The sequence below is a fragment of the Eulemur rufifrons genome, chromosome 28, assembly GCF_041146395.1.
Source record: "Eulemur rufifrons isolate Redbay chromosome 28, OSU_ERuf_1, whole genome shotgun sequence".
NCBI classification, from domain to species: Eukaryota; Metazoa; Chordata; class Mammalia; order Primates; family Lemuridae; genus Eulemur; species Eulemur rufifrons.
The window spans coordinates 39,098,419-39,233,325 of NC_091010.1; the positions used below are offsets into that span (position 1 = coordinate 39,098,419).

Below are 134,907 nucleotides of genomic sequence, written 5' to 3' on the forward strand. Positions count from 1 at the left end.
AAGCCTGAAATCTACGAGTCATCCCTCACCTCCAGCATCAATCCATCAGCAAGTCGAGTCAATTATCTCATCAAAATGTACCTCCAAATCCACCCCTTCCCCCCCGCCCCCCGCCAGCACTGCCGGCACCCTGATTGATCTGCCGTCTTTTCTTCCCACTCCTGCAAGTCTCCTGACTGATCTCCTTGTCTCTTCTCTTAGCCTCCTCCCATCCGTTTTCCTTAGAACATCAAGAATGTTTTTCTTGAAACTTAAATTAGATCCCATTGAAGCCTCACAGCTTAAAACTTTTCAATGGCTCCCAAAGCACTAAAAGAAAATCTCAGGTCCTCTGACCGTGGCCCGTTAGTGTGTCATGGTTGGGCCCCTGCCTGCCCCCACGTCATCTCGTGCCACACTCCCCGTATCTCACTGTACTTAGCCACATGGATTTTTGTCTGGGCCCCAGGCCAGGGATGCAGAGGCCTTTTCTCTGGCCTTTCCTCATGCCTAGAAAGCTCTTCACTTTTTTTTTTTTTGCAAAGACCCAAGCTTAAATGTCACCTCCCAAGGGGGTTTTCCAAACCCATTCTATTTAAACTCAGTGTCTGTCTCCCCATTTTTCTGCACCCTAGCCTGTTTCTGTTTCCATAACATTGATTTCAACGTGCATTTTTTGTTACTGTTTACATCCATCGTGTTTGGAAGATGTTAGGGTAAAAAGCCTAGGAGGTGCTCACAAGGAGGGTGGAGGTGGAGAAAGATTTCTCACATGCAGATTAAGATATAAAAGTAAAAAATGCTTATTTTATCCTTCTTAGAGGAGAGAGAGAGTGAGAGAGACAGGAAGAGTGAAAGGGAGAGGGGAAAGAGAAGGGGAAGAAAGCAAGCAGGGAGACTGGCCTGGTATTCCAAAGAAGGAGAAAGGGATGCCAGGAGCGAGGCCGCAGTGATTTTATAGGGACCAAGAGAAAGAAGGATAAAATAGTGATTGTTGTGGAGTAATTAGCAGGCAGATGCGAGACGTCAGGTTGTCCGGCTTTTCTGCTGCTCCTGTCCCTGGAGACTCGGTGGTCTCTGAAATGCAGTCAGGCTTATTGCAGGTTTGGGCAGGAAACTAAGGCCTGGCGTTTGCCCCCCTGCTGTCCCTCCAGGAGCTTCTCAGGAACTCCTTGAGGCTGTAAAACAAATTCTAAAAGCAGTTTCTGGTGAATGTAAAGAGAAAGATTTACCTTTCCTTTCTGTCTTTCTGCTCTTTTCAGATATTTGTGACCACGGAACCCTGCAGGGTCCCTGCCAGCTTGGGAGAGAAATGGCAGAGAGTAGGGAGAGCTCATGATTGATCTTTAGATGTTTTTGGAAGTTACGGGATTAGATATTTTCCTGTTATTAATATTTCAGCAAGGCTGCCCTTACAGAAGGCAGATATGCTCACCAAATCTCAATGAAAAGAGGAAAGTGTCCATTATGTGCACCTTCATGTCCCCAGCACCCAGTGTGGTGTCTGCCATATATATATTAGGAACTCAGTTATTGGATGAATGAATAAAAGGATCCTAAGTTTTCAAGGTGCGGAAGTCTCTGATACAGCAAGTTAGGAACTTCCATTTTGGATGGAGTGAGCGTATGCATTCTGGAATTAAATTCTGTTCCAGAGTTATGTTGGTGACCGTGATTGAAAATCCCCAAGTTCACGGCTGTTCCAACCCAGTGGAGATGGGTCACATTGCTGTTGGGAACCTTCTTTAAAGCTAAAAGAAATTTTGCCCCTTTTGAAGAGGGATTTATTAATGTTCATTTGTCAGTATAAAGATATCACAACAAAATATAAAACAGAGTTTGAGCTCTTTGGGGAAGAATACCAATTGATTATAAAACATGTGTTATTAATACTTATTGTGGTTATATTAAAACTTAAATGAATCCCATGTAATCTCATTTTAAAAGTACAAGCTTTCGGCCAAGAACATTATGGCAATCTATTTCGGAGTTAAGCATTGTCTGGAGAGGATCTGGGGTGGTGGTATTGAATTAGACTTGGCTGCTTGCCGACCTTGGCAGAATAGCACATTGTATTTCCAGTAACAATTGGAGCAGACGTGTGAGAGGAGGGAGAGATGTCCTACTAGGAGGGGAGCGAGTGGGCGTGGATGTCGAGAGCTACTCTAAGGTCCCTTCCAATTGTTTCTGATTCTTCAATTACAGCTAAACCAATTCAACCCAATTAAACAAACAGTTATTGAGAGCCTTCTGCACGCCAGGAAGTAAACTGGGAATATGACAATGAACAAAGCTAAATAATCAACCCAGCCCTAACAGAATTTGGAGACAGTAAGTAGGAGGTGAACCAAGACTTAGCAAAACCGGATGGTGACATCAGCATTTGGCTTTCCTGTCCGAATGTCAGTTGGACACCAGAATTAGCCACATGTAATGCAGGATTAAGGGAATAGCACTTTCTTCAATGTTACCAAAATATTTTTAGTCCCCAGTTCCATAAAATGGACGTGAAACACCTTGTCCCCAGAATCTGAAGTCCCAGTTGAATTCACCTAGATGTTCTTCCATCCCCTCATTCGTTTGAGCTCCTTCATCATGTCCACATGTTTATTGTGTTTCCTATGCGACATTGAACCATTGCTTCCTAATTTAATAGTAAAATCCATATGCACATCTTTTATTAGATTTATTAAATAACAGAATGTCTGACTTGCCCAGAATTTCTTGTGACGTTACCCTGCAGCTGTTTTCCAATACACTATTGTGTCTGCAGTTACTCACTCACATTCGATAGCACCATCGAAGCACCTGCTGATACCCCCTGGCAGCCGGGGGAGCACATTTTTTGTCTTCTTATTAGCCCCTCTGTGATAATCATCGTTTTCCACATTAGGCACTGCATGCATTGCTCATATAAATTACATGCTTTTGAATCATCTCAGCACAGATATTGCCAAGTGGCATGACACATTTTAATTTAAAGTTGACGATAGTTGTCTCAATCGTTGTCGGACATTTTCTTCACTTTTTGCAGCTATTTTATGACTAAATGAAAAGAGTACAGATTTTGTGGCAATATTGGACAAAATTATTAACTCCTCTGGGTCTGTTACTTGATCTATAAAATTAGGGGATTGAGTGAGGTTAGAGGCTAGACAACAGGACAAATTTAACTCTCAGATGAGCTTGCATTGACCCTCACAGCATTTAAAAAATTCTCAATAACTGACAACCTTTTAAAACCTGGAGAGTTCCTATGAAACTCCAGATTTCTGGCTTCTCTTGGAAAAAACTCAAAACCTGACTTCCCTGGAAAACTCTGGCCTCCAAGACTCCCTGCCTCACTCAGTCACACATTCTTCTCATATTCACAAATGACAGAGGAGGAAGGCGTGACTAACCCACTTCATTTCTCTTCCAATGGCACCTGAAAATGTCTCTGCCCATGTCCTGTTCCTGGTGAGACGTTGCAGGAGACTTGGAGGAACCAGATCCAGAAAGGGAAGCTCTTTTAATGGCCGAGAAAACCCTTCGAGGAAACAGAGGCAGACAGGAGACCTCACGGATACCATTGCTTTTCTTTCTGCTCATGTCGTCATCCTGCACTGTTTAATATTTATCATGGTTTGGGTTGAACAGGTTTGTTTTTTAAAAACAATTTGAGGGTGTGGGGAGGTGGAGGACAAGGTGGTTTATTTTGCCACCTCACCTCTCCTGGTTCTTTGAGTCTACCTGTCAGAGAGGAGTTCTTTCCGTTTAGTGACTTTAGGACACGGTGCATATGTGTATATTGTGGGAAGGGGTCTTACTTTTGGTTGTAAAAAAAGAGAGAGAGGGAGAGAGAACATTGTAGCCTGAGCCCATTGGAAGGGAGTGGTCTTTATCAAATGCCTGCTCTTCATTTAATGGCAGGCCCCAGATGGCCCCGTTTTATTTATTTATATTAATATTATCTGTCTGGCCCCTCTAAGCATCTGAATTTGCACTAGATAATCTCTAAATCCCCTTCCATCTTCATACATCTAAACATTTCTAAGATACTATTTCAAAGGTGTTGAACCTCTGCAAGCAGGTCTGTCCCTCCCCTGTCTCCTGGCAGAATATCCCCCAGGCTAAACACCAGGACCTGACCCTTGTCTGTCTTCCCCACTTAAGTCCTCAGCAGCCAGATAAATACCTAGCCTCTAAGGCACTCAGTAAATATTTGTGGGATGAAGTATTCAGGGTTAGCAATTACCTTTGGAAAGAGTCAACCATGATTAACAGAGCAAATCAGTATTTGAGAGGGCACAGATAATCACCTTGATTGCAATATTACCCAATGTTACCCAATAGTCAGCTTAAATTGCTTTGGTTTAAATATTTTGTTGTTTAAACTCTCTATTAACATGTCCTTGGCACGCATACAATCAGGCTTTTGGAGTTCCACGTTTTTGTCTACAAAACGTGATGTATATGGATGTATATGGATGGGAGAACACTGCCCCCTTGTGTTTACTGTTGGAACTTACATCACTTTTCTGCTTCGCCTATGATACAGTCCACGCTTACCGTGCACTGCGACACGCGCTAGGGAGTCCACACCGAGCAAAACACACGGGGCTTCTCCCATCTCACGAAACAAACGGCCATCAGTTTAATTATCACCTAAATGCATACGGAATTTCAAACTGCAGTAACTGTTTTGGCGGAAAGAATATGGTGCTTTGAGAATGATTTAGCTTTATCCCTGGCCTCCCGACATAATTCGCAACACAGAGATCAATTTATTGAGAGCCTTCTACCCAGACACTGTGCTGAGCACTTTTTGTGTATTCTCTCAATTAATCCTCTCAAAAACCATGGGCAGCTAATGTGTAGAGAAATAATTTGCAGAAAAGCACACAGCTAGTAGGTGGGGGGACTATGATGCAATCATTCCTAACCAACACAAAAGGCAGGGGCATAAACAACTGTGATGTTATAAGACACACACACACACACACACACACACACACGTTCTTTGTCCACAGTTCCTGGCTCGTAACTTCCATAGCTCCTGTTATATAATATTTGGGCTCCTTAGGCCTCAGAAAACAGAATCTCTCTGACCTTCTCCTGCCCTCCTTTCACCTGCTCCTTTCTCTCCCCAAGGCAGGAATCTCCCCTGCCTTTCTGTCTTAGAGCTGGCCATGAAGAAATTCTCTGACCTACCTTGTCTGATTGCAGGTCACAAGACCCCCATTTCAGAAGGGGTCCTGCCCCACACCCAGGAGGAAGGAATGCTATACAGAGAGGCCAAGAAAAATCTGGACAGGCCTTGCTGGGTTTTCCCACTCAGTCTGTTAGTATGAGATGGTACACTTTTGTCCAATCGCATTTCAACACGGCTGTTCATGTTTCAAGCATGCCTATCTAATGAAGTTTCCATAAAAGGCCCAGGAGGACAGAGTTTGGGGAGCTTCTGGATAGCTGAACGTGTGGAGGTTCCTGGAGGGTGGCGCATCCAGGGAGAGAACAGAAGCAGGAGGAGGGCAGGGACGAGGCAATATGGTTAAGAGGGTGGCCAAGGAAGTGGCATTGAGTCAGCAACCTGAAGGCAGATGAAAACTCCCTAAATTTGGAGTGTGCTTGGTGTATCTGAGGAAACGCAAGGAGGCTGATGTGATTGGAACAGAGTGAACTAGGGAGAAAGTTGTAGGAAATGAGGTGGGGTGAAGGCAAGGGCAAATGCTATCCCAGCAAATGCTGTCTGAAAGTACCTTCATCTCATATGCTTGCCGAAGGCAATGTTGCTTCCTGTGTACATAACCATTTACAATCCACCAAGTGGATCTCGTTCATGCACCCTTCCTGCTGTCTCCCTTTACTTAGGCTAACTCCTCTTTGCGCTTCAAGCCAAACTTCATCACAGGCTTCTCTGGGAAACCTCTCCCCATCCTGATGGACAGTCATCCCCTCGTAACATCTTGTGAACAACCCTATCCTAGTGCCCATCACACTGCTGGTGATTTGCTACTTACCTACCATGCCACTGGAAAATAAGCTTTGTGGCAGGGTGTGGTGACTCACGCCTGTAATCCTAGCACTTTGGGAGGCTGAGGCAGGAGGATTTCTTGAGCCCAGGAGTTTGAGGTTGCAGTGAGCTATGATGACATCACTGCACTCTAGCCAGGGTGACAGAACAAGACCTTTCAAATCCTCACCACCATAAATCCTATGCCCCATGACCGTCAAAGGGTTGATATGTGCGATTTTGCCTTCTCTGTTATTGACAACTAGTCTATTTGGGCAATATTGGTAATAACACCTAATGTTTTATGGAGTATATATATTTGCCATACACTGTTCTATGTGTTTTACTTGCATTCACTTATTTAGTCTGCATAATAACCCAGTGAGGTGAATACTAATATTGTCTCATTTCACAAGTGAGGAACCAAGGTCCAGAAAGATTACTATGTTACCAGGTATCAGCTCATAAGCAGAGTGGTGTGGCCACTCTGTCATGCCATCTCTTAATGACAATAGCTAGCACCGGGGCCTCCAAAAATAGTTCTGCAAGGGGGTGCATGGGGACAGATATCTAGTCATCACTCAGCTTGCCAAACTGTGGGCCCACAGGGCTGCATCCACCCAGAGAAGTCTTGACCTAATTAGCCCAAAGGTGCTGCAAGTCAGGTACTGAGTTGAATGCCTTGCGTGGATTATATCATTTAATACAGGTGTCCCCACGTCTCCAGCCATTCTGTTTTCAAGATCCCAGTGTTACCTGCACAATGCAAAGAACTCTGTATTGCTTACATTTTGAGAAATTTATGTCATTTGAATTATTCATAAACCTAGCTATGAACACCACCTCCTTGCTTTGGATTTACCTATCAAAAGATGCCTACAGATGCTAACTTCTTGGGCAACTTTAAGAAACTAGGTCAACAAGAGGAGACTGCATAATTTTAGGCTATTAATAATTTTAAAACATAAACTGATTTAAACCTAAATATTCTGCATTTTAGGAGCAATATGTTTATTTATTCATTTATGCATTCAATAACACTTATTGTATTTTTTGAGGATCAGGCACTATTAGGTAAAGAGAATTCACTAAACAATAAAACTAGCATTACTCTAAAGAAACATTTAGTCAAATAAAGGAGAAATATAGGAAATGGAACTCATTTATTTGTTAATCACTATATACTTATTTAAGGTTTATTGTATATCAAACTCTGTGTTGAGCACTAAAAGTGCAAAGAGGCTCTGAACTATTATCATCAGACAGGAAAAATGTTCTTCATACTAAGATATATTTTCAATCAAATCAAAGTAAAATTGCTATAATTTCCTCACAGAATCTCCTCAAACCACCCTCTTCCATGGTAGTCTTGGAGAGACTTGGAATTATTTTTTAAGTTGTGTTAAAATTTTTGATAAGCCTTGAGCCTAATTACACTGCCTACCTTAAATAGAGAATGCCATCTTATGCATGATATAAATATTAATACTAATGTGTAATTTTTAAATCCTCAATATTAGTAGCAATTAATATGGTATAGTATAGCTTCCCAGATTGTCGTGCATTTTTACAAACATTATTTCATTTGATACTCATAAAACCCTGAAGAGAAGATGTTACTTATTTTCATCCCCTTCTAGAGGGTTAAGCAAGCCAGGTGAGGTTGAGCAACTTATCTATGGTCCTTTAACTAATAGGTGGAGCCGGGTCTCTAAACCAAATCTCATGTAGATTTCACAATGACATTACAGAATCCCCTATATAGTCTTTTGTATTTCCAGTCTTGACAGGGATATTATTATTCATAGACAGTTTATGTTACAATATGAAAGAGATAAATATTTCAATACACGTCTGAAAAGTATTACCTAATTTCCTGGAAACCACTGTTGCCTACAACCACGTACAATGCCTAGATCCATGACATATTGTATGCTGTATTGTCAAAGAATCCGTGATTTATTAGGCATCAATCGGCTTTGTGGTGAAAGCCGTCCTTGAATTGATGTAATTTCACAGTTTAGTTCAGCTAATTTCACTCAATAGTACTGACAACGACTGGGAAATTCCTAGGACAGTGATGCCATCTAGTGGTAAAAATCAGGGCAGCTATAATGTACCTGCAATAAATGACAAAATATATAGAATTATTATTCAGCCACAAAAAGGAATGAAATTACGGACATGTGCTACAATATGGATGAACCTTGAAGACATTGTGCTAAGTGAAAGAAGCCAGACCCAAAAAGTTATATATCATATGATTCCATTTATATGAAATATCCAGAAGAGCTAAATCCAGAATAGATAGAGACAGAAAGCAGAGTGGTGCCTGCCGGAGGCTGGCAGAAAGGAAGGATGGGGAGTCACTGCTAATGGGCATGAGGTTTTCTTTTGGGCGATAAAAATGTTCTGGAGCTAGATGTTCCAAATGTTATAGATGCTGTTCAAGGTTGTGAATGTACTAAATGGCACTGAATTGTTAGCTTTAAAGACAATAAATGTATAGAAAATACATTATTACTTTGTAATATCTACCTTTAACACAAAACATGTAATAAACCATATTCTTCCTATCATTTGCTGACTCAGGCAATGTTAAAGGTGCTACAAAAAGATGAAGATTTGAAAGTCAGTTTCTATTTTTAAAAGTTATAATTAAGTGGTGAAGGGCTGTACGTTTCAGTAACAATACTAGAAGGTAGAACGTGACAGGTGGCACAAAGGAGATAAAAGATAACTACTCTGCTCAGCTGGAGGAGGACAGCAGCGCTTCACAGTGGGGCCAGGCTGTGCAGGAAAGACACACGGAGAAGGTGATTTCTGATCCGAAGCTTGATGGAAACCGATACGCCGTGTGGAGAAACTCAGCGTAGATTTAAATGTCCTGCCATCGAGCCCAACAAATGCAACGGTGTCCATCTCTCTGATGCCTGTTCTAGCAGTGAGATCCAGGCACCAATATTCTGAGAAGCACGCAGCACTGGAGGGCACGGGGCCAAGATCTGGAAGCGAATTCCCACCATGCTGCTTTGACTGAGAGCTAGGGGCAGTCTGTGGAGTCATTCCATGCAGACGAATTCAAAATACATTGTGCAAGGTGGAGCATCCCTCCCTACTCCTTAAGTGGGGGCATAGTGACTTCCCTCCAAAGAACACAGTATGGAAAGAGGAGAAAAAAGGGAAAATTTACAGTGAAGAAACTTGACAAATACTTGAGAGGTGATCAAGGTCAACACCATCCATGCTAAGTCAGATGGATGGTTTGTACCCTTGACACAGTGTGATGAGAGTGGCACTTTACTTCTGTGGTCGTCCTCCCCAAATCCATAACCCCAACCTAATCATGAAGAGACATCAGGCAGATCCCAACTGAGGGACACTCTACTAAATGCTTGCCCAATACTTCTCAAAACTGTGAGCATCATCAAAAACAAGGAAAGTCTAAGAAACTGTCACAGCCAAGAGGTGTCCAAGAAGACATGACAACTAAGGGTATTATGGTATCCTGGATGGGATCATGGAACAGAGAAAAGATATTAGGTAAAACCTATGGAAATCTGAATAAAGAATGGACTTTAGTTAATAATAATGTGAATATTGGTTCATTCAGTGTAACAAATGCACCATGCTAATGTAAGATGTTAACCATAAAGGAAACTGGTACAGGGTATTTAGGAACTCTCTGCTATCTTCACATTTTTTTTCTCTAAATCTAAAACTGTTCTAAAATAAAAATACATATCAGCACAAAAGAAAAGCATAGATTTGTGTTGTATTTCATGCATTGAGAGAAGTGTAATGACGAACACTCATATACCCAAACCCTTCCTATTTCTCAACATGTGAAGCCACTTAGTATTCTCCTCCTAACCCTTTGTCTCTTCTCATAACCTTGTCTTGAACTTCAAAAGTATTATTCCCATGCATGTTTTTTATATTTCTAATATGTAAGTCTGTGTCCATAACCAATTTATAGTATGACATTAAAGTTATATATTTCCACAAATACCTATAAATCGAAGTCAATAGAAAAAACTGGAAATGTCTATGCTGTGCTGACTTCGGTGCTGACTTCAGGAAGGATGGGGAGTAGAATAAAAGTGAAGTGGAACTCTCATTTGACATTTATTGAATTGTTTCAAGGAGATTGTATTATTTTATGACTTTAAAATGGGCAAAAACATATATATATATATATATATATATATATAAAGGAACATAGTTTTGATCACATCTTCCTTCTGCTCAGAAAAACTTTTACTAGTCTCCTTCACCTCACCCAGTGCCCTGCAGCCAGCAGCTCTCATTTTTCTGTGTTTATTCACGTTAAAAGTTTACCAGTGCTTCCCTTCAGCATTCCTTCCCGCCCACTAATGCAGTGGTTCTCGGCCTTGATTGCATGTTAGAATCACTTGGGGAAGTTAAAAAAAAATCTGGCCTCCTCTCCCGCCAAAGTGATTGAAATCTCCACAGCTGCAGCCAAGGAAGCTGCATTTTAACAAGCCCCCCAGGTGTTTCCTATGCTTTTTAATGGCCTTATCACAGACCAAAACCGGCTTAACTTGCCACTTAATGGAAGACATCTGGATGGTTCTTGGTCTCAGTAGCAAAATAAGTATCCCGTGTTGTGAGAAAACTGCTGAATGCCAAATAGAAAAAAAAACTGCTTGAAAAAGTAAGCAAGGTTTATTGTGTGTAATAAATACAGTGTTGTGGGTAGAAATCATGTGTCTAGGTAAAATACGTGTCAAGCCCCTTGTGTTAGAGTGAGTGCTCCGCAGGCTTTCAAGAAATATCTGCTGGGTGAATGGATGAATAAATAAGAGGAAAAATAAAAAATTACCAGTGAGTCCTAATAAGATGAAGAAAGCCTAACTGCCAGGCCCCGTGCTAAATCCTAGAGGCACTGAGTTTCCACCAAGATAAAGGTTTTTTGGTCTTTAATAACCGAAGCTGAGGAGGGAAATACTGGCAACATGCATTTTGCCTCCACACATTTCTCTTTCCTTCTCCTACTCTTTTCTGATGAGGAAACTGAATTGCCTTAGGATGAGAATATGCGCCAACGCTGGGTCTCCAAAGAGCGAGGTGATGAAGTAAATGTCCTGACGAGAGGACAGAGTAGCTGGATAGGACTTGAAGCGGGCAGAGGATGTCGGGAAGCAGCACCCCAACATCCGACCTCCAGCCCGGGTTGGGTCCTTGGCAGCTTACACTCACTTTCCTACGCAGCTGTGCCACCTTCAGAGTCATTATTTCTGAATTAGCATTCTACGCCTTCTGTGTGCTCCACTGAGGACGGAGCAAAAGAGGGTAAATTGTATCCAAGTCTCCTCAAACTCCAAAGCAGCAAAATTTTAAGAAAATTCAGATAGACTCCTTTTGCTCTTGCTACCCAGTGCCAGTGTAAGGCTGCCATCTGTTTTAAATTATGGGTGCTACACCACTACATATTCTCAGATAAATATTGGAACCAGATGCCAAGATGAAATTTTATTAATGGCACATTTTTAAAGCATAGAATTCCACGTTTGATATGTAACAGAATTATGAAGACTTTTTAAAAGGCTAGAAAGACTTTTTAAAGTAGAATGGAATGTAAAGGTCAATTATATGCCCGTTTTGTTTCTCTACTAAAACCAGAGAAGTTTTCCTTTCATAATTATGCCAATTGATTTTTTTAGTCAAAGTGTGTTATAAATCACCATCGTTACCCTGACCTGATTTAAACACAAAAATGTGGTGTGCTCATGTGATTAGAATGTTCTTTATCATCCCAGTCTTTTGTTGATTAAAATACCAACTTGAACTTTTGAAAGAAGTAGTCTCTGTCTTCTACCGTGCTCCCTATGTTGGTTCCTTCAGGAAAGTGACAATTATTGAAAATAAAGTAATGGGGGGAAAAAGAAACTGAGAGAGAGAGAAATAATCACTATACAGTGTTGACTTTCTGAAAGCAGAATACGTGCCCCAGGTTCTTAACAAAACACCTCTGCTCAGTGGGTGCTGTGGGTAGCCAGCCATTACAACAGCCAGCTGAGACTTAAAGGAACAATGAGTCTTGGCTCAAGTGATGTGATTGGTTCAAATGTCCAAATATTAAGAGATTTTGTATTCACCATGTCGACTCTTCAACTGCAACAGGGGAGTTTTAAGATGTCATAATTGCATAAAATACTACAATTCATAAAAACTTATTTTGAATAGCGTTTTTATTGTGTTTATTAATAAGATATAAATAGCAAAGAAAAAAGACAAACAGCAATCTATGAACACACTTTGCCACTAAGTCCATGAAACAGCTATATAGACATTGATGTATGCATATATCTTTGCAGTGAAATGATTTATATAACTTAAGCTTTCAAAATTATGGACCTAACACTTTCAGAATGATATAGTATATACAAAGCAAAACCAAAAAGTGGGCTTTTTAAATTTGTATTTTTACTTCATTTTCATCTCATTAAGTAGGGAAAAATATGTCTCTAATTCTGAATAAATAAAACCATCCCAGGAAGAAAAATTTAGCAATTACATAATAAAAGTTGAGGACAGTATGTTTTAATAATCTTTAATTTAATATGGTACAGGTTCTGCAAAGTAACATGGTTTCAGGATATACTGCACGTTAATAGAGTTTTATAAAGATGTCTAAATATCTACATGCCCTTTAATATTTTGAAATATAAATAAGTAAATAAATAAATATCTAGATGAATAAGTGATTTTTTGTCATCTGAGAATTTTGACATTCCAAACCCTGAAGAATTTAAAGCATCCCATCTCCTCTTCTCAATGCAGGAGAAGAACTACTTATTTTTTAAAAAGAAGTAATGACTTTCTATTACTTTCAATTTGAAGCTTGAAGGAAATATAAAGACATCTCTGAAGACAATGAGAGGGCCCTGGATCCTGCCAATCCTGAGATGGAATTTGGGACTAAACACAGAGCCAGGCTCCTGAGAAGTGAATAAGACATACTAGTTGAACTTAATAGGCCTTTCATGGAATGGAGATTAATAAACAAGAGTTTAGTTTAACTTCCGTCATGGAGACCTTGATAAGCACACTCCCTACCTGTTAGAAAACTAAGGTTTTTTGCCACATATTTTTGTTGCTGTTGTTGTTGTTGGAGAAAACTTGGAGATACATACCTAGGTGAAGAAGGGCTACATGATTGCAAGATACGATCGCTGCTTTCCCATAGCCCCAAATAATTATGCTGCCATTCAGTATAAGGGTCTTTTTGGAAGAAATGGAATCTCTAAGTTTCTTTGCAAATTGTCCTTAAAGTGGTTGCAAGGGCACTTCAAAAATGCAAAATGTTTATTTGAGCACCCAGAGATGGCAGCAACAGCACTTGCAGGCTGACCTTATGAAGATGTCTTTTGCCACTTTCTTACTTGGAGGGAGGAAAGTGACTCACCTGAGATGAACTCCAGACAATCTCCAGCAGAGAAACTGCCCCGCTAAGAGATTTCCTTCTCCCCTGCAAACTAAGCTCAGAATACTGCTTTCCTCATGCCGGAGGAGGTGCAGGGTATTAGGAAAAAGTGGGGGCAGAACAGAAACTGAAAACTAGACTGCAAAACTGTGCTGGCAAAATCAGTTTCAACATAACTCGGGAGACACATTTGTCTCTCCCGTTTTAAGGGGCACTGGACATTGTGCAGTAGACATGGTTGAATGACACCTACGTGGGGCGGTCATTTTGAACATAGAGGCAGCAGTCGGGTTGGTCTAGCCAGTAGTTGATCATCACACAGCGCTGCTTTCCTATAATCAGACATGGCCTGCCAGAGAATCAGGGAGGTTTGTTTTTTGAGACAGAGTCTCACTCTGTTGCCCGGGCTAGAGTGAGTGCCGTGGCGTCAGCCTAGCTCACAGCAACTTCAAACTCCTGGGCTCAAGCGATCCTTCTGCCTCAGCCTCCCGAGTAGCTGGGACTACAGGCATGCACCACCATGCCTGGCTAAATTTTTCTATATATTTTTAGTTGTCCAGATCATTTCTTTCTATTTTTTTATTAGAGATGGGGGTCTCACTCTTGCTCAGGCTGGTCTCGAACTCCTGAGCTCAAACGATCTGTCCGCCTCGGCCTCCCAGAGTGCTAGGATTACAGACGTGAACCACCACGCCCGCCCTAGGAAGGTTTTTAAAAAATGCTTCCTGGGCCCCCATTCTCAGAGATTTGGATTCAATGAGTCTGGGGAAAGGCCCCAAAATCGGCATTTTAAACAATTCTCCAGCTTGTTCTAAGGGGGAAGGCCTAAACCACACCTTAAGATACTCTGTATTACAAGCATCTCCTTGAATAGAAACTATTTGACATCCGCAATGCTAGTCTTAAGCAATTGTGCTGGCTAACTTACTGAAAACATAGGATTCAATTTAAAAAGGAAAACTATTTTTGACCTACACCATTTCCAGGGACAAAAAAAAATTGAATAGCAATAAAAATAACTCAATTCCTTTTAAAACCCTCTTTAAAAATGGCAATGTACTTGGGAGACAAGATCTTCATAATATAAGTTATAATGAGGCCAAAGTGATAGGTCATTTAAAAAATTAATTAGTTCTTGAAAGGAGATTTACTTGCTGAAACCAAAGATTGTATCATCCTTAAAAATTTTAAAGCTAAGGAGAAATACTTACTAAAAGCTAAATATCATAATTTCTATATACTTCTCTCTCAAAACTTAATAATTAAAAAACAGCAAAAAAATCACATCCAAATTAACTGGTTTCATTGGAGATACAAATTTTCAAAAGTCATATCAGAGCTAAGGAATGCAAGTTACTGAATAAAATGGAAAATATTTATTTCAAATCATATCAGAGAAAATTGATATAATAATCCATAATTATTCTATTTTTCAAAAATAATTTTGACATGGGTATTTACAATAGACTCAAGTATTTCTTCCTGGATGAGATGGAATACAGATTATTTCAACAACACAGAAGTTTAGTCAGTAAGTTAGTTTTTGTTTGTTTGTTTTATAAGTACCCCAGTATGTACAAGTCTGGCATCAATGTTTGTGTAGAGTGTGGTGGAAGTATGATGGAGGAAAACAGAAAGATGGCCAAGGGGAGGAATGGTAACATTAACTGAATAGCAATAGGCGAAAGCGCTTATGCTAGGACCTCAGGCCAGTCAATGTGAAATTTTGAGCCCATTCATGCCCGAACTTCAATGACATGAATGATAGGATTGATAGATACACATTCAGTTGTTGCCTCCTCTACACAATCCTTTTTGGAACATGGAGTGAATCTCTGGATCATTTGGTTCCAAAGAAGCCTTGATTTTCACAGAAGACCATGTTAGGATTCTTAATTATGTTTGTGATCTTGGCATGTTCCTTTACCTCTCTAAGCTTGATTTTTCTCCTGTAAAATGAAGATAAGAATCCCCATCTCATTTTTTGTCTGAGTGGATTAAAGGAGTTTAGGTACGTGGAATACAAAGCACATGAAACACTTAACCCATCAAAGCTCTCATTATTGTTGTACACTCTCTTTCTTGTAAACATTTTTTATTCCCATGTGTTAACTTTGTAAAGCGCAGGCTCAATGCCCAATTCTTAGAATCAAAAAAGCTCAGGGTTGGGAAGGACATTAAAGGTCATCTCTGGTCCAAGCCCTACCTCTCTCTATCCAGTGCCAACTCTTAACCTGTTGACAGTTCAATAATTTGGCACCTTCCTTACTGATGTGCTTGAAAAATCGTTCGACATTTATTTTGAAATTTAAAAATTAGAATAATAGCAAAAAGTGTAATTTCCATTTCTCATATTTGGTAGGCTTATTTTGATAGAGGCTTTTAGCATAGTTTTGCAACTTACCCCTTAGGGATCAAAATTAACTTCTCCTGAGCTGAAATGTAAGACTCAGTCAATGCTTCTGAAGTCTCTTTTGAAGGACGACATCAGTGAGTAAAAGGTGACACTAAACCAAAATAGTGTTTATTTAATAATTAACACTATGTAATGAATTATTAAATCTCTACATCTAAAGGTTTGTATACTAGTGTATTTAGCATTTGTTTGGCTTCCAAAAACTACATGTTTTCTTTTAAAAATTCAGATCTTAATGTCAAATATATCCAAATGATGTTATATCTTGGTAATCTCTCTCTCTCTCTGGCCATTAAGACAGATTATGCCACAGATTATGAAATGGTCCATAAGGTTTCTGGACAGAGATCCCGACAGCTTGGTTTGGCTGAGATAATCCTTCTGGTTAATTAACGACAACAGCAGACTCCGTGAACAGCAGAGGGGTCAGACGTGGACTGCAGAAACACAGGCTAAAGGACATGAAGAATTGTGCAATTAATTAAATGTGCAGGGCAGAGCCAACAGAACTCAATTGTTCTGGACAACCAAACCATTTTCTACACAGTTGCTGAAAGCTGTGTGGATCGGATCTGCAGATAATTGCCTCACTTCTCCATTTCATTTTGCCTGTCCAAACATTGCATAAATAACTGCTTGATAAATTCAATGTTGATGTTGGCACATGAACAGACAGACAGAAGAGTGCCTGCATATTTTAAAATTTATGAATCCAATATAAATAGTAATCAGATTTCAAAGGAGAATGCCTGAAAATGTTCCTGTTTAAAATTCACAATGGCATTTAATTTACCTAATTTCAACCCCCACACTTATAGAGCTTAATATGAAAATACTCTTGGCCTATATTTAAAATAATATGACATTTGATAAACTATTCAGGTATTTAAATTTAAAAATATACTCTGCTAAATTATAATTTTAATACAAACCCTAGGTTCATTACTTGTAGGATTAACTTAGGCTCTATCTCTTCCACAACAACATAAATGCTAGAAAACATAGTATAAGAACATACTATGAGAGAAATATTTGATATGTTAGGGTAAATAGAGTAGTTAATGAAAAGTAATTATTTTTAGATTTAAGTTGTTTTTAAAATTAAATTTTAGATGTCTCTTTCAAATACACAAGAAGACATAGACCATCTGCCTTACTATGAAACATGGTAAAATAAATATAATTCTTAGCTATGTCACAGCAGCTAAATGGTATAAATTCTTTAGATGCTGAGCCTGTCTAAAATAGCAAGTGCAAATTTCATTAACTGAGTGAAATGGAGGAGGAGAAGAGAGAAGAAAAAGTGTAATACAGAAAAGGTTCATTTTTTTCTAGTTGACTTGCAGCCTAAGAGAAAAGTAAAAACTCTTCATAAGCTATTAAGTACAAAAATTAAAAAGAAAATTTATTTGTTTAAAAAAATTAGGCAACTGGGGATAAGGCTATTTAAATTTATGTCATGGTGCCCTTACTATTAATCACACCAACTTTGGGCTACACAAATTTGACTAAATGCTCTTAGTGGTTGAATCTAAAAATGTTGTGGTAATTCAAGGAATGTACAGGGGAAAACTAGTGAAAAAGCAAAAGCAACAAGTAGAATATTTTACAAAATTGAAAATGATACCACTCAGGTTAAAAAAAAATCTAATTAACATATATAATTTCACTTTTATGCTATATTCAAATAATTTTTGCCAGTATGCTAATTTAGATTGTTTTTAAGAAACAACTTTATTGAAATATACAGGCATATATTGGGATATTGTACATGTGGTTTCAGACCACAACAATAAATCAATATTGCAATACACAAGTCACACACATTTTTTCATTTCCCAGTGCACATACAAGTTACAGTTGCACTATACTGTAGCCCATTAAGTGTGCAATAGCATTATGTCTTTAAAAAAATCTTAATTTCAAAATACTGTATTGCTAAAAAAATGTTCATGATCATCTGACTCTTGACCTCAATTGACCATAATCATTTTGCCGGTGGAGGGCCTTGCCTCAATGTTGGTGGCTGCTGACTGATCAGGGCAGTGGTTGCTAAAGGTTGGGTTGTCTGTGGCAATTCCTTAAAATAGTACAAAAATGAAGTTTGCCACATCCATTGATACTTCCTTTCACAAAAATATTTCTCTGTAGCATGCTGTTTGATAGCATTTTACCCACAATAGAACTTCTTGCAAAACTGGAGTCCATCCTCTCAAACACTGCTAATTATTTCATCAACTAAGTTCATGTAATTTTATAAATCTTTTGTTGTCATTTCAATAATGTTCATATCATTTTCACCACGGGTAGATTCCATCTCAAGAAACCACTTTCTTTGCTTATCCATAGGAAGCAACTCTTCATCTGTTCAAGTTTGATCATTAGATTGCAGCAATTCAGTCACATCTTGAGCCTCCACTTCTAGTTCTCTTGCTGTTTCTACTACATCTGCAGTTACTTCCTCCACTGAAGTCTTGAACCCCTCTAAGTCATTCATGAGGGCCGGAATCCACTTTTTCTAAACTCCTGTTAATGTTGATATTTTGACCTCCCATGAATCATCAGTGTTCTTAATGGCATTGAGAATAGTGAATCCTTTCCAGAAGATTTTTAATTTACTTTGACCAGATTCAACAGGGGAATTGCTATTTATGAGAACTATAGCCTTACAAAATTACTCCTTGATCCATGAGCTGCAGAATGGATGTTGTATTAGCAGGTATGAAAACAACATTAATCTCTTTGCACAGCTTTGTCAGAGCTCTTGGGTGCCTAGGTGCGTGGTCAATGAGCAGTAGCATTTTGAAAAGAGTCTTTTTTTCTGAGCAGTAGGTCTCAACAGTTCACTTATAATATTCAGTAAACTATTCTGTAGACAGGTGTGCTGTTATCAAACTTTGTTGTTCCATTTAAAGAAAACAGGCAGAGTAGATTTAGCATAATTCCTAAAGGCTCCAGGATTTTTGGCATGGCCAAAGATCATTGGCTTTAACTTAAAGTCACCAGCTGTATTAGCCTCTAACAAGAAAGTCAGCCCATCCTTAGAAGCATTGAAGTCAGGCATTGACGTCTCCTCTCTAGCTATGAAAGCCTAGATGGCATCTTCTTCCATAGCCACCTTCACCAATTATCTTAGCTAGATCTTCTGGATAACTTGCTAAGCTTCTATATCAGCACTTGATACTTCACCTTGCACTTTTATGTTATGGAGTCACCTTCTTTTTTTAAACCTCATGAAGTGCTAGCTTCAAACTTTTCTTCTGCAGCTTGCTCACCCCTCTCAGAATTGAAGAGAGTTAGGGCCTTGCTCTGGATTAGGCTTTGGTTTAAGGGAATGTTGTGGCTTGTTTGATCTTCTATCTAGACCACTAAAACTTTTTCTGTAGCCGCCATAAAGCTGTTTTGCTTTCTTATGATTTGTGTGTTCACTGGAATAGCACTTTTAATTTCCTTCAACAGTTTTCCTTTACATTTGTAACTTGAATGTTTGGCACAAGAAGCCTGGATTTCAGTCTATCTCAACTTTTGATATGCCTTTCTCACTAAGTTTAATCATTTCTAGTTTTTTATTTAAATTGAGAGACATGTGACTCTTCCTTTCACTTGAACATTCAGAGGCCACTGTAGGATTTTTAAGCGGTCTAATTTCAATATTGTTGTGTCTCAGGGGATAGGGAGGCCTAAAGAGAGGAGAGACATGGGAAGAAAGAGCCAGTCGGCGGAGCAGTCAGAACGTGCACATTTATCGATTAGGTTTGTTATCTCACATCAGTGCCACTTGTGGTGCTCCAAAAAATTACAACAGTAACATCAAAGATCACTGATTACAGTGATCTTGTAGAACAGATAATGTAGCAATGAACATGTTTGAAATATTGCAAGAATTATCAAATGTGTCACAGAGACATGAAGTGAGCACATGCTGTTGGAAAAATTGTGCTGGTAGACTTGATTGATACAGAGTTGTCATAATCTTCGATTTGCAAAAATCACGATATCTTCAGGGTGCAATAAAGCAAAGAGCAATAAAATGACATATGCCTGTAATTAACATACCATTCAATTAATTAATTTAAAGCGTACCATTCAATAACTTTTAATTGAATTGTGCAACTATCACCACAATCAATTTTAGAATATTTTTCGTCACCACAAAAAGAACCCTTATACCCATTAGCAGTAACTCTACATTTCTATGAAACTCCCAGCCCTAGGAAACCACTAAACTACTTTCTGTCTCTGTAGACTTTCCTCTTCCAGACATTTCATATATTAATAAGTGGAACCATATAATATGTGGTCTTTTATGACTAGCTTCTTTCACTTAGCATAATGCTTTCATTTGTGCTGTGATGTACTTCATTCCCTTTTATAGCCAAATAATTTTTCATTGCATACAAATACACACTGTATTTATACATTCATCAGTTGATGCACTTCAGGGAAATTTCCATTTTTTAGTTATTATGAATAATATTGCCAAGGATATTCATGAACCAGATGAGTGTGGATGTGTCTTTCCATTTTTTTTGGGCATATATCTAAGAGTGAAATTGCCAGACTGTTTTCCAAAGTGACTGTACCCTTATAGAATCCCAACAGCAATGTATGAGAGTTCTAATTTCTCCACATCCTCGCCAACACTTATTGTCTTATCTATCTTTTTTTATATCCATGCTAATGTGTATGAAGTGGTATCTCATTGTGGTTTTGATTTGCATTTCCCCAATGACTAACGATGTTGAGCATTTTTCCTTTCTTTCCCCAGCTTTATTAAGGTATAGTTAACAAATAAAATTATATAAATTTAAGATGTACAATGTGACATTTGGACATATGCATACATTACTAAATGATTATCACAATCAAACTAATTAACATATCTATCACCTCACCTAGTTACTTTTCTTTTTTGAAACAGAGTCTCACTCTGTCACCACATCTAGAGTGCAGTGGAGTCATCATAGCTCCTTGCAACCTCAGACTCCTGACCTCAAGTTATCCTCTTGCATAAGCCTTCCAGAGTGCTAGGAGGACAGGCATGAGCCACTGCACCTGGACACATAGTTACCTTTTATTGTGTGTGTGCTGAGAACACTTAAGATCTACTATCTTATCAGATTGCAAGTATACAATACAATGTTATTAATTGTAGTCACCATAAAGGTTATCAGATCTCCAGAACTTATTCATCTTGTATAACTGAAATTTTGTACCATTTAACAAATAGCTACCCATTTCTTCCACCCCCAACTCCTTAAGCACCTTTCCTTGTGCTTATTGTCCTTTGTAAGCCTTTTTTGGAGAAATGTCTATTCAGATCCTTTGCCCATTTTTACATTGTGTTGCCTTTTTATCATTGAGTTATAAGAATTTTTATAGATCTTGAACACAAATCTCTTATTCAATATATCATGTGCAAATATTTTCTTCCATTTTCTAGGTTATCTTTTCACATTCTTGATGGTATTCTTTTAAACATAAAAGTTTTAATTTTGATAAAGCCCAATTTATCTATTTCCTTCTTTTGTTGCTTATAATTTTGGTGTCATAACTAAGAAGACTTTGCCCAAACTGTGGTCATGGATATTTACTATTATGTTTTTTTCTAAGAGTTTTGTAGTTTTTATTCTTACACGTATGTCTGTGATCCATTCTGAGTTAATTTTTGTGTATGGTGTGAGTAAAGGGGTCCAACTTCATTTTTTTGCATGTGGATATTCAGTTGTGCTAGCACTATTTGTTGCAAAGACGATTTTTTTTCTGTATTAAGCTTAGTACACTTATTGAAAAAAATCAATTTACCGTAAGTGTATGGATTAATTTCAGGACTCTCAATTCTATTCCATTGATCTAAATGTCTATCTTTATGCCAGTATCACATTGTCTTGATTATTGTAGCTTTGGAGTAAGTTTTGAAGTCAGAAATTATGAGTCCTCCAACTTTGTTCTTCCTTTTCAAGATTGTTTTAGCTATTCTGGGTCCCTTGAGTTTCTATATGAATTTTAGAATCATCCTGTCAATTACTGCCAAAAAAAAAAAAAAAAAAAAAAACTATCTTGGATTTTAATAAGAATTGCATTGAATCTGTAGATCCATTTTGGAAGTATTCCCATCTTAACAACATTAAGTCTTTCAAGCCATGAACATGGGATATCTTTCCATTTATTTAGTTGTTCTTGAATTTCTTTTAACAATGCTTTGTTGTTTTAAAGAGTACAAATTTGCACTTCTTTTATTAAAGTTATACCTAAGTATTTTTTACTCTTTTTGATACTATTCTAAATGGAATTGGTTTCATAATTTTATTTTCGAATTCTTTTTTCCAGTGTATAGAAATACAATTGATTCTTATATCCTGTAAACTTGCAGAACTTGTTTATTAGTTCTAACAGTATTTTAGTAGATTCTTTAGACTTTTCTATATACAAGATCAGGTTCTAGCCTGAGCAACATAATGAGACCCCATCTCTACAAAAAATAGAAAAATTAGCCGAGTGTGGTGGCACACGCCTGTAGTCCCAACTACTCAGGAAGCTGAGGCAGGAGGCTCACTTGAACCTAGAAGTTTGAGGTTGCAGTGAGTTATGATGATGCCTTTACACTCCAGCCTGGGTGACAAATCTCAAACAAACAAAAAAACCCAAAAAAACCAACATGGCCGGGCGTGGTGGCTCACGCCTGTAATCCTAGCACTCTGGGAGGCCGAGGCGGGTGGATCGCTCGAGGTCAGGAGTTCGAGACCAGCCTGAGCAAGAGCGAGACCCCGTCTCTACTAAAAATAGAAAGACATTATATGGACAACTAAAAATCTATATAGAAAAAAATTAGCCGGGCATAGTGGCACATGCCTGTAGTCCCAGCTACTCGGGAGGCTGAGGCAGTAGCATCGCTTAAGCCGAGGAGTCTGAGGTTGCTGTGAGCTAAGCTGACGCCACGGCACTCACTCTAGCCTGGGCAACAAAGTGAGACTCTGTCTCAACAAAAAAAAAAAAACAAAACAAAAAAACAAACAAACAAAAAAAAAAACCAACAAACAAAAAAACCCAAAAAACAAAAAACAAAAGAATAGCATCAGGCTTGCTTACAGCAATACTGGAAGCCAAATATTTGGCAATTATTATTGTCAGAATAATAAGGCTATGCCTTTAGAATTCTGAAGAAAAGTAGTATCTAACATAAAATTCTATACCCTGCCAAACTATCAATTGGATATGAGGGTAGAATAAAAATATTTTTAGAAAGTTTTAGATATGCAGTACTCAAAATTTTTTTCTCTATTACTTTACCCTTTTCTGGGAAGCCACTATGTTCAAAATGATGAGACAAAACAAGAAAAAAGATAACTTAGGTACTGGTATTTTTATAGTCTTGCACAACTATTTGACTTTTTAAATTTTATGCATGTAAAATGTTAAATTTTTTTTAAATGCTTAAATTAAAAAAAAAAAAAAGAACTCTCTTTGTGGACTGATTGAGAACTGGTTGGTGAAAACATTAACTGAAATCACCTCATTAATTCTAGTTTGGAATGTTTAGTGTTTACCTGAAAGAGTAAGTCAAAAAAGAAGCAAAGACTTTTAATACAAATTTTCTTTTTATTTTTGTATTGCAAGTGATGAATACTACTAAACTAGCCTTTTGAAGTTGACTTTAAAAGGCTCCACATAAATGGTTACACTGTGGTATCACCAGTAGACATCTTTTGGAAAATGAAATAATTGAGCTCATTATGGGAATAGGTGCTAGTGGCTGGGTTTTTAAAAAAAAAAACCCAGTGGTCATGACAAAAGCATTAACAATGAAGATTCAAGTAAACATTTTAAAAAATATTGTTTCATGAAATAAGCAGTAAATAAAAGGTGCTTTACTAAATGAATATATTATTTTATGATATTTTATACGATATTTTATTTTGAATACATATGTGAACTAAATTAAATAGTCTAAGTAAAAGAAAGAGAAAACAAATTAGCTAACAAATTGTTTCCCAAAAACATCTTGCATTTTCATTGAGGAGGTGGCAAGAAGGAAAGCAAGCTGGACCTGTCATTACTCAAAAGCTGAGGCCATGATTTAATCTTATACATCCCATGATCATCTAAGGAAGACCCTGTCCTTCCTCTCTATCACATCACCCTGTTTCTTTCCTTCAGAGTATTTATCACTCCCTGATATTTTCTGGTTTATTTATTGGTTTATATGCTTCAAGTCTACCTCCCTCACCACAATGTAAGCCCAGTGAAAACAGGGACCCTGCAGTCTTGTTCATAACTGAATGTATCCTCAATGTTACCCAAGGCCTCCCAGGTCATAGGTATGCAGTAAAAATTAAACAGATGAAGAGTGAATGAATGAGCAGCTGGTAGAGCCAGTAAACAATGTGCATTAATTAAATCTTCCTCAAAATTTGGGGTCATCTTCGGATCACTGGGAGGAAAATAGCTTTTTCTCTAACAGTTCTTGTGATAGTTTATGGTACTCCCTGGTGTTGAAACCTTACTCACTGAATAGACTCATAGTAGAGTTGGTGGCTATTAGTAGCCTTTGTCGTTGGAGAAAATTTTCAAGAGTTTATATAACCATCCTGGTTACAGAGAAAACATGGTCCACTATGTAGCCAGTACACGAGGTCTGGCACAATAGGGGAATTGACAATATATAATGATGTTATATATTCAGAAGCACAACTTGTTTATTCATTTACCTGAAAAGGACATTTTGCTGTATCACTTTGAAGCCAGATTATTTCTAGTTTCACTTTCCTTGAAACTCTTCCATGGCTCCACACTGAATACCAAAAAGTCCAAAATCTTGAGCATGAAAGATGAGTCCTACAGTTGGCTGACTTCCTCTCTGCCAGTATCCGGTTTCTCTCTTACAAACCAGGCCCTACGGAAGAGTTTCCAGTTCCCTGAGTAAGCCAGGCTGTTTCTTCCCTCAGTGCCTCCGCTCACCCAGCTCCTTCTGCTTGGGAAGCCCTCCCTTCCTGGTCCACTTGGTGGTCCCTACTCCTTGGTTAAGACTCCACAAAACCTTTTCTAGCACCCTCTCAAGGAGAAATGACTAACCCCTCTTCCAAGTGCGGCCCTCTCCCCTCACTTAGATTTCCTATAGGAGCTGGCTCACGGCTACTCCTAAAACTGCATTTCCCCCCACTCTTCCTATTCTTTACTCTCCATACTGGCCTCTTGGCAGTTCTTCAAAACCTCCATTCTCATTTGCTAGGAGAGAAAACTGTCCTCCCAGGTATTCACACAGTGAGTTCCCAACTTCATTCAACTCTGCTCAAAGGTCACCTCCTAGGAGAACTTGACTTTGACCACCCTAACTAGAGAAATTCCTCCCCTTCTCATTTTTCTAAATAGAACTACCACCCCCAGCTCTTTACCCTAGCTTACTTTTTCTTTGTAGTACTGATCTAACATTGCATATTTAGTAATGTATCTGTCTTCCCTTCTAGACTATAAGCTCAGTGCTGGTGAGTCTCCTGACTGAATGGCACTTGTGGTGCTTTATGACACATGTTGGCCTGAGACTTCGCCATCTTCCACTGCTGGACAGCAGGGTTTGTGTCCTATGCCTCTTAGTCTCCAGCTCCTTCCTGGCACCGCATAATTTCTTAATATTCTTTGTATGACTGAATGACATCATGTATAAATTACCTATAGTAATGGTTCCCAAAAAAGGGACTCTGAATCCGTGTATACTGTGGAAGCTAAAGAATACAAATATATTTCCATAATCCCTTTATCTAAAACTCTTAAGATCAGACATGTTTCAAAATTCAGAATCATTTATTACTTAACACCCCTATTAGGGTCAGTACCCTGTTATCAAACACATTAATAGCTCTGCAACAAGACATTTGATGAGTTCTACTACATGTGATAAATAATGCTTAAGTCAGTTTTTGCTGCCAAGTGAGTTGTCAAGATAGATTTTAAGAGTTTGCGATTTTGGAATTGTGGACAAGGAGCTATGGATATGTATTAGCATATGGAGATTGGTGAAATATCTCCATGCTAAAATGGGTTCTCTACCATCTGGAAGATTAAGAATTACTTATATAATACATTAGTTTTAAACATCTATTTTTTCATAACAGCTAACATTAATGAAGCTTTTACTTTGTGTCAACCCTTGTGCTAAGTTCTTTAATATGGATATAAAACTATTATCTGCCCCATTTTACAGATGAAGAAACTAGGGTTTAGAGAGAGGTTTAGCATCTTGCCACACAGCTAGTAACTGACTAAGCTGGATCCAAACCGAAGTTATCTCACAGTAAAAAGCCATGCTCTGGACCACCTGATCATCATATTGACTTCATATTGCACAGGATAAGAATTCTTTAACCTTGCCAAGTTTCTTTGTGATGGTGAGTCTAAGAAAAGCTTCTCTAATTCAAGAGAATGTGAAAATCCTTAGACTACAAGTTTCTCTTTGTGAAAAACAGGCCAGTTATAATCTATGTAGCCAACATTTAACTGATATTTATATAATGGAATAATTTATTTCCTCAGTTCAACTGATGTTTTAGATGTTTGTAATAAGAGAGACAGTGATTTCAGATAATTAAAAAAATATATAGTCATACTAACTTGCCCCCGATTCCTTTGCAGAACCATGATCTGCAGAACCGAGGTCTGTTGTTCCCTGATAGATGGGAATGGGAATGGTAGAAGAGATCATGGAAAGGCACTGATTATAAATAATATGTAGATTTTTAAATTACTCTTTTCAAGAACACCTTAGCTGCTTGAATTTTTTTAAATCAGAAAGAAGTTGATAAAATGTATTTGTGATGACCAAAACTTGAAACTCCTTAGGAATTACCAAATATAGCAGCAATAGTTGGCATTCAGGAGTCAGTTGTATAGAAACAATAAAGCTATATTTAAAAAGTCCCTGTATAGGGCTACAGCTTCAACTGAAGACACAGTGTTTTGGACCTCACCACACTCATGGGAAAGCCTCCAATTTTGAAACGTAGTGTAGCAAAAACACAACACGTAGTCATTTCATGGTACAAAGCAGATAATATAAACACGAGCATCAAGAAATGAAAATAACATATACACTAAAAACATCACAACAGAAACAGGCTTTATTTCAACCAGACAAGTGAATTCTTCAATTAGCATCAACTTCTTCAAGACATGAAGATATGGAAATTAAAGATGGTACTCAGAAGGCAGAGAAGGAAAGTTCCATCAGGGAGTAATTATACCGTCCTTCAAAAATCCCTTTCAACAATCCACAAGATCATTGGACCTCATGCGTTCCAGTATTAGTACATGATCCTCATTTCAAAGTTACCCATCAGTCTTAATAGAGTCTTTCAAAAAGAGAAAATATATAGATCAGTATCATAAATTATTTTTTAATTTTAGACTGGGATTGAAGTACAGTTTTCAGTTTAAGATATTAAAAATGAAAAAAACATTATTATTTAAGATGTCTTGTTATAAAGTTTCTAGGTACAGATATGTATAAAACAAATAGATATTACTACCTGACACCTCAACCCATGACTTACCCTAAATCTCCTGATATGAATAGTTAATCTACTGGGAGACTTTTCCCAATAAGTTCCAAACTTCTTGCACAAGGATTATTTGCCATTCATATGCTGGGCATGGATGAGGATACTTCACCATAGACTATTTCAATTTAATGCAACCTAGCATAAAATAAATCCCATGAAATATTATGTTTATAAGGGATAAGACTAAACTGCATATAATTTGCAACTTTTGCCAGACTCATTAAATCCATTAACACTTTCAGAGTCTTTTCTTCATGGGCACTTTCGAGAGCTTTAGATCTTGTGCTTAACTTTGTATTGAGCTGGTCAGCACCTTGATTGATACAAACAATTACATCAAAGAAATGTTATGGGTGTCGGAGGGAGACCATTTGAGGAGAGGACAGAAAGGGGGGAAGGGACTCTCTTTTTTCATAAGACATTCAAACAGAAAAACAAGACAAAGAAGGGTAAACACACAAACAAAAAAAGTGTTCACAGTAAAACATGCCAGATTTGTAGTTTCATTTGAAACCAACAGCAAATCATGAAACGTCATGAAAAATATAAGTAAGGGTAAATCTCCTAGAGTAATTACTAAATGAAGTTAAAATTACCACACTGATCAGTAAACCCCAGAAGAAAAATGAACAGCGCTTACATATCAGGTCCTTCTTAAACATTATACAACTTTTCAGAGTTAATGCATAAAACTGGTAGGTTTGGCCACGCTGCACAAATATTTTTTTAAAAAATACAGTATACAGAAAAAAACCTCTTATATTCCCCATTTTGAATCATTAGCTCAAAACCTAGGAGTAAAAGATCAACTAGAAGGATTTTAAATTATTTACAAATCCAGCAGGTTCATCTGCCATAATGGCTTGGCTTCCGTCCCGCAGCGACTTTCACCTTCTCCAGCAGCAGTTTTCAGTTCTCTGTCCCTTTGGGAGGCTGTTCCCAGGACTGCTGATGTCTACTGGTCATCAGTCATTTTGAACAGTTCCAACAGTGCCCCGACAGCTCCAAAATAACCCTACAAAAACAATGGAAAACTCGGTACAATTATCTCTGAACCTTAGCCAAATACCTATTGTTTTTCATAATTCTAGGAATGCCGCCCCCCAATGTAGTAGGTAAGAGAGAAATTTAAAATCTGAACTCTTGTGCCATGAAACATGGCAGAATAATAATAATAATATTAGCAACAACTATGTAACTTATTGGACACCTACTTGTTTACATATATTATATAAGTTAACATATGTAAAGTGCTTAGAACAATGTCTGGCACATGGTGTGTGCTAAATAAATGTGGGGTACTGTTAGTATTATAAATATTTCATTTTAATTTTGCCATGGCAAAATTCACATTATTATTTGTGAAATGGTGGATGCGAAATGGAAGGTAATAAAGTAAATTACCCTTGCAGTGTCACACGACCTGTGCCAGGGCTTAACACTGAATCTAACTGCAAAGCTATATATCACAGGAGAAAACCCTAAGCTTCCCTCAGTAGCTCTTGGACAGGCACTTAAATCAGCCTGAGCTTCACTTTGCCCATCTGTAAAATAAAAGCCCATGTTTCTGTGAAAATGAAGGGGACTGAAAAGCAGACATTTTTAGAGAACCTGTATCATAGTCTGTTGGGGCTGCTATATATAACAAAATACCATGAGTGGCTTATAAATAATAGAAATTTCTTTCTCAGTTCTAGAGGCCAGCAAGTCCAAGATCAAAGTGTCTGTTGAGGGCCCATTCCTCATAGATGGCCGTCTTCTCACTGTGACCTCACACGGCTGGACCACATGGGGGAAGGGGCAAAGGCGCTCTCTGGGCTTCTTTTATAACGGTGCTAATCCCATTCGTGAAGGCTCAGCTCTCATGACCTAATCACACCCCCCCCCCCAAAGGCCCCAGATCCTAATATCATCACCTTGGGGGTTAAGATTTCACTGTATGAATTTGGGGGTAGGGTACACAAATGCTCAGTCAAAAGCTATCTTTGCTGTTGGCGCTGCCAGCTCACATTTATTGAGGCTTCACTAATGGCTAGAAATTTTTCTAAGCACTTTACATGAATTTACTCATTTACACATCACAATAACTGTATGAGACAAATATTACCATCACCCTGCTTTACAAATGCTAAAACAGAGATGGAAAGGTAGAGTCATTGTAAAAGTAAAGGCTATATTCTTAACTGCCTGGCTAGACTACTTCTGTTAGGAGATGCTCAATAATATTAATTAAATGAATGAGAAATTCAGTGAGTGAGGACTCCTAAGGCCAGGGCAGGTGACCAGAAAGCCACCATACCAGTGCCTACCAGAAGTTCTCTCTCCATAGTATTCTCTGATAAGGCCTAAACCAGAGTGAACTTAAGAATGTAGAGAATTTTCTGAGGGACACATTTAAGGGATTATAAGAATGCTCCAATTTCTCTGGCCATAGAGACTGAGTTATGGTATATAGTAACAAACCAAAGCCATAATCCACAGACATTTAGGATTGATAGAGAGTGATACAGGTGACTACATTTTTTACCTATAGAAGAGACTTTCCCCCCAAACACTGGATTTTATTCCCTATATTACCACCAACTAACAACCTGTGTGATCCTGTAGATGACTTTTTACCCCTGAAAGTTTCCAGGCTTTGTTCTCTGCTTCAGTCCAAGAGGATCTGGATTTATGGTTGCCAGATAAAACACAGATAAATGCCAGATAAAATAACTGGGTGTCCTGTATTTTTTATTGCTAAATATGGCAACTCTATCTAGACTAGAGCAGTAGTTTTCTTTTTTCTTTTTAATAATTTTTTAAAAGCTGAGATATTTTTTCATTTTCAAACAAAACCTTACATGGAAACTGAATAAATAAGCAGATTAAAAGGGAGCTCTCTGGCTGGGGGGAGGGGCAATGAAAGTTCTGGGATTGACTTTTAATATTTTTAAAAATTATAATTGTATACATTTGTGAGATACAAAACAATATTATGATTTATGAATACAATGTAGAATTGAGTCATGCTAATTAACATATTCATCACTTCAAATACCACTTTTTATGGTGAGAACATTTGAAATTTACTCTCAATTTTGAAACATGTAATACACTATTATTAACTATATTCATCACGCTATGCAATAGATCTCAAAAGAACTTATTCTTCCTATCTAACAATTAAATCCATGCAAGCTCAACTTACCTCATGTTCCAAAAACAGAGCTTTTAGTTGTCCTTTGGACCAAAAATCCATGGCATATGCTAGCAGCTTCATGGAGACCATATTGATTCTGAGAAAATTCCCAACAAACACAACTCTGTCTATATTCTGGAAAAAATGTTAAAGAAAAACAATTGAACCATGGCATAAAAATAGCATTTAGCAAAGACCCAATGTTCTGTATGTCACTGTACAGAACCTTGTAGAGTGAATTTTATTTTTATTTTTTTAGTGGAACTATTTCAGCATTTCTAAAATGATGTTGAACAAACCTCACAGGGTATTCCACAAGAACAGGAAGGTGAGATTTTAGCTGGGCAAGGCAGAGACTGATATTCGGCTTATTTGCAGTTGTTATGTCAGACTGCCTTAGGTCTGACAGGAAATTCACCTCCCAAAACACGTATGTAAAATTCTAACTGGAGTTCAAGTTTGGCTAAATTTTTGTGCATTCTCTCAATCCCCTAAAACTTCCAAGTATAAAATACTATTATAACCAACTTACAAAAAAGAAACAATACTCAGTTTCTGCCCTCAGGCTATACGGTGGAATAACCTGTTTGGTCATCATATGGGTTAAAATATGGTAACCAAAATTTTGAGCATACACTTATGAACATTCTTTTCCTATCCTGTCCATGCAGATGTGCTTCAGATTCCATAAGCTCCCAGCTCCAGTGCACTCACTGCACTTCCCACTCCCCCAGGTAGTTCTTAAGCTTAAAACTGAGCTCAGCCTGTCTACCATGCTGAAGCCGCTCAAGACTCACTCACTCATTCACAGAGCCAGTTGCTATGGTCACTCTATCAAAGGCCAGAGAGCCTTTGAAGCTGGCATTACTTTCTGCTCAGTCTATCAAGAGCAATCAGGGTTTGGGAACCTCACCTTTTAACTGTCTCAAGTTTTAACAACACATGTTCATGAACCCATTAGCCTCTGCGAATTTTTCATGGGTGGAGAGGTGGAGGTGGTTTTATGAAGTTTTTATAAGAAAAGAACCATAGCCACAAATCACCCAGACTAAGAGGTAGCAAGGAACACTCGAAGTACACAACCCAGGTTAAAGAGGAATTTAATTAAATCTGGGAATTTCACCCTTTCCCCTAAAACAAGGGATCCCAAGTGAGGACCTGCTCAAAGCCCAGTCCTGCATTACCCTGGTAGAAAGCCAGAAGGAGTTGTGGCATTAAAAGCTGATAAGCATTCCATGTTTCAAATAAATTCCAGGTGGGTTAAAGATGTAAATGTTAAAAAAAAAAAAAAAAGAAGAAAGAAACAAAGAAAGAAAGAAAAAAGAAAAAGAGACTAGAGGAAAACATAGGAGAATTTAAAAAAAAAAATCATGTTGAAGTGGAAAAGCAAAATACTCAGAGTCCATTTTAAGCAGATTAATGTATTTACTTTAAAAAAAACAAACATTTATTCAGGGGGAAAAAACATCACCATAAACAAATCCAAATGGGAAGCAATAAATAGAAAATATTTTCGGTCCATAACACATGAAATGATTTGTTATCTAATTAATAAAGAGTTCCTACAAATAAATAAGAAAAAAAAAACCAACAACCCAATAGAAAAATGGGTGAAGAGCATTAATAGACTGTTTACATGTATACAAAAGAAATACTAATGGCTATGAAATAGCTATTAAATATACAAAAAATGCTTAACCTCACTTATAATAAGAAAAATGCAAATTAATCCCCAAATAAAGTACCACTTCTTACTTATTAGATTAAAAAAGATCAAAAAGTTTGATAACCTTCTGTGGAGATACTTGTACTTTCATATTCTGCTTGGTGGGAATATAAATTAGAACCACCTTTATGGAGGGAATTTTGTAATATCTGTTAAAATGACAATCAATATATCCTTTGACTCAGCAATTTCCCTTCTAGGAATTTATGCTACAGACATGCTCAGATATATGTGAAATGATGTGTGTGTGTGCATGTATACATGTGTGTGTATAGATACTATATATAAATATACTGACGATTTTTTTTTGGAGACGAGATCTTACTCTGTCACCTTGGCTAGAGTACAGTGGCGTCATCATAGCTCACTGCAACCTCAAACTCCTGGGCTCAACTGATCCTCCTGCCTCAGCCTCTTGAGTAGCCGGACTATAGGCACACAACCACCATTGCCTGGCAAATTTTTTTATTTTTTGTAGAGACAGCATCTCACTCTTGCTCAGGCTGGTCGCGAACTCCTGACCTCAAGCAATCCTCCCACTTCAACTCCCAAAGTGCTAGGATTACAGATGCGAGGCACCTCACCTGGCTGTGCAGATTATTTAATAATAGCAAAATACTAGAAAAACCTAAATATCATTTGCAAATTGATCAAATCAATAATAGCATATCTATATGTTAAGATGCTATATGGCCATTAAAAAAGGAAGCAATTTTAAATACATTGATATGAACAATCTCAAGATGTGTTAAGTAAAAAAAGCAAAAGGCAATATTTTCAGAGGTGCTATTGAAGTATGTAGGGTAGACTCATATAATGTCTAGGATTTGCTTTCTAAAACGTTAGCAAAAAAGAGAGAAGAGAAGGAGGAGAGAGGAACAGAAGGAAGAGGAAAAAGAAAACAGAGATAGATAAAGCTGTGTTGTTAAGTCTTGATAATTGTCAAGTCTGGGTTGATGGATATATGGAGGTTTTTTTATACTATTCTTTCTCCTTTATGTCTACCAATTTTCGTAATAAAAAGTTGATAAAATGACTTTTTGATGTAGAATAGTGTGCAGGGTGAATTGTATAGGTAAGTCATTATATCTCAATAAAACTGTTATGTAAAAAAGAATGTATATAGAGTTTGCTATCTTTGGAAGGATATATTTATCCTATAATATATACAATATAGAACAAAAAACAAAAAAACTAAGAACAACGGCTGCATCTAGTAGGGGGTTGACATTGAGAGACAGAGGTGGAAATGGGGACTTGCTTCCCTGTATACCTTCTGATACCTTTAGAACTCTGTATTATGTGTTTGTATTATCTATTCAAAAATGTGAATAAGAAAATTTAAAGTTGATGGGGAAGCAATTCATAGCAGTCCAAGAATCACAGAAAAAATGTTTTAGATTCAGTAAATCTGTTGTCCCTCTAAGCAATGACTGAAACCAAAGATTCTCAAATCAGTGACTCCAGAGAGCAACGCAAGGACTGAGGAACTTGGTGACTGCTCTCACAGGGAGACATGTTGCTGCCAGTCACTGGTGTGCCCGGCGGCAGCCTGCACCGACCGGACGTCCTCTGGTGGAGCCTTGGCCCCAACGTGACCAGTGATTCCCTTCATTCACTCAGCTCCACAGAAACACCTAAAATATTAATAGTGACTCAAACCAGTGCATAACGTGGCTACATTTTCAAACAGGCAGTTTTGCTACACTCCAACAATAAATGACATTAAAACTGAAATTAAGGGCCAGGCACAGTGGCTCATGCTTGTAATCCTAGCACATTTTGGGAGGACAAGACAGGAGGATCCCTTGAGGCCAGGCGTTCAAGAACAACATGGTGAGACCTCCATTTCTACAAAAAATTTAAAAATTAGCTGGGTATGGTGGTGCACGCCTATAATCCTAGCTACTTTGGAGGTTGTGACAGGAGGATCACTTGAGCCCAGGAGTTCAAGGTTATAGTGAGCTATGATCATACCACTGCACTCCAGCCTGGCAACAGAGCAGGATCCTGTCTCTTAAAAAAGAAAAAGAAAGGGAAAAAAAAAGTGAAAAAAAAGTCTGTTGCTCTTCCCCAAAGGGATTATCATAACCTGAGAAAAGACCTGCTGGCTCACTCGAACCAGAAGTGCAAGAAGCCAGCTGTGTGGAAAGTAAGGGGAAAGGGCATCTATTGCTCCACATGGCAAGGGATGTTACCATCTGACTGACCTTTGAGAGACCATAAGTATAACCAACTGCACACATATTAGTCTTAGGACTTATTGGGCACCTTGGAAAAACTCCCTTTAAAGGTTAATGTCAAAAAATAAACTCTCTGTTACAATAAGTCCCATGACCAAAGTGGACTTTGAAAAGGCACATCTCTGGAATACTCTTTTATCTGAATATCAGCCTCCCATTTAAACTCCATCTGAACTAGGGACTTCCAAAAAGTTATGTCCCTGATCTACAGGCTAGTAACATACTCTATTCAATGTTGTGAAAGGAGGGTGTCTCTTCTGTCGCCCCAGAGCTCAAATGCAGGGTTAACACCCACGCCATAAACATTGCCTCATACCCTAACACTCCACTACTCAATGGGAGGGAGTCCAAGGTGAGATTCTGAGTACCTGCAATGTTCTATTTCTCGATCTGAGCGATGGCTGTGTGTGTGTGTGTGTGTGGTGTGTGAGTGTGAACATTAACCAAGCTGTACGCTTGTGATTTGAGCCCTCTTCTATATGTATATTTCTACTAAAAATTATGTTTTTAAAAACTCCATTACTAACCTACTATGGTTCTTTAATACTCTTCTATTACCTGTTCCATGCCCCAACTTCTCTTTCTCATCTTCCTAACACACCTCAGTGAGAAGAGAGTTGTTCTACCTTACACATCTTGTATTTCAGAAAAGGGTTCCATATTTTCCAAAGGAATTTTTCAGTGTTTCACAACATGTTAACAAAGCTTTGTCTGTCACCAGCTTTACCCCTTCTGGTGCCTAGGGCTCTGGCTGACCTCGGCTGTAGCAAGCTCTCTGTGCTTTGATAGCCCTGTACAATGCTGCTTGAACTCCATGCCACAAGGCAACACTGTAAAGAAGCTGAAAGCAGAGAGAATATCAAATATTGCAAGTGGAATATTTTACCTGCAATTATTTGCAAGGATGCTCAGAGCTTTTCCTCACATTGCAGTGGGCATATAGCAATAATGATGGTTAGAGACACTATGACATGGGTTGTAATTTTACCATGTTTCCATGGTTGGATAGTTTATCAGTTGTTATCATCCAGTGCCTTCTTAAAAATAAAACACATACTCCTCTCCTCCCCCAACACACACCCCTCCTGTTCTACAAGGTGTGACTACAATAAAGGTCAGGTTTCCCAAGGATATGTAGTTCTGTAAGAGTCACTAGGCATTGCACTGCCAAAGACAATGTGTATGAATGACACATGGCTTTCCCTGAGTTGACTAAGGCCTTACCTCATTCAACGCACACATCCGAGCAATGGAGCCAATGTTGTTGGTGATGGTGACCAATGTGGCCCGGGCAAGGTCTTCCTTGCTGATGGAATCTCGCTTTTCTTTACTCATCATGTTGCCAAAGCTATGTTGGAAATATTAGCAAGAGTGTTCAAAATCATCCTCAGGCAGGGCCCATGCTTCAACCAAGGTACTATGGAAAGCTTTATGAATAACTCTGTTCAAATTCAAATGACCTGATTTTGCTACCATGGTTTATAAGCAGACAGGATTACAGTATGAATGGCTGGCTGCCCTTTTCTTAATAGGGACAAAGTAGCATGGCTATTAATGGGGGGAAAAAAATTTAATGCCTCTAAATAGCTGGAAAAGAATGGAACAGGGGAAACTGTTGCAGTTTTCCAGAACCTTCTTTCAAAGTTGCCTTATTTTAAGCATAAGCACCAAGAGCTAAACATCTCAGTGCTTCATTAAGGGACGGAGATCAAAGTCTGAGCTCCAATACCATAGATACTTGCACCAGGCCGGTGGGTTGACATTAAAAAAAAAATAACTCAGTGAATGGCCAGGGTGGAGAGGTTGCCTTGTGTTTAACCATTACTGCTGCTAGCTACTTAGTCTCTACCTTGATGCTACAGCAGATCCTTGAAGGCCAAATCGTTCATAGTCTCCTCCGTAAATGTCCTTCACCAGCTTATCAACATTGGTGCTGTCGCCTTTAGCTGCCATTTCCAGAGCTTCTTCAAAGGTCTCACAACCAGTCAGCAAGCAACATAGGCCTAGGAATGTTCCACCTCCAAGACTGAAGGAACAATAAGGTTTATTTTTAAATTTTACTTTTAAGATATGCCCATCCAAGTCCCCAACTACATCAAGACTATTAATATAGGTTAATAAAAACAGAAGAAAAACAAAGGGGCACTTGAATTAAAGTGCTAGGGTACAACAGACCTTTAGGATAGACTGGATATGAAAAGAGGGCAGAGACTAAATAAACATCAAGGAAAATTTGCCCCAAATTTGAGAACCTGAGAAAGACTCTCACTGATTTCCGTTGTGAGACCTTCAGCTAGCCACTAACCTAAGTGCTTTGTTCAGCCTTCCCACCTATGAAATAGGGCCAAATCATGATCTCTTCTATTTAGAGGGTGGTCTGAAATCAGCGAATAACCAAGAAATGACTGCTATTAAAAAGCCACACGCAGCTGAATACAAATACTTAGAAAAATAACTCACATGTACATAAAGCCTAGTTTCCAGCTATGCTGCTAAATCCTCCAGTGGAAAAACTGACTAGGACTATGCCAGGAGTAGGCAGCCCAAAAGCTGCCTTTCACCTGAGCTTGCTTCTCTAGCAGAGATAATCTCATCTGGTCTTCTTGAAGATTTCTAGAAGAAAACTACAAATCTGTTCTGATACTGAATTTTTTCTAGTAGACTTTGGAAAAGGTTAATTAATATTTTAATATTTTATTTATCACCCAATAGTAAAAAATAGTAGCAAAGGTCAATAAATGGTTTCAACACTTGAGTTATGTTTTAAAAGCTTTTAATTGTTTCGAAGAAAGTTCTTCTACAATAGTCTTTTCAGATAAAATCAGAAACTAATTACGGTAGCCAAGAATGAATGCAATTGTGTATCAGTATCAATGGATGCAGTTGTGTAATAATATCAAAGTTACCTATTGAAAAGTAGATTCAGAGTAAAGCTATGACCAGTGAACTCCTGACAGGAAAAGGAGCACTGATTCCTAAAGTTAGGGACATAAGTTTTCCTCTTTATTTACCACATAGAAGAGTAAATGTAGGAGAGACGGTCATATCAATCTATTCTGAAGCCCAAAGAGCTACTAGTTCTGGGAATCCAATTGGTGTTTGGGCACTGGCAATTCTAAAAAAAAAAAAACCAAGGAGGGATTAACTTAAATTGAAAAAGGATGCTTTGGGAGGCTGAGGTGGGAGGATTGCTTGTGCCCAGGAATTTGAGGTTACAGTGAGCTATGATGATGCCACTGCAGCCTGGACAATAAAGTGAGACCCTGACTCCACCAAAAAAAAAAAAAAAAAAAAAAAAAAAGTAAATTTAGAGTAAATGGTATTTACTGTCAAAAACTATTAATAAGGCAGGGCATGGGGGCTCACGTCTATAATCCTAGCACTCTGGGAGGCCAAGGCAGGAGGACTGCTTAAGCTCAGTAGTTCAAGACCAGCCTGAGCAAGAGCGAGACTGAGTTTCTACTAAAAGTATAAAAATTAGCCAGGCGTTGTGGTGCAGGCATGTAGTCCCAGCTACTCAGGAGGCTGAGGCAGGAGGATTGCTTAATCACTTGAGCCCAAGAGTATGAGGTTGCAGTGAACTACAATGATGCCACTGCGCTCTACCCAGGGCGACAGAGTGAGACTCTGCCTCAAAAAAAAAAAAAAAAAAAACAAGTAAACAACCCCCCTCAAAAAAACTCAAAAAAATAAGAAGTTACCAGATTGTAGATAGCCACGCAGTTCTTTAAGTTACATCTAAAGTGAAATTGCATGTAATAGTCCTAAATTGTGATTCTTACAAAAATATAGACATGATTGAAATTATGGGTTCTCTTGGAAAATTATGTAGCGAGGCACCACCAATAGCAGCTACCTAAACTGTCGGTGCAAGGCCATGAGGAAACAAATTCCTCCATGCCCATGATTACCTTGACAACTCAGTCCCAGCAGAAATTGTGGATTTCCTCTAAGAAAGTTTATCTTTATTTACATTTTACGTGGGGTGTCATGGTACATTGTCAGTTTCAGCCTACCCTACAAAGTTAGTGGAGGAACACTTTTTGGTTTGTCTGCAATCTGGATTTGTTTTGTTTTCTCCCTGTGTCTTTTTTTTAAAAAAAGACATCTTTGCTCCCATTTCTAGCTCTTAAATATCTTTCACCCCCACTAATAATATATCTGTGAACATTAGGTATTCGTATTAATCAAGGCATTCAACAACCCACTCCAAAGGTAGGCAACTGAAGACACTGGCAGACTTAGAAAGAAGGTAACTCATCAACTGATGTGTTGGTATAAGTGAAAAAGGGCAAGTGCCTTACATGACTGGAAAATGACAGGTGACTCCAGATAAAGAATTGGAGCAGAATGGGGAAAGCAAGCATGCGTTTGCACAGTGGGTTCACTGCAGATAGGAGGAAAGAATGCAGTCGCAGAAGAGCCACAGTCTCCCAGCACTTTATTAACATCCTCAACCTGCTAACCATTCTTTAATCAAGTGATTTCCTTGCTCACAATCAGATACATCTGTTTGTTTCAGCAGGCACACAGTAAAACCCTCAGTAGTATATCAGCGACAAAAATATTGCTTGAAAAAGCCATTGAATATTATCATCATTTAAAAACAAAACAAAACAAAGAAACAACATTGTAGTGAGGGATGTAGAAGAAGAAGTAGAAGGTTTCCATTACTGAATGCTTGTGCCCTTAAAATAGATCCCAAAATGGTAAGATGAGATGTACTGCTACTTTCACCAAAGTTTCAAAATTCTTTACATCCCTCTTTTAACAGAGTATACATTCTAACAATGTCAGCTATAAACTACTATTTTTCCCATTGACTTCCATTATAAAATTGGAGTTATGTCACTAGAAAAAAAAATGTTGCTATGCAGTCTGGGATGCAAAAAAAATTACATATAACACTGAAACAAACCACATAAACTATGTTTAAAAAGAAACTGATATCGTGTAATGATGTGGCTTCTTAAAAATAAAAATGCCTAATGGGAAAGTCAGGCATAATACAATAAAAGAAAACCTGGAATTACAGCTATCAGTTCATGATAAGAGTAGCAAAACTCATAGCTTAAGCCATTGCTTTGATCAGTGATTGCCGAAGTTTGTTCTGTAAGCTCATGTTCACTGCTAACCGTAATAGTTTATGACAAAGGTTTTTTAACTTGAATCAAAAGAAACATCTGGCAAAACAACACTGAATGCATAAGGATTGGGGCCCCACAGACTTGATGTTTCATTGCCCTCTCCTACCTGTGGCAGTCCCTGAAAGGGCTTCCTGTTAACTTTTAGGTCCCTCTTCCAAAACTACTGATTGAATCGAGAGTTCATTAGATATCCAGACAGAATTTCTTGATGATTACACAACACTGGTCATCAATGGACATTTCCCAATAATTTGAATTTATAGACATTATTACCCGTGTAATAGAAACTGAATACCATAATTAGCTCCTTAGCAGCTATTCAAGAAGATAATCCAGATCCCTGGGGCCTCCAAGTTTGAGAAAGTATGCCTGTGATGTAATTCATGAAATTGTTAAGTGTTAACCAACAAAATTGTAATGTCTCTAATTGTGAAACATGTTTAGCTTGTTGTTACCTTGGGACTAGCTTTACCAATTCAATTACTCCTTCTGGGAGGAAGTCTGTAGTTTCTTAAAAATTGTACCTTTATCAGGAGATCCCTCTCTAAGGTAAAACCAGCTCAGCTGAAATATTCATGTCTCTGATATGCCTGACAATCCTAATGAGGCCATGGGGTCAGTTCTGATTCTTGTATGAGCAAGTAATCTTAGCAGTATTCTTAGATTCTTGTGTGAGCAAACAAACTTCTGCATTCTCAGTGAGAAAATGTATGTCTAGTAGCAACTGACTTACACAGCAAAGCATACTCCGGACACAGGCAGGCTTCAGTCAGAATGTGTGTGTGTGTGTGTGTGTGTGTGTGTGTGTGTGCGCGCGCGCGCATATGCCAGGGTTTCTCAACAGCAGCACTACTGACATTTGAAGCTTGATAATTTTTTGTTGGGGGTTGACTGCCTTACGTACTGGAGGATTTTAGCAGTATCCCTGACCTCTACCCACTAGATGCCAGTAGTGCTCCACCTCCAATTGTAACAACCAAAAAATATCTCTAGACAATGTCAAATCCCTCCACCCTCTGACCCAGGGGTGAGTGGTGTTAAATCTTTCCCTCCCAAGCGGGAAACCACCGATTTATCACAAGTCACAGAAATACACTGGAAGAGCAGTGCTCTCCTCCTAATGGGTAAGTAGTCCTGTAGAATTTCAGTACTGGAAAATCTTATAAAAACCTTATAGAAACAACCCACTTCATGGCAGAAATGAGGATACTGAGACCCAGAGAAGTTATACGATGTCTTCATCTATCAAAAACAAAAATTTCAACATCATGTACCAAAGCACATTGTATTAATACATAGCACTAATTCTTTAAGTTGTTCCTCCAATAAGTTGGAGAAATACTTTATACCAAATCCTTCCTCGTAGAAGTAAAGAAAAATCTGTTTAATTTGATCTACACTGGGATGTCTCAAAAGGTCTCTGACTCCTCATCCTTTTGTCACATTGAATCCCCACTAACAAGAAGCTGGGCCCATTCGTCCTACATGGGCCTTGGGGCAGGTGCATGGAAATGAGCAAGGCCCTCTGCCCCATTGTGGCCACGGGCTGTTTTCTTGTCCACTGCACTCCAAAATTCCCTAGGAGGTATGGTGAGTATCCCAGTTTTCAGCTGGAGCATTTGCTTGAGGATAAAAAAAAAAATTCTTTTTTCTTTTTTTGGTTTGTTGGTTGGAGTGATGTATTATTTCAAACCTAGTTTGGTTTGCTGGTTGGAGTGATAGATTATTTCAGGCAATCCGTCCTGTGCTAGGCATGAGGAAGGTTCCAAAAGAAGGTTTCTTCTGAAGCCCTCTCTGACTATCAGCATCTTTCCATCTGAATTCTACTGTGCTATTTGTCCCTGCCATTCATTTGACACTTGATATATGTCATCTTGTTGGGAAAATTCTGATGTGTGCAGTTCTTTTGCCCTCAACCTGAACACAATCTCCATCAGGGCAAGAACTATGCTTTATTAACCTTTATATAATCACCCTCTTACTACTTGAACATATCATTCAACAAATCCTTTTTGGATGGCTGAGAAGCCCAAGATATTTCTTTTAAAAATGAATTCAATAAAAATAACCTTTTACTATAAACTGGTCATCAAGGAAGAGGCCTAGGTTGAAACACGAAAAGGTACTCCTAGTGTAAAACATGTTTACCTGGTCCCTGTAACTCTTTTATAGTTGTCCTTGGAGTACACTGCTAGAATGCTGACACCTGAGCCCATGTTAACCAGCAACATAGGGTATGGGTTATCAAGGCAGTACGGCTTTTTTTGACACAATTCAGGATTTGTGGGATTTTCAAAATAGTAACATTCCGGCTTGCCGTTGAAGCCAACAGAGTCAACATAAAGCAGGCCCTGAATCAGACAGTCCAGTTCATCCAGTTTATGGAGCTGCAGGTCAGCAATCTGAAAGAAAAGAAAACCTTGTGAGATTGTGTGACCATGTAGGAGAAGCCCCAGAGGCTCTAGCCGGATTTATGATTGGATCATTCACATTAAAACCATGAGAACACCGTAAAACAGTAAGTTGTGAAATCTTGCTGATAATCAGTCACTTCACTGGAAAGGTAGCCTTCAGTAGATAGCACATCTGCCCACAGGACATGCTAAAGGACAGGGGCTTAGGCTGGTTGCTTAGAAAGCATCCATCAGCACGTGTAGTGGTTGAATGGTGGCCCCTGAGAGATGCGACCATGTCCTAATTCTCAGGTCCTGTGAATGTGTCCTTATTTGGAAAACGAGTCTTTGCAGATGTAGTGAAGTTAAGGATCTTGAAATGAAGTCATCACCCCAGATTATCAGGGTGAGCCCTAAATCCAGTGACAAGCACACAGACACACAGGAAAGATTTGAAAGACACACAGAAGGCCACGTGAAGATGAAGGCAGAGACCGGAGGGCTGTGCCACAGGCCAATGAATGCCGACAGCCACCAGAAGCTGGAAGAAGCAAGGAATGGAATCTCCCCAAGAGCCTCTGAAAGAAGTGCAGCCCTGACAACGTTTTCATTTTATACTTCTGGCCTCAATAACTATGAGCGAACACATTTCTGTTGTTTTAATCACCAAATTTGTTTAACAAACATTTATTTAAATGGAACAGGGAAATTTATTGCCGCCTGGATCACCATAAACTGAAAAGTAGCGATTTTATCAGTCAGTCCTGGAACCATAGGTCAACCTGCTTAAAAATTAATCAGAGGTTCATCAACAATGTTGACAGCAAGGCCCAGCGCCAACATCACAAATACGGACAAAGTCTGTGCAGCTGGACATTCTGAAACTACACTAGGGAAAAAGAAAAACCTGTCAAGGCAAATAAACTAAGCACGTACAACTTTGATTTGAGAGGAAATATTGTTATCTCACCTTTCCCCTCAAAATCATTTTCAGATAAAGTGCTAGTAGCAAACAAACATCTCTTCTGCACATTTCACTGAGGGATGAATATTTATGAAACCTGAGGTCATGCAAACCCAGACTGGGAAACAAAGATATTAGTCACTTTTATTGAGACCTAAAGAGATCTCCCTCAAAAGTCTTCGCCATGCAGGAAAAAGGACAGGCTCTCAAGCACAGGCAATGAGTCATTGCTACTCGGATTTTCAAACAGGACATCTGAAATTCAGGACAACTTGGGAATTAATCCTCAGACTCTGCAGTTCATTAGTACAAATGAATTAACTTTGTGGAAAGCTTAAAACAGCATGCTAAGATTTCAGCTACTAAGAAATACTCTTTCCCTGGGCTTAGTTTTCTTTATATCAGGAGTTACAGACTCAAATGCCTAAAGGAGACAGTAAGAAAACAAAGGCATGAAGCCCTTGACTAGATGTAAAATCACAGACTGATGGGTACTGCAGCAAAGACAACCCACAGCAAACACAACCTGTATGTATTTAAAATTCACCTCAAGCCCAGTTATTACCATGTGGTAATGGGGGCCCCGTGTTGCCACAGGACCCTATTTTTGAAGAGCCAGAAATCCAGATTTTTTTATGTTAAATCTTCTAATTTTTAAATGCTGACAGCTAATTTAACATTTTTAAAAACTACATTGCAGGCCAACAAAATATGTCTGTGGGCTGAATCTGACTTCCATACTACCAATTATATATGTATGTATGTGTGTATGTATGCTAATGCTGATCTCTATAATAGGCCTTTAATGATGATGAATGTGAACTATCAGATCCAGCAAACATGCAGATGAAGCTTCATCTAATTTGAATATAACCTTGTAACTAAGGTATGCTGGTAAGTGTTTAACAAACAGCTCTCTGGGAACAAAAGCCCTGGTTTGTAGTATTTATTAATTTCTATGGTGTAATCACCACCACATGACCAATTTCAAGCTATCGGCATAATATCACTAAACAAAAAGTTGGGAAGAGATGCATACCTGGACTCTTAAGCCAGTAGGAGCTGGCCCTAGCACCCCACCGCTTGCTTTTTAGCACTTTTGGAGATTATGAGTTCTGCCAATTCCTAAATCATAAAGTTAAATTTAAGACACTCCCCAAACTTAAAAATGACAAACCGAGGCTTGCCCTAAGACTTAAAGTCTGTAAATAATGGAAGCTAACTGATAACTATATAGATCCCATCTGTAGGACTTTGGGCATGGAAGCTACTGTCATTACTCATTTTGCAGAAACAATATGTCACTGATCAGGTTAAGTGACCTACTCGAGATCCTAAAGCTAGCAAGTAGGGGAAGAGGTAAAGTAGAGAAAACTTTAAAACTACAAGTATGAAAAACTACCATGTTTTGCCTAGTACCAAAGTTACCCAAGCAAGTATGGGTATAGTGGGTTTCGCAAACTTTACGTGCATCAGAATCACCTGGAGGGTTTGGTAAGTACAGGTTGCTGGGCCCCACCCCCAGAGTTTTTAATTGCATTTCTAGCAATATCCCACGTGATGCTGATGTTGCTGGTGCTGGGACCACATTTTGAGAACCACTGATATTAAAGGAGGAGCAGAGTGTTTGGAGCTGATGAGCTGGGAATGAGTCCATTACCACAGCCCAGTACAGGTATTTGATAAAGTCACATACTCTCTAAGAGCACTTGCCCTAGCTAACTCACAGGGCTGTTTTCAAGAATCAAATGAAATGGCTGTGTGAAACTGTTTTGGAAGCTATAAAGTACTACACATGAGTTATAATTACTACAAACATGAGAAGTAGAATAATTCAAGTCTTTTTATCTAAAGTTGAAATACATTCTGAAGCTCTAATTTTAGAGGGCATTCAGTAATTCCCTATGTGCTAATATTAGAAAAAATATGGATCCTAAATATAGCATGCTCAGGATACAATTAAAAGAGGGTCTCCTTACGTATTTTAGCTCATTTTGTCAAAAATAATTTACTAAACAGCTAACTAACTAAATAAAAAAATCTGGTAAAAACCATCCCAAGAGATTCCATATCCACTCCCTGGGAAGACTCTATGGACCTATCTCAAACCAGTTATATCTCTAACCTATAGTTGAAAAATGAGTCACCAAATTATGTTTCGGAAATGAATAAAATACACATATGTATGACACCTTATACTTCCAAGGCCTTTTTGCTGACACTGGCTCCATAAATCAAATTGGAATTGACAGAAAAGGTTACCTTACTAAACCAAGAATAATTTGCATATAAAATGGTTGATTCTGAATTACACTCAGGTTTCTTTTCTTTTCACAAAGGATACCTAACAGAGACCTTAGAGAGAGATGAATTTCAGACATGTTCAATGAGTAAGAACAACATCTCAAAGATGGCTCTTTCCTCTCTCCACCCAGTGATGAAAGGGGCCCTCTATGAGAGGTCAAAAGTGTCAAGTCAGAACGAATGGAGTATGACAGTGCCTATCAAACATTATGCTCCTGCAATATCACAAATCAGTCCCTAGACTAATAATAGGAACCAAGCTAATAAGTGTTCTTGAATGGTCCCCTTACATTTAGAGATTCCACATATCCACAATTATCCTACCCCTTCCTGATGATTTTTCCACCATTACACGTTTTTAGGCTGTCCCCTTGCAGATTTCTGGAATAAGGAAAGCCAATTCTTAAGTCCTCACACATCAAAAATTGTGATGAAAGCAACCAGAAAATTGGCTAGGCATGGTGCTCACACCTGTAATCCCAGCATTTGGGGAGGCTGAGGCAGGAGGATCACTTGAGGCCAGGAGTTTGAGACCAGGCTGATTAACATAGTGAGATCTTGTCTCCATAAAAAATTTAAAAATTAGCCGGGTGTGGTGGCACATACTCGTGGTCCCAGCTACTCCGGAGGTAAGCTAAGCCAGGAAGATCGCTTGAGCCCAGCAGATAAGGCTGCAGTGAGCTATGATCATGCCACCACACTCCAGTGTAGTGAGAGAGACCCTATCTCAAACAAACAAACAAACAAAAAAACCAACAACAACAACAACAACAAAAAACCCAAAACAAGCAACCAGAAAATTCTTCATGCTGACCTAAATCTGATGTCCACCAAAGAAGAGTATTTTTGTATCCTATTTGTTCAAAAGGTAGGGATTTTGTGGTTTAAGTAATTAAAGAAGTCCCTTATAACTTCTAATTAATGTTAGCCTTGGACTGAACAAAACTTACAAGTATCTACAGGCATACTTCCAAGATATTGTAGTTCTATTCCAGACCACCTCTATAAAGTGAATATGGCAATAAAGTAAGTCTCATGAGTTTTTTGGTTTCCCAGTGCATATAAAGGTTATATGTACTTTAAATGGCATTATCTCTAAAAAAATGTACACATCTTAATTTAAAAATATTTTATTGCTAAAAAATGTTAATGATCATCTGAGCCTTTGTGAGTTGTAAACTTTCTGCTGGAGGAGCGTCTTGCCTCAATGTTGATGGCTGCTGACTAATCGGGATAGTGTTTGTTGAAGAATGGGGCAGCTGTAGGCAACTTCTTAAAATAAGACCACAGTGAAGTTTCTACATCCAATGACACTTCCTTTCACAAAAGATTTCTCGTAGCTTGTAATGCTGTTTGATAGCAATTTACACACAGTAGAATTGCTTTCAAAATTGGAGTCCATCCTCTCCAACCCTGCCAACTGTTTTATCAATTAAGTTTATGTAGTAATAATACTCTCAATCTTCTGTTGTCATTTCAACAACGTTCACAGCAGTTTTACCAGGGGTAGATTCCATCTCAAGAAACTCTTTCTTTGCTCATCCACAGGAAGCAAGTCCTCATCAGCTCAAGTTTTATCAAGAGATTGCAGCAATTCAGTCACATCTTAAGGCTCCACTTCTAGTTCTGGTTCTCTTGCTATTTCCAACACATCTGCAGTTACTTCTTCTACTGAAGTCTTGAACCCCTCAAAGTCATCCATGAGGGTTGGAATCAACTTCTTCTAAACTCCTGTTAATGCTGATATTTTGACCTCCTCTCATGAATCACAAATGTTCTTAATGGCATCGAGAATAGTGAATCCTTTCCAGAAGGTTTCCAATTTACTTTGACTAGATTCATCAGAGGAATTGCTATCTATGATAGCTATGAGGGCTGTCCGGAAAGTATCCAGCCAATATTCTGGTTAATGTAACGAGAACAGTTACATGGCTGGATATTTTCCGGACAGCCCTCCTATAGCTTTACAAAATGTATATCTTAGCGGGGCATAGTGGCACACACCTGTAATCTCAGCAATTTGGGAGGCAAAGGTGGGAGGATCATTTGAGGCCAGGAGTTAGAGACCAGCCTGAGCAACACGGCAAGACCTCATCTCTACAAAAAATTAGCAAAATCAGTCAGGCATGGTGGTGCATGCCTGTAATCCCAGCTACTCCAGAGGCTGAGGCAGGAGGATCACTTGAGCCCAGGAGTATGAGGTTGCAGATAGCTATGTTGATGCCACTGCACTCTAGTCCAGGCAATAGAGTGAGACCCTGTCTCAAAAAAAAAAAAAAAAATGTATTTCTTATATAATAAGACTTGAACATTAAAATTACTCCATCCTTGAGCTGCAGAATGGATGTTGTATTAGCAGGCATGAAAACAACATTGATCTTGTACATTTCCATCAGAGCTCTTGAGTAAGTAGGTACGTAGTCAATGAGCAGTAATATTTTGAAAAGAGCCTTTTTTTCTGAGCAGTAGGTCTCAACAGTGGGCTTAAAATATTCAGTAAACCATTCTATAAAGAGATGTGTTGTTATCTGGGCTTTGTTGTTCCATTTATAGAACACAGGCAGAGTAGATTTAGCATAATTCTTAAAGGCCCCAGGATTTTCAGAATGGTCAATGAGCACTGGCTTTAACTTAAAGTCACCAGCTGCTTTAGCCCCTAACAAGAGAGTCAGCCTGTCCTTTGAAGCTTTGAAACCAACCATTGACTTCTTCTCTTTAGTTATGCAAGTCCTAAGTGGCATCTCCTTCTAATACACGGCTGTTTTGTCTACATTGAAAATCTGGTTGTTTAGTGTAGCTCAATTATCTTAGCTAGATCTTCTGGTTAACTTGCTGCTTCACCTTGTACTTTTATGTTATGGAGATGGCTTCTTTCCTCAAAGCTCAGGAACTAACCTCTGCTAGCTTCAGACTTTTCTTCAGCAGCTTCCTCACCATTCTCAGCCTTCACAGAATTGAAGAGAGTTAGGGCTTTGCTCTGGACTAAGCTTTGGCTTAGGGGAATGTTGTGGTTGTTTTGATCTATCCAGACCACTAAACCTTTCTCCATATCAACAATAAGGCTATTTTGCTTTCTTATCATTCATGTGTTCACTGGAGTAGCACTTTTAATTTCCTTCAAGAATCTTTCCTTTGCATTCACAACTTGGTTAACCAGTGCAAGAGGTCTGGCTTTTGGCTTGTCTCAGCTTTCCTCACTAAGCTAAATAATTTCTAGTTTTTGATTTAAAATGAGAGCCATGTAACTCTTCCTTTCACTTGAACTCTTAGAGGTGATTGTAGGGTTATTAACTGGCCTAATTTCAATATTTTTGTGTCTCAGGGAGTAGGGAAGCTCGAGGAGAGATTAACAGATGGAGAAACAGCCAGACAGTGGAGCAGTCAGAGCACATACAACATTTATCGATTAAGTTCACCATCTTATATATGGGCATGATTCATGGTGCCCCAAAACAATTATAATAGTAATATCAAAGATCATGGATCACAGATCACTGTAACAGATATAATAATAATGAAAAAGTTTAAAATATTGCAACAATTACCAAAATATGACACAGACACAAAGTAAGCACATGCTGTTGGAAAAATGGCACCAGTAGACTTGCTCCACACAGGGTTGCCACAAACCTTCACTTTGTAAAAAGCGCAGTATCTGTGAAGTGCAATAAAGTGAAGCATAATAAAGCAAACGGCAATAAAACAAGCTATGCCTGTATTGTAATAAAGAGCTATGTTAGCAAAAAGAATGACTTTTTTCGTATAAATTTTCTGTTGTTAAATACTTTGCATTCTTAAGAATATTTTTGTTGAAGTTAGGAAGTGTGCTTGTGGATAAAAATACTAGAATTAGTACATAGAATATTCTGCTAGCTTCTTTAAAACAAACCCACAGACTATTGACACTGGGAATAAACACAAAAGTAACTGAAAACTACAGTTAATGGCCCTGGTGCACAGCCATGCAGGATTCCCCACCTTGAAGACCACTTTTTAAATGGCGGGATTTCTCATCGGCTTATCAATGTCTTAGACCATTTGAAGTTACATTAAATTTTTCTTTTGTGTTCCATTTGGGTAAATTCTTAATTTTGAGGGCTAATTTTAGCCAATCAGAAATTTGGTTGTGACAGTGATCCTAAAATGTTTAAAAAGGAAGAAAGGAAGGAAGGGAAGAAAGGGAAAAGGAGGGAGGAAAGAAAAAAGAAGGAAAGAAAAAGGAAGAACAAAATTGAAAGTATTCTACACAGGGGTCTAATTTAATATTTGCCTCATGGTTAATAGCTCTTTCTTGTATATTCTAAATTGAGTGAAGAATAATTAACATCATCTAAGGATTTAAGTACATATACTATATAAACAAAGGATATAGTCATCAAACATAACAATTGCTTATTATTCAGGGTCTGCTAAAAATATCTTTTATTTAGCCCTAATCACTCAGATGGATTTTTAAAACTCCTATCTGCAAAGTTGTATTATACCTAACACAGTGATTTGGTACAATAACGGGACTCTATAGGTGTGTATATGTAGTACTTTATTATTTGTCCTATTGTTTAATTTATACAGTAGTATATATTTTTCTATTCTGGAAAGGGAGAGAGCTTGGACTTCGGACACCTAAGAGCCTTAGCATTTCCCAGTGTTCCATCTGCCTAAATTACTCTTCCCTAGATACCTGCATGATTTGCTCCTCTATTTGGGTTTCTGCTCCAATGTTTCCTGGTCACACAAAGACTCCTTGCTCCTATCTTCCTTGCCCTGCCTCTTTTTTTTGAGACAGGGTCTTGCTCAGTTACCACGGCTAGAGTGCAGTGTTGTCAATCATTGCTCACTGTAACCTCGAACTTCTGGGTTCAAGTGATCCTTCATAGCACTTATCACCATTTGATATATTCTACAGTCACTTATTTATTTGATTATTGAATGTCTTCCCCCCACTAGAATATAAGCTCAAGGGGGGCAGGGGCTTTGTTTTGTTTATAATAGCACTTGATGCATTGAAAGAGCACCATAAATTATTTGTTAGTGAGTCAACGAGCGCTTAGGAAAGAGGATGATAAAACCTATTCATCCTCACAAACTTTGAAAGGATACCAGCACATCACTTAGTGCACTGTCAAGCAGGCTACAAGAAGATCTGTCTTTTTCAATTCTGTCTTCCCTTTGGCCAAGACTGAGCATGGAAACAGAAGGCAGCACATGGACTTTTCTTTTATAGATAGACGCCCAAACGGGCCAGACTGTTTTGCAAATACTCCAGACTTGCTCCCTGCTCCAGTCTATTCATTAGGTTCCAGCAGCCTGTCCGAAGGAGGAGAGGTTTCTTTATCTTGGTTGTAATGGAACATGAACTTTCTCATTTCAGAACCTTGAGAAATGCACTTGCTAGTGGCCAACACATCTTGAGTAATTTTCTCTCAGGGCATATATTACCCCAGCAGAGAGATGGAGGCATTGATAAGAGGTTGCATAAATCCTCTGGGTCACTTTGATTACTTCAGGTTCTCTAGTGGAAATGGACAGATACAATGTCCTCGAGGAACCTCAGAGCACTGGAGGTGGGCCAGCATTTTCTTCTAAATCAGAACTGAGCCAAACCCCAGCTCTTACCTAGGAGGCACTACTAGAACCTCTTGACCTCTCTTTCAGCTTTAGTTTTCTCATCCACATAGCACAAGAATGCTATCCTTCCTCATCTCCAGTGGTTACTTCCAGCTCTGACGTCCTAGAATCGCTCCCTCCTCTCTCCAGCTTATTGCCACCTTTTTGCAGAGGCCCACAGGAGGGACATGTCTTCTCTAAAGTCACCCACTGATGAAATGCAGAAACAGGACTAGAATTCAGGTTCAATGCTTTTTTCATTATGAATTCATATGAACTCAAATTTAGTTCTCAAGCCAGTGGATCTCAAATGTCTCAATTTCAAAACTTTCTGGTCATTGATCCCCTTTGGTGGGAAAAAGATCCCACGGGTCATTTAAGTAAGTGGTGATGTCAAACTTTACTGCTGGGTAGGGAAGAGGGACACAGAAGAAAAAAACCAAAACCCAGTCAGTCTCGCTTAAAACACTGCTCTGCAACTCTGTTGCCAGCTCTTGTGGAAACTACTAACTATAATCAATGAGGTAAAAATGGTGTTACTTTTGATGACACAAATAAAATATGCATTTATAGCTTTCTTAAATATCATGAGCCAGGCATGGTGGCTCATGCTTGTAATCCTAGCACTTTGGGAGGCCAAGGCAGGAGAATTGCTTGAGGCCAGAAGTTTGAGACTAGAATGGGCAACATAGTGACATGACACCCTGTCCCTACAAAAAAAAAAAATTAGCCAGGTACAATGGCATGTGCCTGTAGTCTCAGCTAATTGGGAGGCTGAGGTGGGAAGATTTCTTGAGCCTAGGAGTTTGAGCCTGCAATGGGCTATGATCATGCCACTACACTCCAGTCTGGGCAACAAAGCAAGAACCTATCTCTTTAAAGACAACCAAAAAAACATGAATATGCATTGATTTAATAACTTATTAATTAATGACAGACTTTATAGCATGATTGATTTATATTAGTTCCATGACCAAATGCTAGTAATTTGTACTACAGGCTTTGAAAAAATGTATTTTAAATTAACCTCACCATATTTGCAACTTTGTTCTAAGGGTAATCTTAAAATTTTCCAACCCTTCCTTCTCCTATGTTCAATCGCTTTTGTTTATCTACCTCCCTTTATTTTCCAAAATATATCTACATTATTATTTTACTTTCTTCTCACTTTATTCTGGGAAATGAGGCTTAACAGTACAGAAATTATTATCTTGACCACAGAATATGAAAAATTTGGAACACACAGAGATGTTAAGGGATGGCTAAATAAAGAGAAACTTTGGATTCCATGTTACTTATCCATATCTTCCATTTAGCTGCATGTGTCAAATCTACATGAGCAATGCAGAGTTAGTATGTACTGCCAGTCAGGATATAGCATTATTCTTATTATGTAGAACCATGCTCCCTAAATGGTATTCATTAATGAAGGAATTCACCTATAAATAATATCAAAGATTTCATTTTTGTTTGTGAGCAAAACTTCTGAATGACATTCATATGATGAAAAAAGACACTAAGGAGAGCAAATGGGTAGAGAGAAGTAATCATTTTTAGTAGGATTTATAGAAAGTCTTTCTGTGGGCCTCAGCAGTCTATATATGCATGAAACTGGCATCAGGATTATGTTGTAAGAGTCTGCGGAAAATTCTAACCACAATATTTCAGAATTGTCTTTAGTGTATTACACAGCGGTAATTAAAACAGAAATGATGATGATGACAACTAGTATCTATTGAGCATTTACTAAGTGCCAGGTACACATTGTCTTATTTAATCCTTCATGTAACCACCCTATGAGGTAGGAGCTATTTTTACTCTCATATAGGTGAGGAAACTGAGGCACAGAGAGATGAAGTAAACTTGTCCAAAGTCCCAAGGCTAGTAGTCAAATTCTTAGGTCTGAGCTGCCAGGATTGTGGACCTGTGGGAGGATCTGTTGTTTTAACAAAGACAAATCCAACCTACCATTCTGAAGTCCTCTTCGAACTTGAAAGCCCCACCTCCCGTGGCACAGAGGGTGGTGTGAAGGCTGGAGAAGTTCTTCTCACTGCCCATCTGAATGAACCTGTGCATGGCACAGCTGGGAAAGCGGATGAAGTGCAGGTTCCCTTTGCGCCCACACATGGTCAGGTTTTTCAGTTCCAGGTGGACGTCTCGGATCCCGGTTTTCCCATAAGCAGTATTAGAAGTCAAATACTTCCGGATGCTCTTCAGGTTCTCCACTTCCTCTTGTTCCTCTTCGGCGGTAATATCCTTGGGCTCAAAGTAGACCAACTTAACCAGTGTTCCACCAATATCCATGCCGAACCATGGGAATGCTAGAGGACAGAAAGAGTGCCGCTGAATTCTATACATGCAAAGAAATGATTAGTGTTTTGACTATTAAATAAGAAAATGCAGTGTCGTCATTTGTACATGTGCATTTAACATTCAATTTACTTGAACTCAACTATACATGCCTAAAAGAAGGCACAGGAAGAGAGAATTTCACAATTTAAAGGGTGCCCATGACTCTGCCCACACTCCACTCAATGAGTCTGCCTCAGAATGGAGTGAGATGACAAAATCAATTCTGCAGTTCCCGAAGCCAATCTCAATTCCATGTACTTCTTGGGGTTCAAGTACGTCACCAAGCTGAGTGCTATTCTAATATTTAAAGATATATATATATATATATATATGTATATGTATATTGCATACATCATGGTTCCCACGTGCTAACCATTTTATCAGAATCTTAGTTAAAGAAACTGATCTGTTCCAATCCCAGAGGAAAAACTGACTATGCGGTGTACTAGGAGACAATGTGTTGGTCTCCAACTCATAAGGCACCTTCCTAGTGTGCTTTTCAATGATTCAGTTTTTGCTCTATGAGCTGGCTTTATAAGACGTGACTCTACTGTTTTAATCTACACAATATACACAAAGGAGACAGGGTGAGAAAGGGGACCATGAGAGATGATGAGCAGACATGATGATCTATGGTGGCAGAATTCTAAAAAGAACTCATGTTACACCTGATTTCTTCTGCATCTAGCAGAGACACTCTCTCCATCCCAAACGGCCTGTCCAGAACTTCTCAACTTGGCTGCATGTTAGAATCACCTGGGAAGCTTTGTAGAGACGGGGTCTCGATATGTTGCCCAGGCTAGTCTCAAACTCCTGGCCTCAAGCAATCCTCCCACCTTGGTGAGTCACCATGCCTGGCCTCCAAATGTTTCTGTTATTTCAGCCCTAAAGAACATCCATATAAGTGCTTATCAAATTGTGCATATTACATCGCCAGAAACATAAGTGGGCCCCACAGAAGGTCTTTTTTTCTAGGCACCCCTACTACTAAGCTTTTAATTCAGGAGCGTTGAGAGAGGGGTGCCTACCAGGAAACCACTCCTGTAAACAAAAATCTTTTCTCCTGTGCCTCACTGTTACTATTTATGAGCCAAGCCAGCTGCTCCACACTTGGGTAAGCAGTAAATCTAACATAGAAAAATAAAATGCCAAGCCCCCAAAAGATTAAGAGCAACAAATTTCACTGACAAAAATCAAATTAATAAATGTCCTATTATCTTTGCAAAAGTTTACAAAGCAAATCTTAAACAAGCCAGTGTACATTGGGAAACTTACTTGTCCTAGCAGGAAATAACAGAAAACTGGAAACAATTCATCCCTACTAGTCAATTCAGCTCAGAGATGAAGTTTGCTGGTCCTGTCTCTAAAACTCACTGTCAGCATGGCCTACAGTGTAGGAGCAGCACGGTGTAAAAGGCAAAGTCCCAAATTAAGATTCAGAACAACTGCTTCCCTGGTGCAGCAGCCAGTAACTAGCTCACAATAACTCCCTCCACCTCTTTGAATTTTAATTTCTTATCTATGAAAGAAATGAGTTGCATTAAAATGGTCTCAAATCTTCTCCTTGCTATCAACTTCCTATGAACTCTTTAAGAAATACAAAAGAAAAATCACAAGTGCCCCCAATCATAACTGCTGACCAGAGACTTTTTGAGTGGAATTTTAAACTCCATTAAAACATGCTATGGCACGTTAACAAGTGCCTGGGCTATGTGACCACTTTTGTAGTTGTAACCCATTCTTATCAGAGTAGGGAAAAGATACCTCCTACTGGACAGGATGGGGGAAAAGTATTCTGGAATGTTGCTAGGATAACCATCTGAAAGATTTTGGCAACATCTATTAAATTTAAAAGTACACATGCAATTTTAACCCGGCTAACCCCTCTCCCGGACCCTAAAAAAACAGCACAAATTTTCAAGGGTGGGTATAAGAATGTTCATTGCAGCACCCTTTACAGTGGCCAAATTAAAACAAAAACAAAAAACAAAATAAACCGGAAACAAAGCACATGCCCTTTAACAGGGAAACTGTTCAATAAAATGTATGACTCCTAAGCTGTGGAATACCATGCAGCCATTAAAAGCAATGAGTGAAATCTATTCCAGCTGATTGGAAAGATTTCCCCAGTCTTCTGTTAATGAGAAAAGCAAGAGATACCTAGAGGTGTAGATAATTTTTTTACCCCATTTGGTTTGAACCAAAAAAAAAAAAAGGAAGAGGAGGAAGGGAGGAAGGGAGGGAGGAAGGAAGGAAGGGAAAAGGGATGAAGGGATGATCCTTGAATGTTTATGATCATACGAGCCTGCAGAAAGGTACAGAAGACCCCCAGGTTGTTATATCGATAGGGGTGGCAGGATGAACATGTTGTATAAATGGAAGCTAGAGATCCTGGGGAGAGGATGGAGAAAATTCTATGCTTAGAACTTTCAGTACATGCAGAAATAAAAAAATAAGAATTCAGCAATAATGGCTCAGCACAGCATGTTATCTGTATAAATCCCAGAAAATAATCTAGTTCTGTACCAGAAATTCAGGATTCAGCCAGCCACCGCTATTATCAGAACTCAGAGAGGAAGAGCCCCCCCATAACCTTTTATGTGCTTGGATACTGGTAAACATAGTCAACTGAAAAGAGGTCTCACTTTTAAAAATGATGCAGAAAACACCTAAACATTTTATGTTATTTAGAACTCTGGTTTCTTCTTCCTGCTTTACCTCCTGCTCCTTTTGGAGCCATTTCAAAGCTTTTGTTGGCAACTCAACAAAACAGTGGAAAAAAGTGTAGAGTTTTGAAAATTCAGTTAAATGTTATATCAGCAGTTTGGGTTAAGGTAAAAGAGATAAGGTTTAGAACTACTGTATCAGTTGAAGTGGCAATAAAAATTGCCTTTCTTTACCTATCTTCACTTTTTACCTTCATGAAAAATTTAGTGTTCTTCTAGTCACATTTTGATGCTTTTCCAGGACACTGTCTTATTTTAAATATACAGTTTTATTCACTTTCCTAATATCCAGATCTGCCTAAACCTAAGCTTCCCATACACAAGCTGTGGATCTAGATAGAAGAGAAGAGGAAGGAAGAACATCCCAGAGCAGCTATCATCCATGACTCATGTTTTCTTTAATTCAGGATATCTAGATTTGATCAATTCAGCTGAACTACTGATAAGAGCCTGTTGTGTTTGTCAAGAGAAGTGATGTTCTAGATACAGAATGTTTGCATTTACCCTTTACTCCTCCTTCTTAAACCACATCATTTAAAAAATTTCTAGAGTATTCATCAACAATGTTCAGCAGAAGACCAGGTTCAATCTTCATAGGAAGATGTCTGCAAACAAATAAACTGACCCACTTATTCAAAATGGTTTTCACCATGGTGAGATGTGTATAAACTACAAGCTGAATACTACAAGTATTCATGAAACAAAGTGCTACAGATAAAATGGTTAACTGTAGGTCCATCTTTGTTCAACATATTTTAAAGAATAAAGGGAACTATTTCCTAGAGAAATTCTTATACAAGTGCATGAGGAGCCATATACAAAGATATTCACTGCAGTAATTTGTAATAATAAAAACTGGTAACAATTTAGATGTCCATCAATATATATTTAAAAAATGACATATTTATATAATGGAACACTATATAGTCATGAGACTCAATTATATTTCTATGTCTCAAAAGGCATCTCAGAGCCAGGTGTGGTCATCCCAGCTACTTGGGAGGCTGAGGCAGGAGGATCCCTTGAGGCCAGGAGTTCGAGGCTGTAGTGTACTACATTTGCGACTGTGAATAGCCGCTGCACTCCACCCTGGGCAACATAGCTAAAACCTGTCTCTAAAAAAAAAAAAAAGAAAGAAAAGAAAAAGAAAAAACATATCTCAAAAAAACTTCTTTAATGGTGAACAAAAGTGATCTATATATCGTTACTTTCAGGCCAGAGCATTTAATTACAGGCATGAGATGCTCCAGATCTTTCCCTCCACCACAGTGACGGGAAGCATTCCAGACAGAGGCTGATCTGTCAGCCTAGGTCATGGAGTGAGGACAGAGCCAGTCCTCAATGGACGTATAGCATGAGCACAAAATAAACCTTTGCTCTTTCAAACCGCTAAGATTTGGACATTGTCTGTTACTGCAACAGAACTTGGCCCGTTCTGACTGATAAAGTGGAGTGCTGCTTTAATAACAACAAAAATATGTGGCAGTGGCTTAGAAGCCAGACAGGAGTGAGGAAATGGATTTTGGAGACTGGCAAAGCATTTGGTAAAACAATCACGTATGATAACTTGGAAGGCAGATAATATACCTGAAGGATTAGCAGATCAGCAAAAGTTTGGAAGTCAAATGTTAATAACGTGTGTTGGTTACCATTGACTAGTGGTTGCATTTTAAAAGGTATAACAAAAAAAGAGAGATGAGCTCAGAAAATAATTGGCTGCTTTACAAACAAAAAGAAAAAGGAATAGAGTCCATTAAGTTGGACTTGCATGGTTGGAAAAAGCAGCTGTTGCTCTTTCCCAACAGATAAAAAATAAAACTGAGAAAGCCTTTGAGTGAAAAAAAGTCAGATAGTACTTAGCACTTGCCTTTTAGCATTTTCATTCTCAGATGAAGAGAATGGCTCTTACATCCACGGTTAACACTCAGAAAGGGTTAAGATGCCTCCGAGTAGAGATACAGGTGAGGTTGTGGCTTCTCAGTTAATTTTTTCAATTGGAACAGCTCAGTGGAAAAGAAATTGAAGGTGTGGCTCTCCCAATAAAGCCAGACTAGTGCAAAGTATCATTCATTAAGTCAATAAAGGCAAGAAAGCAAAAACACAAAGGTACATAGCAAATATCACAAATACGCTAGGAAGAACTGAGGGCTTGACTACTGGCATATGGAAATAAATTGGAATCAAACAGATAAGAAATCTATTTCCTTTTGAAAAGAATCATACTGCCAAAGAAATCAAGAGCCCGAACTCAAATGGCTGGAGAAACTGTCCAAAACCTAAAAGAACTCTTGGGCCCTCAACCCTCTAAAGTCAGGAAGCAGCTGAGGAAGCTGCTCAGTCTCTAAAAAGGGGATATTTTTCAGTGTTCACGTTAGATGTGATCAGAGGCTACTGGAAAAGAGATACTTTCCAAGGGGTGGAGCCAAGGGCCTAAGAGAAATGGACTGGGGAGGCCCTTCCAGGGAGAAGAATCAGGACCCCAAAGGAATATTCTCCACCTACAAGGCAGAGGGACTTCAGAATTGCTCTAGAATTTGAGAATAACGGAGGACCAGTGACTGCTGGGTATCTCCCTTCTACCTCCTTTCTGTATGGGAGTTTTCCGATCTTCGTTTCACCATTATGTGTTAATATACAATGTAGAGGAGGGGTAATGAGCACATAATTTGTCTTTTTTAGTTCAGAAGTCTCTAGATCAAGAGGAATCACATCCAGAGTTCCCCTAATTTAGAGCCTAATTTAAGCATCATCCAGGTACTGTGCTGGGTGGAACTTTGGAGTAATCTCCTTTGGGAAAGGGATGAATGTATTTCACCTGCTAGAGGGAGAGTGGGCCAAATATCTGATATTGAGAAGAGCAAATTGTGATAGTCACTCGTGCTGCTGGCCAAATATTTCTGGTCTCTTCTTTCTAGGCCCATGGGTTCAGACTGGAACTCCTGGCCATTTTATAACTGAGATGGGCAATGTTCCTAATCCGGCCAGTGAGTTGTGAATTGAAATGGTGAATGTCACTTCCAGGCAAGAGTACTTCTGGCTGGTGTGAGACTCTTCAAGACTCTTTTTCTGTTGCCATAACCATCAAAATTTAAGATAATGATTGCTCTATTATCTGGGTCTCAGAGTGAAGATGAGTTAGAATGGAGCTCCCAGCCATGGTTCCACGAATTTATGCTGTGAGAATTAAACCTTTGTTGCTTTAATCCCTTGAGGATTATTTGTTATTAAATAAAATGGGATAACCTTGCCTGTCCTGACTAATATAACCTCCATCAAGATCTTTAGGCTGGGCGCGGTGGCTCATGCCTGTAATCCTAGCACTCTGGGAGGCCGAGGTGGGCAGATCGTTTGAGCTCAGGAGTTCGAGACCAGCCTGAGCAAGAGCGAGACCCCATCTCTACTAAAAATAGAAAGAAATTATACGGACAGCTAAAAATATATATAGAAAAAATTAGCCGGGCATGGTGGTGCATGCCTGTAGTCCCAACTACTCGGGAGGCTGAGACAGGAGGATCCCTTGAGCCCAGGAGTTTGAGCTTGCTGTGAGCTAGGCTGACGCCACGGCACTCACTCTAGCCTGGGCAACAAAGTGAGACTCTGTCTCAAAAAAAAAAAAAAAAAAGATCTTTGGCTGTTTTTCCCCCCTGGAAACTTCCCTCTCTAGCAGAACTATATATAAGAACTGTCATTATCACTGATAAACATGTGGTTGCTGAGTGTTAATAAAAAGGTATATAGGTCCTTTTACATTTACTTGTCTAACAATTTCTTCAAATACAAACCAAGACTGTCAATCTGGTAGTAGTTAAAACTGTGAAATGAATCTGCATTCCAAATATTGTGGCAAAAATATTTAGAAATGTTATTGGTAGTTAATGGCTTTAAACAAAGCCTGTTTCTTAAAGACCTTTTCAGAATCCTAGAATAGTCTCTGAGGGGCATTTATGCTTCCTGCAGTAAATTTTAAAGGTACACAGTAAACTCCAAATAGCATAAATGAGCAAAGACAAGGGGGAAAAAAAACCAGAAAACGTTTCCTATCAAAGAAATAATTTTAAAAAGCTAAGGGAGCCTGCCATGAGAAAATCAACCTCCTCTTGATTTCACAGTGTAGAGAACTAAATGTAAAATCTGAGTTTCCCTGTAACCAGCTACAGAGTTTTAAGAAGTATTCTTGGTGAGGCGCAGTGTTCTTGGTGAGTGTTCTGGTGAGCCAAGTTTCTCTGATGCCAATGTCCTCCTGAATGCAAATTAGGCACCCAAGTGCTCAGGATTAGCTCCTTTGGGCATGGGTCTGACTCTGCGACCAGCTGCTGCCACAGACAGAAACAATCCTCTCAAGGCTCCACCAAGTTGGAATTTGTTGTAGTAACTGTGAATAGGGAGCAGCAAGACTAAAATTTCTTTTCCCACTATTTGTGAAGATTTATTAAGCAAACTAATAGGTGGAAAAGATGTTTAAGGATTGTGTAATCAAAAAAAAAAATAAAAATAAAAAGGATTGTGTAATCACCAGGAGAAAAAAAAAAAAAAAAACGCTTGTGAAGCACAGAGATATTTTTACACTAAATGAATGCTAACTACATTCAAGTTGCTTAAGGCTGCAGTCCCTAACCCCCAGGCTGCAGTCCCGTACTGGGCTGTGGCCTGTTAGGAACAGGGAGGCACAGCAGGAGATGAGAGGGTTGGCGAGCAAGCAATCACTCATATCACTGCATAAGCTCTGCCTCCTGTCAGATCAGCAGTGGCATTAGATTCTCATAGGAGCACAAACCCTACTGTAAACTGCGCGTGAGAGGAATCTAGGTCGAACTCCTTATGAGCATCTAATACCTGATGAGCTGAGGTGGAGCTGAGGCGGTGATGCTAGCACTGAGGAGCGGCTATAAATACAGATTATCATTAGCAGAGAAGTTTGACTGCACAATAAAGGCAATGCACTTGAATCATCCTGAAACCACCCCCCCACCCTCAGTGGAAAAATTGTCTTCCATGAAACTGGTGCCTGGTGCCAAAAAAGGTTGGGGACCGCTGGCCTAAGGACCTCTACAAGTTAAAAGAACAAAAACCAAAAATACCTAGTTAACTTAAATCCAAGTCTCTGAGGGCTAGCCTTTGCTTCACTATGTATAAATTTGGTTGTTAGTATAATATATTTCTTTGCTAATATATCCATAGAAACATTTAGTGTTAAGAGGTAGGAACTTTAGGTCGAGTCCAACATCCTGTTTACAGATAAGAGAACTGAGGCTTAGAAAGATCAAGGAATTGGCCAAGGTCAGTCACAGTAGGTATCAGAACCCATTTTCAGGTTCATGAGCCAATAAATTCCCTCTTTTGGTAGGCCAGGCTGAGTTGTCTGTCACTTGCAAACCAGAACATCCCACCAGATAGAATTTGTGTGCGCAGGTTTCTTACTTGAGACAGTTACTAATCTTTAAATGGAGGTAGACTACCCTATCACTAAATTTCTGTGATTCTCATATTCCATCATCCCACATACACATTTACAAAGGCCTCCAAAATACTTTTACTTTTAACAGCATTAAACATAAGAGTTGAAAACCTAAGAATTATTTAAGGCCCTTGAAGAAAGTGTTAAATGTAAAATTTAATACAAGGGTTTCTGCAACACTGTAGATAAACCCATAATTTTTGCACACAGAGCAATCTGTTAAACATTAAATACTCTATGCAAAGAAAATTGAGTCATGGTTTCTTTCAAATTAATGTATACCAGATTTCCTTCCTTGAAATGTTAGTCACGTGGTGATTCCCAGTGTTGGCAAGGGTACCAGCACTCACACACTACTGATGGAAATGTAAACTGGTGCAATCTTTCCATGGAGTTATTTGGAAATATATATTAAAAAGCTCCAGGCCGGGCGCGGTGGCTCACGCCTGTAATCCTAGCACTCTGGGAGGCCGAGGCGGGTGGATTGCTCAAGGTCAGGAGTTCGAGACCAGCCTGAGCGAGACCCCGTCTCTACTAAAAATAGAAAGACATTATATGGACACCTAAAAATCTATACAGAAAAAATTAGCCGGGCATAGTGGCGCATGCCTGTAGTCCCAGCTACTCGGGAGGCTGAGGCAGTAGGATCGCTTGAGCCCAGGAGTTTGAGGTTGCTGTGAGCTAAGCTGACGCCACGGCACTCACTCTAGCCTGGGCAACAAAGTGAGACTCTGTCTCAACAAAAAAAAAAAAAAAAAAAAAAAAAAAGAAGCTCCAGATTGCTAAACTCTTTAATACGTTGGTTCTGTTTTACCCTAAGAAAATAATTATGCATGCCTCTAAAAATTTATCGAAAAAACTATTGAAATTTTATTTATGATAATGAGAAAACTTGTCCAACAACAGAGGGCTAATTAAACAAATCATTATCCATTAACACAGAAGAATAATACACCGTCATTAAAATCATTTTGTAAGATAGCATTTAATGATGTGTAAAGAATGTTCATTATATATAGTTAGGTAAAAAGAGCAGTGATTAAATGGTACATTTCATATGAATAGAATTTTGCCTAAAAATTAAGTGGCCATTTGGACATAGAAAACAAGACTAGAAACTTCAGGCCAAAATGTTAAGAGCTGTTATCTCTAGATTATGAATTGGGCTGAGTTTTTTCTTTTGGCCTTTCTGACACTTTTCCGTTTTTCACAATTCATAATCAGAATTATTTTAAAATTCTCAGTTAAAAACTTATTGTAATGAAGCAAAAGGAAAAGAAATTGTTTTAGGCTGGGCAAGATGGCTCACGCCTGTAATCCTAGCACTGTGGGAGGCTGAGGTGGGAGGATCACTTGAAACCAGGAGTTCAAGACCAGCCTGAGCACAAGTGAGACCTTGTCTCTACAAAAAATAGAAAAATCAACCAGGCATCGTGGCACATGCCTGTAGTCCCACCTGTTTGGGAGGCTGAAGTGGGAGGATAGCTTGAGCCCAGGAGTCTGAGGTTGCCATGAGCTATGATGCTGCCACTGCACTCTAGCAGGGAGCAACAGAGCAAGTCTCAAAAAAACGAAATTGTTTAACTTTGCTTCAGTGAGCAGATAGCAGAGCTGTGGTCCTGCCCAAGGAAAATAGTATGCCTTAATTCCCACACTCAACAGTTCTTTCTCTTCTTATGCAACACCATATCCACCCTTATCTACTCACATCAAACCTGCTATCAAAATCCATTTTGCTATCAAGAATTGCAGGGATAAGCCTGACACCAAAAGCAAAGTTGTTCAGCCAGTTAGACAATTAACACCAAAAGGTTCCTACAGGTGGGAATTCAGGGTGGGAAAAGGCCTGATTCACCCACCTACACTATTGTCAGGGCAAAACTGTATCTTAAACTTGGCAATTCAAAACACACTTAAGGGAGCATAGATACAGCTGTGGGAAAGGATCACTGTGGGAAAGGCTACACATCTCTGTGTGACAATAATCCTTCTTCCACTGGCACAGCTCCAGATTCTGATCAGCTTTCTCCCTCTTGCCCAGACAAGGGTAGGAACAAAAGGGCTGATCATATTCTAACATGAGAGGGGGGAAAGGAACAGTGAGGATTTCTTTCAGCACTTCTGAGGCCAGTAGAAGTATTGGTACATCAGCCACATAGAGTAGTCAAGTCTGGATTTCATCACCTCTGCCACTTATCTGTTAGGCACAATAGGCACAGTGCCCAAGACCTGAGATATTTTAGGCACTCGTGAAAATAATTCTTTTAAAATCAGAAGAAATATATGAACTTTTAGGCCGAAGAAAATATAACTTACTTATTCATACATTTGTCTCCACACCAGCAGTCACAAAATATGATTTTTATTTATTTTATGGAGGAGGGGGCCCACGAAGCCACAAGTGCCTGGGGCACACAAATGTTAGCCTCTGTACATTTTGCTCCACACCCAACTCAGGTTAGAACTGACATGATACCATACCAGAATCTACTTTGCATTTGCAATGTGAACCAGGTCTCCATAATTTGTATGCAATCACATTTCCTTAAAGCAACTTTAATTTTTGTATTTAGTGCAACTAAATTTTAAAGTAGAAGTTTTGCTTATATTTATTTTTAAACACCACCGGCCATCTTCAACTGCATGGTTTCTCAAATTTGCCTAATCATAAGAACCACCTAAAAGACTTGTTAAAAATAGAGATTCCTAGGGCATCACCTAGAGATTCTGATTCAGTGGGACTGGAGTGGTGCCCCAGAAAATGTTTTCAACAAGGGGCCCCTGTAATTCTCAATAGTAAAGTTCAGAACTACTATTTTAGTTGAATCAAAATGAATGCCGTAAATAGCTGGACCACATTTTAAAAGTTAGAATTTGGAGTTTGAATGAGCTACTTTTGTTTCATACTATGAGGGTAGAACTCGAAGGCAGACAGTTGAGGGCACAACCCAGCAGGCATTGCCATTCCCAGAACACATCTAATTGCTCCTTAATGAAATCATTAATGAGCAATTTATAACAGGAGTGCCATGGGTCACTTTCAAATTTTAAATACAGCTTTTGAAGTTCTAGATATCATCCATCCATGGTTAAACCGCATGGGTGCGGTTTAGAAACTTTCTATCATGGGCTCCTCTCTACCAGTGACTGCTGTTTTAAAGGCAGGCATGCATTGCTCCATAAAGAAGTTAGCTCTGGCAACAGTACTTGTGTATGTAGGTCACGCAGGCAGACATTCTTTGATTTGCAACCCACATGGTTGACCTTAACACAGACAGCCATATGAAATCAGAACAACAAACAAAAATACCACCATAAAGCTATGTTACTTTTTTTTTCCAGGTTAAGATTGTGGGGGTGGGGCAGAAGGTCTTGCAGGGTCAAAGAACACCATGGCTTCTGGTAGCACCAGTAAATATATTCTTAGCTTGGATCTGGGCCAGGAGGAAGCAGGGGCAAGATGGAGCTGGAGGTGAAAAAACCCAAGAACGTCAAACCAATCAGGTTAAGAAAACTTTTTTCCTTGTCTTTCTCAAGTTCCTGAGCAGCTGAGTGAGTGCAGTTTCTTTCCTAAAGTCCTGGAGCCTTTCCATGCCACCCTTATGAGAGAAATCTGAGATAAAGAGGAGTGTCACTCTGGTGACCCATTGAGCTCATCTTCTCTCCATCACTCCTGCAGTCAAGCCCTGCATTTCTGTTCCAGGTCTTAAGGAGGGAAATGGGAGGCAGATGAAATTTGTTTCCCATTCCACAGTAGTGCTCTCAGGCTATCTGGAGGAGGTGGGAGGAAAACACACAGATAGCTATGGTCATCACCCCTATTTCTCACCAAGATGCTGCCAGTTCTGTCCAATCTAGAGGCAATGGAAAATTACTATCAACCTTCCATGTGGTCCTCAGCTTTAATTACACCACCTTCTTCATCAGAAATACAGTTCCTGGCCTAAAAAGAAGACTCCATAGTTTTTACCACAGATATGTGTGTCAAGGGACAGGACCTGTGTGACTATCTCCAATGTGATCATTTCAGTAAACAGAGCTGATTATAGCATCCACCCAGGAATGGTTCCTCCAGCTTCCTAATGCCCTGCACTGAGTCTCAAGATGGTAATCTCATTACCTGCTTAAACAAATCCCAGTGTAAACCACCAAGAGGTTTAGTTTTCTGTCTGCAAGCCACCAGAGCATGCTTGCATACTCTAGGGATGCTATTGATAATTTAATACCAGGGAGTGGTTAATTAAAGAGGCTTCAGGGAGAACAGCATTGCTAGGTGGCACCACCAGGCAGAAAAACAGGTCTACCAGAAATGGGCTTTGTTCATTTATTTTAGCCTTGACTATGAAGGTCTGGCAAATCTTTGAAGTCGAGCTGGGTGGGGACGGAGGAAAGATGTACCAACTGCTCACATGACAATGCAAGCTGAAATAAAGACGAGGGCACAAGCACCTGCCTTAAATAATCTGAGACAAACTACAGTTGGCCCTTGGTATCCATGGTTTCATATACATGGATTCAACCAACCACTGATCAAAAATATTTGGAAAAAAAATTCCACAGTTTCAAAAAGCAAAACTTGAATTTGCTGCATACTAGTACTATGTTGAATCCATTCAAATGAAATGATATGTAGTCATTGTACTAGGTATTATATAAATAATTTAGAGATAATTTAAAGTATACAGGAGGATGTGCACAGGTTATATGCAAATACTATACCATTTTATATAAGGAACTTGAGCATCCAAGGATTTTGGTATCTGTCTGGGTCTTGGTGGGAACCAGTACTCCACAGATACCAAGGGACATGCTTATTCATTCACTGATTGAACAGATATTTATTTTGTTCCTAGACAGCGTGAAGCAGTGTGCTAAACGGAGTCAGATGAGGCAATGAACCTGCCCCTTTAGCATTTACATCTAATCCACAAAGATTGATCGTTAATCAAGGAAAACAGTCTGGAAATGAGTGAAAACTCTGCTATGAGTGAAATCCACATTGTCCTAAAACCAGACACTACTTAATTAAAACAATCCTACAATATTTACTAATGGCAGCTTTATGTAGGGCACCCTATTAAGCACAGTAACTATCACAGAGTCAAGTCTGACATTCTCTAGCCATTCACAAACCTTATATTTTAACTGGACATGAGACTCAAACATAGAAAAAGTTTAAAATCATAGGATGTTAGAGTTGGAGGAATATAAGAGCTGTGGCCCACAATAAACGATAGTTAATGTCATTAGTCATTACGGAAATGCAAATCAAAATCATAATGAGATACCACTCAAAATTGTTGGTGAGGATATGGAGAAATAGGTTAAACATAGAGTTACCATATGTGGTCAGCAATTCCACTACTAGGTATATATACCCAAGATAAATGAAAACATATATCTACAAAAGAACTTGTACATGAATATTCACTGTAGCATTATTCTTAAGAGTCAAAAAGGGGAAACAATCCAAATAAATGTTCATCACCTGATGAACATGGATAAATAACATGTGATATATCCATACAATGAAATATTATTTGGCAACAAAAAGGGATGAAATACTGATACATGTTACAACATGGATAAACACTGAAAACACAACACTAAGTGAAGGCAGCTAATCACAAAAGACCACATATATGATCCCATTTATTTGATGTGTTCAGAATAGGCAAATCTAAAGAGACAAAAATTAGATTAGTGGCTGCCTAGGGTTGGGGATTATGGGAGGGAAAGGGGGAGTGAGTGCTAATTAAGTTTTTTGGGAGGTGATGAAATGTTCTGAATCTCAATCCTCTCATTTTATAGATAACACATTTTAAAATATAAATGCCAAATTATAATAACTTTTGAAGGAAATCTAAAATGCATGACCTATTTTCCCATATTCTTAAACAAAATAGACAATAAAATTTTAGCTTTTCCTGATGATTCATGGTCATATGAGAATCAATTATTGTGTCCACTATATATGGATGTCCTCAGGAATCATGTAAAGTTGTGCTTCTTAGGCTGCTATGGTTTGAATGTTCTTTTGTCTCTGTTGTGACTTTCTAGGTCTTGCTTTTGTGGCTAATACTGTTAATTTCTTGCTGCTGTTGGTGTTATTGCAACATATCTGTCTGGAACCAGCAATGTAAGAATGCAGAGAAACCAGGAAAGCAAGTCTATTAAAACTGTGACTTTGGATAAGAGTTAATAGATTCTGAGGGAGGGCACAGAAAGTACTCCCACCACGTCTAATTTTATCTACTTCCCAACACTGATTTTGGTTGCTTAGAAGTGTTTGCTTCCTTCCAGCTCTTAGCTGTCTTCTGGGTTATCGATCACAAGCTGCCAGAAGTGACAGTCATTGTAATTAGTAGTAAATTTTTTTTTACTATAACAATTTTTATCAAAGGCACAGCTAGATTGAGAAAACAGATTAAAACTTTATAAAAAAATATAAATATGAGCATTCAAAATATTTTATTTGCCTGGGCCCCTTTAGTTTGGGGCATAGTGCTTTTCTATATCATTAAGAGTGAGATTTTTTCAACTCTTCAGCATTGAGACTTTTAAAAAATTATAGCTTAACTCTGACTGGGTGCAGTGGCTCACGCCTGTAATCCTAGTACTCTAGGAGGCCAAGGCAGGCAGATTGTTTGAGCTCAGGAATTTGAGACCAGCCTGAGCAAGAACAGGACCTTGTCTCCACTAAAAATAGAAAGAAATTAGCTGGACAACTAAAAATATGTAGAAAAATTTAGCCGGGCATGGTGGCAGATGCCTGTAGTCCCAGCCACTTGGAAGGCTGAGGCAGGAGGATCGCTTGAACCCAGGAGTTTGAGGTTGCTGTGAGCTAGGCTGACTCCATGACACTCTAGCCCGGGCAACAGAGCGAGACTCTGTCTCCCAAAAAAAAAAAAAAAAAAAAATATATATATATATATATATATATATATTATAGCTTAACTCTGAACCCCACATATGAAAGAGATAAAAGGAACATCTTATTTGCATTAGTTTATTTTAAAAATCACTTCACACATTTAATGTAAAGTTAATTAATGAGAACATTATGCTGTTTTGATTAACATAAAGGCTGGAAATTATCACTTATGGATGATAGCTGTAGTTTCATGAACTTCACTCCATTTATTATACACTTTGTTTGGATTACACAATATGAAGAAAAGCTTGATTCAAAGAGAGCAGGTGCAAATTGTAACTGTTCTTTTGAACAGCTTTTCTTGCAGTCTCAGGGATTTCTTGGATCAAAACTGATTCAGTAGCTTGAAAAGATTTCCTGAAAATGTTTCACAAGAAGCTAAATACTAAAAATATTTAACTCCTCATTTTGCTTGCAATATATATAAAAATCAAACAGAACATATCTAAACCTTTTTATTAAGTGCTAACCCTCTAAGACAGCTTTATTAGGGCTTGACAGGTTACCCATTTACTTGTTATTACATAAATGACCTAAGTTAGAATGACAGCATTTGCCAAGAAAATATGCCTAAACCTTGATTATAATTTAATTGAGTTTGGTACACGTGCTGAAATGGTGTACTAGCTTGTGTAATTTTACGTGGACAGATACATACAAGCCAAACTTTAAGACTTCAGAGTTACAAACTTGCCAATAACTGGTCTATTTATAAAAATCCAGAAGCAGCTTACTCCAAGGCCTGTAAAAAAAAAAAAAAAAAAAAAGAGCAGCAGCAATCAACTAACATTGACTACTATGTGTCTGGGACTGTGCTAGGAGCTTACATGCATTATTTAAGTAGTTCTCATAACCCAATGAGGTAGGCACTATTAATATGCCCATTTTACAGATGATGAGACTGAAGCTCAAAGAAGTTAAGAAACTCACCAAAGATTACCTGGTGGTCTCCAGCATGCTTTTTAATTTCAGCTTTTAAATAGACAAAAGAATTTTAAGAAGAATTTTGAATGAAACATTTGGATCTCCTAAAAGTTACACCCTGTATATAGCTGTTGCACAACAAATATCCACTAAATGAACAAACTCAAACATTTGTACATCATTATCTAAGACTTCCCTGTATTACAACCCAGTAAAACTTACATAAGAATTCATTAATGTTTAACTGGTTTGATCCCCAGGAATGCTCAATAAATAGATGATACCAAATAGATTCAGAATCTTTTTTTTTGTTCTTGTGGTTAACTTGAAATTGTAAGGTTTTAAGACCAGAGTCCAGGGGAGGAGCGGCGCAGCTGAAAGTTCAAGTACCCTCCCAGGTTTCGGCACCAAATGTAAGGTTTCTTTGAAGTAGCCGGCGCCAGAGAAAGAAAGATGAGCAGAGTTGAAAGGGATAAGTAAAGAGGCTTTATAGGAGTGCTCCCGGGTGGGGGTAACGAGTCCCCAAGAGAGGGACCTGGGCGAGCCTCACAGTCCCACAAGTGGAACTAGAGAAGCCGCCCCGCCCAGAAGTCTGAGTGGGTTTATATACGTTTTTAGGGGTGGGGGATGGGAGATGTTGGCACGAGGAATTTCTTTGTTTCAGCTTTAGGGTGGGTATTCAGGAATAGGAGGGGCTTCTTTTTCATTAGGGAAGGGAGGAGTGCCTGCCACCAGCCTTACATTCCAGCCTTTTAGTGATAATAGGACACCGCGGTCTTTCTGGCTACTTCCTGCTTTTGAGGGGCGTAGTGGGGGCTATGGGCCGGAGTCGGCTGGTGGAGGGGTGACTGGAAGGGGAGAGTAGGGGTGAAGAAGCATCTGGTTTACTGCTACTCTGGATAATTCCTGCAGGAGGCGTTGGAGAAACTGAGCCAGAGAAGTCAGTTGTCTCTGCAGGGAAGTTAGTGACGAGGATGTGACAAGATTTCCAGGGATAGCTGTAAGCGATCTGCAAAGTCTTGGGCAGAAATGACACTGTGGCCCTGGGCGCCTCCTGCAAGTCCTGAAGCGTATAGAGTTAATTGAGGGACGACCATGACAAGGAAACAAGGACCCGGGGTGGATGTATTGACGCAGCGGGTAAGTGTTCCGTTGTACCAGAAGAACTGTCCCGGAGCAGAAGAGGTGGTCGTGGTCACAGTATGGTTAGTAAGACAGCGTCTATGAAGTTGTAGGTTGGGGTCATTGAGGGTGGTGAGAAAGCATATGTGATCCATAAAAGGTTGGCCTGTGGGCTCAGGTTCCCATAGGGGAACTCGAGTGAGTGGAGTGGAGCATGAGGGACCCGATGAGGGCGTCTTTTAGGGGTTAGAAAAGTTTAGGGGAACAGCGGCCGGTAGGGGGTCGCTGAAGGGAGGCAAAGAGGAAAGAGTGGGAGACATTAGAGATTATTTTAGAGGAGTTTAGGAAGGTGAGGGTATGTTGAATAATATTTAGCCAGGAGGTAAGAGGGGGATGTTTAGGGCGGGAGGAAAGTTGTCCTGGCAGAGTTTGTTCTGCTTCAGAATATTGATAGATATTTGAACCTGTGTCTGGTGGGCCAGGACGTATTCACAGCTGACGTGAATAGTCGGTGAAGGGTAAGAGTAGTGTATTTTTCAGTATACTTTGCCTGTGACTTTAATTTTTTAACGCTGGTCTCAAGGGTCGAGGATATCTGTGTGAGAGATATCTGAGTCGGTCTCTGGAGGCTGAGGTAGATATCTGTCTGTGTGGGCCCGGAGAAGTTGCCTGTCGAGGGAGGGATAGGGGAGATAGGAGGCCAAAGGTGGGGGGCTGGGCTGGAAGATGGTGGTTAATGAGAAAAGGCCGGCCGTACATGAGTTCGAAAGGCCTAAGGTAGGTAGGAGGTCGAGGGGCTGCCCTGATCTGGGTGAGAGCTAAGGGTAAAAGGTCAAGCCATGTTTGGCGGGTCTCAATAATGAGTTTAGTGAGGTGGTCTTTGATTAATTTGTTAGCCCTTTCAACCTTTTCTGAAGACTGAGGCCTGTAAGGAACATGAAGTTTTCACTCGACATTGAGAGCCTCACAGACCTGATGAATAACCTTAGAAACAAAAGCAGGGCCATTGTCAGACTGAATGGAGGAAGGAAGGCCGAAGCGTGGGATAATTTTAGTAATGAGAGTGGAGGCAACAACAGCAGCAGTTTCACTGGCAGTGGGAAAGGCTTCAACCCATCCCGTAAAGGTATTTACCAGTGTTAAAAGATATTTGAAACACCTGTGAGGTGGCATATGGGCGAAATCGACCTGCCAGTCTTGTCCGAGGAGGTGACCACGCATCTGGTGGGTGGATATAGGGGGTTTGAAGCCCCCTTGAAGATTAACAGAGGCACAGATATCACAGTTTGAGCAAATAGTTTTGATGAGAGAATATAGGGCAGGGTGTGAAAATAGAGTCTGTAAGAGCTGGAAGAGGCCCTTAGTGTCAATATGAAGTGAAGAGTGGACCTGGCCTACGAGTTCCAGGGTTTGTGCCTTAGGGAGAGCCAGCTTGCCGTGTTTTAGAAGGACCCACCCTTCAGTGGTGGTTGATCCCCCTTGGGTGAGAAGGCTGTTGCGCTCCTCTGGAGTGTAGCGAGGCTGGAGGGAAGGAATGGAAAGGAAAAGAAGAGGAGCCGGACTAGGATGTTTTGGGGATGTTAGACTACAGGCGACAGTATTAGCATAGTTGTTTCCCTCAGTGACAAGGGACCCATCCGTCTGGTGTCCCTTGCAGTGTGTGATAGCTAATCGGGTGGGTAACTGAAGAGCCTCGAAGAGACTGGAGATAAGGGTGGTGTTAATAACAGGGGAGCCCTTGGTGGAGAGAAAGCCCCGTTCTCTCCATATGGCAGCATGGCAGTGAGCTATCATAAACATATATTTGGAGTCCGTGTAAATATTTATATTCCTGCCTTGGGCTAGGTGTAAGGCTCGGGTGAGAGCAATCAGTTCTGCCTTTTGGGAGGTGGTGCCCTCCGGAAGTCGGGAGGCTTCTATTACCTGAGAGGCAGAGACAATGGCATAGGCTGCCCGGCGTTTGTCGTCGTCACCTGTGACAGAGCTGTCATCAACAAAGAAAGTTAAGGCCGCTGTAGGAAGTGGCTTGTCTGACAGATCGAGTTTAGGGGTAGTGGAGGCTTTAACCATTTCTGAGTAGGAGTGTGAGGACAGGGTTAGGTAGGGAATGGGGAGCAGAGTGGCAGGGTTTAGAATCGGGGACTGTGATAAAGTAATGGTGGGATTTTCAATAAACAAGAGATGGAATTCTTGTAGTCTAGACGGAGTGAGGAGGGCTAAAGAGCGGTGAGTTAGAAGGTCCTGTAAGCGGTGGGTGGAGAAGACATGTAAGTTCTGTCCCAGGGAGAGTTTGAGGGCCTCCCTGGTGAGAGTAGTGGCCGCAGCTAAGGCACGGAGACAGGGCAGCCACGGACTGTGGTGTCCAGCTGTTTGGATAAGTAGGCCACTGGGGTGGAAATGGAGTAGGTCCCAGAGGTTGGGTGAGGACGCCGAGGGCCAGGCCCTGGAGCTCATTTGTGTAGAGGTTAAAGGGTTTTTCAGGATGAGGGAGTCTTAGAGGGGGTGCTTGTAGTCTCGAGTTGCGAAGTTTTAGGAACGTGTGGCAGACAGCCTGAGGGTTTAACAGAGGGCCAGCAGAGGCATCACGTGCTGCCTCATAGAGGGGTTTGGCAAGGAGAGAAAAGTTGGGGATCCAGTGTCAGAAGAAACCAATAAACCCAAGGAAGGATAGAATTTGTTCCTCAGTGGTGGGAGGCTGGAGGTCGCGGAGGGCCTGCTGGCGATCAACAGTGAGATGACGGGAAGTAGGGGTGAGACTAAGTCCAAGGTAAGTGACAGTAGGCTTAGACAGCTGAGCTTTGGAGGGGGACATCCGGTAGCCCTTAGAAGCAAGGAAGTTGAGAGAGAGGCAGTTTGTGTGCGGCTGTCGGAGTATGAAGGGCTGCAGAGTGATAAATTGTCCACATATTGGAGGACAGTGCTTGGTTGTAAGGGGCATTGAAGATCTTGGGTGAGAGCCTGACCAAAGAGGTGGGGGCTGTCCCTGAACCCCTGGGGCAGGACAGTCCAAGTGAGTTGTCGAGACATGTTCTTGTTGGGATCTTCCCACATAAAGGCAAAGAGATTGTGGCTGGCTGGGTCTAAAGGAATGGTAAAGAAAGCGTCCTTGAGGTCCAGGATAGAAAAGTGGGTGGTGGAGGGTGGAATATGAGAGAGTAAAGTGTAGAGATTAGGCATCACAGGGTTCATGGGGACAACTGCCTCATTAATGAGTCTGAGGTCTTGGACTAGCCGGTAGGAGTCATTTGGCTTTCTTACCAGGAGAATGGGTGTGTTATAGGGAGAGTCGGTTGGAATTAAAAGTTTTTTTGTGCAGAAGACGTTCTATGATGGGTTTTAGACCTCTGCGGTGGGTTGGTGAAATGGGGAACTGTGGCCGGGAAGGGAAGAATGAGGGGTCTTTGAGTCAAATGAGGATGGGGGTGTGGTGTGTGGCCACCACTGGGGTGGAGGTGTCCCAAACCTGGGGGTCTACGAGTTCTGGTGGGAGGGGGTATGTAGGACTCAGTAAAGCAGGAGAGGCTGTGGGTGGAGCTGAGGAATCTGGAGAGAGAGAGAGAGAGAGAGAGAGAAGGAGGGTGGAAGTGCCAGAGGAAAAGTGCAGGGTTGTGCCCAGCTTGGTTAATAAGTCTCTTCTCAATGGTGGAGCGGGACAGGAGGGCATGATAAGGAAGGAATTGGTGATGGGACGGTCACCTATCAGGCAGGTTAGGGGACCGGTGGTGGAGGGTCAAGAGGGATTGCGGTCAATACCCACGACCAACACCTGGGAAGGATAAGTAGGGCCTGAAAACAAAGGCAGGACAGAGTGGGTAGCCCCCGTGTCAACCAGAAAGGACACTGCCTTGCCCACTACCTTGATTGTTATCCTGGGCTCGGTGAGAGTGATGGGGTCGTTGAGTCGGGGTCTCTTCAGTCTTCAGCAGCCAGACCCAAAGCTGCCATCGGCAGGTCTAGGAATGGAAGGACTGACCCTCTGGACTTCTGTCCCAAGGGGCAGTCACTTTTCCAGTGTCCCTCTTGACCACATGCTGGGCAAGGCGTGGTGGGGGATGTGGCTGCAGGCACCACTTAGCCCAGTGGCCTTCCTTACCGCACTTGAAGCAGGTGCCTGGTGGAGCGCGGCTGGTCACCTTAGACAAGGTCGATGGTTTCGCTGGTCCCGCCAGCCTCAGGGCTGCAAACAAGGCTTGGGACTGCAGGTGTGCCTTTTGGTGGACACGGGCCTCCATTTGGGCCTCTGCCTGTTCATCTCGGGAATTGAAGACTTTAAATGCCATATTCACCAGGTCTCGGATGGGGTCTGAGGGCCCTCCTCTGCCTTTTTGAGTTTCTTTCTGATGTCAGGAGAGGACTGAGTAATAAAGTGAGTTGTAAGGAGAGTAGACCCTGCGGGGGAGGTAGGATCTAGGCAGGTATATTGGACAAGGGTGTATGTAAGGTGGCTGAGAAAGGCCACAGGGTTTTTGTCTGTCCTTTGAGTGATTTTCCTGAGTTTATTATAATTTACAGCACCGTGGGCGGCGGCCTGGAGGCCAGCAAGGGCACACTGCAACAGGTGGTCCCTCTGCTGCCCAGATGCGCTCTTTTTCATCAGTAGTAAGGGTAGAGGACAGTATAATAAAAATATCATGCCAGCTAAGGTCATATGCCTGTGTCAAGTAACGGAATTTTTTGGTGTAGGCTGCAGGGTCATTAGAAAACGAACCTAGGCATTTTTTAATCTGAGAAACGTCAGAAAGAGAGAAGGGAGCATGTTCCCGTATAAGCCCTTTGGCTTCTGCCACCTCCCGTAACGGACAGAGGAGGGGCTGGTCTGAGGGGTTTGTGTGGGAGCGAGTGTGCTGGCTGACTGGAGACGTTGGCCGCGAGCGGCTGGGTGGTGTGGGAGGATGGGCGGGCGCCTGTGGGTATGGTGGAGGTCGAGTGGGGGGGGTGCTGAGAGAGTCGAGTGGATAGGAGAAAGTAGAAGGGGCGCCTGAAGAGACGTCCAGTGGAGAGTTAGAGGGAGAAGACGCAGAGGGGGCTGGGGGATCCAGCACAAGGAGGACTTGTGCGGGGTGGCAGGTCAGACAGAGAGAAGGATGGGAGCGCAAACAGAAAAAGGCTTGGACATATGGGATCTCCAACCATTTGCCATTCCTGCGAGAAAAGTTATCAAGGTCTTGCAGAATATTGAAATTGAAAGTCCCATTTTCAGGCCATTGGGAGTCATTGTCCAATTTATACATTGGCCAGGCAGTGTTGCAGTAATGAATGAGGCGCTTGGGCTGGATGCCTAAATCCAGGGCCTTCAGATTGGCCAGCAGACACCCCAGGAGCATCTCATGGGGAAGTCTGGTTACCCATGTCACCTCAACCCGGATGGGGAAACAGCCAGGAACAGCTTCCCGGCTACGGAGGCAGCAAAAGTCTGGGGGGATGTCTCTGCCCCAAGACTAGAGTGCCAGAACAGAAAGGGGGGAGAAGAATTCAGGCATCCCCGAATAGCCTCAGCCCCTGGAACGGGGAGCCTCCCACGTGGGCCCACGGTTTAACGGACAGGGAACAGCTTCCCAGAGGGAACGGAGGCTCCTGGGGGATCTGGGTTGTGATAACATGGGGTGACTCACCCAGGCCGAGGTCGTCAATCAGGGACTCGAAGGCAGTCAGAGGAGGTCCCGGTCCGGAATGTGAGAGTTGGCGGAGGGGGTGGTGCAGCCAAAGCCCCAGAGTGGGCTGGCGCAGCCAAACGCCCCTCCCAGGTTTCGGCACCAAACGTAAGGTTTTAAGACTGGAGTCCAGGGGAGGAGCGGCGCAGCTGAAAGTTCAAGTACCCTCCCGGGTTTTGGCACCAAATGTAAGGTTTCTTTGAAGTAGCCGGCGCCAGAGAAAGAAAGACGAGCAGAGTTGAAAGGGATAAGTAAAGATACTTTATTAGAGCACTCCCGGGTGAGGGTAACAAGTCCCCAAGAGAGGGACCCGGGAGAGCCTCACAGTCCCACGAGTGGAACTAGAGAAGCCGCCCCGCCCAGAAGTCTGAGTGGGTTTATATACGTTTTTAGAAATGGTGGATGGGAGCTTCTTTGGCCAGGAGATGTCTGCGTGGAGTGAGGAATTTCTTTGTTTCAGCTTTAGGGTGGATATTCAGGAATAGGAGGGGCTTCTTTTTCATTAGGGAAGGGAGGGGTGCCTGCCACCAGCCTTACAGAAATACAAAGTCATACATAGGTCTAAAAGATTGCCTGGAATCACAAATTCCACAAATTTCATCAATATCCCTCCTGTAACGCTCCGCCAGCCCACCCCAGGTTCAGACCTGCATCTTGCAACTCTGGATTCCCAGGTCTAAGCACAGCCCTACATCCTAATTGTCTTCAGGAAAACAAGCTTGCCTGCTCCTGCTGACCCCACCCTAATGACTTTAGGGAAAAGGAGAGGGATGGAAGTCTTTTTATTTTATTTAGTCTTTTTAATTTTTAAAAATATTTCTGTAGAGACAGGAGTCTCATTATGTTGCCAGGCTGGTCTCCTACTCCTGGGCTCAAGCAATCTTCCCACCTCAGCCTCAAGAAGTGCTGGGATTACAGGCAGGAGCCACCGCGCCCAGCCAGAATCCTTCCAATACTGTTCCTTATTTCTTAATCTATATTTCAAGACAAAAAATATGTAGGCAATACTAATCACTTCTAATCCAGTGATTTTGGGGTGATTCCAAAGCAGCTTTTTGGCACAGGACTATTTCATTCCAAAAATGAGGTTTCAAATATCAAACCATGAAGAAATAGTTAAAAATTAATCATAAACAAAAAATAACAGGTACTAGGCAAACAAACACATTATTCAGGGGTTAAAACCATATCATATTTTCATTAACCTACCTATAAATGAGATGTAACAATTTTAACGGTGGTTAGATAACTGAATTTATTTGTCTAATTATGCATCATAAAATCCTGGATATAATATTGTCAACTTTTACAGCAAATAACAGATCATGGTTATGTTTTTTAAAAAGTTCTTATCTTTTATAAATATATATGAAAGCATTTAATACTAAAATGATATAATTCCTGAGATTTGCTTCAATATCATTCAGTTTAGGATAGTAGGAGACTGGCATGTCATAAATAAAATAAGATTGGACATGATTTGATAATTATAGAAGCTGAGTGACAAGTACTTGGCAGTTCATTATACTATACTCTAATTTTTGCACATTTGAAATTTTCCTAAATAAAAAAGTCTTTAAAAACCCCAACACTCTCCAAATATTCAGGACAATGAGAGGACAAGTGGAGCACAATGAGTTACCTCTGGAGTAAAATCCGAATGGCTTTGAACTGGGGAAGTCCCTTTTTTGCCTCACAGATCCTGTTTATGGAATCAAACATAACAAGCTCCTTTCCCCCTTGGCCGGGACAAATTTCAACCTGCCCTAACTAGAAACATGAAATGAAGACATTCTGGCAACTCCACCCTACCATTTCAGTAGTGATAAATAAATTATAAATCACCCTAGAAAGGTACCACGCCCAACTGGGCCCAGACACATACCTCTTTATAGACAAAATTTTGGTGTTCTCCAATCAAAATAATTCAGGTAATTCAAAAGTAAAAACAATAATGAATAATGAAATCAGTATAATTAAGTCCAAAGTTATGATGTGCCTATGAATAATACTTTGGTGCATGCATACACACACACATACACAAACACCCATACTTGGCCGGTTACCTACTGGGTAAGCCAGCACTGAGCCCAGCTGTAATTGGGATAGGAATTTTAGAGGGACAAAGTGAGGCAGATAACAATGTGACTCTAAAGAAATTCTACCCTTATACTACAGCGAGCCCTGAAGTATTTGTAGAATACTTTCTTTCCTGAGAATAAAGTCCCTTTATCGAACTTCTCATCCTCTGACATAGTCCTACTTAGCAAAGGACATATTGACCTTTCCTCCCATTCTTTACCTCAGATACTTCAATAATTCAATTGGTATTACTGATGCCCTCTGAGACTTTTCTCTGATCCTCTTCTGTGAACTGTGTCCCAGTCAATGGTGTGCTGGGTCAAAAAAAACGACCCAAGAACTGGAGACAGCTGTTTTGAATTCTGAAGTCATATTCAATTCATGTGGCTTTCATAAAGGAAAAGCACTCACTTTTCTAACCTTTCTCATCTGCTTTGTGCACATCTGTCTCACTCAAGAGCTGAGATATCAAACAGTCAAGATCAAAGGAGGACATTTCCTTTTTAAAAAATAACTTTGTCCTGACACTAGATTAGCAGTCAAATAAATTACAGTCTTCTTCACTAAGTTGCCAACATCACTCTCAGGGCACCCTGTGCTTGGTCTCAGGAGCTGCAATGAGGCAATCTATTAAAGTGATAGTGAGGTCAAGACTTGTGACACAGGCCATGTGTCCTGCTTCTAGAAACATCAGAGGGCATTAGGGGAGCTTCCATTGAGAAGGTGATGTCAGATCAGATTGGAAGATATTCTGAAACCCAGTCCCAAAAGGATTCTTAGTCAATTAGGGCAAGGTGAATTCATGGAAATCCTGATATTTCAGAAAGTTTTCAAAGCCTCTGTGACTAATTAACAGCAATGATATTAATATTAAATGCCCTTTATTAATAGTAATAAAGCTAGTATTAATAGTATCTTAGTGCATTTTGTGCTATTATAACAGAAGACCTGAGACCGGGTAATTTATAATGAACAGATCGGGAAACACTCAAACCATTCGGCCCTTGGCCCCCACAATTCATGTCCTTCCCACATACAAAATACATTCATTCCATGCAATAGACCCAAAAGTCTTAACTTGTTCCACCATCAACTCAAAAGTCCAAAGTCCACAGTCTTATCTAAATCAGAAGTGGATGATAATCAAGGCAGGATTCATCCTGAGGCAAATTCCCCTCCAGCTGTAAGCCTGTGAAATCAAACGAGTTATCTACCTCCAAAATATTTGTACAAATATAAAAAAAATACAATGGTGGGATAGGCACAGGATAGACATTCCCATTCCAAAAGGGAGAAATAAGCAAGAAGAAAGGGGTAACTTGTTCCAAGTAAGTCCAAAACCCAAGAGAGCAAACATTAAATCTTAAGGCTCCAGAATAATCTTCCTTGACTCTATGTTCCACCTTCTGGGCATACTGGGGCAGGGGTTGGGCCTCCAAGGCTTCAGGCAGCCCCACCCCTATGGTTTCACTTGGCCCACCCACACAGTAGCTCTCACAGGTTGGAGCAGTGCTATGGCTCTCCCAGGCTGGTGTTGCACACTGGTAGTTCTGCAATTCTGGAGTCTTGGGGTGGCCCCATCCCCAAGGCTTCACTAGGTACTGCCCTAGTGGGGACTCTCTGCAGCAGTTCTCTGACTCCTAAATTCTGCTGGGCATTGCCCTAGTAGGGCCTCTCTGTGGTGACGTCTCTACTGCACCAAATCTCTGCTTGGACTCTCAGGCTATCCACGACATAAGAAAGCCATGCCCCCACAACTCTTGCACTCTACACACCTGCAGACTTAACATTGTGTGGATACTGCTAAGATGTGCTGCTTGCATGTTTGAAAGCTGTGGCCCCAACCACAGCAGAGCACCCTTGAGCCACACCTGGGATGATCAAGCAGCACTATACCGGACTTGAGGTGGCCCTGGGCAGAGAACCCCAATGTCCAGAGGGCACCCTAGGCCTCTCTTTTGACATATAGTCACACATAGCTTAACAACATTAATGCATTATGAGAAATGCATCATTAGGCAATTTTGTCACTGTGCAAACATCATGGAGCACACACAGACCTATTAAAAGATGGTACATCCTACTATACACCTAGGCCATATGCACCTGTACAGCATGTTACTGTACTGAATACTGTGGGCAACTATAACACAATGGTAAATACTTGTGTATCTAAACATAGCTAAGCATAGGAAAGGTATAGTAAAAATACAGTATAAAATATAAAAAAATGATACATCTGTATGGGCACTTACCATGAATGGAGCTTGCAGAACTGAAGTTACTCTGGATGAGTGAGTGAGTGAGTGAGTGGTGGGTGAATGTGAAAGCTTAGGACATTTCTGTACACTACTGTGGACTTTATAAACACCACACGCTTAGGCTACACTAAATTTATTTAAAATATTTTTTTCATCTGTTTCCTTTGTTAATAAAAAAATTTTTTCTTTCTTCAATAATAAATTAAACTTACCTTACTATAACATTTTTCTTTGTAAACTTTTTAATTTTTAAAAACTTTTTGATTTGTTATAACACTTAAAACACATACAGCTATATGAAAATATTTTCATTCTTTATATCCTCATTCTATAAGCTTTTTTTCTATTTTTAAGTTTTTTTAACTTTTTAAACTTTTTTGTTAAAAACTAAGACATAAACACACACGTTAGCCTAGGCCTACACAGGGTCAGGATCACATCTTGTCCTATTGGAAGGTTTTTAGGGGCAATAATATGCACGAAGCCATCATCTCTTATGATAACAATGCCTCTTGAAGGGCTTGCCAGAGGCTGTTTTACAGTTAATTTTTTTTTAATAAGTAGAAGGAGTACACTCTAAAATAATGATAAAAAGTATAGTATAGTAAATACATAAACCAGTAACATAGTCATTTATTATCAAGTATTATGGACTGTATGTAATTGTATGTTCTATACTTTTGTGCAACTGGCAGTGCAGTAGGCTTGTTTACACCAGCACCACCATAAACAGGTGAGTAATGAGTTGTGCTATGATGTTACAATGGCTATGATGTCACTAGGCAATAGGAATTTTTCAGCTCCATTATAATATATGGGACTACCTTCCTACATGTGGTCCTTCTCCCAGGTCTTGGCACTCTGGGCCTGGGATGGGAGGGACCACATCAGTAATTGCCAAAGTGCTTTTGGGGTCACTCACCCATTGTGCTGATGAACAGCCTGGACTTTGTTAGATTCCTACTAATCTCCTTATGAATTGATAGCTTGGCCTCATCTTCGGTTTTCTCTTTTGAAAATGCTCTTGTATTCTCTACCACATGGCCAGACTGAGAATCCTTTAAATTCCTAACTTCTAGGCTGGGTATGGTGGCTCAGGGCTGTAATCCCAGCACTTTGGGAGGCTGAGGCAGGAGGATCACTTGAGGCTACGAGTTTGAGAACAGCCTCGACAATATGGCGAGAACCCACCTCTACAAAAAATAAATTAATTTTAAAAAGTGGTTTTTAAATTCCTAAATTTGCCTTGTAGTTAAAAATTTTGTCTTTAAATCATTTCTCCCTTCCTTTTACTTTACTGTAGGCAGTTAAAGAAGCCATGCAGCTCCTTCAATATTTTACTTAGAAATCTCTTCCACCAGAAATCCTAGTTTATCACTCTTAAATTCTGCCTTCCATAAAGTCTCAGGGCATGGACACAATTCAGCCAAGTTCTTTGCCACTTCATATCAAGGATGGCCTTTACTCCAATTTCCAATACCTTGCTCTTCATTTCTGTCTGCGACCTCATTGGAATTGCTTTTACTGTCCATAATTCTACCACCTTTCTGATCACGACATTCTAATCACAATCACTTAAGTAAGCTCTAAAAAGATTCGACTTTCACCACAGCTCTGCTCTTCTTCTGAACCCACACCAGTATCTCAGTTAATGCTCCATTCACAGCAATACAGGCTTTTTCTAGCCTGTTCCTCCATTATCTTCCAGCCTCTACCCATTACCCAGTTCCAAAGCTGCTGCCACATTTTCAGGTATGTGTTCAAGCAACAGCCCCACTTTTCAGTACCAGGTTTCTGTCTTAGTCCATTTTGTGCCGCTATAACATACTATCTGAGACTAGGCAATTTATATTGAACAGAAATTTATTTGGCTCACTGCTCTAGAGGCTGGGAAGTCCAAGATTGAGGGGCCACATATGGGGAGGGCCTTCTTGCTGCATCATCTCATGGCAGCAGGTCAAAAGAGCACATGTGAGAGAGAGCAAGAGATTGAACTTGCAGGCTCAAGCTCTTTTATAACTGTCATTAATCCATTTGTGATATGAAGGTGAAGCCTCATGACATAAACATCTCTTATTAGGCCCCACCTCCCAACACTGTTGCATTGGATATAAGTTTCCAACGCATGATTTCTGGGGGACACATTCAAACCACAGTAAATAGTATAAGGTTATTAAGTATGAAATGTCCGATTTCCTTAAGTACCAAGTTTGACAGTTGATATCTCTGACATTTCCATTTGACAATTCTTGTTGGTTTTTTTTTTTATTGTGAAGGTACATCTTCATTCTTTCAAACACACATTTTAGCTTGTGATTATCTCTCAAAAATTTTTAGAGGAATTTTTATGAAACTATGGATAAGTCAAAAATGCGTGTTATTTTTGAATGAGTTCTGTCATGGAACCAACGCAAACAGCTCGAAATATCAACGAAGTGTCAGGGAAGGGTGTGGCTAACAAATTCACAGTATGTCGATGGTTTGAGAAGTTCCGTTCTGGTCATTTTAATCTTAAAAATGAGCCATGTGGGTGACCTGAGGCCAAGGTGGGTAATAATGAGCTGAAAGTTGTAGTGAAAGCGAATCCATTTCAACCTACACAAGAATTAGCAGCAAGGTTTGATATTACTATTCCAACAATATTGGACCATTTGAAACAAATGGGCAAGGCAAAGAAGCTGGAAGGATGGGTACCGCATGAATTAAACGAGCATCAGAAGAGAAATCATCTCAAAGCTTGCCTTTCTTTGCTGTCACGACATAAAAGTGAATCATTTCTATACCATATTGTTATGTGTGATGAAAAATGGATTATTTTTGATAATCACAAGTGTTCAGCATAATGGTTGCATAAAGATGAAGTGCTGAAACACAGTCCAAAACTGAATATTCATCAAGAAAAGCTAATGGTGTCTGTTTGGTGGTCCAGCACTGGTATTATCCACTACAGCTTCATGAAACCTGGTCAATCGATTACAGCAGATGTCTACTGCAACCAGTTGCATGAAATGATGAGGATGCTTTTGACTAAGCACCCAAGACTGATCAATAGACAGGCCAATCCTCTTGCAAGACCACATGCCACAAAAAACAAAGTTGCTCAAACCACAGAAGCTGGACTTAGAAACTCTCTGTCATTCCCCGTATTCACCACAACTTGCCCTAACACTGACTACCACTTCTTCCAGGCTTTGGACCACTTCTTGCAAGGAAAAATATTCAATTCTCAACAAGCTGTGGAAAACACCTTTCACTATTTCATTGCCACTGGCTCTCCAGGCTTCTTCATTGCTGGCATAAGCAAGCTACTGTTAAGATGGCAACACTGTGTCGATAGTTTAGGGATATACTCTGATTAATTATACTGCTTCTTGCTTGAGATATAATAAACTAAACTTCTTATTCAAAATTGGACATTTCATATTTAATGACCTAATAGGATATCATTTACTATGCATATACCAGGATCCGGGCATGTTACTATATATTTTATATACATTTGCCACATTTGGTCCTCACTACAACTGATAAGATGGCCATCATTATCCCTATTCAACAAAGTGAGCCTCAGAAAAGGTAAGAATCTTGCCTAAGGATATTTTATATACATTTGCCACATTTGGTCCTCACTACAACTGATAAGATGGCCATCATTATCCCTATTCTACAAAGTGAGCCTCAGAAAAGGTAAGAATCTTGCCTAAGGCTTCACTGCTAGTAAGTAGTGGAATGAGGATCTAAACCAGGGTCTGGTGGCTCCAAATCTCTTTCCACTATAGAACACTACCCACACTTATTCTAGGAACCCATTAGGGTTCTGCCCAGCAGAGTCAAAAATCTCAACTCAGTATTATTCTGAGTCCTGAGCCCTCTGTTTCTTCATCTGTAAAAGGAAGATAAAGACAGTACCTATTTCACAAGACTGCTGGGAGTATTTGATGAGATAATCCATGTAAAGTATTTAGTTTAATGCCCAACATATAGTAAGTGCTGTGTAAAGTTGATTCTGTTACTTCCATGGACATATGGATGAGCTTTTTGCCAGAGGTGTACAGATTACATACACCTATATTTTCCAAAGTTTTACAGAACACACTTTCTCTTCCCAACATAAATAATAGGCTTATTGTGGCAGAAAAGAAAGCCAGTTGGCAATGGAGATAGACTTGGGTTAAAATTTTGATTCTGCAATTCACTGACTACAAGTTCTCGGGCAGGTTGCTTTACTTCTTTGAGCCTCTTTTCCCATCTATAAAATGGAGAATGGACATGGCAATCACATGCTTTTGTAAAAGCACATATGGAACAACAGGCACATAGTTGGAGCTCAATAATAGCTATTCTCATTATTGAATAAAATCAAAGATATTGTTGTAAGTACCAACCACTGTTATGAGTTTTTCTACCCACTTTTCTAACTATAGAGAAATGTTAGAGGTCCAGATAATTATTTTGATACAACTGTCTCTAAAAATAATATTCCCTTGCCCCTTCAAGTCATCTGTTGCTCTCAAATACATTCCCAAGGAGAAAAGACACACACATACATACATACACATGTGCTTACTCAACTTGAAGCATCTAAAAGATGTCATAAATTAAGTAATGAGATACTAAGCTTGACAGCTGAACTATCTAGACAAAAAGTCTACTTAGAAATTCCATAAGCCATACTGGGTATACTAAACACTTGTTATCCTAAGGTGAATACTGGCTTGCATATTAAAGCTAAAGCACATGTAATTAAATATATTAGAAGTCAAAACTTGATTTATTTTCATGATAATTGGTTTGTATTTAACACATACACACACACAAAATATGATATCAGGCTATCACATACACAAAAAACAATCTGTCAGCTAAAACCCAAACTTCTTTGTTTCCATACTTATTCTGTCTCCAAAACCATGAACGGTTTTGTTTCATACACTTGCTAAATGTCTCACACGTTAAAAATTAACACTATTTCCATCTTTCTTACCATGCCAAACAAAATATGCTTTGTATTAATATTAATGTTAAAATTCACTTACTAGTCTTTGGGGAAAAGCGGTCTTCATATGTTTAAAAAGTCCTGATCCTTAAGCACTTAGACGCTGGACACTTGGACTTTAAATTCTTAATCATAAATTCAAATGTGTATTGTACAATTCATAACTTAATTGACAAATGTGGTAATTTGACCACATCCCAGAAGGTAGCAATACTGGAGTGCGTTCCTGCTTTCCATCCTAGTCTTCTGTTGTTGAATTTGCAATGCTTCCCATCTACCTAGAAGTATTATGTCAAAAAAAGGGAACATGTATCTATACTGTATGCAGATACAATCAGAAAATTTCACCTACTTATTTTTTATACTGCTTTTTCTAATTAGCTTGATCCAGGGTTAATGTAAAATCGAAGCACCAAAGCTAAATATCCTGATATTTAGAAAATTGAAGACTTATACTTTCACAATGGTGGCTTAACACATTAACTGCCATGGGAGTTGTATTTAACTCATGCTAGTTTTGAGCCCAGGGCCTCATGAAGCATATGTAACTCGTACGTCTCTTTACCTTGAGCTGCATGAACAATTTTTCAAGTTGCATATAACTCATGCACAGAAAACAATAAAAAATAACAAATTTTTCATTGAATTAGAAAGGATTGTTTTGTTTTTATAGTTTTTATTCTATGTTCGTGGCCCTACCTGTATGCTATGTGCATAACTGCATCAGTCCCCAACCTTTTTGGCACCGGGGATGGGTTTCATGGAAGATAATTTTTCAAGGTCGGGGATGGGGGTGGGTGGGAGCATGGGTGATGTGGAGCTCAGGCAGTGATATTAGTGATCTGTAAGTACAGATGAAGTTTGGCTGGCTCACCTGCTGCTCTCCTGCTGTGCAGCCTGGTTCCTAATAGGCCACAGAGAGGTACCAGTCAGCAGGCCTGGGGTTGGGGACCACAGGCATAAAGAACTCTCACCAAATTTCTGCTATTTGAAGATGCTATATGATTTGAGAAGTCAGAACCTCCCCCGAGAAGGCCTCCTGCTGGATCTGTTCATTATTATTGCCTCTTGCCTCACACGGGAAGGAAGAGGGTAGCACACGTCCTTGAGCTCTTCAGATGATGCTCAAACATTTGTCTTTCTGCAGCATAATACTTGGTGACTCAGTTATTTCCTTTGCATTTTTCTCTTCTCTCTGCTAGTGTCGTGGCTTATCTAAAACAGTGTCCTTAGTATCTAAATAAAATGTCCAGAATTTTAAGACAATTATCCATATACTGTTTTGTGTCATTTCTGTTCCTCCTCCAAAAAGAATGTATTCCATGTGTGGGCCACCAAAAAAAAAAAAAAAAAAAGAATATATTCACTAATCTTATTGAAAATAACTTTAAGGTAAAAAGAGTTATGTACAAAGTTGTTGCTGCCACACTTTTGCTTTCTAATAAGACTATAACATTTGAATTAGTGATTCAAAAACTTTGTGTGTGTGTCTAGCTGCAGCCCAAAGCTACAAGAGACAGGTTAAATAAATTATGGTGTATACACATAATGGAATATCAGGACTATAACACAACCATTATGTATGATGTTTAAATGCCATAAGAAAATGCTCATACTAAAATTTTTAATTAAAAAAGTTATCAGGCCAGGTATAGTGGCTCATGTCTGCAATCCTAGCAATTTGGGAGGCTGAGGCGGGAGGATCACTTGAGGTCAGGAGTTTGTGGTTACAGTGAGCTATGATCACATCACTTCACTCCAGCTTAGGCGACAGAGTGAAACTCTGTCCTCTTAAAAAAAACTATAGTTATCAAAATCTTATGGTAATATGAGCCCAAATTACCTTTAAAATATGATACATTTTAAAGTTGTTTTCTTGAGCTATGGGAGCATGAATACTTTTTCCTACAGTTTTTGTACTATCCAGTATTTTTAGCTATATCCAGGGGGAAAGAGGAAAAAAAAAAAAAGAGAGAGAGAGAGAAGGGAGGGAGGGAAGAAGGGAGGGAGGGAGGGAAGCAAAAAGGAGGAAAACAATTGTGAGACTAGGAGTATTACAGGTAATTAAATAAAACCTTTTGGGTGGGTCCAAAGGTGGTGAGTTATCTCAGTTGATTATTCACAGTCAGTTACAGATCAAACTCTTTCTTTTACTTTCTCCACCCGTCTCACTACTGCACTAGACTAGTCTTTAAAAAAAAAAAAAAAAGAAAGAAAGAAACATACACACAACTTTTTGATCTTTCTTATTCTAGGCCTATATTTTTAATTTTAAATAAGAAAGTCAGTCTTAGGTTGTATCTGTCAGCTTAATTGTCTTGTCTTTTGGATTAATGGTGGACAGACAGTGTTTGTGGGGTAGTGATAACAACTGGCATTTACTGAATAAGTGCTATGTGCCAAACAGGATCTAAGTTCTTTCTTTTTTAAAGATTTAGTTTTTTATTTTTTTCATTTTTCTGTAGAGACAAGGTCTTGCCTATGTTGCCCAGGTTGGTCTTGAACTCCTGGCCTCAAGCAGTTCTCCCACCTCAGCCTCCCCAAGTGCTAGGATTATAGGCATGAGCCACCACACCTAGCCATAAGTTCTTTTTTTATATATTATCTCATTTAATCCTTATATCAACCCCATGAGGTAGTATTATTTCTCCATTTTACTGATACTGAAACTGAAAAGTAGAGGTTTAGTTACTGGCTCTCATCAAGCTGAGACTCAGACCCAAGCCCTTGGAGGAAGGGGTGGGCATTGAATGACTACATATTTACAATACATTAGACATTCATAACATCGCAGGACTATCACTAGTTTCAAAATATTTGGTAAATGAGCTGCCCCCATGAGGTGCTACTTATGTGTGCTGCAAAGAATCAGCACACCGAGGAGCAAACCAAAGGAATCTCCCTACTAATACCTTATGAAAACTCCACTGAAGGACTTTTGCCAAAATCTGTTGTAGAGATGGAAACTTCCACCTCAATAAGGGGGTGATGTTACTTGTACCTTTTTTCTGTGACATCAATCGTATATTCTTGTACCCAACGGAGAAGGCATATGAGAAAAAATATATCATTTATAATCAGACTTCCAATTTAATTGGGGAGCCAAGTAATACATATGAAACAATCAGCACAAGGCAAAAAAACCCATGTATAATTAAATGGTAAGTCACATGGTGAAGCAGATAACCAGTGTAGAGGTCATGTAGGAAGAACTGTCAGTTCTAAAGTATCACAGAATTTTTTTTTTTTTTGAGGCAGAGTCTCACTCTATAGCCCAGGCTAGAGTGCCGTGGCGTCAGCCTAGCTCACTGCAACCTCAAACTCCTGGGCTCAAGCCACCCTTTTGTCTCAGCCTCCCTAGTAGCTGGGACTACAGGCATGCACCACCACACCCAGCTAATTTTTTCTGTTTTTAGTAGAGACGGGGTCTCACTCTTGCTCAAAGCTAGTCTCAAACTCCTGAGCTCAAGTGATCCTCCCGCCTCAACCTCCTAGAGTGCTAGGATTACAGGAATGAGCCATGGTGCTGGGCTGGGTATCATAGAATTCTGAAGGTACAAGAAACAACGCTTTGTGATCACTTAGCCAAACTCCAATGGCTCAAGATGAGAGCCAATAACTCGAATGAGGTTACACCACTGCTAAGTAGCAAAGGCAGGTAAAGTAACTAAGAAATCCTGATGAAGCAGTTAGTTTTGGAAGCCTTCCAAGGGGGAGTAGAGTGTGGTGATGTCACTTTTTTTTTTTTTTTCCTGAGACAGGGTCTCACTCTGTCACCCTGGCTAAAGTACAGTGGCATCATCGTAGATCACTGCAACTTCAATCTCCTGGGCTCAAGTGATCGCCCTGCCTCAGCCCTCCAAATCGCTGGGACTACAGCTGTGCACCAACATGCCAGGCTAATTTTTCTATTTTTTGTAGAGACGCTCTCACTATGTTACGCAGGCTGGTCTTGAACTCCTGGCCTCAAGCAATCCTCCTGCCTTGGCTTCTCAAAGTGCCAGGATTACAGGGTTGAGTCACTGAGCCCTGCCAATCACTTTTAATGAAAATAGTGGACAACATTCTCCTTTCCTGGTTCAGCAAAATCAACTTGCCACTGATCTGATTTTTAGATTGCAATATGGTAAATAGTATTTAAACCGAGAGGTCAGATTAAAATTTCTAAAATAATCTAAAAATTCTGAAGTATTTGTTTCAATTCATTCATTTCAAACATGAAGTTTGTATTGCACTCTACTCAAAATATTATTAAATAGAAACACACCTAACCACATATGCATTCCATGTGTCTTTAGAAGTGATACCACTGGCTGTCCTAACGTATATCTGGTTTGGACAGAGTCAGGCATCTGATGTCATAAACTGGTAAGTAGGAAATAATTATTTGTCCAGCTTGATGCTTCACCACCAACATACTCTTAAAATACACATTCAAAGCACTCAAATATTCTTTGCAATACTTGCTCATGTAAATTCTGTCAGTCATCAGAAAATAGGAATATGCTTAACTCTAAGTAGACTCCTCTTATAGTACCTAAATGTCAACTCATTGAGCAATATTTCCTTTTATAGTAAATGATATGTGAATGTTAATAGGCAAGGTACAAGATATTAAATTAAACAATTTTAACTAACAAATTTCGAAAGTGAAAGAGCAGATGTGACTCCTCAGAATATGTAAAATTTATTTCAGAAATGTTTGTTCAAATCTGAGAAAAGGTAGGATAATGAAAAGTCAATTCTGATAAATCCTCTTAAAAAACTTATAAATGATTATAAAACAACTAAGATTTTCATTTTTGTAAAAAATACAAACCACTTTAACTTTTAACACAAACCACACAGGCAGATATAGTTATATTTTCTTGTATTTTAAAATAATTTCTGTGAGTTTGCAAGTGTAAGTTAAGGATTAGGTTAGTTTTTCTCTGTCTTCAGGCTACTGTTAGAGTGTATTTTCTTTTTCCTTTTCTTTTTTTTTTTTTTGAGATAGTCTCGCTCTGTCACCCCAGCTAGAGTGATGTGACGTCAGCCTAGCTCACAGCAATCTCAAACTCCTGGGCTCAAACAATCCTCTTGCCTCAGCCTCTGGAGTAGCTGGGACTACAGGTGTGAGCCACTGCACCTGGCCTAGAGTGTATTTTCAATTCCTCAAAAATAATTTAAAGAGGTGTTATATCCTCAGTTAAACATAGACCATTCAAGCTAGCACTACTAAACAAAAAATACAGTTATCTTTCTTCATATTTTATCTATTTTCATTGCAAACCCCATTACAATTTGTTAATGTAGTTTAGAAAATAAAATGTAGTTTCAAAAGAGTGAAACAGGTTAATAAATCATAGGTGATCAATATTAAGTCCATAAAGAAAGCCATTTCCTAACAAATATCAAAAACAAAAGTAAATAAAAATTCAAGTGCTAGTTTACAACCTTACTCCTTACAATAACCAGATCTGCTATGTGGCTTCAAAGTTCCACACAAAATCTTAACTTTTAACCTTAACATTTCAAATCAACAAAACACAAGTGTCAGAGTCATGTTAAAGTGCTTTCTAAAGTCTTAGAAACTTTAATTCAATGTATAAAAACTAAGAGTCAAAGAGATAAAAAGACCAAAAGAGACAGGAAAAAGTGAAGGTGTTAGGCTGTTTGGCAAATATCAAACATTTACAGAAATCCAAAACCTATTTAACAATTTCCCTATGCCAAACAGAATAACCTCTATGCAAAAGGTGCATGTTTGAATGTAGTCATTTATTAATATGCATTCTACTTACTTTGTTTTTTGCCGTTCAAAAGCTTCATTAAAGACAACCACAAAGAGGTAACCAGTTGAGATTCGGCTCAGACAAGAAAAACTAGAAAACTCGACCTACAAATTTACATCCCAGAACGTCCTGTGGGGAAGGTAGCCTTTACAAACTACCATTATATATACAAGCTTTAGATTGTGAAATATCGTACTTCGGCTTTCTGTGCTGTACATTACAATTACAAACTCCCGTATCTTCCTCCCCCTTCCTCGGAAAAAAAATCCACCTCTAATCCTCATTGGTCCACATAGTTCCGGCCCACATGGTATCAGTGGGTGTGTTCCTCTCGAAAGGCCCTCTCATTGGCTGTGAAGAAACAGCGTTTAATAGGCTGTGATTTGGGAGATTGTCAAACTCCACGCCTCCAGACTTGCGCTCGCCAATAGACCCGAGATGCAGGCGGCTACTCTGCGATTCAAAGGGCAGACTGGTCGCCTGAGCGGCAACCCCAGCAAGACACGCTCAAGGAAGGGAGACGGGCGAGGAGAGGGCAACCTCGACTGTGCCGCCCGCTCTAGCCCCACTCCTGACCCCACCAATGTTCACACACATGCATTTTCCCAGCGACCAATTAGAAGGGCGAGCAGTGCGTTTGCCTTTTATAGAGCCTTGACATAAGGACCCAAGTCAAGCTACCGTGTCCAGGCAGCCCATTCTGCGGATAGGAAAGAGCAACCGGCTGGCTCAGGCAAAGATCTTTAGTGCTTGGCGCCCCTGGGTAAAGAATCAATCCCGGGCACCCCCTCCGTGCAGTCTCACGACCGCAGGCGCTGGGGCGCACGGGGCGCGCTGCGGAGCCTGCCCCGGCTGCTCGCTGTCCCGGGCCCCGCGCGCTGCGCCTGCCTCGCGCCTGCGCTCCCCTCCCAGCGGGACTTACGCGGCCTGTTCTTCCTCCCCGAGTCCATCCTCCTCCGCAGCCGGCATTTCTTGGCCGGGGAGTCGTGCTGAGCGAGCGGTGGCTGCGGCTGGAGCTCCGGCAGGAGCGGGAGGCGCGGGGGCGTCGCGTCGCCGCCGCCCACAGGGCCCCGGCTGCAGACGAGCGGCGGCGGGACTGGCGGCGGATGGAAGCCGTTGTGCAGCAGCCCGTTCACGGCGGCGGCGCCGATGCCCGGGGGCGCCCCTAGGGAGTGCGGGGCCAAGCGCTCCCGCTGTCCGCTGCGGTCGCCCATGCCGGGGGTTGGCGGGGCTACGCGCGGGCCCCGGCTCAGGCGGCCTCGCTGGAGGTCATTCTCGGGCGTCTTTATTTCCCCAGATCCTCCCTGCGGCTTCCGATTCAGCAGCCGCAGAGCCGGCGCCTGGGGATGGCGAACCGCGCGCTCCTCCCCTCCTCCCGCGGACTCCCCCACCTCCTCCGCGCCCTGCCCCTCACGCGCCGGCCCTGCGGCGCCGGCCTGGAGCATGCTCGCCCCGGGCGCGGGATCGGGGATCCCCAAGCACCCCCAGCCAGGGCCCCAGCCGTCTGCCTCCTCCCGATCCCCCGGCCGCGCGACTTCAAACGCGGCTTCCTCGCCTCCCAGACCTGTCCCCGCCACTGAGCATGCCCAGTCCTGCCCGCCACCGCCACCGACGAGTTTCAACATGGGGAATGAAGTTCTCTAGGCTTGCAAAGAGGAGATGGGCGGGTTAGGCTTTGTATGGCGGAGTGAGCGGAGAAGGAACTGGACGAGGCAAGCGCGGGGGCAAGCAAGGGATGCGGGAGGAAGACAAATATTTGCCGAGGCTTCAGCTTTGCTAATCCTGTCCTCAGTGGGCAAGATACCTTTGCAAGGTCACTCACATTGCCCTCCCCCACCTTTGTGAGCGTGTGCTTACGCGCGCCCGCGCGCGCCTGTGCGTGTGTATTTGGTTAAGTGACCAAACTACTCAGAGGCCTGAGAGGAGGGAGGAGAACAATTATTTATAGAAAAGTAGGCAGACTTAGGGAAGGAGGGGAGTGAAATTTCTTTGCTGGCACACACACACAAACACCGTGTGGTCTCATGGAGTTGTCTTTTGCAGGGAGGAAACCTAGGAATACAGTGTGAAGACAGTGAAGGACAAAATTGTAGGCAGGATTAACCAGTGCTGGAAGAGACCAAGTAAACAGGAGGCAAGCCCGTACTATAAAAAGCGCTTTCCTCACCCAGAAAGGACTTCAAAAGACAATGTCACGTTATTTATAGAGTAAGAAATTACCTCTCTTCCAAGAAGGGAAGGCAGCATCACATGATGATCAACACCTTGAGCTTTGGAATTAGCGCTGCGTTCAAATTCCAACCCTGCCACTGAGCAAATCCAGAGAAAGTTATTGCTCAAGTTAACACACAAAGCACTAGGAAATAGGACTGGGCATGCTCAACAGGCAAGACAAATTTGAGTGGTGAGTACCTTCCGAAAGTTATGCATCTTTTGAGGCCTCAGCTTTCCTATCTGTAACAGGGGGCTGTTGTGAGGAAATCCACCTAAAAGTACCTGGTACAATCCTGGCACACAGTAAATGCTCAAAAGAGGTAATTATTCTTATTACACTGTTATTAGCAGTTCCCGCTTCCTTTCAAATGAGGGGAACAAACCATGTTCACAGCCATATTTATGTCGTGACTTATTGTGTGTGATATTCTCTAGGATTTGTACTTAATCTACAGAGGACTCAGAGGCTGGCAAGTGCTGGCTGGACCCTGGGGTTGCTGCCCCTGGGTCTCAATGTATTGAGCAGTGTCCAGGGCTTGCACCTTGGATTGGTAATTCCTTCCAGCAGAGCCTTACCTAGAATCAGAGCTTTAAAACCACAGTGGCGACTTGAAAGCTCTGGTCCATCCACCCTTTCACACTTTTTTCAGATAAGGAAACTGAGGCACAGACAGATGGCTGAGATTATTAAGAACAAAGCTAGGACTAGATCCTAAATCTCCACTCCCTCTGCTTCCCTGACCTTATCATACTATTTGAAGACATAGAGAAAAAAACCTAGGTGATCTGATCCATGCCCACCTCTCCTGCTTCCTCTTGGGCTCCCTGTGCTGCCTTCAGTTCCTCAAACATCTTGCATCTGATGTTTCTGTTGTCTGCAATCCTCTTCCTTTAGACTTCTTTAGTCTACTAAATTCCAGCTCACACCTTAGATCTCCACTTCATCCTCTCATATTTAGAGAAACCTTCCCTGACCCTTAGGACTACATTAGTTCTTCCTGCTATACCTGCTCCCTACTCCTCATGCTCTCTTCATGACTCCTTATCAGTTTGTAACTATACAATACATCCATTCCCTCATTTGTAATTGGGATAATAATAGGGTATAACTGAATTGTTATAATAACGAAATGAATTAATACATGTATGAAATTAAATAATTCAAACTTAAAGCTGTTGGAACTTTATTCTGAGTCTCGAGAGGAATATGGCTATGCAGCCTGAGTCATCTGGCATGTAGCTGTAACTTCTGCCTTTTTTTCCCCTGTAAATAATTAGATAAGACTCCCTCAGATCATTGCCCATCCTCAAGGAAGAGCACTAAGTTATTATTCCTAGGAATGCAGCAATCTGTAACCAATCAAATCACTGTAGCATATGCACTGGTCTTGTATGGAAAATGGTGCAATCCTACTGGAACTTCTCTGTCTCTGCCTACATAAGTGAAACTTCTCCACGTTGGAACACTGATGCCATTTGTTTGGAGTCAGTGTTTCCAGGTGGCAATCCTCAAGCTTTGCACTCAAACTCCATACTTAATCACATTTTCTGAATCCCATTATTAAAGGTTGACATATGAAAAATGTCCAGCACATTATAAGTCTATAAAAAAGTTAGATGTTATTATTTGATTGCCCATCTCCTCCACAACTGTAAGTTCCATTAAGGTAGATGACTCTTGTTTGTCACTGTATCCCTAGGAAGCACTTGATAATTATTTGTGACTTAATAAATGACTTAGGTGATATTTCATCCAGGGTCCCTCTCACCTTCTACTGTAAATTTGTTAAAAATTACCGCTACTGCTCCTAAATATTCAATATATCATTTTCAAACTAAAATTCCCACATAACTGAGCTGAGTAGCTTAGGAAGCAACTTACATCAGAGATGCAAATAGAATCGTTAGCATTGCAATATCTCCAAGGACATATTCTTTCCAGCTTCATATCCAGGCATGGTGAGGAAGGCTTGAGCCAGGTGGCTCAGACCCAGGTAGGGCAAAAGTGCTGGTACTGGGGACAGAACGTCCTCCACCTGCTTCCATTCTCCTACCCTTGTTAGGCTGGTGCTTGGATCAGTTACACCCAGCATGTGGTAGGGAGGAAGCCAGGTGGCATTTCACAGGTTTATTCAGGGGGTGTGTAGGAGGTGTAACTTTGAGTCATGTGCTGTCTTGTGCTCCATGAGGGGCACGGAACAAATAATGTTTGGAAGAGAGAAGAAGAAGGGAACCCACAAGCCACTTTTCTCCCTCTGTTTGTATTCATTTATTTATCAATCATTTATTAAATGTGTACTCTGTTGTAGGCACTAAAACTGATGTTGGGAATAGATGCCTTCAGTGCCCTCAAAGGGCTTAGTTACCATTCAGTAGAGAGACAGAAAAGTCAATGGTTCTCCAATATCAGTATTATATAAGAATAACCAAGGGAATTTGTCCTTTTTAACTTTTTTTACGCTAACCCTAGTCCTAGCCCTAATTCTAGCCCTAGTCCTAACCCTAACCTTAGCCTTCCCCTAATCTATCATAACTGTCTTAGTGCCAGATACTCAGGAGGCAACAAAAGATGTTCTTTTAAACTTTTTATTGAAAAATAACATATATACAGAAAAGTATGCATATCCTAAAAAGATCAAATAATTTTTTACAAATTAACACTCAGTGAAACTGGCACCTGAACAAGAAACAGAACATTACCAGTAACCTGGGAAATTTTTGAAGCACAGATTCTGCATCGAGGTCCATAGACTGATTCCTCAGTAGGTGATGATGATGATAATGAACATGATAATGATGATAAGTGTTTTTAAAATTAAAAAATACAGTAGTAACAGCTTTTTAAGAAACAGGAAATATGGTACAGATGATCTTTGTTTGGAGAAACAATGAAGAAATCAAAGTATGTCATCTATGTTGCCTGAGGTAACTGCAGAGGATTCCAGAGAGTGAGCAATGAGGCAAGGGAGTAGGGGAGAGGTGGTGCTGAAGTGGACGTTAAAACGGGCTTCAGGGAGGAAATGACCTCTAAACTGAATTGTGAATAATTATGGGCTTTTTTCAGGTGAATAGGGAGGGAAGGTTTAAGAGAATCCATTTAGAAGTGAAGGAGCCAAGACTCTGTGGGTGGATTTGAAACAACATGGCATGTTTGGGAAAGTGCCAGGAGTTCAGCAAGCCTAAAGAAGAGCCTAGGAAAGGAAAAGTTGAGCAACAATGGCTGAAAAGGTTAGATGGGGTTCAAATCTCTGATGGTTTTCTACCTATAGGAAGAAGTTTGGACTTTTAACTGAGGGCCATGGGGAAACTATTGAAAAGTTGTAGGTGGTGGAAAACTACTGGATTTGTATTATGGGAGGAACCTCAGCAGCAGCCTGGAGACTAGACTGGGGGAAGAGGTCCCTAATAAGGGTGACCAGCAGAAGACTACTAGAAAAGACCAGGTAAGAGGTGATAAGGGATAGAGAGAAGGATATAACAGTTGGAATAAGAACATCAGGTGGGTTAAAGAATTATTTTAGGATAGAATCAGAGAAAGAAAAAACCTTTTATCTGAAGAATGTGAGCCCCTTTAAATTATGAGGCTCAGAAAGGCCTTGAAAACATAATAGCAGTGGTGTCTCTCTCCTCCTTGAGCTAAATAATTACCTCTTGATGCCATTTACTATTTGGGCTCTAGACTAATTGGCACCAAATAGCCATAGACAATCACTAACTAACAATCACATGAGAGTAAGATCTTTCTCTTTACTGTTCTTCTACATTGGTTACTTTTCTCCTTGATGATGGAGTATTTTCTTCAAACACTTATACACAAGATACCTTTATTGTCTATTTTTTTGTTTTATTCTGCTTAACAGAGATGGAAAAATATAGCATTAGCAGCTGCCACTACTAGTAATAACTGTATGTGTACAGGAACAAGCCACACCCCTCATGAACAAACTTCCTGTCAGTCACTAATATTTTTTGAGCACCTACTAATTATGATCTGAAGGGGGATGGGTGTGCCTGCCTAGAAATTTGATAGGCTATAATCAGAATGATCCCAAGTATTGGGCATAATTTCAGGAATGGAGAGGAGTTCAGCAAAATTATAATAGGCATGTTACCTAACATTTATTAAGTCCTCGTGTGCCATACACTGTACTAAGCATACTATAAGTGTCATCTTTTTAATCATCACAGTATCCATATGAGTTGGGTACTATTATTCTCGTATTCCAGATGAGGGAACTGAAGCTTAGAGAGGCTCATTAACTTACCCAAGTTTACACAGCAGAAAATGGTGTCACTGACATTTGAACTCAAGTCTGTGTGGCTCCAGAACCTACTGTGGTATAATATGAAATATATTTGGTCTTTGTCCCAGTTCCTGTCATGGAGTTCCTAAAACCCTTGGAATTTCCTGAGTGGCAGGAGTGTCTTGTTCTAATGAGGTTAGTCTTGGTGGGCTCCTGGATGGGGGCTGGTCACCAGAAAGACTAAGCCATAATTAGAAGCTTAAAACTTTCAGCCCCACTCCCCATCCTCCTGGACAGGAAGAGGGGCATGACATTGAATTAATAGTTGGTCATGTTTACATGATGACGTCTCCACAAAAATCCCTGAACTAGGGGATTTCAAAAGCTTCCAAGTTGCTGAACATGTGGAGATGTCTGGAGGATAGTATGCCTGGAGAGAGCATGGAAGCTTTGCTTTCCTCCTCACATACCTTGCCCATGGACACGCTTGAAGCTCTGACTCCGGGGGCGGGGGGGCGGCGCAAGGGCAATATACATAACCTAAACTTTTGTACTCCCATAATATGCTGAAATAAAAAAAAAGAAACATATATTTCCTATTATATCACAATATCTCATCAATTTAACTCATTTCAGCATAAAATGAATTAATACAGGGACTTGGGTGGATAAAAATCACTGGAAAGGCTGAAGGAACAGCCAGCCTCCAGGCTGGGCTCCCAGTAATGACTCTCTTGGGTCAAATTCAGCTTACTAAGGGAACGGTTACTTCTGTTATAATCATAAATCAAGAAATCAGGGAGTCACGGCTCCTATGGTTAGCTCTAGGATTTACGGTATCAGGCTGAGTCTACATCTGCACAACAAAGCCCATATTCTGTCTTTCCAAATCCATGACATTAAGCGTAGGACACTGCGACCTCTGCTACCACTGTACTGCCTGCCAGACAAAACAATGGAACGCAGCCTCCTCCTCAATGTGGCTTTCCAGGTGTTGCCCAAGTGCATCTGCTTAACAGAGCTTGCCCATGTATAGGACCCAAGCTGTAAGAAAATCTGGGACAAGACTTCAACTTTCTCACTTCTAGCATGCAATATAGTTGATGCAAGTGGTTGAAATAGAATTCTGTGAACCCACCTATTTACCTGCCACAATCTCAATAGAGTATTTTAATAATTAGGTAACATGGTTTGCTGAGACTTTTATGTATCCTGGGAATTTCCTCAGTCCCAGGAAAACTGGGACAGTTGGTTACCCTACTAGTAGCTAGGCTTGAAGCCCCCTATAAATTCTTCCAGAGAACTGAGTTGAAAGCAGGACTAAGCAAGTTAATAACAACAGTGATAACTATGTTATGGTGTTAAGAGCTCAATCTCTGAAGTCACTCAGACATAGGTTTGAATCCCAGATCCTTCTTTGACTAGATGTGTGATCTTGTAACTGGTTGAAGTTGATTAAGTTAACTTCCCTCTTAGCCAGTTTCTTCTCTCCAGCACTATCCAAAAGAATTCTGTGATGAGGGAAATGCTCTATATCTACATTGTACAATATGATAGTCACTAGCCACACATAGCTTTCAAGCACTTGAAATGTGGCTAATGAGACTAGGAAACTGGATTTTAAATTTTATTTCATTTTAACTAATTTACATTTAAACTTAAATATTAATAATAACATGTGACTTGTGGCTACTGTATTGGACAGTGGACTGTGTCCACTATAAACAATGGTGATAGCAATGGTGTCTACCTCATCTGTTTTATTAATTCAACAAATATTTATTAAATATCTTCTATGAGCACCTGCAAATGTGAAGCTTCACATTGTGAAGCATACAATCCAGTGAGGCAGTCAGACCCTTAACAAATGAACAAATACAATAACTACACTTTATGGTTAGTAGCATAAGGGAAGTAACCAGGATAGTGTTCTGAAGAATAATAAGGGGTGCATTCTTTACATGGGGCATCAGGGGAAGCCTCTTTGAAGAAACTCCTGTGACACAACTCTGGCCATTGAGATAAAAGTGGAAACTGGTCACATGATGATTCAGAAAAGTTTTGGTTTTTCTGATAAGAAAGGAACTGGTGAATCAATTTGAGGACACTCCCAATGGCCAAAGATGGGACAATTTGAGCATCAGGAAGGATAATAACTGTAATGCATTGAAACATATCAAATATGTTTAAATCCATGAGTTTATGTAGATAATTTTTTTAAAAAGCCTAATTGATTATCATTGGAGGATGCTAGTGAATTGATTCACTATTTTAAAAACTGATGAACTAAGGGAAAGTATCAAGCATTTATTTTTCTTTTATTGTCTGTACCTATTGGGTAACCTAATACTAGAGGGAGGCAGTTTCTCTTTATAAATGTATTCCAGCTAACAAATGAAGAAGGAATGATAGAATTAAAGCATTACCATTTTCTAACATAATGAATTAATGCATTTAGACATTAATCATCAAAAGCTGCTAATATCACAAAAAGAGAGACGACAATTCATTAGGTACCTCTAGATAGCAGAACACAATACCTCTTACAAAATAGTCCGGCCAAGAAAATGAAAAAGGAACAACAACAACAATAAAATCTGAATCTAATCAAAGTATAGATACAACTATTAACTTCCAAGATATACAGAAGACAGAGAACACCACAGGGATGCAATCAGGAAAATCTAGATTGTGGGAAACTCTACAGGACAAATGACCTAGTTTCCTCAAAAAATAAGTTGAGACATTAAAAAAAAAAGAGAGGAAGAGGGAGCCCATAGATTAAAAGGGATTTCAAGGACATGTCAATTGCAAGTAGCTCATTTGGACACTTTACACTATAAAAAATATGATTCTTATGGGACAATTGGAAATTTGAATATTGGGTATTTGATAATATTAAGGAATTGCTATTGTTTTGTGTGATAATAGTGTTGTGGTTATGTATGAAAAGGAAAAGCCAGGCAGGCCCAGTGGCTCACACCTGTAGTCCCAGCTACTCAAGAGGCTCTGGCAGGAGGATCGCTTGAGCCCAGATATTTGATGTTACATTGAGCTCAGTGATCACGCCACTGAACTCCAACCTGGGCACAGAGCAAGACATTGCCTCTAAAATAAATAAATAAATAAATAAATAAAAAGGAAAAGCCTTATCTTTTAAAAATACATAGTGAAACACTTTGGAAAACAATGATAGAATATCTAGAATTTGCTTCAAAATAACACAAGGAGGCCAAGCGCAGCAGTGCACGTCTATATTCCCAGCACTTTGGGAGGCTGAGGCAGGAGGATCTCTTGAGGCCAGGAGTTCCAGACCACCTCAGGCAACATAGTGACACCCTGTCTCTACAAAAAATTTAAAAATTAGCTGGGTGTGGTGGTGTGCCTTTGTAGTCCCAGCTACTTGGGAGGCTGAGGCTAGAGGATTGCTTTAGCCCAGGAGTTTGAGGCTGCAATAAGCTGTGATTGCACCACTGCACTCCAGCCTCAGCAACAGAGCGAGATCCTGTCCTTAAAAAAAATAATGAGAAGAAAGGGAGAGTTGAGGTGTAGTGGATAATAGATGAAAGAAGATTGGCCACAAGTTGATAATTATTGTAGTTGCATGATGGATCCATGCAGGGCCCTTTATACTACTCTATTTTTTATATTTGAAATTCTGAATAATAAAAAGTTACATAAAAAGTGCTTTTGCCCCTCTACTTTCCCCTTCTTCTGCTTTTTAGGGTGCAGTAGCCCTCTTGTGACCTTGAGGCACCAAGTATGAAGTCAGACATGAGAAGTTCTATGGTTTGAATATGTCCCCCCAAAGTTCATGTATTGGAAACTTAATCCCCAATGCAACAGTGTTGGGAGCTGGGGCCTAATAAGCAGCAATTGGGGCCAGGTGCAGTGGCTCATTCCTGTAATCCTAGCACTTTGGGAAGCAGAGGCTGGAGGATTACTTGAGGCCAGGAGTTCAAGACCAGCCTGAGAAACATGGTGAGACACTGTCTCTACAAAAAATACAAACAATAGCTGGGTGTGGTGGCATGTTCCTGTATTCTGGAGGCTAGGTCAGGAGGATCACTTGAACCCAGGAGTTTGAGGTTGCAGAGTGAGCTATGATGATGCCACTGCACTTTAGCTGGGGCAACAGAGTGAGATCCTGTCTCAAAAAAAAAAAAAGAGGCAATTGGGTCATGAGCCAGGGTGGTGCCCCCATGAACAGATTAATACTATCACGTGAGTGGGTTAGTTATCTTAAGCAGGTTGTTGTAAGAGGGAGTCCAACCCTCATACTTTCTCTGTCTTATGTGCTCACTTGCCCTTCCGCTATGCTACGAAGCAGCAAGAAGGTCCTCACCAGATGCCAGTGCAATGCTCTTGAAAGTCCTACCCTCCAGAACTGTGAGGAAAAAAAAATTCATTACTTTATAAATTACCCAGTCTGTGGTATTCTGTTATAGCAGCAGAAAACAGGCTAACCCATGAGGTCAAAATATGAAGGATGGTAGAGCAGAAAAATAGGAAGAGGTTGAGTCCCTATAGTCTCATGGAGCTGCTGTGCCAGCCCTAGGATGCCTACTTCTGGAATTTTGTTATAAGAGACAAATGAACAAACTTCCATGTATTTATGCCCCTCTTATTTATATGGGGTTTCTTTTATTTGCAGGCAAGGCTGTTCATAACTGATACAACTGAGAGCCAAAATATGAGAAGGGGCAATTGGGGTGAAGAGCAAGGCAGAGGGCCCCACAGTCAAAAGGCCCTGGGACAGGAAGGAATCAGAGAGTTGCAGAAAGCCCAGGTGACTGGAGCATCCTAAGGGAGGAGGAGAGCAGGATGAGATAAGGTTAAGATGTAGGCATGGGCTTGAAGGCTTGGGGCACTGTAGTCCTTGGTAAGCAGTTTGGATTTTATTCAAAGCATAGCAAGAAACCACTGACAGCTGTGAAGTAGACAGATGACAGGAATTGATTTATTTATGTTTAGAAAGATAACTCTGGCCGCTTCATAGAGAATGCACTGGGGCAGCGGCATGGAGAGGCCAGACATGAGGCAGCTACTCAGATGAGAGATGATGGGAGATGGACAGAAATGGAGAGTTTTGAAACCTATTTTGGAAGTAAAATCAACAGAAACTATTAAATGAATGTAGAAGATTGAAAGGGAAAAGTCAAGGATGACTCCTTGTTTTCTGGTTGTAGCAACAAAGTAAAATTAGGAAAGGTAAGCTTCGAGTGCCAACTGAATATCCCAGTGACTGTGTCAATTGGGCAGTTGGATCTGTGACTCTGGAGAGGACAAGAGTGGCCTCAACAATAGGTGTACATTTGGAAGCCATCAGCATAATACTGTATTTAAAACTAGTGAAGGATAAGACCACCCAGGGAAATGGGTAGGTATAGAAAAAAAGAGGACATAGAATCAAATCTTAAGAAATATTAACATTTACACATAGTGTTGAGAAAGGAAAGGAGACTGAAAATGATGACTCTCATAAAGGGGGAGAAAAACCAGAAGAGTATGGTATCACAGAAGTTAAAAGAGGAGTGTTTCAAGAGTCCTAGTGAGCCTTGGGCTGCTGAGAGGTAGAATAAGATGAGAACAATAAAGGTGACACGGCAGCTGGCAATGAGAAGGTTATTGGCGACCTTGATGAGAACAATCTCAGAAAGGTGGTAGAGCTGGAATCCAAATCTGAGTGAATTTAAGAGTGAATAGGTGACAGATTAGAGATGGCAGCTATAGAAACTTTCTCGAGAATCTGCTATGAAGAGAGCAGAGAAACGGGCAGTGGCTAGCGAAAGGGTGAGATTTTCAGAGATGGGAAATAGTGAAGCCTGTTTTAATGCTGATAGAATAATCCAGTGGAGAGGGTGAAAAGTGTTCGGATCTAGCGCAAATGGAAAGACTGGTCTTTAACAGGAGGTGGGGCTCTTCCTCCATTGGTGAAAGAGAAAAGAAGTTGATGCAGATTTGGTGACCGAAACATAGGTATTTTCCTTCTCTTTCATCAGTGAAATGTAAGGTAAGGTAATCAGCTTAGAGTGAGGGGGACCAGGCTGTGAGGGAGGTTTGAGGAGTGAGGAAGAGTATGAAATACCGAGAAACCAGCTTATTTCTATAAGGGAGTATTGAGTGACCATTTTAGGATGGTGATAAGGAATTTAAGTCATCTGTGACATGCTTAGTAAACATTAGCTATAACTATTTTTAAATACTAAGTAAGTAAGGCTCATTTAACCCTAACTACAAACCTACAATGTTAGTGTTGTTATCCTCATTTTAAAGATGAGGAAAATTCAGGGACTCCAAGTTCAGTAAGTTGCCCAGAGTTACGCAACTAGTTTAGCTGGTGGAGCTGGGGTTTGAACCTAGATTAAGCTACTTGTAAAGCCAGACCTTGCCCCACCAAACCAGACAGGCTGAGGCAGTGCTGTTCCTCAGGCAGCAGAGTGGCTGGAGCGCCCCCTGGCAATTGGAGAAGCACCAGATTTCACAGATCACTCCATATCCTAACCTGAAAAAAACACTGCAAGGGTAAGCCTTCAGCTGCCATCCTTGCTGTTGCCCTGCAGAGGGCACACATGTAACTTTGGATCAAAGTCAATGCCAATGCTGTGAGCAACTGCTTTTTAACATAGGAGCCAATTCAGTTGCTAAAGTAGGAATGGAATTTATTTTTAGCCACTGTTTCTCATTCAAATATCTTTTTTGGATCCCATGGTAGGAAAAGTTTTTATTTTTAAAATTTATTATTATTTTTAGTGGCATTAAATATTTGTTATGCTCCTTATTTTGTGGGTCTGGAATTCAAACAGGGCTCAGGAGGAATAGCTCATCCCTGCTCCATGATGACTAGGATGGCTGAGATGGCCCAAAAGGCTATAAATGGTTGGGATGGTTCAACTAGGAGAATGTATCCGCTCCCAATGTCTGTGTCCTCCTAAAATTTGCATGTTGGAATTGTGACCCTCAACATAACATAGTGTTAGGATATGGGGCCTTTGGGAAGTAATTAGTTCATAAGGACAGAGCTCTCATGAATAAGATTAGTGCCCTTATTAAACAAAACAAAACAAAACAAAATCCAGAGAGACCGTTGCTCCTTCCACCACGTGACGACATAGCGAGAAATCAGCAGTAAGAGGGCTCTCACCAGAACCTGACTATGCTGTCAACCTGATTTCAGACTTTCAGTCCCCAGAACTGTGAGAAAGAAATTGCTATAGTTTATGAGCACTTAGTCCATGGTGTTTCGTTATACAAGCCTGAATGAACTAAGGCAAGATTGAGGCTTTAATTCTGGCTATCAGTTGGGTTTCTCAGTTTTTTTTTTTTGCATCATGTCTGCTAAATCTGAAGTGTACAGGATGTCTTCTTCATTTCCACGTCTGACACCTAGGTTGGAATGGCTGGACAGCTTGGGCTGGCTGGTCATCATTTCTCCACATGATATCTCAGCTTAGGTAGCTTGGGCTTCTTCACAGCATGACAGTTTTGGGGTAGCCAGACTTATGTGGTGGCTGGCTTCAAAAATGTATAATCATGCTGTTTAGATTAGCCTACTTTACAGTATAAAAGAATGTCATTGTAAAAAGTGGTACTTCAGTTTAGCCACTAAATCATTAACATTTGGGCATTTTTGAGACAAAGAGACATAGAAGTGCTTTTCATTTTTCACCCTAAAATTGGATTGAAAGCTGTATTGCGAAGCTATGCCAACTGCTGGCCAGGGCTGGTTCATACCAGTCTGCACCTTCTTGTACTTGTTCTGCAGCTGTCTTCAGAGTGCTTGGTCCAGGCTGCCTAGTCATACCATACCAGCCTGGCATGGCTGATGGCCTTGAAACTTTCACCTCTTTGGCAACTGTTACATCGTGTCAAGTAAAGTTGTCCCTGGACACATGAAGTTCCAGAAAAACACCCTTATCTTTAATTTCTACTCATAGGAATTTATCTTAAGCCAGATGCAAAAGAAGGAAGGGAGAGGAGGGAGAGAGAGAGAGAGAGTGAGAGGGAGAGAAGGGCGGGATTACAAGTAACCTACGTATTAGGCAATAAGGGAATGGTTTATTTGTTCAAGTTTTTTTGTACAGTGTAGTGATTAAGAACATGGACTCCAGAGTCAGAATCACACTGCATGAGTTCAAATCCTTGTCCTGCCATGTACTTCCTAGCTGTGTGATAATTTGGGGCAAGTTACCTAACCTCTCTGTGCCTCAGTTTTCTCATGTTTAAAATGGTGATGCTAATAGTACCTATTTTTTTAAAAAAAATTAAGTGATCATAACAGTACCTATGGGTACCTAAGTAAGAAGGTATTATTGTGTCCATTTTGGATATGAGGAAAATAAACTTCTGTGAGTGGTTTTGCCCAATATCAGAGAATTGCTAAGTAGCAGAGGCAGAATTTCTCCTACCTTGCACCTCTGCAGATTTCAAATGTTTAATCAAATTTGCTAACTACACCTGTATAGATTGTATATTTGGACACAAGAACAAAGAAGTTCGCCTACATGCTGGTTCTTCCATGACCTAGAATAAAAATGAAAAAAGTGGTAACTTAAATCTCCAAACTAGAACAGGACCTCTAAAAAGCAAGAAAAATTTAAAATATCCCACCTTTGACGGCAATAGTCTTTTAAGTTGCTCTAACACTTGAGCTTTGATTTTACTTAAGAGAATGTCTTCCTGTTTTTACCAGTTTCTGCTGGTCCTAAGCTTATATGTGCTCAGGTCTTTTGCCTGTCCTCATGCTACCCTGCTCTGTAAGGCAAGAGGGCTGGCTCTTACAGGCTGTGTTTCTCAGGCTCCAGTGCAAGCACTGGGGGGAGAATAGCAGGGCTTTTCTCTCATTCCTTCATTGCCTTGGATGGCACTGGGGCCCCTCCTCTGGGGTCTGCAGCACCTACAGGGCATGTCTGCCTCGACTCTGTCTTCCTAACTCCTGGGCTCTGACTATACTACCTTCTCTCTTTTCTTGCCAGCCCAAGAGTGGTGGTGGCTTCCTGCTTGTGCTAATGTCTGGGTTGCCTCACTGTCCTCTGACTGGCTTCTCTGCCTCTTCCTCTTTCCTGTATGACATTCCTCTCTTCTGGGTACCCAAAGTTGTTTCTCTTTTCCTGACTGGACCTTGAATGATAGACAATTGGTGATGTTGACTCAGGATTGAACCTAGGATCATACCTGAAAAGGCTTTAACCACTTCACTTAGCATCCCTTTCTGGCCTAACCCTCAGGCACATTTGGATATGACATGCACTATTACATTATAAGTGGGCATATTTGTGTTAGAAATGCAACCCTTAGAAAATTAAAATGTTTATCAAATAGACTGGACTATAATCATCTAACAGCTGAAATAAAGTATTTGTAGGTCTGGAATCTTGAACAAACATTTAGCTGCCCTTTTCTCATATAAAATTTAGCATATTAAATTATCATGGTAGAGATTTCTTTGTTGGTCACAAACAGTTCAGTGTGGTCATTTGGGGGTTTCTAGTCCATGCAGTTATTTAGGATCCTTATTATTGACATCCAGCTAGCAAGTCAGGGGCAAAAGAGAGCGTAGAGGGCTGGGTGCATTGGCTCATGCCTGTAATCCCAGCACTCTGGGAGGCTGAGGCAGGAGGCTCGCTTGAGGCCAAGAGTTTGAGACCAGGCTTGGCAACATAGTGAAACTCAGTCTCTTCAAAAAAAAAAGAGGCCAGGTGTGGTGGTTCACGCCTGTAATCCTAGCACTCTGGGAGGCCAAGGCAGGAGGATCACTTGAGGTCAGGAGTTTGAGACCAGCTTGAGCAAGAGTGAGACCCCGTCTCTACTAAAAATAGAAAGAAATTAGCTGGAGAACTAAAAACATATAGAAAAAATTAGCCGGGCATGGTGGTGCATGCCTATAGTCCCAGCTACTTGGGAGGCTTAGGAAGAAGGATTGCTTAAGCCCAGGAGTTTGAGGTTGCTGTGAGCTAGACTGACATCATGGCACTCTAGCCCGGACAACAGAGTGAGACTCTGCTCAAAAAAAAAAAAAAAAAAAAAATTAAATAAATAAATAAATAAATAAAAAAGAGAGAGAGAATGGAAGATTGTGTGGGATGTTTTAGGGACTAGGCCTAAAAGTGGCAGTCATGAACTCTGCCCACATCTCATTGGCCAGAACTCAATCACATGGCCTCTTCTAATTGTATTAGAGGTTGAGAAATGTAGTTTAACTAAGTGCCTAGGAAGAAAAAGAAATGACTTTAGAAAACACACTGCCAGTCTCTGCCACAGTTTGACCTTTTGGTAAATAAATTTCTATTTCATTCTTCCTCCCATACTTAGACTACATTCCCCTACCACACTCCCTAGGAGATTATCCAAAGTCATTGTGCCCAGCTAAGAGCCCTGGGTGATGCTCAGTCATGTTCATCTGGTATAGATGTGGTTCTTTCTGCCTGAGTAACTGATAAACTAAAAGAAGAGTCTCTAACTATGGCTCCTTTCCCATCCCCAAATATACAATGGTAAGCAGAGACAAAGGACTGCATGGTCCCATTCAGAAAGGGAAAAGATGAAAGATAAAACTATCACTCCTCTAGAGCAATAGGGCAGGCATTGTGAAGTTTCTCCAACCAGGAATTATTGGGAAATTTCTTTCATTGCATTCTGTCTGTTTTTTTTTTTTTTTTTTTTTTGTGACAGAGTCTTGCTCTGTCGCTGTGGGTGGAGTGCAGTGGTGTCATTGTAGCTCACTGTAACGTCAAACTCCTGGGCTCAAGTGATCCTCCTGCCTCAGCCTCCCCAGTAGCTGGGACTATAGGCATGTGCCACAATGCCCAGCCAATTTTTTCTATTTTTAGTAGAGATAGGGTCTCACTCTTGCTCAGGCTAGTCTCAAACACCTGAGCTCAAGCAATCCTCCTGCCTCGGCTTCCCAAAATTCTAGGATTACCTGTGTGAGCCACTGCACCTGGCCTCTGTTTCTGTTTTACGATAGGAATTATTTTGTTCATTGTTCTGTGACCCCTGGTTCCACACTTGGGGAATTCTTTTCATTGCTTATTATCCTCCATGGTAATATCTGATGTAGGTGATGGGAGTAAGCTATCTCTGGGGCTATGCAGATTCTGGAACCTGCTTCCTTCTCATGGAAAGCTGATGGCCCAAGGGTTATTGTTCTTTTATGCCTCAATTACTCTTTGTCCTAGACTTTTGTTTTCTTCAGAAATATGTTTTCCTCAGAAACTTAACAGGCTTCTTACTGATTTCCTTCTAGACAGGTCCTGTGCCACAAGCTATACCCCAAATGCTTTCCTGACATGGCTCTCCATTTGTTTTATGTCTTTTATGTCTTATCCCCACACCTCTCTCAAGAGGCAGCCTACCTAGTGGCAGCCACCTTGATGCTGTCAGGATTGAGTGGGAAGGTCACAACTTTAATGTGATCTTTGCCATAAAGTGGTGACCTAGCAGGCCTCTGCTGCTCACAGTTTGCTCAATCTTATTTCCTACTGTTTGGGATCTGCAAGTAGTCTACTTTAAGACTCCAAATTTATGAAATTTTCCTATTTTCTCTCATTTCTTTTTGCAAAGCCAATACTTGCCAGCCAATAGTAGCCAATATACACTAACAGTCTAGTTCTTTCTGTTTCTCTTGGACCTGACACATCAGTAAGCATATGGCCTGTCTATTAAGTTATTATAAGTGAGAATTTTTGCCAAATGTTGCCACTGCATAGGATGGATGGACACTTTTTCTTTCCCTGGCATTAGTTTCCTTTTTTTCTCTCAAGGTGTGCTAAAGCCAGTGCCACTTATTTTTAGGTTTTTGTTTTAGGACACCATATTTCAAGGTCCCATTTGTGGTTTTAGTAAAAACAACTTCTGAATCTCAGTGGCTTAACACAATAAACACAAGAACGTTCAGTTCTCACCTACAGTCCAATGTAGGTGGTGTGGTGGAGAGAGGGAACTCTGCTCCCTGCAGCCAAGCAAAGCCTAAGCTAACAGAGCCTCCACCACCTTTAATGCATGACTCCAAGGTTTTCCAACATCCAGCCAGCAGTTGAGAGAGGACAGTGAGCATGGATGATCACAAACAGCATGGATGGGATGTTTTAGGAGCTGGGCTTGTGAGCAGTCTAATTTGCATAACACCTGACAATGAATCTAAGATGGTAGAGGCAAAAAAGCTTTTTTTAGTCCTTACACTTGTTTTGGATTGAATTTTTCAAGGCACAATAAATCCAAGAGGAAAACTGATTCAATAAACTGAATTCTTTTTGCAGATTCAGTTAGATTTGTATTGAAACGATTCCACCACTTATTGGTTATGAGACCTTGGAAAATTTACTGAATATATTTTGGCTACAATTTCCTTACTTTTAACAAGGGGAATAACAATAGAAGTACTCAGAAAAAAATAGGAAATACTTTGAAAAGAGAACAAAAAAGATTGGTGGATGTTCTATCTCACTTACCCATCTGGATTATCTCTGCATTTCTTTGTCTTTGAGCTATTTTATGACTATAAGCTGTAGAAAACAGTGATGCAAATGATTCTTGTTCATAAAAATGCAAATTATGTCTAGTAGTGGTATGCAATTGATTATTGCCCTGTGGCGATCCATCAGTTTTGCATCCATAAAGTAAATTTATTTTTGCATTCCTGATGGGTTAATTTATTTGTCTGCTCTTTGAGTTCTCATTTTAACTGGTTGTAATGTCTTACTGATTTCATCATTCATTGATAAGTTAAATGCAATCATAGATACATGTTCATTTTCTATTTGTATGTGAATCATGATTCCACTTAAAAAATTTATCCCTCAACATAATTCAGAGTATTGTCATGATGATTAAATGAATCACTGCATGTAAAGCCCTTCATACAGTACCTGGCACACGGTGCTCAATAATGTTAGCTTATTTTATAAAGGTAAGGAAGAAGGTAGTGAAGAACAGATGATGTTACATTGCCAAGTTAGGTGAGACAGAGGTCCATTAGTCTACCTATTCTTATTCTATCCATTGCTGTGTTTGCAAAAATACTCAGAGATAACAGTTTTACAAATCAACAAAACAGCAGTCAACATTCTAACAACACAATTATTACACAAGAACAGGATCTCAGAAAAATCACCTAACCTTTCCCATCTCTGTGAAAATGATAATACTTCAAGAGTTGTTGTGCAGGCTTGCTGAAGTAACATACACGAAATGGGGGTCCTGTGAATGAGCTAGAGGAATGATTGCTCAGCAAACAGATTTAAGAAGTACATGTCTGAGTGTTCTTTCAAATTCTATGCCTTCTGGCAGGTAAGTGAAATGCCTTAGTGGGCTAGGTGTAAGAAACAGGCAGCTCTATCCATCTATCTTTGTTTTAGATAGAGAACAAATACATGATAGAGATAAAATATTTTTCTATTATAAGAAAAACAATAGAACAAACCTGATGATAGTTGGAAACAGATGCTCTGGCTTAGAGTAAGAGAAGCAGCATGGAATGGAATGGTGTACTGGGAGGGTGCAGCTCCAGTTAATTGTTGTCACCCAAGAATTCAGACCCAGAGTTTTAAAAGAGCAGCAAGGAGCCTCAATTATTATGTGATATTTATATTATCAAAATAGCTCAAGCAAGTTATTAAACATACATGCCAACCAATCAAAACACATTTATGATCTCTTTGTGACCTCTGTCTTAGGTCATGGTGTTTTGGATGTGCTGTTTGGGTGCAACCATTTGTTGGAGACACTCATCATGAGTTGCTTATCACTGTTTAAAGCCTTTTATACTGACACCAGTAGAAAATGAAGTGCCAGGAAACTGCTTGGTCATTTTTGTTGATTAGGCTGGAGTTGTTAGTAGTTAATGAAGAGAACATGTAAGGAATATTTGTAGCTCTGCTGTCAGACAGTGGATACTCTGTTTTGCCCATCATAGGTTGCTTTGCCCCTCATAATGTGGAAATGTGGGGAGAAAGAGCTCTAAACAAGTTCATCCTTTCAGGAAGCTCTGAAGTGTAGCAAACAATAGATAACTCTGGAGTCATATACACATGGATTTGAATTCCAGCTCCACTGTTTAAGAGATAACTGACCATGGATAATTCAACATCTCTGATCCTCAGTTCTCTCACTTATAAAAAGAGAATTAACAGCTACTCAAACAACCAGCCTCCTTTTATCTTCCTGCTCTGCCATCTTTAGTGTGGGCCTTTCAGCCCTTTGGTTACAAGGTGGTTGCTACATCCACAAGCATGGCTTCTGAGTTCCAAGCAGGAAGAAGGGAGAAGAGCGAAGGTTAAAAGGTGCAGGTCAGGTGAGATGTCACTCTTATCAAAATTCAGTAGCTTTCCTAGAAGTCACACCTAGTAGACTTCTGCTTATCAGCCATGCTAACCACCACTAGTTGCAAGGAAACTTGGGAAATTAAGGATTTTTTTAGCTGGTCACATTTCCATTCACCTACACTATGAATAGAAGATTCTATTACTTTGATAGGAGATTGGTTATTGGGTGAAAAACAAACAAAAACAACCAGCAGTATCTGTCACAGTGCTCAATAATTCTAAATATTATTTTTATATTGACTTTTATCTCAGCTAGTCTCTCTCCCTTGCATCCTATCCAAATGTGTGTATGTATATGTGTGCATGTGTGTGTGCATGTGCATACAAGTTCCATCTGCTTTCTTGCCCACTTAGCTGGTACATCAGAAGTATGTTCTTCCCAGGTAGATTTCATAAAGGCTAAAAATTATTTGTAAGCTGTAGATCTGAAAAAAAAGGCTAAAAATTGAAAAAAGAAAAAAATTCATATTTTGATAAAAATGTTTTGACATAAAATGTTTTTGATTTTTTATATAAGTAACTAGGTCAAGAAAGCAAATAAGTTTTCTTTCTGCTGAAGATTGCTACAATAACAGTAATCATTATCATATAATAATAGCTAAATTTTACAGAGATTTACTATGTGTTAGACATTGTGCAAAGTGCTTTATATTAACCATATTCATCATAAGACTGTATATGGTAGACTCCGTAATCCCTACTCTACCAATAAGAAAACTGATGCTCAGAAAAGTTAATCTACTTAAGATCACACAACAGACACACAGTGGAGCCAGTATTTGATTTGGATCTGTCTGAATGCAAAACTCCTGCTCTTGGTCACCACATTATACTGTCAGATTGAAAGATGTCTATCATCTACTTTTAGGGACTCTTTCCAAACTTTATTCTAAATCTCAAATCTTGGCCTCACCATTTGACCAATACCACAGTAATAATTATTGTAGGTAAGAATTATCAAAGAATGCTAAAAGTGGTGGGGAAAAAATATGATGACAAACAGGATATATGCATATTTTCAAAGTATCTCCACCCAAGATACTTATTAATTACAAAGAGAACATCATGTGATTCCTGAAATGATGCACTGAGAAGGGCACAACATCACTTAAGTGGTATTCTTGTCAAAAATGCATAACCTGAATTTAGTCATGAGAACATCAGACATACCCAACTTGAGGGACAGTCTTTAAAACAACTGGCTAGGCTGGTTGAGGGACAGTCTTAAAACAACTGGCTAGGCCGGGTGCAGTAATGTAATCCTAGCACTTTGGGAGGCTGAGGCTGGAGGATCGCTTAAGGCCAGGAATTTGAGACCAGCCTGAGCAAGAGAGAGATCCCATCTATACAAAAAATAAAAAAATCAGCTGGGCATGGTGGTGCATGCCTGTAGTCCTAGCTACTTGGGAGCCTGAGGTGGGAGGTAGCTCGAGACAACAGAGCATGACCCCGTCTCAAAAAGAAAACAACAATCACCAACAAAAAAACAACTGCTCTGTTCTCCCTACAAGTGTCAATGACATGAAAGGCAAAGAAAAATTGAGGAAATGTCTTAGATTGAAGGAGACTAAGGAAATATAACAACTAAATGCATCATATGATTCTGGATTGGATCCAATGCCATAAAAAAGAACATTAGTGTGACAATTAGTGAAATTTAATTTGAGTAAGGTCTGTATATTAGTTAATAGTATAATAGCAAAGTTAATTTCCTGGTTTTCATAATTATACTATCATTATGTAAGATGTGAACATTTGGGAAGCTGGGTGAAGAATATATGAGAATTGTTTTTTTGGTGAAAAGTTTTTTTTGCACCTTTTTTGTAAGTTTGAAATTATTTCAAAATGAAAAGTTAGAGAAAAAACTTATCTCTCAGTTTACTTGTTAAAGTTGTTTACTTATTAAAATTATGTCAGAACCAAAAGAAAATAGATTCTAAGCACATCTCTACCAGCTTTCTTATCTGCTCTGCATTGTGTATTCTGTCTCCATTAGGCTGCCATGCTCCTTTGTCCAGATGGTGCCAGGCTCAATGAAAGTGATTTACAGAATGGGTAGCATACATTTGTATAATCATTATGAAAAATTCCTGGCAAATGAAAGACAAAGTTTTGTGCTAACAAAATTAGTGTATTATGACAGTTTACCATCATGTGGAAGTAAAGTGTCTTGGGAAGGGCTTTTTTTTTTTTTTTTTTAATTCACAAAAGGACTGAATTGGCTAGAAACCTTTGGAGAGGATAGAATGCAGGCTTCTATCCCCTCCAAAGCCACCGCGGAGGTACAACCTCTCTTCCTCTAGATTAGATCTAGTCACAGGCTATCTCCTAGCAAGGAGGGGTAACCCCATTTCTCATCCTGTCTTTAGCAACAGAATTAAAACCTTCTCTCAGATTTTAAAATGTCCTGAGGAGTGACAGTCCCAGGTTGGCTGTGGAAAGATCACATTCATCAGAGAATGCGTAAAGAGGAAATGCAGCAGGAGCTGTTGTTAGACCTCAGAGCTGTTAAGATAGGTGATTCTCCAATTCTTCCCCAAGTTTCCTGAACAGCAGAGGAGAATTATATCAGGTAGGATGCTTTGGCTGCAAATAACAGAAAACTCAGCTAATACTAGCTTACACAATGAAGTTTACTAACAGACTATCCAGAGCTCAGAAGGGCTCCAGGCCCAATGCTATCAGGACTCCATTCCGTTTCTTTGCTATTTTCTTGGTTTGGCCTGCCTTTGTGTATCAGCTTTGTCTCCAGACTAAGGCTCTCACTGTTGAGAAATGGCTTTCAGCAGCAAATGGAGACACATATTTCTTTATGTTCTACAGGAGTAAAAGAAAACCTTTCACCCAACTATACCACAGAAACCTTTTTCTTCAGTCTGGCTGGGCCAATTTAGGTCACATGCCCACTCCTCTACTAATAACATTCCCTAGCAGAAAGCCATACAGTACATGACTGAAGTCTGAGTTCCTAAACCATTCACTGGCAAGGTGAAGGGATTACCATGAGTGCTTTAGAGTAAGCAAGATACATTCCCAAAGCTGGTGAAGAGGTTAAGTTTCTATGAGTCATGGGCCTTCTGAGGGAAGAGTGGACACCTAAAGAAAATCAGGACTTTGCCAGGGAAAGAAATGGGGGCAATGGAAGCTAGGTAAGTGAATTTCTGCCCCTGTGAATTTAAAGTGCTGGTTCAGAATAACCCTCGACAAGCAGGATAGTTCTTTGACATCTCTCTCTGTTCTATAAAAGGGTTATACTGCTATGGAAAACAGTATGGAAGTTCCTCAAAAAATTAAAAATAGAACCACCATATGATTGAGCAATCCCATTTCTGAGTATATATTCAGAAGAACTGAAAGCAGAATGTCAAAGAGATATTTGCACACCCAGGTTCATAGCAGCACTATTCATGATAGTGAAGAGGTGGAAGCAGCCCAAGTGTCCACTGACGGGAGAATGGATAAGCAAAATGTGGAATACACATACAATGGAATATTTTAAAAGGCAGGAAATCTTGTCATATGCGATGACATGGATGAGCCCTGAGAACATTATGCTAATTGAAATAAGCCAGTCACAAAAAGAAAAATACAGTGGATCCACTTATATGAAGTATATAAAGTAGTAAGATTCATAGAAATATAAAGTACAATGGTAATTACCAGAGGCTAGGGGAAAGTGGAAAAAGAGAGTTGTTGTTTAATGGACATAGTGGTTCAAATTTGCAAGATGAAAAAGTTCTGGAGATCTGTTGCACAACAATGTGAATATACTTAACACTACTGAACTGTACACTTAAAAATGGTTGAGATGGTAAATTTTATATTATGTTTTTAAAATCACAATGAATTTTTAATGTGAAAAAATGAGTTTAAAAGTCCCTTTATAAATCCATTTTTAGGCATAAAACATGTTTTTGATAATAAAAGGAAAAAATACACAAAAGGAATAAAGTTCACTTAAAATAACGCAAAAAGAGAAAGAAAATGAAAACAATGCCAAAATACTCAATAAGAAAGGGTTCTTTTTCTTGTTTTTTATATAAAATACAAGCAAAGGATAGACATTCTTAAAATAGAGCCTGGGAGCAAATGTGCAGTCCTAGAAATCCTTCAATAAAAGCAAGGCAAGGTTTTGTTTGTTTCTTATATAATCATACAATCACTGCTTTCTTATGTATACATATAGAAGATGTAAAATTAAATATCACAAAAGACCATCACATAGTTCCACTTATAGAGATTGCATCCACAATTCACAAATATGCTAACCAAATAATTTTCTTTTCAACCACATTTCATTTAATTTTTAAAATCCTTTCCCTGGTTTATCATAAAAATTCATATACATTTCCAATTCTATTTCATAATATGTCAGGGTTGAGTTCATTTTAGAATGAATCTCCTTTTCCAATTTTGCAGAAAATTTATTAATCTAAGAAGATATTTATCCTTTGGCATCCAGAAACTCCTGGTACTTAGTCACATACACTAATGACCATTTGAGAGGCAGAGTATAATAGGCATGGATTTTCTGGAAGACAATCCCTTCTGTGGCCAATTATAGGGAACTAGATAAGTGAATAATGCAGCTATATGAGAGATTATTAGACTGCCATTAAAAAGAATTACGAAAAGTCTATTTTTTAAATGGGAGAAATACTTATTTTATAGTAATAAGTAAAAAGGAAAGAAGAATGCAACATAAACATTGTTTTGATCACAGCTATAAAAGAAACAGATAACAGTAACAATAGTGGAAATTTCAAACACATGTATAGGAAAACACTCCGAAAGAAACAGACTAAATATATCTAAATGTTAACAGTGGTAGTCGTTGGGTGATGAATCTTCTGGAGAGTTCTCCCTACTTTCAATCATTTTTTGTTGTTTTTTTTTTTTTCATATACATGATATGTCTAAAATGTTTACTAAGAGAAAAATGAGATGAGGTAAACAAAATACTATTGATCCAAAGGTCTCACTTATGAAAATCTGAACTTTATAACCCCTATTTTGGCTGTTTAGAAGACTCACACTGCCTCCCACATCCTGCTTTTTTTTATTTTTAATGTGTTTTTAACAGTTGAGGTCAATATAAAAATACCACTGTAAACATAAAATTAAAGATAGACTTACAATTAAGAGGCTCAGTTTTCTCAGTGATTTAACTCCTTAGCTATTCAAAATTTTATTTGAGTAATAGTAACAAATTCATACTAATATTGAAAAAAGTATGTTAATTTAGAACAAAATGAAGTTCTTGGTTGTTTGAAACAGGATTAAACTGTTAATAAAAGTCTTGTACCTGGAAATATGAAATTATTGCTCAAAGGGATATATAGTTGGCCCTTGAACAACATGGGTTTGAACTTCGAGGGTCCACTTAGATACAATTTTTTCTCCACCTCTGCCACTCTGCCTACTCAATGTGGCCCACTTCCACTTAATGAATAGTAAATATATTTCTCTTCTTTGTGATCTTAACATTTTCTTTTCTCTAGCTTACTTTATTATAAGAATAAGTATACATAGAACATACAAAATATGTATCGATTATGTTATTGGTAAAGCTTCCAGTTAACAGTAGGCCATCGGTAGTTAAGTTTTTGGGGAGTCAAAAATGTTCTATATGGATTGTTGACTGCACAGGGGGTTGGTGCCTCAACCCCCACATCGTTCAAGGCTCAACTGAAATTCAAAAATCTCCTGAAACCACATCTAAGTGAAAAAGTCATTTCCTTTTCTCTCTCCCTTATTTAGTGCATGTATTACAATTCGAGAAGGTACCTGGGTTTGTTCCATTTAAATAGTGCTGTTATTCTGTTTTGGCAAGCACAGCTTTACATAAACCATGTAGAAATTTCTGAGATTAGAATAATTTAGATTCTGTCCTTGGGACACACTGCATTAGTCCAGTGTAAGATGATGGAATGTCCTGCTGTAGGTGAGATAGTTTTAGGTTTGGATTGCAAACCCTGATAAGACTCAAGTTCCTGGATCTTGCCCACTTGTCATCTAAACCAGAGTGGTCACAGGGCAGCTCTCAGCTAGAATCTGCAGCTGCTGCTCTCCCCTGCCCAGGAGCACCTGCCCTGCAACAATTGGAACTCAATCTTCACAGGAGTTTTCTATTTAGGTGGTATGCATAACTGGAAGAGTGTTTTTGAATCTTAGCTCTGCCTGTTACTACTGTGGAGGCTTTGGGTTACTTAATTTTTGTTGCAGAAAAAAATTTTAGATAATTTTTCATATTCTTGGCTGGGTGCAGTGGCTCATAACTGAAATCCTAGCACTCTGGGAGGCCAAGGCGGGAGGATCACTTGAAGTCAGGAGTTTGAGACCAGCCTGTGCAAGAGTGAGACCCTGCCTCTATTAAAAATAGAAAAATTAGCCGGGTGTCGTGGTGTGCACCTGTAGTCCCAGCTACTGGGGAGGCTGAGGCAGTAGGATCGCTTGAGCCCAGGAGTTTGAGGTTGCTGTGAGCTAGGCTGATGCCATGGCACTCTACTCAGGGCAACAGAGTGAGATTCTTTCTCAAAAAAAAAAAAAAATCATATTTTCCATATCCTGTGCTCACCACCCTCTTTCTAAGAAGGAGTACTCTTGGTATTTTCTTCCATCAAAGATTTTTTGCACAAGGAAAACAGAAAGTATCATGGAACAGGTTTTATTTTGTAAAAAAGTTCAAACTCTGTTAGATTCTGCTATGTGTTCTGAGATACTTTGAGGGCAGTAAGGAGGAAGAGACAAATATCTCCCTGTCACTTAAAAAGGGGTGTCTGGGGGTGAGAGGATTCCTGAGATCTTGAGAACCCTTGGTGGTGCGGTGGCCAGAGGAGAAAGCTAGTGCTCAGAGAGGAGGGCTGTGTGGTCAGGTGCACCTTGAGATAATGAATTCTAGGGACTGGGACCCCAACCTCTAAAAGATCCTTGACATTTGCAAGTCACACAGAAGCCATGGAGGAGTCTGATCTAGACTAAGTTTTCCTAGGTATCTAACAGATACTCATGCAGATGGCTGGGAAGGTTCTCTCCATACCTTGGCACACTGGGCAAGACCCCAGAACCTTGAGTGACGTCATGTGACGAAAGCCCTAGAATGGCTGAAATGTCATTTCTTGCCATTCCAGTGGAATCATGTTAGGAGTTGGTTCTAATTAAATTTTAAAAATAAAATAATTGGCCATTTCTTACACATCTGAATTTGTGCACATTCCTGCTATGCCTGTGTGAGTCTCTTATTTCTTCATCATATCCTGAAGATCAAAACACTTGTCTCATAGCATCATTATGAGGATTAAGCGAGGTGATATTGAAGTGCCTGAGATGGTGCTTAGGCATATTTAGTAGGTGCTTAGTTGTTTATTCTTTAAAAAATTGTTTTAAGCCTATTCAAGTGCAGCAGTGAGAAGAGGAGAAAGCAGAACAAGGAGTTAGATCTGTAACTGACTGTGAACAATCAATTGACATAACTCCCTACCTTCGGACCAGCCTTTTTTTTTTTTTTTCCACCACTCTCTCTTCAAGATGGGACTGCTAGAACAAATGGCAGAAGCTGATATCAGGACCTATGGCAGGTCTTGGGCAATGGCAAGGTGAGGGGCAATGTTATAATAGTAATGATAGTTACCATTTCATAAGAACTTATTATGGGCCACTCATGGACTATAAAATCATGTCAGTGGTTTTAAAAATGTTCTGCAGAGTTCTAGGATTCCATGGAGGGTCTCAGGAGCTGCAGTAGAGAACAGAGGGGAGACCAGCAGTTCACCTGCAGGGCTGCCTCCTGTGCCTCAACCAGATTAGCTTTGCTCTTACCTGTTTAATACATTGATCCTCCACATAACATTTTCTTTGAAAAGTAATATGTCTGTTAAAAATGTTTCAAAACTTCTACAGAAATATTGGCAATATAAACAAACACATATTCACCCAGCCTTCTTCTTCTCCTGATCTAAACCCTAAAACTAGCCTAAGATATGTATATGTGTGTGTGTGTGTGTGTGTGTATATATATATATATATATACACACACACACATAGATTTACAGATATTTGAAAATCGTGCCAACTTACAAGAACTCAGTGTGTTATTAGTATCAGGTAATCAACATTGTTATATTATTTATTATACTAAAAATCTTATTTGAATTTCATCAGTTTTTTCACTAATGTCCTTTTTCTGTTCCAAAATCCTAAGCAGGATCCCACATTGCACTGAGTTATTTCTATATTCTCCAGAAGTCTGTAACAGTTCCTCAGTCTTTCCTGCTTTTTCATTACCTTGATACTTTTGAAGAGTATTGGACTGAGGTTATGCATTTTTGGCAAGAATTACCACAGAAATGATACTGTATCCTTCTCAGCGGATCACACAATGGGGTTCATGATGTTTGATTACCAGTGATGTTGACCTATCACTAGGTTAAGAAGGCTTCTGCTGAGTTCCTCCACTGTAAAGTTATTATTTTTCTCTGGATAGTTAATAATTGAGGGAGATACTTTGAGACTGTGCAGAGTCTGTTTCTCCTCAAATTCTGACTCATGAATTTTAGTGTCCATGTATATAAACTTTCTGCTACAATTCCCACTGTGTGTTTGCCTAATGGTGATTTTCTATTTCTCTTTTTATGCTTATTGATTGGAATTTTACTCTAAGGAAGAGCTGTCCCTTCTCCCCCACTTATTTAATCAACTATTTATTTATTTATTTATTTTTTGAGACAGAGTCTTGCTCTGTCACCTGGGCTAGAGTGCAGTGGCATCATCATAGCTCACTGCAACCTCAAACTCCTGGGCTGAAGCAATTCTCTTGCCTCAGCCTCCTGAGTAGCTGGGACTACAGGCTTGTGCCACCACTCCCAGCCTCAACTATTTATTTTTAACTATATGGTCTCAGGTATTTATTCTACCAGGTAGGTTATAATCCAAAATGGTCATTTATTTTGTTGCTGAAATTGTTCCAGCTTTGGCTATTAGGAGCTTCTTTAGGTTGACTTCTAAGTGTTTTTGACAATTTCCATATTTTTTTGTGTTTTAAAGCATTACCTTACTTTCTGGCACTGTAAGCTGTTCCAGGCTCATCCTGTACTTTACTTGCCCTTCCTGTGATCAACCACTTCTCCAAGGAACGCTGGTTCTTTTTATTTGAAAATGGCACTTAAAAATCAAATCTGGGTGCTAGGTGAGCTTATTACTACTGGAGTTGCATTACTTTTAAGCCTTCCCTATGGATACATATGCATGTATACTAACCCTTGTAAGTATACACATCTATATTTCTCTATATATGTGTATATATATTTCTGTGTATATTTATTAAAAATGAGTTCATACAAATACATTGGATTCCAATATAACACCTCAGGGTTCATTTCAACTGAAAGGCTTTTTAAGACAGGAATGTCCTAAGTTAAATGTTTGGTTTATGCCTAAGTACCCTCTCCATCACTGCAGCATTTTAATTGTGACTGATACACATAAAAATGGTGTGTGTGTGTGTATGTGTGTCAAGACAAAGGGGACTCTGTCCATGTCTAGAGCAACATGATGCAGAAGTTGTGAGATCACCTATAAACTAAACTAATTCAGGAAAAACAGAAAGTCTGAACCAAAAGTAAATAGGAAAAACGTAAGGCCTCCATAAGGGCCGGATGGCACATATGCTGCCATTTCTACTAATACTTTCTGCACCTATGGCAGGTACTAACAAATGATCACCACCCACTGACTGAGCTAGGACATGGCTCTAAATTCTCGAACCTGCACTTTGCGCAGCCACTAACAATCCACTGGAATTCACACGATAGATGGCACTTATCCCTGTGTAAAGGAATAAATAGCTAATGTAAAGCATATTATTTGAGAGATGAAGGAGAACATTACCCATCATTAGAACTCTGCAAGATTACAGAAAAAGCCTGACACGATAAATGAGGTCCAAAAATGCAATTACATATGGCTACTTCCTAGGGTCTGGCCCATGATACAAAGTTTAGTATCACCTGGTGGCTTGTTGTTTACTTTGTCTTACATACTAATGGAGCAGACTGTTAATCAAGTGCCTGGCTGAGATTTCCAGGGCAACACAGTGACTCTAGGCATCCCCCAATTAGTCACCACCTGTTTCAATGACTGATCCTATGAGAATGGAATGGATAATACTGCAGACATAGTACCCTCCCTCCACATCCCTACTTACCAAGATGGAGTTGCTGCTGTGTCTCTCCCTGTTGGGATTCTCTCTCCCTTCCATATCATGCCTGTCCTGTGAAACTTTAGCTCACCCCCAAAAAAGAACAGTGCTGAGTGGAGAATGGGAGCCAATCGCCAATCAGATGATGGTGACGGTTTACTGTATCTTGTAAGAGTAGCTAGCAGAGAGCTAGGGCATGAGCTAATGGGAAATAAGAGGGGCAATTATGATGGGGGAATGGTGGAACAATAGGGAAGGAAGGTAGTCAGGAAGAGGGAATGCAAGATAAAGTTCACCCTAGGGCCTGCAAATAGCAAGTCCCAGAAGGAAAGGATAAGCTGAATGCACTGTAGAAAATATGGCTTTGTCAAATCTAATAAGATTGACGTGGAAAAAATACTCACAGTAAAGTGTTAATTAAAAGTAATATGGCCAAAAAAAAAAAAAAAAAACAAAAAAACAAAAAAAAAACAACCCTGTGAGTATAGTTTGAAACTTAAGTGTGAGAAAGTGTGTTTTCTTTAAATGTGTTATATGCCTGCTATTGTGAGAAGGTGAGGACAGGGTGGGAATAGGAATGAATGAACATGGTTTCTGCCCTCAAAAGGCTCACAGTTTAACATAATAGATAGCTTTGAAAGTTAAAAGTATCACTGGTTATAAGGTTAGGGATAACATTACTTTTTTCTTTATCAATCATATTTTCTCCAAAAACTATAACTAAGGAAAAGCAATAAATTTTATATTTTAAATGAGTGAACGCTACAAAAAGATTAAAACAAAGAAGACTAGGCTATAGGGAATCAATTCACATTCATCAGGCTAACAATAACTTTATTTATAAACTTTTTTTATAAAACAGAATATTTATAAAACAGAATACCAATTTTATTTATTTAGATATGTTCAAGGTCTTTTTTTTAAATTGTAATACTGAATTTTTATTCAAGTAAAGCACACTAAATCAAACCAGTAACTGAGGTTACACAAAGAGGGTTAATAATCAATCTTTTCTATAAGAGAGATTAAAGTACTGTTTGTGTGGTATTTGTGGCAGAGAGAGCTGAAGGAATAGTTAGCAATTATATTTCTTTGATAAATAAAATAAGGGCTACCTAGATGTATATGCATTTTATTAACATGCAATGTAATTTGATGGAGCATAACATTTTCTATCCTCTGATTTGGGAAATGTTCCCATCTCTTGGATGAAGATTTAGGAGATCCTGTACTCTATGTTAGCAGCACACTGCCAAAGCATCTCTTAGGGTGATAAAATTTGAAGCATGCTTATCATTTCCTATGCTAGGTTAACTTTCTAACTTCAATGTCAGAAAGATCTGTCCTACATTTTAAGAGTAGGGCAATGGAATAATAATAGTACTAGTAATACTAGCAACTACATTTAATAGGCATTTACTTTGTGCCAGGCATTTTACATTGGTCATATCATTGGATCATGCACAACAAAGAAGTATTACAGGCCCACAATCTCTTATCCAAAACCTTAGGGATCAGATATGTTTTGGCAGTGAGAATTTTTTAGAATTTAGGAAGAAATTGGTATTCTTTGGAATATAGTACATAAACTTATATTTTTAACACTTCAAATAGGTATGAGACTGCACTCTGTAATGAAACACATTAACATTAGTATTTCTGCAAAGAAATGTCTGAAAATTCACACTAAGTGGAATAAAGACCATAAATAATCATAATTTATTTACATAAATAAATTAGTAAATTTATTAGTAAATAAAATAGCAGGATAAATACAGACCATACATACCATAAGCTTCTAATTTCTTTTGTCACTTGTGAAAAACTTATTTCTAAAGAAATTTTTAAGTAAAATTTTAAATTTATATTGATGAAAACTAACAGATAACACACATATATGCAAAAAATGTTCATCACTTCTGGTTGCTTGAGAATCCTGGAGAATAGGTTACACCAGTATTACCACTGCCTATGAAACCAAGCTGGAGATGGACATCTGATGAACGGCCAGAAGCAAGATTGTCAAGTGATGAAGAGGCATTATCACAGAGAGCCTTATTAAAGACTTTTCCCAGTGTCATCTGTTTCCTTAACACAGGTTTCTGTCTAAGCAGTTTCTCTCTAATTGAGTAAATTGCCATGAGCTCTTGCTCACTGATAAATGCACATTGTTGAAGGCCAGAAATTAATTGCTCACACATTTTCACCATACGATCTATGGAAATTTTTTCACCTGTGCTCACAATGTCATCATCATTACTCCTACTATCTTCATACTGATGTTTATTTAACACCATCTCAGCAATTTCCCCACTCAAAGGATGCACAATGGGTGCATCATTATCAATGTTTAGCATTTCTTCAATGTCGGCTTCTTCTAACTTATTTACACTTTCAGCTGATAAGCTTTTGGCATAAGTAATGAGTTTTGAAACCATCCTCTTCTCATTAGAGTCTTTGAATGCTTCAAAATCTTCATCAGCAAGGTCATTTGCAAACATCATTGTAGCCCAAAGTCCGTGCCAAGCATTGGTTAAGGTTGACTTATCAATGTGGTTCCAAGCATTAGCAACTGTGTAGATGGCATCCTTAAGACTGAATTCTTTAAGGAAGTCCTGGATTTTCAGGCCTCTGTTAACTGAAGCAAGCATGCTGTTCAAAAAAAAGTGTTTGTATTTGCTCTTCATGGAACGTAGAATTCCTTGGTCACAGGGCTAAATTACAGATGTCACACTAGGGGGAAAGCAAATGCCCAAAACATTACTTTTCACAAGAAGTTCAGGAGGGGGATGAGCAGAACAGTTGTCTAGAAATAATAAAATTTTGCAGTTGTCTCCCAGTCCTGCTTGTCTGCAATGAGCTTGTGCTGCAGGCACAAAGTGCTTATTGAACTAGTCAGAAAAGATCTCTTGTTACTGAAGCTTTCTTGTTTGTATAATAATGCACAGGTAAATTGTGCACACCTTTTAAACATCTTGGATATAGGCTTTTTCCAATCACTGCCAGTTTTATCTTGTGGGTGCCTGCAGCATTAGCACACCCAAGAATAGTTAACCTTTGCTTGGCATCCTTGAAATCTGTTGTTGCCCTTTTGTCACCCATTGTTAAAGTTTTTCTAGGAAAGTAGCACCAGTACAGAGCTGTTTCATCAGCATTGTAAATTTGTCCAGGGCTAAGGTTTTCATCAGATATTATCTTAGCAAATTCATCAATGTAATTTTCAGGAGTTTCATGATTAGCAGAAGCTTTTTCACCACAGATTTTAAGATACTTGATACCATGACGTGTTTTAAATTTCTGTAGCCAGCCTTCTGAATATTCACACTCGCCTTCAATATTCAGTTCTTTATGGTATATTCTAGCTTGTTTCATGACCAACAAACCAGTCAGTGGCATGTCTTTACTTCTTTGTTGCCGAATCCATTCAATCAATACACGGTCAAGATCTTCATTTTTGGCCCTATGCAATGTTTTCCTATTTTTCATTAGTTCTTGGTTATCACTGTCACTGTAAAATTTCAATAACTTGTCTTTCTGTTTCTTTAAGTTATATTTGGTGGTGGTTCCCACACCATATTCTTCAGTGAGACACTTAACAGACACACCACCATCAAGCTTCTGCAGTACCTCCACTTTCTGAGCTGTTGATAAAGACAGATGCTTCCTTTTCTTTTCACTGTTACCCACAGGTATATCTTTAACTCTTTTGGACATTTTCTAGTGCAATTAATTAATCTCTAAGTCACAAAATGTCAGCAAATAGTGGAGGCATGTGTGACTGATGGATATAAATGCTGAGACAACAGAGGCTTCATGTTTTTGTTCACAGTAGGATTTCTTGCCAAGTAGTCCTGGTGTCAAACTTAAAAAAACACTTTTGGGTTTCAGTGTTTTTTTGTTTTTGTTTTTGTTTTTCATATTTTGTAATTGCAGAGTACAGATTGTGGACCTGTGTTAAAAATATCATTTTAATGATGAAAAGATTGAGGCCCAATTAGTACCTTGCTCAGGGTTATGCAACTATTATTAAATACTTGTCTTTTCTGCTCATATTGAGTCTCCTAAAATTTGGTCACTTTACCAGAGAGAAAAATTTTTTTTGGTATTACTTGCCAAGATGATTTGAGTTGGACTATTTTTGGCAAAGGAACCTGATACTCATGGCCATTTGACTGAGATAGTCAGTAGTTGAGTCCCATGCTGGATAACATGGAGATGCCTTGGCAAGAAGTTGGAATTCCTAAATTTGTAGTCATCAAATATAGATTTTTCTTTTTGTACCAAATGATATTTGGTGCTTATTTGCCTAGTTACTCATTGCTCCACAATGAGCAATCAGGAAAAATAAAAGAGCTCATTTCAGATGTCCCAAACACTCCCACAAATTTTCCCTAAATATCCACTCATTTTGTTTGCTTGTTTTTTAACTGTTCTGTAAATTGTACATCCCAGTTGTGACTCAGAATCATTGTTAATCAAGTTCAGAATTAAAACACATTTTGGACAGTCTAATAAACTGTTTCCTTCAATTTGGAACTTAGAAAGAATTCATTAGAATTTTTAATGACTTTTAAGCTTCTGTGGTTTGGGCCTTATTTCATGTACTCTTTTATAAGTTCCTACTGGAACTTTTCTTCCTCATTCTTATCATCGCCATTATTTGTTTAGATCTTCATGAAATGTCTAATATGAACTATCACAAAAGCCTAAAGACTGCTGATTCAGTCCTAGGTCTTTCTCTCTTCTCCTATTGGGTATAAAAGTGGTCTTTTGGGATGAAACTTTTAAAAAATGAGTAAAGCACAGTTTCTATAATCCAGAAGCTTAAATTCTAATAAATAAATATGAGAAATGTATAAAATTGAAAAAAGAAAAATAGCTCAGAGTACTCTGAGCTATGTAAAATTTATCAGGCCCAGAGAGACCTGGGAATGGGACTTCAACACACTTCCTCCCAACCCTTTTAGCCAAGGGGGTGGGGACTGTTCAAGGCATTTTGTTCTTGACCAGCTGCCTCACCCATTACATTAATGTTACTGGAATCTGTGATACAAAGAACAATGTATAGCCAATCAATAGCTCACATTAATTAAATTATATTAATTCAATGTACATCATTACAGTAATTAAATTATATATTATATAATTATATATTAATGTAGTCAATATACATAATTTTATATATAATTATATATTAATGTAAATTCTTGGTAAATAACTTAGGAACTGCCTCTTCCTTTCCTTCTTTTCCCACTTATAACTGCTGCTAATCAAAACATACATTCAGGGCAACTTGAATCTATGCTCCCACGTTGCAGTCCTCAAACTTGGCTCAAATAAACCCTCTACTGGTGTTAAGTTTGCTTCAGTTTTTTTTTTTCCCCCTTTAGGTTGACAAAATCCAACAAGGATTCTCTCCCTCAGGAGAGAGATCATATTTGTTTGGTGGGGTTAGATGACTCTCATATTATTTTCTACATTGGTCTACCCTATTAGATTGTGATAACTATAGTTTATTGGGGACCTTCTGTGTGCCAGGCTGGCACATAGAGAAGCTGGCATTTTAAAAGCATCAGACTCATAAATTTTTGAGTTGACTTACCTTTGCCCAGTATCACAAACTCCTAAGTGACAGAGACCAGAAACCACCCATCTGTTTGATTATACAGCCCTACTTATTTTTTCTCCTTTATTTCAACATACTCTTTCCTTTGCCTTGAGAAAACACTCTCCATCCCTACCTCTCCCTTACCTACAGTCCTTTCTCCCACTTGATAAAGGAAAGGAATACCATTACTTATCTGGATCTTATGGTACCTTGTCTCAAGGAATAAAAATCTCCTGGTTGCCCAACTGTGATATGGTGAAATATATATTTGGTCTTTGTCCTGTTTTGTGGCATACAAATCTTAAAATCCTTGAAATTGTTGGGGCTCAAAAACTGATACTCCAAAACATGGCATGTTTGCTGAATTAAAGCAGCAATCTCAAGAAGTTTCTCTGACCCTGAACCTCCCTCCCTTAGCCCCTCAACCCTCCTTGTCTCCCAAAGGCTGTTCTCTGAAGCTCCCTTATCTACCTAAAAATAAGACCCCCCAAAGAGGTACACAATACCCTTCCATCTCCTCCCAGAAATTTCCTATCTATTTCAGGAAAGATGACTAAGAAATGCAACCATGCCTGTATGGACTTTTCTTTTGAAACAGAAAATGTGTGCATGTCAAAGGTGAAGGTGGAAAGGAAAGGAAAATGTGTGCAGCTCAGGCTCATTCAAATTCTAAGGAGAATCACTTATAAGTTAATTTCTGCCTCCTGGGTCCATTCATTTCCCTTGAAAACATTTAGTCCTACACTTCCCAGTTCCCTCTCCCCAGTAAGGAAAGTATTTAAGCTTCACCAACCTAGCCTTTTTCTTGAGTTTTCATATCTGTATGAGTCTCTGAACATGTGTGTACATAATAAATTTGTTATGCTTTACTCATTAACCTGCTATCGGGTGTTGGCTGTGACTCATAATGATAGGGAGAGAAGGGTCACCTGTTTTCTGCCTTTACAGTTCTGGTGACAAAGGTGTGGTGGCTCAGACACCTGACTTGCTCTGGAGCCTGCTTTTTTTGATAAAAAGCCAGCAAAGAAAGGTAACCCAGGTGAGTTCTCCTGGGCCATTGTCTGTAGTGCCTGTTTGAGAATGGGGAGGTAAAAAGTTCTCTTTTTTACCTCTAATTTTTTTTTTTTTTTTTTGGTAGAGATGGGCTTGCACTCCGTTTTTCAGGCTAGTCTCAAACTCCTGGCCTCAAGTGATCCTCCTGCTTCTGCCTCCAAAAGTGCTGGGATTACAGGTGTGAGCCACCACACCCAACCTGTCAATTATGTCTTTAACCATGGCCATTTTATTTTTTTTTAGAGACAGGATCTCACTTTGCTGCCCAGGCTGGAGTACCATGACATGATCATAGTTTACTGCAGCCTTGAACTCCTGGGCTCAAGTGATTCTCCTGCCTCAGGCTCCAGAGTAGCAAGGACTACTGGTGTATGCTACCAAACCTGGCTAATTTTTAAAATTTTTTGTAGAGATGGGGTCTTGCTTTGTTGCTCAGGCTGGGCTTGAACTCCTGGGCTCAAGCGATCCTCATGCATTGGCCTCCCAAAGTGCTGGGATTACATGTGTGAGCCACCATATGTGGCCAACCATGGCCATTTTAAGTCTTGTTGTCCACAGTTAATTGCTTTACTTTGATGCTTGTTTTTCTGAAAGCTGTTTGCAAATCCTAAAGTATTGTGTCTTCAAGAAGATTCATGGAAAGAACAGAAGAAAGAACTATGATAAATACAGGTTTCTGACAACTTTGAGACCATATCATTTGACAGAGTAAAAGTTCTAGAAAACTAATGGGAAAATACTAGACTGAAAAAATCGCTAATCAATTGCCAATTAGTGTCAAGTAGAACAAGTATTAATTAAGAGACTGAATTGATAAAGGACTAAAATGGTTTCTGGATGACTTTTTTGTTTGAAACATTGCTTATTCTTTTTATATTTTGTTTTCTAGAGTTAAGAAAAAATTTTTTTCCTTTTAAGCTATCTATAGCTTACAGCGATTTGGTAAAGTATCCTTTTGTAAGCAAAATTGAAAAACATTGACTTTTCTCTCTACCTGATCCCTCCAGAATTTAGAAACTATTTGTGAGTATTTTTATTTTATGGCAATATAATTATTTGCATAAATTCAATAAGAATCTGTTTTCTTTTGTAATAGGAAGGACACAATTGGAGACATCAGTTATTTTGCCAAGGTTTTGACAGGAATGTCATATTTTCAGATATGATTAGACTGCTTTGAGAGATTGGGGTTGACTTTTGTGGAGCCAATAAAAAGCCCCCTTGGAAAAACTGGTGGATACCTTATCTACATGGTTTCCTTACAGGTATCCTGATCTTATGTTAAGTAAAGAATGTCACTTTCTGACAGATCAGAAACCTGAAGATATTTTGGGGACCTCAAGAAGAGAGGTATTCACCTAATTCATATACATATTACAGATACATTCTGATGATGAGTCTTTGGCTTGGCTTCTTAGCCTCCTGTTTTAGTCTGTTTAGTGTTGCTGTAACAGAATACCTGAGGCTGGATGGTTTATAAAGAAAAGGGGTTTATTTAGCTTACAGTTCTATAGGCTGGGAAGTACAAGGAGCATGGTGCAGGCATGTGCTTAGCTTCTGGTGAGGGCTTTTCATGCTGCGTCAAAGCCTGGTAAAGATGGTCAAAGGGCAAGTGGACATGTGAGAAGAGGCAAAACTCAAGGAGTGTCCTGGCTCTATAACAACCCATTCTCACAGAAACATTTAGGTGAGCACTAATCCAGTCTCGCGAGGGTGAAAACTTACTCACTACCAGGAAAAAGGCATCAAGCCATTCATGAGGAATCTGCCCCATGACCCAAACACTTCCCACTAGGCCCCACCTCCCAAAACCACCACATTGGAGACCAAATTTCAACAGGTGTTTTGTTGTGGACAAACTCAAACTATAGCATCTCTGGAGGCTTTTCAAAAATTCTAATCTGAGATTTATGAAAAAAGGAATCCAGCAAAGCCAACTTAACAAAAAGCCTAAAGGCTCAATCACCATTCTTGGTAACTTAGGTAAATAATCATGTCAAAGAGTAAACTTATTTTGCAAACAAGTTAGTCTTACTGTGATGGGGGGACTGGAGAGAGAAAGTATTATGTTTTAGAAGAAAATTAGAGTACAGCTATTATTAGATTCTAGCCATGGTCCATTGTTGTTGAATTTTTTTAGTATCTGGGCTGAATACTGCATTTTTAGTTTCCACTCATATCAAGCTGTGAATCTCCAAACTAATGTTTCCAATTTTTCTTCCACCCTTCTGACTTAACATCACTAAAATTTAAAACTTCCTTTTTCCTGATGCCAAAGCTAGTTAACCTAGCTTTGAAGAAAAATGACTGCAACAGCTTATATTTGGGCAAACTTTGTACAAACAAATTGCAAACCAGAAAAATCTGTCAGATTCTTTCCCTAAGGAGGTGATGGGATCTCACAGTCTAACACACAGTAAGTGCTTAATAAAGGAATGCTTCTTTTCTTTAAATCATTAATTAAAAAAAAAGTGTATTACAAATTTAAAAATAGCTTATAATAAAAAGTCCCACCCTTCTACACCTCCAGTCTTGCTTCCCAGAGGCAATCACTCTTATAATTTGTTTTTAGTAATTTTGGCAGTTACTATACATATCATTAGATAATATACTCATAATGTTATTTCTTCATGTATCAATTATAGATATCTACTTATTTCCTACAATGACAAATATTTAGCTCAACACAGTTATAGCTATTTTTTTCTCTCTACAGGCTTCCTTTGCACATTTAAATAGTACACTTATACTCTTACGTCCTGTTCCTTCATTTCTTACTCCCATTTTGTAAGATTCAGGTATAGACTCAACCTTTACTGTTTTTTCTCTTCTTCCACTTTTCCCTCTATACCTCTGCTGGGCAAAACCTGTGTTTTACAGAATATAATTCCAACTCTTTTTTAGTATGTAATATAGGGCCCTATATGATCTCTAGCTCTTGCCTCCATTTTTCATCTCCTGCCATTATCCACTTTAGCTATACTCACTGTCATACCAATGTATGTATTTAGTTTGTGGAATCTTTTGTGTGCTCCTGTCCTTTTTATCATTGCCTCATAGCCGTCCATCACCTGGAATGGCCTCCCCCTGCAATTCATTGGCAAATCTCATTCATTCACTTCAGCCTACATACTACGTAGAGAAATTTTCCCTGGTAGATGTCACTTATTGAATTAAAAAATGTATATTGAGAGCCTGCTATGTGCAAGGCATGGTTTTAGGGTTTGGGGCCATAGTGGTCCAAGACAGACAGTCACGAGTTTGCATTCCAGTGACTTAATAAAAATAATCACCATCATGAAACCTACTATGTGCCAAGATTATACTAAATAATTCACACATTCTTCTTCTTCTTCTTCTTTTTTTTTTTTTGGAGACAAGGTCTTGCTCTGCCGCCAGGCTAGAGTAGTGGAGTCCAGTGGCACAATCATAGCTCACTGTAACCTTGAACTCCTGGGATCAAGAGATCCTCTCACCTCAGCCTCCAAAGTAGCTGGGACTACAGGCTTGGACCACCACACCTGGCTAATTTTTAAATTTTTTTGTAGAGATGGGGTCTTGCTACATTGTCCCACCTGGCCTCAAGAGAGCCTCCCACCTTGGCCTCCCAAAGCACTGGAATTACAGGCATGAGCCACTGCACGCCCAGTTGTATAAGCTATTTTAATCTTCATAACTCTAGCTGAGTCCTAAAGGAAAAAAAATAAAAACAAACAAACAAAAATAATCTTCACAACAACTTTAGGAGTTCCAGAGAAGTTAAATGTCCTTCCTCAGTTCACTCCCTATAAGTGGCTGGGCTTGTATTCAAACTCAATTCTGTCTGACTTCAAAGTCACTACTCTTACGCTTATACTCACTGTGCTCCCAGTACTGCTTTTTCACTTCTATTATTGCATTTCTCATAGCATTTTGAAATTGTTGCATACAGATTTCCCCATATGAACCACAGGAGATAAGAAAAATTGTATGACTATTTTCTCAGTGTTCTCAGGATGGTGCAGAACTAGTACCATTCTAGATGCACAGGAGAGAAGTTAATACATTATATACAATGGATGCCTAAAGGCATTAGGGTTTAATTGTCTCTTGAAATCCCAGGTTGAGAAAGGCTGCTTTAGATAGAAGGCTTCTTAAGGGTAGCGACATCTGCCATCTAGTGGGTGTTTGATAAATTTTTCTTGAAACTGTTATTCAAACCTTTGTTATTAATACAGATTCAGTTTTTAGAATGAAAAGTGAGCTGCTTCCTGAATTGAGGACCAGAAATAAGAAGGGAGAAAAGAAAAATAAAAATGAGCTGCTTTAGTCCTGCTTCTGGAAGTGGCTTTGCAGGAGGAGTTAAACACTCAGTCTTTTCTTAAGAGTTAAGAGAATTTCAGGGGTGTTGGATACAAACTTTTGAGGTAGTAGAATGCACAGACTCTGGAGCCAGACTACCCACATTCCAATTTCAATTCCACTGTTTACTAGTTATACCAATTTAAGGAAGTTATTACTTAACATGTGTTATAAGTACTTTTCAATATTACCTGATTTAATCTTAACACTTCTTTTTTTTTTTCATTTTTTTTTTCTTTTTTTTTTTTTTTTTTTTGAGACAGAGTCTCACTCTGTTGCCCAGGCTAGAGTGAGTGCCGTGGCGTCAGCCTAGCTCACAGCAAGCTCAAACTCCTGAGCTCAAGGGATCCTCCTGTCTCAGCCTCCCGAGTAGCTGGGACTACAGGCATGCACCGCCATGCCCGGCTAATTTTTTCTATATATATTTTTAGCTGTCCGTATAATTTCTTTCTATTTTTAGTAGAGATGGGGTCTCGCTCTTGCTCAGGCTGGTCTCGAAACTCCTGAGCTCAAACAATCCGCCCACCTCGGCCTCCCAGAGTGCTAGGATTACAGGCATGAGCCACCGCGCCCGGCCTAATCTTAACACTTCTATGTAGTACATACCTTTACTATTCCTTAATAGCTCCATACCTCAGTTTCCTCCTCTGTTAAATGGGGATAATAATAACAAATTACCTCATAGGGTTACTGTTAGGATTAAATGTGTATAAGGTACTAACAATAGTATCTGACACATAGAGTCAGATACTAACAGTAGAGGTTGTGACCACAGCAGGAAACCAGCTTGATACAACTTATCAAATTTTTCATTTTATGTTAATGTTCGTTTCAAGGACATAGATGGAATTCTTTGTAATGGGGACTAAATTTCAAGTACTTCCCAGTCAAGTTGGCTCTAAGGGAAAAACCAGTGGCTTGTGTTGAAATGGAAAATGTAGGAAAAAATACCTCTGAAATCCGGACGCCTTCCTGCATCTCCTCTGCCATTTCCCAAGACCACGTTATCATCCTCTCTTTCTGGGATCTCTTGCAATAGCCTCCTAATTGGTTCAGCAGTATCCTCCTTGGCTGCTTCTATTCTCTTCCCCAGGAGATTAACCTTTTCAGAAGATAGATGCAGATTGGATCATACTATGCTCGTGCTTAAAACAGTCCAGTAGCACTTCATAAGCCCCAAATCAGGAACTTGGCTAGGGCTTACAGGGTCTGGTCTCAGTCCATGCTTTCAAATTCACTCACTGACACTCCTCCCCACTTTCTTCACCCCAGCCACCTCAGCCTTCATTCATTGTTCAATAAATATTTGCTTGTTTTGTATTTATGGTCACTGAGGATAAATCAGTGACCAAGAGAAACAGTTCTTGTACTCACAGAACTTAAATTTTAGAGAGTGGGGGAACAACAACAATCAAATATAATAATTGCTAGTTATAGTAAGTATGAAAATGGAATTGAACTTGCAAATTAAAAAGAAGGCTCACTTGAGATAAAGTGGTCAGGAAAGTCTTCTCTAAGAAGGTAACGTTTTAGATGAGATCTAAAGAAGGAAGAGAAGTGCCATATGATGAATGGAGAAGAGAGAATTAAGGTAGAGAGAATAACTCATGTAAAAGTGCATATATACTAGAAAGAACCTAGTGTTTGAGGTATCCATAGCAGATTAACTTAAGGCACCAAGAGGGGAATGAGGGTGG

General features: G+C 39.6%; 1 protein-coding gene across 3 annotated transcripts; it reads right to left on the bottom strand.

Moving 5' to 3' along the window:
- Window positions 1–26,915: 26,915 nt before the first annotated feature.
- On the bottom strand, window positions 26,916–93,481 carry PANK1 (pantothenate kinase 1). 3 transcript variants are annotated; one of them, XM_069461000.1, is made up of 7 exons: window positions 92,157–92,898; window positions 52,926–53,278; window positions 41,838–42,091; window positions 36,392–36,568; window positions 35,767–35,890; window positions 30,583–30,708; window positions 26,916–28,407 (listed from the first exon to the last, which is right to left on the bottom strand). In XM_069461000.1, exons 1-7 carry the CDS (start codon window positions 92,857–92,859, stop codon window positions 28,348–28,350), a joined length of 1,797 nt encoding a protein of 598 aa, XP_069317101.1. In that variant the 5' UTR covers window positions 92,860–92,898; the 3' UTR covers window positions 26,916–28,347. The 3 variants fall into 3 exon arrangements, with proteins under 3 accessions (XP_069317101.1, XP_069317103.1, XP_069317102.1); XM_069461002.1 differs by lacking the exon at window positions 92,157–92,898 and adding an exon at window positions 93,455–93,481 and having other exon boundaries at window positions 26,918–28,407; XM_069461001.1 differs by lacking the exon at window positions 92,157–92,898 and adding an exon at window positions 91,244–91,449 and having other exon boundaries at window positions 26,918–28,407.
- Between the last annotated feature and the right edge of the window lie 41,426 nt (window positions 93,482–134,907).

What these genes read in the sequence shown, in the direction of transcription:
- PANK1 (XM_069461000.1), bottom strand. Translation starts at nt 92,859, where the DNA reads ATGTTGAAACTCGTCGGTGGCGGTGGCGGGCAGGACTGGGCATGCTCA. An exon ending in AAAAGAGTTACAGGGACCAG is followed by an intron (nt 36,569 to 41,837) that starts GTAAACATGTTT and finishes TTGTTCCTTCAG; the next exon opens with TCTTGGAGGTGGAACATTCC. An exon ending in GGATGTGTGCGTTGAATGAG is followed by an intron (nt 30,709 to 35,766) that starts GTAAGGCCTTAG and finishes CATTTTTTCCAG; the next exon opens with AATATAGACAGAGTTGTGTT.